Source organism: Camellia sinensis, chromosome 13, assembly GCF_055761805.1.
Source record: "Camellia sinensis isolate YWXY chromosome 13, ASM5576180v1, whole genome shotgun sequence".
NCBI classification, from domain to species: Eukaryota; Viridiplantae; Streptophyta; class Magnoliopsida; order Ericales; family Theaceae; genus Camellia; species Camellia sinensis.
In genome coordinates this window covers 56,107,291-56,251,469 of record NC_138973.1, presented here as the reverse complement: position 1 = coordinate 56,251,469, position 144,179 = coordinate 56,107,291, and the positions used below count along the sequence as shown (strand labels likewise).

The 144,179-nt window shown below is 37.1% G+C and overlaps 3 protein-coding genes and 2 pseudogenes across 4 annotated transcripts; 2 read left to right on the top strand and 3 right to left on the bottom strand.

Annotated features, from left to right (window-relative positions):
- Window positions 1-87,061: 87,061 nt before the first annotated feature.
- LOC114256526 (RGG repeats nuclear RNA binding protein A) lies at window positions 87,062-104,089 on the top strand. The gene is made up of 7 exons (XM_028196194.2): window positions 87,062-87,646; window positions 89,098-89,467; window positions 89,614-89,679; window positions 89,807-89,939; window positions 102,440-102,598; window positions 102,701-102,757; window positions 103,468-104,089. The coding sequence occupies exons 1-7, from the start codon at window positions 87,490-87,492 to the stop codon at window positions 103,666-103,668; spliced, it is 1,143 nt and encodes a 380-aa protein (XP_028051995.2). The 5' UTR covers window positions 87,062-87,489; the 3' UTR covers window positions 103,669-104,089.
- Window positions 104,090-111,585: 7,496 nt separating this feature from the next.
- Window positions 111,586-114,552, top strand: LOC114256547 (pentatricopeptide repeat-containing protein At4g16835, mitochondrial-like; annotated as a pseudogene). The gene has a single exon (XR_014348876.1). The product of XR_014348876.1 is annotated as a pentatricopeptide repeat-containing protein At4g16835, mitochondrial-like (transcript).
- A 6,296-nt stretch (window positions 114,553-120,848) lies between these two features.
- On the bottom strand, window positions 120,849-121,241 carry LOC114256548 (G-type lectin S-receptor-like serine/threonine-protein kinase RLK1 pseudogene; annotated as a pseudogene).
- A 117-nt stretch (window positions 121,242-121,358) lies between these two features.
- LOC114256538 (G-type lectin S-receptor-like serine/threonine-protein kinase LECRK3) lies at window positions 121,359-122,738 on the bottom strand. The gene is made up of 2 exons (XM_082900525.1): window positions 122,123-122,738; window positions 121,359-122,044 (listed from the first exon to the last, which is right to left on the bottom strand). Exons 1-2 carry the CDS (start codon window positions 122,736-122,738, stop codon window positions 121,359-121,361), a joined length of 1,302 nt encoding a protein of 433 aa, XP_082756651.1.
- A 14,403-nt stretch (window positions 122,739-137,141) lies between these two features.
- LOC114284827 (G-type lectin S-receptor-like serine/threonine-protein kinase LECRK3) lies at window positions 137,142-139,785 on the bottom strand. Its single transcript, XM_028227764.2, has one exon. It carries the CDS (start codon window positions 139,783-139,785, stop codon window positions 137,383-137,385), a length of 2,403 nt encoding a protein of 800 aa, XP_028083565.2. The 3' UTR covers window positions 137,142-137,382.
- Between the last annotated feature and the right edge of the window lie 4,394 nt (window positions 139,786-144,179).

Genomic DNA, 144,179 nt, shown 5'->3' with positions numbered 1-144,179 from the left:
CATTCCTTATCAAGGTGACAACTCCGACAACGAGCTGCGAATTTGATGGCGAATTCTCTCCATCCAGGAGAGGATGATGTAGCATGCAACCCGTGATCAAAATAGTAGTTTCCTTATTTTATTGCCATAGTTTTATTTTTTGTAATTGCCTTATATTTCCTTATATTTTTGGTAATTTCCTTATCTTTCCAAATCTGGTTGTTTCCTAGTTAAGTTAGGTCTATATTTTGCTTATAAATAATGGGTGTAAGTGTTAGGGCTCTTTAGTTTTTTGATAATTAATATATTTTGAGTTTTATACTCTTTTGTCCAACTTTGGGTATTCTTTTGAATTAACTATTGTTGAGCCTTTATTCTCGGTATTCTTTGCGAATCAACGAATCTAGATAGGAATCTTACTTCCGGAATTCTTGTTTGAATCAACGGATTTTAAGATTGTTACTATTTCACGTTTCGCGCTGCATCAATTTTCCTGATCACACCTACAACAAGTCTAGTAGAAAAGTTTCGAAATGGGGGTGGTTCTTTCCTACAGACCCTCCAACAATCAAATTAGATAAAAACGTAGTCGGAGTAACAGTTTAGAGAGAAGGTTAAAAGTAGAGAGATAGAGAGAGTGAATTACTTGTTACCAAAATGTTCCTCAAAAGCTTGCTTATATCTCTTATTAATCATTTCATTGTCTATTCATGTTGTCTCATTAGCCAAAAGTCTGTCACCTGCTTGTCGTCGGCCATGGCCATTTCACTATGCTTCAGAGTCATTACAACATTTTCTTAGTTTAGTGACATTTGAAAGTGTCACATTCTTCTAATGACATTTTTTAATCTTAGGGCATTTTAAACAAGTGTCATTTATACCCGTGCCACGGTAGATACTAGTGGCACCTCAGTGACACTTGTAGGTGCCACTTGTAGACGTCCCCGAACGCCCCGGGAGGAACGAGCTCCCGTTCTGTTCATTTTGGGGTCACTACAGCTCAGGACTCTCAAATTGTCACGGTTCTAAGTCTGAACCAAAGAGTCCAAATCCGGCAAATCGTTTTGAGAAAACAGATTTTGAAAGAAGTGCCAAACATGGACTGCTTTGCCAGATACAGAGTCGCCACCTAAATATTTTTTTAATGGGAAATTTAGGAAACCCTAACTCGGTGCCAAAGGCCACGTGTCCGTCATCACCAAAGTTGCCTCGGCTCGGGAACTTGGGTACGATTGGGGAAGGTCACTTCGTGAGCACCCCCGCTCGCCCGATCAAAGATCGGCCTCTACTAACCATGATATCAATTTTTGAAAACTTTGTGTGTCCTTATTCCGGTTATTAGCCTAGGTTACTATGTGATGCACACAGCATATAAGTATAGACTGGGTCGCCTGAATTGGAACAAAACATTTCATGTTTGTTTGTTTGAAAATGGTTTGATGGTGCTACCCGCAGGTAGGCTAAGACGTGGATTTGCCACCCTCGGGTGGGCTTAGAAAAGATGGTTTTGCCACTATCTAGTGGGCTTAAAACTCACAGTCAATGATTTGCTCCAATCCAAATAACTCAACCTTCACCCACAGGCATTCAGGCAGTTATATCATATAAGCATATTGCCTCATGGTAAGCATGCTATCATGGCATTCACTCACACGCATGCAAGGATGCTAAAGCATAGAACTTACCGAGTACTCCAAGCCAAAATAGAAACTACATTAGAAATCATGCATGATCCTAAGTATACAAAAATGCCTAATGCAACACATGCAAAAATGCAACTATAGCAGGCTCGGCTATTCTAAACATGGCATATGGAATGCTACAGCTAACATGTATTCAACTTGGAATTGAAATACAAATGCAGTTAGTATGATGCGCCGAGCCCGGTGCATGCAAAACAGATGAATGATGCAAACATGCTGTCATACTGTATGCTAATTGAAATATGCCCTAATCTAACCATCATAAGCAGATAAATAAAAGGGAAGAAAGACGTGGGGTTGGAAGACATACATCACACTCACGCACACTTATTACAATTATGCCCTCGCGCAGAGGGTCCGAATAAATAATACAGTCCCGAATAAAAGAATATTACAGTCCAAATATTACAGTCCGAATAATATACAAATTCCTAATTAATTAACAAATTAACTAAGAAAACTGTAAAACTGGCATGCAAGCCAGGGACTGCCTTGCTTCTGATGAATGATGCATGTCTGGGTTGCCTTGCGCGGAAATCCACCGGGATGCCCCAATTAGCCTCTGTTTAGCAGTTATTCTTGGAAAGCGTGCCAGACTCTGAAAAGTTGCTGATTCTTCATTTTGCTGCAACAGAGAGCAGGAAAGGGGCATAGCAATGTATTTTCACAAATATATGCATACCTCGATCCTCGTGCCACCAATCACGCATATCGAGACATGATGGCCGATGAGTGGAATTGCACAATTTAATATGGGATGAATGCACATATAAACACAACAAGAACCTAACTCCATCATGGATGATCCGGAGTGTCGGTGACTAGGGAATTGAGACACGTTCCGTCACTCGGAGTATGAAACGCACCTCGTTTCCTGCGCCCGGGCTAACGCCTATTCCGAACACAATGCAATATGCATGACATGCATGAATGCAACTAAGATACAGCCTAGCATGCACAATGCTATGAAAATGAGATGCCTCAAAGCGCGTGCACATGGGCACGCAAACCGAGGAAATGCATGAATGCGATCTAAGATACAGCCTAGCATGCACCATGCTGCGAAAATGAGATGCCTCGAAATGTGTGCACACGGGCACGCAAATCGAGAAAATGACATACGCAATGCAAATGACATGGAAATATGATATGGGCTTACACTAACATGAGAGAGACTCAGCCACACACACATAAGAGGCCGATGGATGAAAATGAAGTGCCTCGAAATGCTTGCACACGGGCACGCAAACCGAGGCAATGGCATACGCAATGCAATATGGCTAAAATGGCATATAGAATGCAACATGGACTTATACTAACATGAGAGAGCCTCAGCCGCACTCACATAAGAGGCCGGTGGATGAAAATGAAGTGTCTCGAAATGCGTGCACACAGGCACGCAAACCGAGGCAATGGCATATGCAATGCAATATGGCTAAAATGACATATAGAATGCAACATGGACTTATACTAACATGAGAGAGTCTCAGCTACACTCACATAAGAGGTCGATGGATGAAAATGAAGTGTCTCGAAATGCGTGCACACGGGCACGCAAACCGAGGCAATGGCATATGCAATGCAATATGGCTAAAATGGCATATAGAATGCAACATGGACTTATACTAACATGAGAGGGCCTCAGTCACACTCACATAAGAGTCCGATGGATGAAAATAAAGTGCCTCGAAATGCGCGCACACGGGCACGCAAACCGAGGCAATGGCATACGCAATGCAATATGGCTAAAATGGCATATAGAATGCAACATGGACTTACACTAACATGAGAGAGCCTCAGCTACACTCACATAAGAGGCCGATGGATGAAAATGAAGTGCCTCGAAATGCGTGCACACGGGCACGCAAACCGAGGCAATGGCATATGCAATGCAATATGGCTAAAATGGCATATAGAATGCAACATGGACTTATACTAACATGAGAGAGCCTCAGCTACACTCACATAAGAGGCCGATGGATGAAAATGAAGTGCCTCGAAATGCGTGCACACGGGCACGCAAACCGAGGCAATGGCATACGCAATGCAATATGGCTAAAATGGCATATAGAATGCAACATGGACTTACACTAACATGAGAGAGCCTCAGCTACACTCACATAAGAGGCCGATGGATGAAAATGAAGTGCCTCGAAATGCGTGCACACGGGCACGCAAACCGAGGCAATGGCATACGCAATGCAATATGGCTAAAATGGCATATAGAATGCAACATGGACTTACACTAACATGAGAGAGCCTCAGCTACACTCACATAAGAGGCCGATGGATGAAAATGAAGTGCCTCGAAATGCGTGCACACGGGCACGCAAACCGAGACAATGGCATACGCAATGCAATATGGCTAAAATGGCATATAGAATGCAACATGGACTTATACTAACATGAGAGAGCCAAAGCCACACTCACATAAGAGGCCGATGGATGAAAATGAAGTGCCTCGAAATGCTTGCACACGGGCACGCAAACCGAGGCAATGGCATATGCAATGCAATGGCATGGAAAATGATATGCAAACATGCTAATGGGATTTAAGCACTGAAGAGTGGGGGAAAACAGCCCCGAAATGAGGCGAAAACACACCCGATGCATGGAATAGTCCCGAAACATGAATTTTGGAACCCGAAATGGCCTATAGCTGTACCAAACATGCACAATATGGATATGCAATGAATAGACAATAGCAAGGCAGCCCCAAAATAAGCATTTTTACAGTTCAAAGCATGGCCAAACAGCTAACAGAAACAGGGCAAAACTAGCATGCAAAAATGGCCCTAAACATGAGGTAAAGAAGCAACTCACAGTTGCTGACCCCAAACAGGTTAGGGACCTTTAACAACATTGAATAGGGGCCAAAAATAAGCCACTTTACAGAACTGTAAAAACCTCAAAAATGAACATAGATATGGCTAAGCTCTTATGCAAGAAAAAGGGCCAAAAGGTGGCCAAAGAAGCAAGTGGTATATGCAAAGCCCAAACTGAAAAATTCCATTCTACAACATTGAAGAGGAACCAAAAATATGCATATTTACAGAACTATAAAAACCCCAAAAACAAATATAGATATGGCTAAGCTCTTATGTAAGAAAATGGGTCAAAAGATGGCCAAAGCACAAAGTATGCTAAATATCCATCAAACAGCCAAAGGCCCTTAATGAAACATGTTAAAAAGGTCAAAATAAGACTATTTCTAGCTCTATAAAATGACCAAAAATGGAAGCATAATAGGCTGGTGAAGCATGCAAAATATTGACATACAAAGAGGTATTGAAACAAGTGTGAGGTGGGGTTCTCAAATAGGGTTGAACCCTTCAACAAACATGTAGAATAGCTCAAAATAGTCCTAGTTTGAGTTAAGGTTGGAGCCTAAAACCGTAAGCAAGATGGCTAGAGGAATGGTGCAAAAATGAGCTAGAAAAGAGAGAAAGTGGACTTACCCTTGAAGGCCAATGCTTTTGTTGCTTCTTGGACCAACTTTGATGACTCTAAGCTGCTGGAATTCCTCCCCTTGCTGCTGGAATGGAGTGGTGATGGTAGAGCTTGAAGATGATGAAGAAATGGAGCCCAAAACTTGAAGGAAATGGGGTGATATGTATGTATATGCTCCAACCAATTCTTCTAACCTTCCCTCTTGAGTTGGGAGGCCAGCACTATATGCAAGAGAGGGAGAGAAGAGTCTAGGAAAAATTGGAGGGAAATGAACCTTCTTTTCTCTCCAAAAGGGTCCCCCGGATATAGATATTTTTGGGAGAAAACCAAGGCACAGCTGGAAAGCACACACAGTGAGGAACATGGCCGGCCACCTTTTGGAGTTGCAGGTGGCCGGCCGGCCACTTCCCCTAGCCGGCCGGCTAGGTCAAAGGGAAAAAGTGGCCGGCCACCTCCTAGGATGAAGCCCCAGAAGTTAGCTTTCCAATGGCGCAAACCTTGCATTAAAATTCCTCCTGTAGAAAAAGTTATGCCCTTTTCCGTGAAGCCGCGCAGATTTGGTCCAACCAGACTTCAACCAAGCACATCTCCCCCCCCCCCCCGGACTTGGACTTGGCATATTCTTGAGTGAAAAATGAAGCTCCGGAAGTAAGCTTTCCAATGGTGGTGGCCTCATATCTTAATTCCTCTTGTGCAAAGAGTTACGCCCGTTTCGGTGAAGCCGCGCAAATTTTTCTCCTTCCCGGATTCATGCTGAACCCCTTTTGACCAAAAAGAAGTTGGCTTTTCAGCAAAATTGCTGGCCTCCCACCCTCCTACAAGCTTTCTAACAGTGAAAATAAGGTCTCCACCAAAAATGAGCCCAAACCGATGCAAAATGAAGGTTCGTGGGCCGAAACGCGCAGCCCGAGGGCCCAAAAACTGGCTATTAGGCACGGGGAGTGGTGTTCGACCACGAAGTGGGTCTCTCAGACCTCAGTGTCCCTCAAAAGGGAGAAAATAAGATGTATGCCAAAATTTAGAGCAAACAGAGATGGTTAAGCGGTCCCGAACCGAGGCACATGGCCAACGGTTCCGAAAAATCGGAAACCGGGCTCCGAAATGGGCAAAATGGCCTATGGCCACAAAATGTAGCCCACGGCCACTAAGAGATGGTCTACAGGACCTCTCCCTCCCCTCAGGAAAAGAAACAGAGAAAACTGAGTCTGGTTCGCAAACCGAGGCAACGCACAGAAGAGGGTTCGGAAGTCCGGAGGCAGGGCTCACGGTCGCGACTCTGAAACTTCTGAACGAGCGCGATATGCAACATCACCAAGCGCTCAATCGGTGACGTCTGAGTCTTAAGGTCGGTCAAAAATGGGGTGTCTACAGTTGCCCCTCTTTGACAGAACTCGGAAGTCACAAGTGACGGGAGTGAATGTCAAAGCCCAAAGACGACCCATTTTTGACAAGGCCGAAGACTTAGACAAACGTACAAGATAAACAGAGATGTGCCCGCAGGCATGCCCACAGGCAAAGGGGGCAAAATGCAAAGCGATATGCACAGAGCCGGAGGTAACTTATGATCATGCAAAGAAAGCTGTAATGAAGCATACCATGCAACAGTTTTAAGCAAGTGAATACAAATCTAACTACATTCCATGCAGAAGGATGTAAGAAAATCGTGCAATTCTCACTGCGTCTCACGCGGAGAAGGCTAAAATCGACTACCGAGAATACCCGGAGTCTTACACACAACATCTCTCTGCGTATCATACGCAAGAGAGGAAAGGTAAATTTCTCAGCGTATCACACGCAAGAGAAAACCTCTCAGCATATCACATGCAAGAGAGAAAAGGGAAACTTCTCAGCGTATCACACGCAAGAGAAAACCTCTCAGCATATCACATGCAAGGGAGGAAAGATAAATTTCTCAGCGTATCACACGCAAGAGAAAACCTCTCAGCATATCACATGCAAGGGAGAAAAGGGAAACTTCTCAGCGTATCACACGCAAGAGAAAACCTCTCAGCATATCACATGCAAGGGAGGAAAGATAAATTTCTCAGCGTATCACACGCAAGAGAAAACCTGTCAGCATATCACATGCAAGAGAGAAAAGGGAAACTTCTCAGCGTATCACACGCAAGAGAAAACCTCTCAGCATATCACATGCAAGGGAGGAAAGATAAATTTCTCAGCGTATCACACGCAAGAGAAAACCTCTCAGCATATCACATGCAATGGAGGAAAGAGAAACTTCTCAGCGTATCACACGCAAGAGAGAAAAGGGAAATTTCTCAACGTATCACACGCAAGAGAAAACCTCTCAGCATATCACATGCAAGAGAGAAAAGGGATGGATGAACACCGGAACTCATCCGAATGTTCGAAACCAAAGATGCCCTAACGCATCGCATGCGAGAGGAGAAAAGACGACAATTGTAAGTGAAAAGGTGCATAACGACGCAGGTGAAGTGTACATAACAATGCAAGTAATGAGCATAACAATGCTAGATAGATGTGCATAACAATGCAAGCAATGAGCATAACAATGCTAGATAAATGTGCATAACAATGCAACGAATGAGCATAACAATGCTAATGAAATGGGTGCATAACAATGTAATTGGAACGTGCATCACAATGCAAGCATGAGAAGTGCATAACAATGCGGGTGGAAGGATGCATAACAATGCAAGTGAAGTGTGCGTGACAACGCATATTTGACACAAAATGCCGAACAAGGGAATACAAGCCTTAAGTAGACCAATTTCCAAACGCAACCTCCGATTTACCTCTCGGAGGGGCCATGATACATTCCAAAAAGGATACACCTCGTGCATACCGACCGACGATGAGCTACACATCGAAGTCATGAGTTGAAAATTCCACAGAAACCTTTTGAGCTGAAAAGAGTGGGTTCTTCTTGCACTTTCTTGACTGTACTCCTAAACCGTGGTTACTACCTTTCCTTCCTGGTCATGTTCACAACTTTCCCTATTCTCCAACGGGGTGACAGACTAGGTTGATCCAGTATCCAGAATCGAGGCGCATTCACATGCTATCTCAATCTATGGGGCTGCCATACAGATTTCAAGCCGATGATAGACCCCTGGGTATTTAAACCAGACTTTAGTCTCGGAAATTCCGAACCTTTGCGTTCTAGGCAATAGCCGTCCGAACTCTAGTTTCCACCGTCGCAGTTGGTCTCCTAGGAACTCATTGCAAACACAGCCAAGATGCATCTGGTAGGGGCTGGTTTTCTGAGGGAGCACTTCGATTGCCATTTTGGCTTGAAGCAGACTTGATCTTGAGCTTGAGGTAGAGGCACACTCATACTTCGGAGCTTTGGCAAGACTTTGAAGAAGTACACACAGAATGTAGTCTCGGAACTTACTGAAGTTGAAACAAACTCAGATACCCGACATTTTCCTCTTTTGCTTTTGCTTTGCAGTCCGGAACCATATATAGCTTCAGATAGGTCCTAGTTCTACTGTTCTCACATGACCTGGGTTGAATCCTGCGATTTTATGAAAGAACAAATTTTGTTTTGTACAAATGTGGAGAATGGCATGGCACTCGGAGCACAAAACGATTTTATTTTTGAAATTCAGAGATGAGCTTTCGACCAAGTATTGAGCCTATGACTGAACACAGCAAAACGACTCAACAAGGAAATAAAAGGCACACAACCTAGACACATCGAGTAACACTCGAAACGACTCAAAACAAGAATCGAGATAAAACAAAAAGACACGACACTCAGACGTGCACAGGGAGCCTGTTTCACCGGGTAGTGTTTCCCACCCCTCTTTCATTTGTGGTTCTCACATTACTCGGCCCTCAAACTCTGTTTTTCTGAAAAAGCCCTCTTCTCACTTTTCCTCTCATCGCACATCTCTCTATTCTTCAATCTCTCATTTTTCATCCCTCCCCTGGGTGGTTGATGGATAAACAGCAAATTGTGGGCTCGTGTCCCTAGCATTCTGCTAGATTCTCTTTCTTTCGCTCACAGTTAGTGAATTCTTCCCACGGAAAGGTTGCGCTACAACTGGGTGTGTAGCAAATCTGCAGCTAACATCAGTTGACGATGCTTTGTTGGGGAGTTTGGACGTGATAAGATCTGTCCAGATGATGGAGTGGAATATCTGGCCCCATTCTAGTTCGTGCTTCGCACTTTGCTTGATACCTCGTTGCTTGGAGGATGTGAGAGCTTTCTGCCCTTTGTTGTGCCCTTTTCTGGCGAATACGGTGCCCTTTCCGACAAGTAGAGTGCCCTTTCCGGCAAGTATTTTGACAAAGGGAAAAAGACAGAACACCTGACTCAACTGTGCCCTTAGTTCATCATTTTGACCATTTTTGTTTTAGTTTTCTCTTAAAAAATTTTGACCAAAATGAGAGTTAGATTAACGCGCATGTTCGATTTTCTGATTTAAAATCATGCAAGTTAGGCTGTGAGTACTGAAAATTTTCCTCTTTTGGGTCCAAGAAATGGTCCAGTTTTAAAAATGGAATACTTTTCGAGAAGATTAGTCAACCTTAGTAAAAATTCTCAAAAACTATTTTTGCAAATGACCACTGCTCAACGAGTACGGAACCTACTCTCGAGATGCACAACCTCGAATTTGAAGGAAGATTGCCCCTTGCTTGAGGGGAACTGCATGGCAACGGAAAGTTGCCCCTTGTTTGAACGGCACCGCGGCGCATTGAATGGCAACGGAAAGTTGCCCCTTGTTTGGATGGTACCGCAGCGCATTGTAGGCAGTCCTCAGAGCGACGAACACAACCAAACTCTCGGATACAGAGAAAGCGAAGATGATCAGAACCATCATATGGACACAATCGAATTGTTTTACGGCTGGACTTCAGAATGAAGTTGCCTACGTATCCCAAAGATGGGAATCAAGCCTTACGTAGTTCGGGGTTAAGGTACACTCGGGTATTAACCTCTCCTTTTTAGGCTCTAACTTTTGCCAAGGCGCCCGTTGCGGGTTTTCGACCTTGCGAGCTTTGTTCTTCTTTTCTTTTCAATTCTTTTCATTTCTTTTTCCTTTTTTGATTTTCTTTTTTTTTTGTTCTTTTTTTTTGCATCTTTCCTTTTTTGTTCTCTTTTTTTGTTTTCTTTTGCATTTTTTGTATTGCTTCTTTTTTGTATTTTTCTCTTGCTCTAACTTTTGCCTGGGTCGCCCTTCCTAGTTTTCGGCCCAGCGAGCCTCTCAAGGGTAAAAGTGTAACGAGTCCATGCCAAATGGTTTTGAGATCCTGAAATTATCTGAATCTAGGAGAATGGCTGCTGTTCTAGCTTCGTAAGCTTCTTCTAATGAGATCTGATCTTCTTGATCTGACTTTCTTACCTCTTGTTCGAGGGCTGCTTTGAATCTGGCCACGCAGGCCTCACATCGTAGTTGACCGTCGAACCTTCTGAATTCAAGGTTTGGAAGCGAAGGGGTTGAGTCTCGAGGCTGAGAGCGATCCTAGGCTGTACAATCTCAAGAGCGATTCCACACAGGTCTTCGCAGGACCGCGCAAAACATTTTGTTTTTGAAAATTTTTTAAGAAAATGACAAATCGCTCGCGCTGAAGGTAGTGTGAAACCAGTCTGGATCAAGCCAGGGTCCTTCTCAGTACTCACGCTAACAAGCATGATTTCAATCATTAAGGGCTTAGCATGCTTCTTTTTCTCTCAATTGATCAAAATTTTGCAAAACCCGAGGAATCCCTTCCTCTTCGTTTTCACCACAGTGTTCAAAAAGTTTTGAAAAACTTAGGTCGATACAATGATTTCAAGGCACAGAAAAGATAGAGTTCTTTAGTCAAATACTACCGTCTCATTCAGAACTTCCGGCATAACTGGCACAAGGCAGAAGCAAATGCGAGAGCATGAAGATCACTGCTGTTTTATTCAAATATGTTGGCACGACTGGTTCCCTGGCAGAAACAGACTCAAAACAAAACGAAAAGACAAACACAAAACAAAATGGTGATGCCCGAGGCAACATCCCCTGGAATCACCCGACTCCTATACAACAGGACTGACTCGATACAACAAGACAGACCCAAAACAAAAAAAAAAGAGACTGACTCAAAACAAAACAACAAGACTGACCCAATACCCAAGTCAAAAAGCACAAAAGCTAGCATTCGCAAATGCTCAAAACAGTGCATGCCATCCACCATATCTGGAGTAAACTGAGCGCTGCCCGCAGGTGGTTCATCCCCCCAATCACATCACGTTATCCCCCAAGTTCACTGATCAAGTGCCGATAGACTTCGCAGGAACTGGTGCGGGGATGACCTCGTTGTCGATCAGATCTTGTATTTCGTGGCGGAGACGAAAGCACATGTCAGTGTCATGGCCAGCTGTAGACGTCCCCGAACGCCCCGGGAGGAACGAGCTCCCGTTCTGTTCATTTGGGGTCACTACAGCTCAGGACTCTAAAATTTGTCACGGTTCTAAGTCTGAACCAAAGAGTCCAAATCCGGCAAATCGTTTTGAGAAAACAGATTTTGAAAGAAGTGCCAAACATGGACTGCTTTGCCAGATACAGAGTCGCCACCTAAATGTTTTTTAATGGGAAATTTAGGAAACCCTGACTCGGTGCCAAAGGCCACGTGTCCGTCATCACCAAAGTTGCCTCGGCTCGGGAACTTGGGTACGATTGGGGAAGGTCACTTCGTGAGCACCCCCGCTCGCCCGGTCAGAGACCGGCCTCTACTAACTATGATATCTATTTTTGAAAACTTTGTGTGTTCTTATTCCGGTTATTAGCCTAGGTTACTATGTGATGCACACAGCATACAAGTATAGACTGAGTCGCCTGAATTGGAACAAAACATTTCATGTTTGTTTGTTTGAAAATGGTTTGATGGTGCTACCCGCAGGTAGGCTAAGACGTGGATTTGCCACCCTCGGGTGGGCTTAGAAAACATGATTTTGCCACTATCTAGTGGGCTTAAAACACACATTTGATGAATTGTTCCAATCCAAGTAACCCAACCTTCACTCACAGGCATTCAGGCAGATATATCACATAAGCATTTAGCCTCATGGTAAGCATGCTATTCATGGCAGTCACTCGCACGCATGCAAGGATGCTAAAGCATAAAACTTACCGAGTACTCCAAGCCAAGACAGAAACTACATTAGAAATCATGCATGATCTTAAGTGTACAGAAATGCCTAATGCAACACATGCAAAATGCAACTATAGCAGGCTCGGCTATTCTAAACATGGCATATGGAATGCTACAGCTAACATGTATTCAATTCGGAATTGAAAGTACAATGCAGTTAGTATGATGCGCCGAGCCCGGTGCATGCAAAACAGATGAATGAATGCAAACATGCCATCATACTGTATGCTAATTGAAACATGCCCTAATCTAACCATCATAAGATGGTAAATAAAAGGGAGACAGACGTGGGGTTGGAAGACATACAACACACACACGCACACTTATTACAGTATTGCCCTCGCGCAGAGGGTCCAAATAAATAATACAGTCCCGAATAATTACAGTCCAAATGTTACGGTCCAAATAATATACAAATTCCTAATTAATTAACAAATTAACTAAGAAAGCTGTAAAACTGGCGTGCAAGCCAGGGACTGCCTTGCTTCTGATGAATGCTGTATGTTTGGGCTACCTTGCGTGGAAATCCACTGGGATGCCCCAATTAGCCTCTGTTTACACCTTTCTTTGAAATGCGCACCAAACTCCAAAAAGTTGCTGATTCTTCATTTTGCTGCAACAGAGAGCAGGAAAGGGGCATAGCAATGTATTTTCACAAATATATGCATACTTCGATCCTCGTGCCACCAATCACGCATACCGAGACATGATGGCCGAGGAGTCGAATTGCACAACTCAATATAGGATGGATGCACATGAAAACACAACAAGACCTAACTCTATCATGGATAATCCGGAGTGTCGGTGACTGGGGAATTGAGACACATTCCGTCACTCAGAGTACGAAATGCACCTCGTTTCCCGTGCCCAGGCTAACTCCTACTCCGAACATGATGCAATATGCATGATATGCATGAATGCAACTAAGATACAGCCTAGCATGCACAATGCTATGAAAATGAGATGCCTCGAAATACGTGCACATGGGCACACAAACCGAGAAAATGACAGAATGCGATCTAAGATACAACCTAGTATGCACAATGCTATGAAAATGAGATGCCTCGAAATGCGTGCACACGGGCACGCAAACCGAGGCAATGGCATACACAATGCAATGGCATGGGATGGCATATAGAATGCAACATGGACTTACACTAACATGAGAGAGCCTCAGCCACACTCACATAAGAGGCCGATAGATGAAAATGAAGTGCCTCGAAATGCGTGCACACGGGCACGCAAACCGAGGCGATGGCATACGCAATGCAATGGCATGGAAATGGCATGTAGAATGCAATATGGACTTATACTAACATGAGAGAGCCTCAGCCGCACTCACATAAGAGGCCGATGGATGAAAATGAAGTGCCTCGAAATGCGTGCACGCGGGCACGCAAACCGAGGCGATGGCATACGCAATGCAATGGCATGGAAATGGCATGTAGAATGCAACATGGACTTATACTAACATGAGAGAGCCTCAGCCACACTCACATAAGAGGCCGATGGATGAAAATGAAGTGCCTCGAAATGCGTGCACACGGGCACGCAAACCGAGGCAGTGGTATACGCAATGCAATATGGCTAAAATGATATGCAAACATGCTAATGGATTTTCAGCAATGAAATGTGGGGGAAAACAGCCCCGAAATGAGGCGAAAACACACCCGATGCATGGAATAGTCCCGAAATATGAATTTTGGCACCCGAAATGGCCTACAGCTATACCAAACATGCACAATATGGACATGCAATGAAAATACAGAAGCAAGGAAATCCCAAGATAAGCATTTTTTCAGTTCAAAACATGGCCAAATAGCAAGCAAAAACAGTGCAAAACTAGCATGCAAGAAATGGCCCTAAACATGGGATTAAGAAGCAACTCACAGCTGCTGTCCTCAAACAGGTTAGGGCCCTTCAACAAAGTTGAAGAGGGGCCCAAAATATGATGTTTTTCAGAACTGTAAAAACCCCAAAAACAAACACAGGTATGGCTGCACTCCCATGCAAGAAAAAGGGCCAAAAGGTGGCCAAAGAGGCAAGTGGTATATGCAAAGCCCAAAATGAAAAATTCCCTTCTACAACATTGAAGAGGGACAAAAAATATGACTATTTACAGAACTGTAAAAACTCCAAAACAGTATACAAACATGCTAGAAATGCAATGCAAAATGAGGCTCAAAAGTGGCTATAACACAAAGTATGCAAAATATTCATCAAACAGCCAAAGACCCTTAATGAAATATGTTAAGAAGGTCAAAATAAGACTACTTATAGGCCTGTAAAAAGACCAAAAACAGAAGCATGATAGGCTGCCAAAGCATGCAAGAAAATGGCATTTAAGGAGGATATTGAAGCAAGTGCAATATGGAGGGCTCAAACCGGGTTGAGCCCTTAATGAAACAAGAAAATGAGCTCAAAAAAATGACCTTTTCAGTTTTGGTTGGAGCTCAAATCAATAAGAATGTATGGCTTACAAAAGGTGCAAGAAATGGACCAAAAAGGGGGAAATGCTACTCACCCTTGAAGACCAATGCTTTTGTTGCTTCTTGGACCAACTTTGATGACTTTAAGCTGCTGGAATTCCTCCCCTTGCTGCTGGAATGGAGGGGTGGTGGTAGAGCTTGATGATGATGAAGAAAATGAGGTGTAGAACTTGGATATTTTTTAGAAAATGAGAGAGATAGAGGGAGAGTTGTATGTAAAGCTTCAAAGCAATTTTGTTCCCACCCCTCATACAAGTGTTGGCAGCTGGCTATATGGAACAAAAAGAGGGTGTAAAGGTGAGGGAAAAAGGAGGCAAGCTTTCCCCCACAAAATATCCCCCGGATTGGGATATTTTCTGGGGGAAACAGCTATACAGCTGTAAAGTGTGCAGAGAGAGGAACATGGCCGGCCCATTTTTGGGCTTGCATGTGGCCGGCCGGCCAAGGGTCAAAAAGGCCAAGTGGCTTTAGTGGCCGGCCACCACATATTGGTGGCCTCCCAGGTCTCCTCTTCACAACCCTGTGGTTCGAATTTGGAAACTCTAAAACAGGAGAGAGAACAAACCATTTTGAAGAGGGGTTCAAAAGGTTCAAGTGGAATTAGTGGCCGGCCACCAACTTTTAGGGTCCTCCCATGTGTGTACATCACAAATATGTGGTTCAAAGTTCAAGAAAAAGGGCCCAGGTTGTTCAATATTGGCTCGGAATGAGGGGTTCAAAAGGGTCAAGCAACATTAGTGACCGGCCACCAACTTTTAGGGTCCTCCCATGTGTGTACATCACAAGTATGTGGTTCAAAGTTCAAGAAAGTGGCCCCAAGGTGTTCAACATTAGCCCGGAAGTGTGAAAAACGGGCATCGGAGGACGTCGGAGGATATATAACTGGTTGCTGCAACAATTACTGGCCTCCCACCCTTCTACGGCCTTCCCAGTGATAAAACAGAGGTACCTGCCAAAAATGAACGAAAACCGTTGCAAAACGAATGTTCGGGGGCCAAAACGCGCAGTTCGGGGTCCCGAAAATGGGCTGTTAAGCACCGAAAGTGGCATTCGGCCACGAAGTGGGTTTCTCAGACCCCAGTGTCCCTCAAAAGGGAGTAAATAGGAGGCATGCCAAAAATTGGAGCGATAGGAGATGGTTAAGCGGTCCCGAACCGAGGCACACGGCCTGACGGCTCCGAAAACCGGGAACCGGGTCCCAAAATGGGCAAAATGGCCTACGGCCACCAAATGTAGCCCACGGCCACTGAGAGATGGTCTACGGGACCTCTCCTTCCCCTCAGGAAAAAGAAACAGAGAAAACCGAGTCTGGTTCGCAAACCGAGGCAAGGCACAGAAGAGGGTTCGGAAATCCGGAGGCAGGGCTCACGGCCGCGACTCTGAGACTTCTGAACGAGCGCGATATGCAACGTCACCGAGCGCTCAATCGGTGATGTCTGAGTCTTAAGGTCGGTCAAAAATGGGGTGTCTACACCAGCTCGCTGATGGAAGGCACAGTAGTCGGCTGGGTTGTGCGTGAGAGGGAGGTTCTTTGGTAATGGCTGCGGCTCCAGGGGCTTCAGATGCCCTTTCTTGATCAAAGCCCCTAGAGCCTTTGACAAAGGCATATAAAGTAGGGTGAAAACCTTCTTAGCTTGGGGGGGATATTTGGTTCCTTGTGGGCTACTTCCGGATGCACCGGTGAATAGGGTGGTTATTTTTGGTGCGGTGGCGGTGACCATGCCCACTTTGGAAGATCTTGCAGCTGTGTCACCGCTGGTGGTCGCATTCGAACTGTGGGTAAACGCCCTCCTGGGCTGCTCCTTCTCCTGGTCAAAAAGGCCCTGCTTCATAGCATCCTCGATCTGCACTCCCATCTCATGCAAGTCTGGAAAGGTAGGGAAGGGAATCACGATCATTTTCTGCATTAGCTTGGGCTGGAAATTGCGCACAATCATCCGAATTTGATCTTTGTCAGTGGGCCTAAGGGTCATCATTGAAGCCTTGGCCCTCTAGCGGGCTACGAATTCTGAGAAGCTCTCCTTCGGCTCCTGCCTCATTGTCTCAAGATCACGGGTCGTAATCTCGATTTGGGTATTGTATGAATATTGTGCGACGAAGGCCTCGGCCATCTCCTCCCAGCTTCGTTTCACTGAATCCTCTAATTTGGCATACCAGGTGACCGCAATACCCGACAGGGTCCTGCCAAAAAGGGAGAGCTTCTGTAATCTTGTCAAGCCCATCGGGCGCAAAACATCTGAAAACAAGCTCAAGTGGACCATGGGATCTCCTGACCCATCAAAACGGTCGATGTGAGGCATCTTGAACTTGTCCGGCAGAGTTACAGCTGCGTCGGTGTACCCGTCCTCAATGTCCGGGATGGACTTTACCCCCTGGGATTTCTTGAACAGCTTTTCAAGCTTGCTCAACTTCAACGCTGTGGGGTCGACCTCGAACTCGGAGGGAGAGTCCGGTAGATTGGTAGGTGTTTTGGATAGTTGAGGTAAAATTGGGGGCGGAGCCGGCCCGCCTGGAATGTCCGTATCATCCTGGACGTTTGGCGTCTCCCCAGGTGCTGGAGCTCCTGCTAGTGGAGGAACTTGTTGTGAAGCGGATGCACCGCTTTGCTGTTGTAGCTTGGTGATGAGCTCGGCCTGCTGAGTCATGATCGCAGCCTGCTGTTTGGAAAATTCCTCCTGACGGGCAGCATCCTGCTGCATGAGTTTCATACTTTCTTGCATCTGGCGCATCATGGCCTCCATCCCTGACGTGTTCTGCTGATCCATCTGACTGATTGGTATCTATCCCTGCAGTAGAAACTGAGACCTCAGCCTGACTGTTCATTGGTGGGGTGGATAAGGGCCGCTGACCTGGTAACCGCTAAACCGGTGATTTGTGCCCGACTAGCCCTTTTACCCCGCCTCTGGCAAAGGAACACTGATTGCCCTTGGACTGAATCTCTGACCTGACAAAGTCTATCAACACAAGTTCGATGAACCTCGGGGGATATCGGAGCCTTCTGAAGCTATGGTTCCCAGACTACCTTGCAAAAGAGAAAACAGACAGTATCTCAGCCTGATTCCATCTGAACAGATACGAGTATAGTTGAATGAGTGTGCCCTCTACTGAATTCTGTCTCAAAAATCTGCCCCAAATCCGAGTTTGATACCCACAGGTAAAGCTGACTCCCAAATATTGATAGTAATGCCCGCAGGCCTGATGCCCAGACTTGCAAACTGATACATGCATTCCTGTAGGGACACACCCTAAAAGCACATAGCAAGCAAGTGAGAGCTAAAACACCCCTATGGTGGGGTAGGGTTTCCCTGTCCTATTTTGTCAGGAACTAGGGTTTCACTACGCACGCAGCGGTTTCAAACAACCTATAAACGGGTAAGCAACCTGTCCTAGTTTGGAATGGTCACTATGGATCCGAATATGCACTAGGTCGAATGGTCAAAAAGGGTGCCCCGGTAAAACCGGGGTTTGTGTTCCCATACTGGCAGAGCCCACAATCGGTCAGCCTTATGGTCATGCCTTGACAAGACAAGCCTCCGGCAAACCGTTCAGGAATAGCAGATGGCAAACACGGTGTCCTAGGCGCACCAGTGCAAATGCAATGCAAAGAAACACACAAGTGTAGTCAAAAACAGATATCAAGAGTTCGAGTCAAGTTCTCTAAATCCCCAGCAGAGTCGCCAGAAACTGTAGACGTCCCCGAACGCCCCGGGAGGAACGAGCTCCCGTTCTGTTCATTTTGGGGTCACTACAGCTCAGGACTCTCAAATTGTCACGGTTCTAAGTCTGAACCAAAGAGTCCAAATCCGGCAAATCGTTTTGAGAAAACAGATTTTGAAAGAAGTGCCAAACATGGACTGCTTTGCCAGATACAGAGTCGCCACCTAAATGTTTTTTTAATGGGAAATTTAGGAAACCCTGACTCGGTGCCAAAGGCCACGTGTCCGTCATCACCAAAGTTGCCTCAACTCGGGAACTTGGGTACGATTGGGGAAGGTCACTTCGTGAGCACCCCCGCTCGCCCGATCAAAGATCGGCCTCTACTAACCATGATATCAATTTTTGAAAACTTTGTGTGTCCTTATTCCGGTTATTAGCCTAGGTTACTATGTGATGCACACAGCATATAAGTATAGACTGGGTCGCCTGAATTGGAACAAAACATTTCATGCTTGTTTATTTGAAAGATGGTTTGCTACTCGCAAGTAGGCTTAAAATGCAGATTTTGCCACCCTCGGGTGGGCTTAGAAAAGATGGTTTTGCCACTATCTAGTGGGCTTAAAACTCACAGTCAATGATTTGCTCCAATCCAAATAACTCAACCTTCACCCACAGGCATTCAGGCAGTTATATCATATAAGCATATTGCCTCATGGTAAGCATGCTATCATGGCATTCACTCACACGCATGCAAGGATGCTAAAGCATAGAACTTACCGAGTACTCCAAGCCAAAATAGAAACTACATTAGAAATCATGCATGATCCTAAGTATACAAAAATGCCTAATGCAACACATGCAAAAATGCAACTATAGCAGGCTCGGCTATTCTAAACATGGCATATGGAATGCTACAGCTAACATGTATTCAACTTGGAATTGAAATACAAATGCAGTTAGTATGATGCGCCGAGCCCGGTGCATGCAAAACAGATGAATGATGCAAACATGCTGTCATACTGTATGCTAATTGAAATATGCCCTAATCTAACCATCATAAGCAGATAAATAAAAGGGAAGAAAGACGTGGGGTTGGAAGACATACATCACACTCACGCACACTTATTACAATTATGCCCTCGCGCAGAGGGTCCGAATAAATAATACAGTCCCGAATAAAAGAATATTACAGTCCAAATATTACAGTCCGAATAATATACAAATTCCTAATTAATTAACAAATTAACTAAGAAAACTGTAAAACTGGCGTGCAAGCCAGGGACTGCCTTGCTTCTGATGAATGATGCATGTCTGGGTTGCCTTGCGCGGAAATCCACCGGGATGCCCCAATTAGCCTCTGTTTAGCAGTTATTCTTGGAAAGCGTGCCAGACTCTGAAAAGTTGCTGATTCTTCATTTTGCTGCAACAGAGAGCAGGAAAGGGGCATAGCAATGTATTTTCACAAATATATGCATACCTCGATCCTCGTGCCACCAATCATGCATATCGAGGCATGATGGCCGATGAGTGGAATTGCACAATTTAATATGGGATGAATGCACATATAAACACAACAAGAACCTAACTCCATCATGGATGATCCGGAGTGTCGGTCACTAGGGAATTGAGACACGTTCCGTCACTCGGAGTATGAAGCGCACCTCGTTTCCTGCGCCCGGGCTAACGCCTATTCCGAACACAATGCAATATGCATGAAATGCATGAATGCAACTAAGATACAGCCTAGCATGCACAATGCTATGAAAATGAGATGCCTCGAAGCGCGTGCACACGGGTACGTAAACCGAGGAAATGCATGAATGCGATCTATGATACAGCCTAGCATGCACTATGCTGCGAAAATGAGAAGCCTCGAAATGCGTGCACACGGGCACGCAAACTGAGAAAATGACATACGCAATGCAAATGACATGGAAATATGATATGGGCTTACACTAACATGAGAGAGACTCAGCCACACTCACATAAGAGGCCGATGGATGAAAATGAAGTGCCTCGAAATGCTTGCACACGGGCACGCAAACCGAGGCAATGGCATACGCAATGCAATATGGCTAAAATGGCATATAGAATGTAACATGGACTTATACTAACATGAGAGAGCCTCAGCCGCACTCACATAAGAGGCCGGTGGATGAAAATGAAGTGCCTCGAAATGCGTGCACACGGGCACGCAAACCGAAGCAATGGCATATGCAATGCAATATGGCTAAAATGGCATATAGAATGCAGCATGGACTTATACTAACATGAGAGAGTCTCAGCTACACTCACATAAGAGGCCGATGGATGAAAATGAAGTGCCTCAAAATGCGTGCACACGGGCACGCAAATCGAGGCAATGGCATATGCAATGCAATATGGCTAAAATGGCATATAGAATGCAACATGGACTTATACTAACATGAGAGAGCCTCAGCCACACTCACATAAGAGGCCGATGGATGAAAATGAAGTGCCTCGAAATGCGTGCACACGGACACGCAAACCGAGGCAATGGCATACGCAACGCAATATGGCTAAAATGGCATATAGAATGCAATATGGACTTACACTAACATGAGAGAGCCTCAGCTACACTCACATAAGAGGCCGATGGATGAAAATGAAGTGCATCAAAATGCGTGCACACGGGCACGCAAACCGAGGCAATGGCATATGCAATGCAATATGGCTAAAATGGCATATAGAATGCAACATGGACTTATACTAACATGAGAGAGCCTCAGCCACACTCACATAAGAGGCCGGTGGATGAAAATGAAGTGCCTCAAAATGCGTGCACACGGGCACGCAAACCGAGGCAATGGCATATGCAATGCAATATGGCTAAAATGGCATATAGAATGCAACATGGACTTATACTAACATGAGAGAGCCTCAGTCACACTCACATAAGAGGCCGATGGATGAAAATGAAGTGCCTCGAAATGCGTGCACACGGACACGCAAACCGAGGCAATGGCATACGCAACGCAATATGGCTAAAATGGCATATAGAATGCAATATGGACTTACACTAACATGAGAGAGCCTCAGCTACACTCACATAAGAGGCCGATGGATGAAAATGAAGTGCATCAAAATGCGTGCACACGGGCACGCAAACCGAGGCAATGGCATATGCAATGCAATATGGCTAAAATGGCATATAGAATGCAACATGCACTTATACTAACATGAGAGAGCCTCAGCCACACTCACATAAGAGGCCGATGGATGAAAATGAAGTGCCTCGAAATGCGTGCACACGGGCACGCAAACCGAGGCAATGGCATACGCAATGTAATATGGCAAAAATGGCATATAGAATGCAACATGGACTTACACTAACATGAGAGAGCCTCAGCTACACTCACATAAGAGGCCGACGGATGAAAATGAAGTGCCTCGAAATGCGTGCACACGGGCACGCAAACCGAGGCAATGGCATACGCAATGCAATATGGCTAAAATGGCATATAGAATGCAACATGGACTTACACTAACATGAGAGAGCCTCAGCTACACTCACATAAGAGGCCGATGGATGAAAATGAAGTGCCTCGAAATGCGTGCACACGGGCACGCAAACCGAGGCAATGGCATATGCAATGCAATATGGCTAAAATGGCATATAGAATGCAACATGGACTTATACTAACATGAGAGAGCCTCAGCCACACTCACATGAGAGGCCGATGGATGAAAATGAAGTGCCTCGAAATGCTTGCACACGGGCACGCAAACCGTGGCAATGGCATATGCAATGCAATGGCATGGAAAATGATATGCAAACATGCTAATGGGATTTCAGCACTGAAGAGTGGGGGAAAACAGCCCCGAAATGAGGCGAAAACACACCCAATGCATGGAATAGTCCCGAAACATGAATTTTGGGACCCGAAATGGCCTATAGCTATACCAAACATGCACAATATGGATATGCAATGAATAGACAGTAGCAAGGCAGCCCCAAAATAAGCATTTTTACAGTTCAAAGCATGGCCAAACAGCTAACAGAAACAGGGCAAAACTAGCATGCAAAAATGGCCCTAAACATGAGGTAAAGAAGCAACTCACAGTTGCTGACCCCAAACAGGTTAGGGCCCTTCAAAAACATTGAATAGGGGCCAAAAATAAGCCACTTTACAGAACTGTAAAAACCTCAAAAACAAACATAGATATGGCTAAGCTCTTATGCAAGAAAAAGGGCCAAAAGGTGGCCAAAGAAGCAAGTGGTATATGAAAATCCCAAACTGAAAAATTCCCTTCTACAACATTGAAGAGGAACCAAAAATATGCATATTTACAGAACTGTAAAAACCCCAAAAACAAATATAGATATGGCTAAGCTCTTATGCAAGAAAATGGGTCAAAAGATGGCCAAAGCACAAAGTATGCTAAATATCCATCAAACAGCCAAAGGCCCTTAATGAAACATGTTAAGAAGGTCAAAATAATACTATTTCTAGCTCTATAAAATGACCAAAAATGGAAGCATAATAGGCTGGTGAAGCATGCAAAATATTGACATACAAAGAGGTATTGAAACAAGTGTGAGGTGGGGTTCTCAAATAGGGTTGAACCCTTCAACAAACATGTAGAATAGCTCAAAATATACCTAGTTTGAGTTAAGGTCGGAGCCTAAAACCGTAATCAAGATGGCTAGAGGAATGGTGCAAAAATGAGCTAGAAAAGAGGGAAAGTGGACTTACCCTTGAAGGCCAATGCTTTTGTTGCTTCTTGGACCAACTTTGATGACTCTAAGCTGCTGGAATTCCTCCCCTTGCTGCTGGAATGGAGTGGTGATGGTAGAGCTTGAAGATGATGAAGAAATGGAGCCCAAAACTTGAAGGAAATGGGGTGATATGTATGTATATGCTCCAACCAATTCTTCTAACCTTCCCTCTTGAGTTGGGAGGCCAGCAATATATGCAAGAGAGGGAGAGAAGAGTCTAGGCAAAAGTGGAGGGAAATGAGCCTTCTTTTCCCTCCAAAAGGGTCCCCCGGATATAGATATTTTTGGGGAAAAACCAAGGCACAGCTGGAAAGCACACACAGTGAGGAACATGGCCGGCCACCTTTTGGAGTTGCAGGTGGCCGGCCGGCCACTTCCCCTAGCCGGCCGGCTAGGTCAAAGGGAAAAAGTGGCCGGCCACCCCCTAGGATGAAGCCCCAGAAGTTAGCTTTCCAATGGCGCAAACCTTGCATTAAAATTCCTCCTGTAGAAAAAGTTATGCCCTTTTCCGTGAAGCCGCGCAGATTTGGTCCAACCAGACTTCAACCAACCACATCTCCCCCCCCCCGGACTTGGACTTGGGAGATTCTTGAGTGAAAAATGAAGCCCCGGAAGTAAGATTTCCAATGGTGGTGGCCTCATATCTTAATTCCTCTTGTGCAAAGAGTTACGCCCGTTTCGGTGAAGCCGCGCAAATTTTTCTCCTTCCCGGATTCATGCTGAACCACTTTTGACCAAAAAGAAGTTGGCTTTTCAGCAAAATTGCTGGCCTCCCACCCTCCTACAAGCTTTCTAACAGTGAAAATAAGGTCTCCACCAAAAATGAGCCCAAATCGATGCAAAATGAAGGTTCGGGGGCCGAAACGCGCAGCCCGAGGCCCCAAAAGCTGGCTGTTAGGCACCGGGAGTGGTGTTCGACCACGAAGTGGGTCTCTCAGACCTCAGTGTCCCTCAAAAGGGAGAAAATAAGATGTATGCCAAAATTTAGAGCAAACGGAGATGGTTAAGCGGTCCCGAACCGAGGCACATGGCCAACGGTTCCGAAAAACCGGAAACCGGGCTCCGAAATGGGCAAAATGGCCTATGGCCACAAAATGTAGCCCACGGCCACTAAGAGATGGTCTACAGGACCTCTCCCTCCCCTCAGGAAAAGAAACAGAGAAAACTGAGTCTAGTTCGCAAACCGAGGCAAGGCACAGAAGAGGGTTCGGAAGTCTGGAGGCAGGGCTCACGGCCGCGACTCTGAAACTTCTGAACGAGCACGATATGCAACATCACCAAGCGCTCAATCGGTGACGTCTGAGTCTTAAGGTCGGTCAAAAATGGGGTGTCTACACCACTACACCATCATGGCTAAAGACTTTCAATGACAGTTTGATATCATGATAGACACTATTTGTGGCACCATTAAGCGTCATTAAAAAAAGACTTAGTGACACTTCAATGACACTTGTAAGTGTCATCACACCATCAAGATCAAAGACTTTCAGTGACACTTTAATGTCATGGTAGACACTATTCGTGACGCTATCAAGTGCCACTAAAGAAGACTTGCAATCTAAAAAATGCCACTATATGGATTTTTAATGGCGCTTGTTATCCCACTATTGATATTTTGAACAACTTCATAAATAACACTAAATCCAATTCATTTGTGCCATTAAATGGATATAAGTGTCATTAGAGCTTATTCTAGTGACACTTTGCAAAGCTACTACCACTATTACAAAATGCCACTTATATGTTATTTTCATTGACACTTTTAAAAGTCACAACTAAGCATGCGTAAATGCCTGTAAAAATTGAATCGATTTTATAAAAAATTGAATATTAATTGCCACATTCTATATTAATTTGACATTCATTCCTCCTGTAATATTTTCGTAATAATAAACAAATATTACCACCATAATATCATCACATCAAAAACAAAAAAGAAAAAATTCAAACCACAATCATTTTTTTATCTAAAAACATAAATTTATTTATATTGCAATAAAAATCATAATCAAACTTATAAAATATTCTACCACACTAACAAAGTTAAAGCAAAAAAAAAAAAATTAAAAGAAAATTATTCAAACCATAAGTTCTGAAAAGCCATAATGATATCCATCTTTCGAAAAGACAAATTATCAAAACAAATTCAGTTCACAAATTCTCTACCTCACTTGTATAAATATTTTCAGCTAGCATCCATAATTTGTGAAATATGCATCCAAAAGATAAACATATAAAGGTAATTGAAACTATATTAAGTTAATATAAATTTGTTAATGAAATTAGTATTTATTAAATAAATATACCACAAATGGAACAGGTCAAGAAACATGAGCTCCAATAGCTTGTCCAATTGTTTTGACAAGTCCATATGATCGGATCAAGCTTTCATTAGGTTTGACTGGCACTTGAATATGTGCCTCCCAATAGTCAAGCCCTACTTCTTCCCCTTCTACTTCTTTAGATGGGTCTGTGCTTTTAAGTACTCCGATTGCAACTGTTTCTATTGGCCTAATGATACTTTTTAGAACAACTATATCTTCCACCTGTAAATCAAGATTTATCTACTTAAGTAATTCTATATTTACAATTAATAAATAATATTTTAAAAATAAACTAGTACAAAGTACCAGAGTGAAGATGATCACAACTGAAAGTGAAATACATTTCTCTAGTAGATAAGCAAGCCACATGATTTAATTACTTAATTGGTTCACCACACTACAACAAATTATATAAAAAAAAACAACCGTAAGTATTTAGACCATATCAAACAATGGCTTAAAAAATCAATAACCAAAGGCACCAATCAACAACAATCAAAACCATGCCCATTATCAATATCAGGATTCCCTAAACTCAACAATGTAAATCAAATGTAATTGTGAAAAATGACAATCAACTAATTACTTTCAAGCAAGATTTTGAGGGAATCGTAAAGAGCCCATGTGGTAATAAATGATTGAGAGATGTCTTGTTGAAGCTTCACAAGAATTTTTTTTAAAAAAACACATGTTTCGTCATGTAACGATTTTTATTTATGTAGTACATTTTTTCTAGATTTAAACAATGAAATTTAGACCCACAATATTAATTCCTCGGTTAATTGTAAGACAAGTTTTGCATGCTATTTTAAATAAAGTTGGAAGTAATGTGATATATATGATTAGCTCTTAGTGGGTACTTGAGTAAGAGAAGCATCTTGTATCGATGACAAGGACTATACTTGATGTCGAGCTGCCATGTCAAGAGGACTACAAGCTGTTGTGACTTAACCAAATTTGAACTAATTAATTTTACAAACACACACACATGGATATATGTATGCATATATATGTGTATGAAAAACATTAATAACTTATAAATTCTATTAAAAAATTTACATGGTTAGATATGTTTGTCAAGTTATTCGGAGCATCCTCAACATGGGAAACTTTGGACCTGTCACGACCCAAACTTGCCCCTACAGGTTTAGCATCGTAACCAGCTAGTAATCTTTGGATTACCAAAGGCCTTTGTACAAAATAGCAGATAATTAAGGGCCTTGCAGAAGCAACTGCACAAAATACAACATCCATAGAGCTGTGTAGACATACATGAGACAGAAAATATAAGACTTATATATGTACAAATACATGTGACGTCATAATACAGTAGTCTCACGACACTCACAAATACAAATAAAACGAAGGTGGAACTTAGCCCACGATATAGATAAACAGAAGTTGTACGAGAGTCTCAAAAACACAAAACAAAACAGTTAAACATGGTTCACAAAACATGACCCCTTTGACTTGACTTAATTCGGAACCTCCTCCAGAGGCACAAATTGTGGCTGACAAAATAGAATTTCAGGCGATCATCATTGAGCTTAGCCACGCGCTTGCTCACCTGCATACATAAATAATACAATGAGCGGAAGCCCAATGAATAATAATAAGGTAAAGGTTTTGTTGAATATTGTCTATAATCGTTACAGAAAACAGAATTCAGTAATTAGTAGAAATGGTGTGATAATCATATTCAGAAATCTTAGTTCATAACAGATACAGATTCAGAATCATATTCATAATTAGAATTGGCAGTTAATCATACGTAGTACATTCACTAGCACTAGTAGAAATTGTTGACCCATAAAGGGACAACCATAAAGATATACAATTGACTCACGTGCACAGAGACGGTACAGTTGGCTCATGAGACGTACAGTTGGCCCATAAATAGGACGTATACATAAGGATCCATAACAATTGGCTCATGAGACGTACAGTTGACCCATAATTGGGACGTAACAGAACAGATAACATATGTCATCTGAAGCTAAGAATACCACGAATACATTTCAGAAATATTGGACAACCGTTCATTTATGCAGAAAATAATAATATTTCGGAAAACCGATCATCTTATATCATTCAGAAAATACATATAATTGAACATAGCTTTATAAGGTTATTACTCATAGATGGCTCCCAAGCAGATAGATAGAACAGACAACTGGATAGCCTACGACGCGTGACCTACATAAACACATAACAAATACACATTTGAAACACACGTTTAGAATATAGTTAACTCATTACGTTTCGTTCTTAATGTGTTTCTATGTCTTACCCCCACTATTATGTCTTAATTATGGCTTAGGAATGCCTAAGATGAAATAAGGATGTCAAATTATGTTGTTCAACACTAAGGCGAATTTGTTGAAAATAGGGTCCCCGCTCGAGCGTAACTTCTTTCACTTGAGCGGAGGTTCAAAAATACAAATGGTCGCTCGAGCGTAGCTTTGGTCACTCGAGTGGTTTGTAAACTTTGCAAAGGTACTGGTTGTGTGATTTTTACGCTCAACGGACGCTCAAAGGTTGCTTGAGCGTAAGACTCAGGTCCTCGCTCGAGCGCAACTCTTGTCGCTCGAGTGGTCTACAAAAATGTGAAACTTCTAAGAGCATGCAATTTATGCTTGAGCCAACTTTTGGTCACTCGAGTGGAAGTACGAAAATAAAGGTGGTTGCTCGAGCACAAGTTCTGTCGCTCGAGTGGAGAGATCGAATTCTAGAATTTCTAGATTGCACTTCCAAGTTCAATACTTAACTTCAAAAACACAATTCACATCCTTTTGAACCCAAAACTTAAGAAAACATACGTAAACTTGAAAAACATCATGAATTCAAAACCATTTCGCAAAAATTAAGGCCCAAAGGCATGTCAATTGTATGAAATCAAAGCTGGAATGTTAGACCATTACATGAACTTAACATGCAAGTAATTCTTAACTTCAAATCCTTCAAAACAAGATCAAATGAGATGTTTAACTCAAGAACATGATGAATTCTTAGAAGAAGGTCAAAACATGGACATGCAAAAAGGAGAATTCTTTGAAAACAACCTCAAATTGTGATGGAATGAGCATGCATGCATGATATGGTCTTCCTACCAACTCATTAGCTTAAGACTTGCTTAATTCAACTTAATCCTCTTGAATTCTCTACATTAACAACTTTCATACAAGGACTAGGAACCAATTACTCACCTAAGGTTGACAATTGAGTTCTAGTTTGTTATATCTTTGAGCTTCCAAGTCAATATCTTCTAGGTTGCTAGTAACACTCTCCTTCTTTTCTTCTTGAATTCACACTCTCTCTTTAAGCTCTCACTCTTCCTCACTTTTGGAGCTTTAGGAGTATGAATTGATGGTGCAAAAATGATCTAATAGGGTCAAATTAGCCTTATATAGGCTCACTTAATGACACTTATTTAGTTAGGGGGTAAAGATAACTAATTGGAATTAATTTATTCCAATTATTTGGTTCCTAATCGAATTTCAATTCAACTTACCACAGTATTCTAAAAATTCCAACTGATACAGATACCAAGTCAATTTTGTGATCGGACGCCGATAAGGCCTTCAATTTGCAGCACAAAACAAAAATAAAAACAGATATTCCTACGACAAACAGATAGAAACTCATATAGCACATAACACATAGAATTAATTCAAAATTTTACCTTAATTGGTCATTAGACATAATTAATCATGGTTAATCAGCTAATCACAGGTCAGGGTTGTTACAGGACCTTAGCTCTGAATTTTCAGCTTCCATAGCATCCATTGTGTTAGGGAAAATATATGATTCTCCACAAGTAAATCAATCAATGGGAATAAAAACTAATGCAGAAAAATTATTCAATAACAACACAATAATTTTTACGTGGTTCACTCAATGTGAGGTACGTTCACGGAATCGAAATCCGATTCCACTATCAACCAAAAAAAATTCCAAACGATTACAAACGAGACACGAATGGTCTCACAAAATCACCCTTAGGTGAATTCTAAATAATCACAAATAATCAAGAGGAAAGATCTCACCAAATAGATAAACCAAAGTCTTCGAAACAGAATTGTAAAAGACCCAAAATAATAGACCCCAATCAAATTTACCAAACCAGCCGAAGATGCTCCCAAACAAAGCTTTGAATAACCACGAACGAAACAAAGAAATTTCAGAAGTTTGAACAAATTAGTGCCACCAAACTTAAATGCACAGCGCAACACTACCGAGAAGCACAAACCAAATTTGTAGCAGCCACCAATCTCTTCCAAGGAACAAACAACAATATATATATATATATATTATTGAGTTTTGGGCTTTTTATCCAAACCCTAATTGTTACCAAACATATTCTCAAAATACCCATTGGGCTTTCAAAAGTTAGGTATAATATATTAAAAATATATTATAACCAATACCAAAACAAACTAAATATTTTAATAAACCAATTGGGTCTTATACTCCAACAAAGAGATATACCCAATAATTCTCCCCCTACCGACTTAGGTGGAGACATCAACCATACCCGCCAAAGTTCAACACTTTAATTGTTTGTCCTTCGACAAAGTCTTAGTCAACATATTCGAAATATTATCATTTGTGTGAACCTTTTCGAGTTGCAACAATTTCGAATCTAACACATTACGAATCCAATGGTATCTCACATCAATGTGTTTTGATCTTGAATGAAAAGTGGAATTTTTACTCAAATGAATAGTGCTTTGACTATCACAATAAAGCGCATACCTTTCTTGCTTCAAACCCAACCCTTACAAAAATTTCTTCAACCATAACTCTTCTTTGCAAGCTTCCGTAATGGCAATAAATTTAGCTTCGGTAGTTGAGAAAGCAACACATGTTTATAATTTAGATTGCCATGTCACAGCTCCCCCTACAAAAGTCATCAAATACCCCCAAGTAGATTTCTTAGAATCAACATCACTAGCTATGTCAGAATCTGTGAGCTCATTAAGCATCGGCTTACTATCCCCAAAACATAAACACACCTTCGAAGTCCCTCGAAGATACCTTAGAATCCATTTTACCGCTGCCCAATGTTCTTTATCCGGATTAGAGAGAAAATGACTCACCACACCAACGGCGTGAGCAATATCTGGCCTTGTACAAACCATGGCATATATCAAAGAACCAACTACTGAAGCATAAGGAATTTTCAGCATCTCTTCCTTGTCTTTCTCACTTGTAAGACATTGATTCGAACTAAGCTTAAAGTGACCCGCAAGTGGACAACCAACCGGCTTTGCTTTATACATGTTGAACCTCTCAAGAACCTTTTCAATGTAGCTTTCTTGAGATAACCAAATCAGTTCCTTTTTGCGATCACGAACAATTTTCATACCAAGTATTTATTTTGCCAGCCCCAAATCTTTTATAGTAAAAGACTTGCTCAACTCCAATTTCAGCCTATTAATCATGGTAGAATCTTGACCCACAATTAACATATCATTAACATAAAGCAAAAGAATAATAAATTTGCCATCCAAAATTTTTTTCACAAACACACAACGGTCCGAAGTGGTTTTAGAAAAACTATTATTCATCATAAAATAGTCAAATTTTTTGTACCATTGTCGCAGGGCTTGCTTGAGGCCATACAAACTTTTCTTTAATTTGCAAATAAATTTATCTTTCCCTTTCTTCACAAAATCCTCCAATTGCTCCATGTAAATTTCTTCTTCAAGATCACCATGAAGAAAGGTGGTCTTCACATCAAGTTGCTCAACTTCAAGGTTCATACTTGCAGCCATGCCAAGTACAATCCAAATAGAATACATCTTCACAATTGGCGAGAAAATCTCATCAAAGTCAATACCTTTCTTTTGCCCAAAAATTTTCATAACAAGACATGCTTTGTACCTCAGATTCTTGCCATTATTCTTCAATTTGAAGACCCACTTATTTTTCAGAATTTTCATCCCCTTAGGCAATTTCACTAAATCATAAGTGTGATTTTCAAGTAAGGAATTCATCTCCTCTTCCATGGCCCTTTTCCAATCATCTTTCTTTGCATGCTCAATTGCTTCTTGGTAGCTCTCAGGCTCCCCTTGGTTGGATATCAATGCAAATTCATTGGGAGGATACTTTCTTGAAGGTTGTCGACCCCTTATAGATTTCCCAACTCAAGTTGTGGTGGCGGTTCTTGACTTGGATGCTCTTCCTGAATTACTGGCTTAATTTCATTAAGATTAGCATCATCCTCTACATCTTCAATAGGTGGCTGCACATCTCCCCCACTTTCATCATCCACCGAAGATGAAGGAGATGGATCCATGTCAATGAGATCACTACTTTTTGGATCCTGTTGATCACATTTGCCAAAATCTTCAATTGTTTGATCTTCAAGAAACACAACATCACGGCTTCGAATGACTTTCTTGTCGATCGAATTCCACAATCTATAACCAAATTCATCATGCCCATAGCAAAAAAAAAAGACATTGTCTTGACTTGCTATCAAGTTTGGACCTCTCATCTTTTTGGAATGTAAACAAAAGCACAGCAACAAACACTCTCAAGTCCTCATAAGACACATCTTTGCCGATTCAAACTATTTCGGAAACATCACCATTCAAAGGATAGGAAGGAGACAAATTGATCACGTCAACCACTGTCCTCATTGCCTCACCCCAAAAGAATCTTGGCAATTTAGCATGTGAAAGCAGACACCTTATTCTTTCCACAATGGTGAAGTTCATCCTCTCGGCAACGTTATTTTGTTGAGGACTCTTCTTAACTATCTTTTGGTACCGAATACCTTGGCTACGACAATACTCATCAAATGGCCCAATGTATTTACCACTATTGTCTGATCGGATGCACTTCAATTTCTGCTCTATTTCTCTTGCAACCATGGCCTAAAAATGCTTAAATACATCTAGAACTTGGTCTTTAGTTTTTAGTATAAAAGCCTAAACTTTTCTTGAATAATCATCAATAAAAGTAACAAAATAAAGTGCACCACTATGTGTTCTAACTTTCAAAGTACCACAAACACCCGAATGAATCAACTCCAAAACATTTTCTTTTGTAAAAGCAACATTTTGATGGAAAAAAACTCTATATTGTTTACCAGCCAAACAATGAACATAAGTTTTAAGATATGTACCTTTCAAACTAGATAGAAGCTCTTTCTTGAACAAAACTTGCAACCCCTTTTTACTCATATGGCCAAGCCGCTTGTGCCACAATTCAGTAAAAGTATCATCTTCAAGTGCGTTGATAACACCTTCACAAATTTTTCCTTGCATCAAATAAAGTATATAAGTCTTCTTGCACTTAGCCACCACCAAAGAACCCTTTGTGAGCTTCTATATTCCATCACCAAATTTGTTGTTAAAGCCTTCATCATCTACCTTCCTAGTAAAGATCAAATTGAGGCGAATATCAGGAACATGCCTCACATCTTTAAGCAACAACTTGCAGTCCAAATTTGTTTCCAAGCAAACATCACCCATGCCAATAATCTTGGACAAACCTTCATTACCCATTCGAACAGAACCATAATCTCCTTTGGTGTAGGTAGTAAAGAAATCAACTCGAGAAGTCACATGAAACGAAGCACCGAAATCAATCACCAAAATGCTCTCTTGGCCCACAAAATTGATACAATCATCTTCATATACAACCATGAGATCATCGGTAGTAACCGTCGCTGTGTCTTCTTGCTTCTTATCCACACTTTTGTCACGCCTTTTCTCCTTGTTCTTGAGCTTTCAGCATTTTCACTTCATGTGTCCTTTCTCATGGCAATAATAACACTCAACGTCTTTCTTTGAAAAAGAACCATCTTTTGATTTGTCACGGCTTTAATCACGACCATGAGCAGTCTTACTCCTCCTCCTTGTTTTGTTTCGGCCTCTCACAACAAATGTTTCCGAATGAGAGGAACCCTACTGATTTTCTTCTAGTTTCTTCATTCAACAAGCTACTACTGACTTGGTTCATTGTAACAACTCCATCGGGCGCCGAATTACTAACTGTCACAACCAAAGTCTCCCAACTTTCAGGTAAAGAACTAAGTAGCATCAAAGCGTACAACTCATCATCAAAAAAAATTTCATAGAAGCAAGTTAGTTAATAATACTCTTTATTTCGTTCAAATGTTCCGGAATGGGGCTGCCATCTTTATATTTTAAATTAACCAACTTACAAAACAGAAAAATTTTACTTGTGGCCGATTTTTTTGTCATAAAGGCCTTCTAATTTTTTTCATAAATCATGTGCCGAAGTTTCAGTAGCAACATGATAAAACATACTGTCATCAATCCATTGACGGATAACACCAACGGCTTTTCGATTAAGCCTCTTCCATTCATTATCTTTCATATCATCAGGTTTGCCACTATCAAGCTTAATAGGCCCATACAAATCTTTATAAAATAATAGATCCTCCATTTTAGTTTTCCAAGTTACCCAATTGCTTCCATTGAAGCTAAATATACAACCCACATTTCCCTCCATTGATTTACATAAATAAATAAATTTAAATAAACTGTAAGCTCTGATACCAATTGTTAGGAAAAATATATGATTCCCCACAAGTAAATCAATCAATTGGAATAAAAACTAATGCAGAAAAATTATTCAATAACAACATAATAATTTTTATGTGGTTCCCTCAATGTGAGGTACGTCCATAGGATCAAAATCCGATTTCACTATTAACCAAAAAAGTTTCCAAAAGATTACAAACGAGATACAAATAGTTTCACAAAATCACCCTTAGGTGAATTTTAAATAATCAAAAATAATGATCTCACCAAATAGATGAACAAAAGTCTTCGAAATAGAATTGTAAAAGACCCAAAATAATAGACCCAAATCAACTTTACCAAACCAGCCGAAGATGTTCCCAAACAGAGCTTCGAAACAACCACGAATGAAACAAAGAAATTTCAAAAGCTTGAACAAATTAGTGCCACCAAACTTAAATGCACACCGCAGCACTGTCGAGAAACATGAACCAAATTTGTAGCAGCCACCAATCTCTTCCAAGGAACAAACAACAATATATATATATATATATATTATTTTGAGTTTTGGGCTTTTTATCCAAACCCTAATTGTTACAAAACATATTCTCAAAATACCCATTGGGCTTTCAAAAGTTAGGTATAATATATTAAAAATATATTATAACTAATACCAAACTAAACTAAATATTTTAATAAACCAATTGGGTCCCATACTCTAATAAGGAGGTATACCTAACAATTATTGTGTCTTGGTTTGCTTTATGACTAGATGTATCTCTCCATAAATTAGACGAGGAGACATCTAATCTATACATGCGAACTTGTCCATGTTTTTCTTTACCCATCACTTGTCCAAATGTATCATTTGGGCCCTCATTTGATAAATTTACGTTTAAAGTTGTCCTCTCATTCATTTCATCCTATAAGGTTGCAATAAACATGACTTAATATATACATGTCAATCATTCAACAGTATAATATGGGAATTTTAACTAATGTACAGGTTCAAATGGACAGATAATTATTTGATACATACTATCATTGCTTTCGTTGCCTTAGGGGTTCCAGTCATCTTTGTATAACATACTTTAAAAATGTGAGCACGTGTTGGAAAGTGTCCCAACTTATTCTTCTACAAAAATGCATACATTATCATATTAAATATACAACAATCTTGATTAACCTGCTCTTTTCGAACACGTGGAAAACTTTTTGTTCTAGTAGTATGATTATACTTGTGCTCTGCACGACTTGCTTTGATTTTATCACTTTGTGCCTAAAATTACAAATGCATAAATTAATGGTGTCCAAACTAATGCAAGTAAAAGAACATATAATGATTAGATCAAGTATACCTTTATTTCTTCGATGGTCTAATACTTAACAAGGTGTTCCCACTGATCAACATATACTCTATTATCTTTATAATGCTTTTGTTGGTCAAAACTCAAGTGGTCTTTATAATAATTTTTCTTTATGTTTGCCTTCTAGTCTTTTAACTTCTTACCAAAACACTTTATGACCAAAGTCCTAGCATGACTTGGAAGATCAAACTTTGACTGAAGAGAGAGAGAGAGAGAGAAGAATAAGAAGAAGAATAATAAAATAATAGAAAATTAATCTTTCTACATAAAAAATTAAAAGTACAAAAAATTATAAAGAGTGTTGTTTTAATCATATTACTCATGTTTACTATTTTTCACATGTGATCTTCGCATAATATTGTGTCATTTACCTGTACAAGTGCCCATATGTGATTTTTATAATGTTCTGGGACTTTATGTCAATTCTTGTAAGTGAGTGGCGTATTTTTTCCATCACGCACAATAGTTTCAATGAATGATGATAACTTTGTTGCCAATTTGTCATTAGGTTCACCAAGTTTGTTCCAATTGACTATTAAGCGCTCATCATCATGAGTATCCCAAATATTACGTATTTGAGTAGGACCTCTAGTTTTCTTTTGTCCACTAGCACCATCTAGTTATAATAAATAAATAATAATAATAAAGTACATATGAAGAAATAATATGACATTTATATGAGGTTTGAACTTGCATACCTGCATTATCATCGAGTTGACTAAAGCTTGGCTGAATCTCAGATGGAGTTAACTCACTAAACTCACCGACATTGCCTGAGCGAAACTAAATATAGGGATTTATAGGATTTTTGTTTTACAGATGAATCCTAGTATGATTCAAGAAAAATAGGCAAATCAAATTGTAAAGTTAGAATGATCCAAATAAATTATTTGTAAATGAATAAAATACTTGAAGAAAGTTAACAAAGAAGAATTGTGTATTCACCTTTATTGCGTTGCTATTTTCATAGTGACCACATGTAGCATATAGTGAATAAATATTTTGTAGCCATGTATGAAAATGACATAGTTAAATTAAAAATACACTATTCATTCTTCAAACAATCAATTAAATTAACCAAAACAATGATAAAGAAATAGACGGAAAGGAAACTATAGAGTTGTTTTCAAATATAAATAACTAGCAATGTTTAACAAGTTTAACAGTCACATAAGAAGATCTAATTCTTCCTCATCTTCATCATCATCAACATCGTTGTCTCTTACCACTTGAGAAAGTGGTGCATCTACAATTGCAGCAGACATGTCTGTCCTAACCAAATTAAAATTATTGTCCCCATCACCACTTTGTGTATTGCATACAACACTCTGCAAGTATGCCTCCACATTGTCCGCAGAAGACCCCACAATCATATCATAAAAATCCCTTGTATTTATCTTGATAGTACCTTGCCAATCTTTGTGTTTGAGGTTTCCTACATGCATTACCTGTTCTGCTTGAGAAGCTAACACAAAAGGCTCAACATCTTTCATTAATCGTGCAAAGTTGACTAGTGTGCAATCTTTATCTTGTCTTTTCCCTGCTTGTGACACTCATTCACCTTTAAATAACATAACCACCTTCCTAAATAAATAATCTAACTCAATTATATCTGCTAACAAACCATAAAATATAACATCTCCAGAGATAGGATTTCCATTTCTGCCACTTGCAAAGCTTTGTATTTTTACTGTGACAATAATTCCACTATTTTTGAGTTTTTCTCTTTCGCTCAGTCTCCTTAGTATGGAACCTAAAACCACTTATCAAGTATCGCTTATATTTTGTGAAAATTCTATTTGGACCACTAGCCAAACATGTAAGCTCTTCAGTTATTTGACTATCCCCTGCATTGTGTAATTCCTCAACCTATTTTTAGAAAATTGACAACATAACTTCTGTAATTGTGAAATGAAATTAAAGTTAATATCAAGTCAAATTTTAAGGAATTTCAAAACACTACTTACATGTTTATCAAACCATGTAGGAAATGTTTCACTGTGAATGCGATCAATGGCTATTTCACAAAGACGTGGATTTTGTATGGCAACAAGTCTACGGTGCTGTCTGTATGCCATATAAAAGATTTGTGAGTATGTGGAAAAGTATGTATAAAAAAAAATAAAAAAAGAAAAAAAAAGATGAAAGATGTGGAGTTTCTTACTCAATAAATTAGTTGACTGTCTCACAATTAAATAGCACATATCGATGTGCCTTTTCTTTTGTGCCATCATCCATTGTGTCTATCACGCCCTTACCTAATGGCCAGCCAGACATTGAGAAAATAGATAATCCTTCTGTATCATTACCCCTTCACTGTAATTTTGAGCATTCGGTTGAATCGTGTCTCAACACCTTCCATATACCTTGAGCAAAATGTTAAGCATTCATTTGCAAGGAATCCTTTCGTCATACTACCCTCCAGTCGACTTCTATTATTTCGCACATATGACTTTAATCTACTCAAGTACCTACGTTTTGGTAAGTTCAAAAATCAAAATTTTGAATGATGTTCAATAGTAACAGAAGTAAAATATCATAATGACGGTAAAGAAATATGTAAATTAATATAAACTTTACCTCTCAATAGAATACATCCAACGATAATGCACAGGTTCTGCTAATCTAGCCTCAAATGCTAAGTGAACCACCAAATGCACCATAATATCAAAAAAAGTTAGGGAGAAATATTTTTTCAAATTTACAAAGTGTTATCGAAATTCGCCTTTCAAGACAGATAAAGTCTTGTGCCATACCAACTTTAGAACATAACTCTCGAAAGAAATTACTCAACTCAATCAAAGGTGAAGTCACATGTGAACTCAACATTCCGCGAATTGCTAAAGGGAGTAATTGTTGCATCAAAATATAACAATCACGACTTTTAAGTCCAAAGATTCTACGTTGCTTTAAGTCGATGCATCATGAAATATTCGTTGCATAACCATAAGGAACTTTAATAGTCTTTAAAAATTTACAAAAAAACATCTTTTTCTTGTTTCTTTAATGAGAAACAAGGAGGCAAGATGGTTTTATTTGCTGCATTTTCTTTTGGATGGAATTCAGTCCTTATACCTTGAAGTTTCAAGTCAAGACGTGCATTTAGATTATCCTTTGTCTTCTCCTCTAAATTCAGTAGTGTTCCAAGCACACTCTCGCATACATTTTTCTTAATGTGCATCATATCAAGATTGTGACGCAATAGATTATCCTTCCAATATGGTAATTCAAAGAATATATGCTTCTTTTCTTCCAATTATATGGCAATTCTGGATTAGTACTCATCTTTCCATAAGTGATATTGAAGCTATGTAACATATCCAATACCATAGAACCAGTTAAAGGATTGGGTGTAGTTCTTTTTTCTTTAGTACCATCGAAAGATTGCTCGTCATCTCGAAATGCATGATGTTTGTCCAAGAATCGATAATGACCCATGTAACAATGTTTCCGGCCATGCTTTAACCACTGAAAGCATGTGTCTTTGTGGCATGAAGGGCATACATACTTCCCCTTAGTACTTCACCTTGACAAATAAGCATAAGCAGGGAAGTCGCTGATAGTCCACATTAATGCTGCACGCAATTGGAAATTTTGTTTACTTGATGCATCATATGTCTCTACTCCATCCACCAATAATTCCTTTAATTCATCTATTAAAGGTTGCAAATGCACATCAATATTATTTCCAAGTGCACTACGACTAGGGATAATCAATGATAATAGAAAATTGGTCTGTTTCATACACGTCCATAGAGGCAAATTATATGGTATAAGAATTACAGGCTAGGTGTTATACGTGTTGCTCAATGTTCTGAAAGGTTTCACACCATCACACGCCAAACCAAGTCTGACATTTCTACAATCTAATGAGAAATCAGGATGTATGTGGTTAAAAGCCATCCAAGCAAGAGAATTGGCAGGATGTCTCATACAATAGTCATTAGTGCGACCTTCTTTATGCCACTTGATAGATGATACTATTTTGGATGACATGAATAACCTTTGTAGCCTTGGTATCAAAGAAAAGTAATGTAGAACCTTAACCGGTGTGTTATAGCTGCCTTTTTTAGAGGATGCCTCGTTCCCTGAATCATTTTGGTCTGTTACATACCTAGATGTATAGCAAACATAACATTCAGAATTGGTTTTGTGCTCATTCCTATACACCATGCAATCATTGGGACATATATGAATCTTCTTATTACTAAGTCCTAACTCCATAATTATCTGCTCAACTTCATAAATAGTATTAGGCAGTGTTACACCCTCTGGTAATGCCTCCTTCAATAACTCTAATAACATAGTGAACGAATTATTACTCCATCTTCCTAAATTCTTTATATGAAATAACTGAAGAATGAATAAGAGCTTTATAAAATTCCTACATTATGGACAAAGTTCATTTTGTCTATCATGTATTAACTTATAAAAATTCTCTGCTTGTGGATTTGGTTGATCTCCTGGATCTTCAGGGTTGTCTCCATTGGCTTTGTCATCATCATTTGAGATTCCAAATGCCTCATGTACTAATCCATACGTATCAATATTTAATTGTGGCCCATTCTGCATGTGCGTATCAAGGCCTGTTGTAGCAACAGATGATGCTTCACCATGTAAAACCCATTTAGTGTAACCCTTTCTGAAGCCATCACATACTAAGTGATTATATGCAACTGACCGAGTGACATGAAGGGTAATCCACACTTGATGCATAAACTAAGTAGGGTTTCTTTCTCTATGTCCCATAATCTCTCTATCCCCGAGGGCTAAATGTTCCATTAGAATCTCATCATACAATCGCAAGAGAGCTTTGGCCGCTTTTAAATAATTCACTAAATAGCTCTCTATTGAATCCAATGAGTTAAATTGCTATATATAGACTTGATATAATTATAGCTCTAAGTAGTACTTGGATTCCACATTTAGAAACGAACAGAGTTTGACTAGCAAAGTACTTGGATTCCATGCCTACAAACTTAGAGGTTTTGATGATTAAACCCATGTCTATTAGTATTCACATGTACAAACCAATATCATAGCTTGATGTATGTTCATACTTCTATTTTTTGCCGTTTCTTCAGGTTTAACCTATCTGTTGAAGAACAGACCACAAAATTTGATGGTTCAAATGAAATTAGGCCTTGCTTTTCATCAATAATAAAAGCTACTGATTCCCTCGACAAGGAACTTACTACCAGTGGGTTTACTAGAAAGGATCTGGATGACATTGAAAAGGTATGATGGGTTGATGTCTTTACTTCATTCTGTAGAGGCTAGCTATTTTGTCCCTCAAGATGGAACAGAAGGAGAAATTCTTTAATTTTTATCTTGTTTTCTTTCATTGTACGATCCGTATGAGAGTAAATTTGTTAACCTATTACTCACTTCTTATGCTGTGTCTCAATGTTACAAACATAAGAGGATCCCAATGTCCCTTGGACATTTGGACTGGTACACAGCAGTAAAACCAAAAGCAACAAAGACCATGACACCTCCTTTGCTTCACAGCAGCAAATTAGCTAAATAGTAAACCAACAAAACAGTAGCAAATTTGCTGCATCATAGCAGTAAAATAGCAAAACAACTCATATTAGCAAGTTAGCTAAACAAAACAGTAGCAAGATAGATCTCCTTTACTCAAAACTCCATCTTAGACCATGACACCTCCTCTGCTTCACCCATACAGTCCCAACAGAGCACTATAAGTAATGCACCCAGACCCAGCAAAGGTACTATAAGCAGTTTTTAACTTGTTGAATGTTGAAGACAAATGCGTCCACCGCATATCCTTGTCCAAAGCAAAGTATCACAACCCAAACCTACTCCTAGAAGTTTGGGCATGACCAACCCGTTATCAGTCACCAAAACTCAATAATTATATAATATGGGGCTTGAATGGAAGCATTTATCAACTTAAAATAACATCCATTGAGCTACTATCTACATGCCAGGATCACAGAAAAACTTATAACCTGAATCTATACATAATAAGGTACGCACATAAGTGTTAACTATATGCACGCAAAAACATACAGTTCCAACCCCACGACTGGGGTACAAACAAGATATCAAAAGTGGAAGTTATACATGTTTAACAACACTTGGCAAAAGTCCAGGCCAAAGCTAGGAGTCAGGATAGGACTTCACAAAAATAAAGAAGCCTCAACTGCCTACTTAGGCTCCACAGGGTTAACAAAGAAAAGCTACCAAAGTTGGACTAAAGCTGACCACCGGGTTGATTACCTACAGAGACAGACATAACACAGAGTGAGCATGGCTCGGTAAATAATAGTATGTAAGAAATTTCAGAGGAACAATTATGAATTACAATATACACAACGTACAGTTTACATTCTTGATCTTGTTCTGTAAACAATTCCAAAACGGCCTTGGGCCCAACAGTTCAAAACGGCCTCAGGCCCAATATCATACAGAACGGCCTCAGGCCCAACATATTATACAGTGCGGCCTTGGGCCCACATATTATACAGAACAACCTCGGGCCCACATATCAACAGTTGTTCACATATTGGAGGGTAGATAGAACATCGACATGTACACTACCTCCCTTGGTCGTAGGCCATTAATCATAATCAATTCAATTCAGATTAGGGACGGCAAGGCATTGGCATGTCATCCTCCCTTAGTTCCAGAGTTTTCCACATCTAGTGGCAGATAACTGAACGGCCTTGGGCCCATCATTAACAGAGCAATAAGATCTCGAGTTCTTAAGAGTATCTTTATTCTATAATGCACATAACTTTTCCAATTGTTTACCATGAGGAGACATAGTCAATTTTCAAATAACAGAACGTTAATAATAACTATTAACAGTAAACAGAATAGATTACTACAGTATTATTACTCACAGTGCTGTGGCGAATCGATAGTCCCTTCAGGTAAGTGACCTACATATACACGTAACCCATAAATTAGTCCAATTTCCTTTTTAATTCACATTTGATTTGTTACTTCCCAGCAAATTAATAAGCATTTTAAAAGCTTCAAATACATATTTTAGCCATCCTAGAGGGTCAAACAGGTGAAACAGAGGATACAGAATTTTCCCTCATAGGCCGCACGTGCGGAGGTCCCTTGCCGCACGTGCGCCCCGCACGTGCTTTTATTCCAGTAGCCAAGCCTCAAATTCCCCTGTTTTCCGCACATGCGGCTATGAGCCCCGCACGTGCGATCGTTAACCTAGTTTTACATACTTCGAATCAAGGCAAATCCTCAACTTGGTAAACACATTACAAAGCATAAAATGGGGGAAATTAATGCAATTTTATGGCTCAGCATCATAATAAAATGAATCACAATTTCACTTAAGTTTCATCAACTCCAATTTCACATACACAATCCAATCCCCTCAAAGTTCTAAATATTTTTGGGTTTCCATTATATATATAGATATAGATATAGATATATATATATATATAGCCATCCACACATATAAATGATCTTCAACATGTAAAATCAAGGAAGTAAGATGTAATTCTTTCATATAACTCAAATTAGTTCCCAAACAACCAAATGGCAAGAATAACCTCTCAATCAAGCACTTGCTAGACACATGACCTCCATTACAACCCTAGATTACATGAAGATCAAGAAATTTTTTGCCTAAATTCAAGAGAGGTATTATTTTAGATGGACAAACTTACCTTGAGCTTAAATCTCTAGAATTCTCTTCAATTTCTCAACTTTTCGCCTTGTTGATGCTCACTTCTCTTGTTCTTTCTCTCCAACTCTCTCTCTCTCTCTCTCTCTCTCTCTCTCTCTCTCTCTCTCAATATTTTGATTTATAAGATAGACTTACCAAGTTAAAGTCTTAAGGAGATTTATAAGAGTTGACACAAAAGGACAAAACTTAATCAGTTTAATCATTCTGAATCAGATCTTCACAAAAATACATATTATAAACTAAAAATCATGCTGATCACATGTATGAGGTCAATTTCAGATTATCAAGCTTCTAAAGCTTTCAATTACTATTCTTAACATCTCAATTGTAACAGATATTTCTCATAAGTGACAGATATGATCTATAATCATATGATTCACACAATTAGACTTAATTTCACATGGAATTGCATATTAAACATGTAGGTGTGCACAGTAAGGGACTGAAAGTATACCAGAAAGCATATAGAAGGGTCGGGTTATTACACAAAGGGCCACTCTAATTTTAATTAACTCACAAAGATCTTCACAAATGGGCTGCAACTCATTGAACAAATAGTCATTCCTGCATTTCCAAAGGGACCACAAACCAGCAATCAAAATTGATCTCCACAGTTGCTTCTTTCTTTTTCTAAAAGTCCAACCTATCCACCAGTGCATTAGCATGTCCACTGAACTAGGGAAGGCCCATTGCAAACCCCACCACTTGATTATGGTGGACCATACTTTCCAAGAAAAGGGACAAATCAATAGAACATGATTAAATGATTCAATCTCTGCATAACAAAACACACACTTATTACCTGACTTCATTACTTAGGATACCAATTCTATGTAAATCATTTGAAGTCTTTAACCTCCCTTTCCAAACCAACTTGGACTGGTACACTTAATCTAGGCATCTGGCACATGTTTTATCTTAAGGGAATTGTCAACATGCTAACTCCTAAATTTTGTTAACAAATTTTTTTATGCCAATTAACTCTATCCACTGCAATTGGCACTGGTACCTTAGTTTGTTAATTAGTGATGACCATTCATTCATATTAAACACACGCAAAAATTCATACTTTTGCAAACGTTTGCCTGTTCCACACGTGTACATACAATAACCATGATTCTTAATATATTTGTTTTTCTATAGTATTTGGCTGCTTATGTTTTTGATTCTATTATGGTTACTTATGTTTCTGAATCTATTTAGTCTACTTATGTTTTGAATCTTTTTAGTCATGCCTTCAAGACCACAACTCTAAATACACTATAAAATTATTAATCCCTGGAAGATCAATTTTAGTTCAGTGCTTAAATTAGAGTGGAATTAATGTTCATAATTGGTTTATTCTGTTATAGTATTCTGAATTTTTTCCATGCAATATTGTGTAGAGAGTTGTGTTGAAGTCTGTATTCTTCTCAAGCAATTGGTATTACGGTTTTCAAAGTGGTCCATTGATGTAACTAACTTGTCTATGTGATCTAACTGAGTAATTTGTAAAGAAAAAATAGAGTAAAAAAAATGCAAAATCCCACTGAAGCATTAAAACAAACACTCGCAAGACATTATATAAAATCACAACATAAATGCAATAATAGTAAATTTCAACTAACCTTTATATTAAAAGATGAAAATTAATAAATTTATGAGTTAAAAGATTAGATTTTCAGATTGTATCAAGTTTTATGCCTAAAACAGTAAGATGATAAACAAGTGAGAAAGATAGAGGTATTGTGTATGTTTGATGAGAGTGAGAAAGAGAGAAAGAATACATAATGTACTCTGATCGTAAAAGATGAAAACACAGCAAATTTGTGATGTAGATAGTAGATAAGGATGGCATGAAAGATAAAGAATGATAAACCATTGCTTCATGATTTAGCTCCCACCTTTTTGACCCATGAAAATCAAATTTGCTTCACCAATTTCAGAATTGCTGGACTTTTGCCTCTGTCTCTATATCGATCTGCTCTGCGGATTTTACCTCATCAAATTTGGTTTGTTTCCTTCAGTTTCGTTATTTCCTTTGTTGTATAGTATTTAAAAAAAGAAAGAAAGTAAAGAATGAGGAATGATGCTCTGTAGCTGGATTAAGTTTGTTCATATTTTAAATAAAAAAATAAATATTAATTTTGGTCCTTATATTTTTATTAAATTAGTTGTAACCTGTAATTTTTAATTTTGTATCAATTTAGTCTAATTAATAATACCGTTAGTGTTTTTGATGAAAAATGATCACTGAATTTGTTGAGGTTAACTCAATGAGTAGAGCAAATTTATTATTTTACCTCTAAAAGAATGATAAATGTTACTTATATGCATATTTGTCATTAAAAAATGCTGACAATTAAGGCTAATTATACTATTAGTCCCTCTATTTTGACTATTATGTCAATTTAATCTTTGTAATTTCAATTGAATTGATTTTAACCTTATTTTTTTTTTTTTTTTTTGGTCTCAAATTGATCCAATTAATAACATTTTTTTTATAACAAATGCAACCTGTCATCGTTTTTGGAGTGAAACAAAATACTTGGTCAATTCAGTAATTTAACCTTAACCAATGCAATGAAAAATTTCTATTAAAGACCCTAGAGCTGTTATCAATTCAACTAAATTGATATAAAATCTAAAATTAAGTATCAAAAGTGAGTCAATTAAAACTATATGGAATAACAAAATGTAAGGATTATTGATGTAATTTACCTAACAATTATAAGCAATTGAAAGAAATTTAGATAAAACTGCAAATTCGGCGTGAAAATCAAGTCAATTAAAACTGCAGGGACTAAAATTCATGAAACTTTATCATTGTACAAGAGAGCAATTTGAATTTTTATTTTTCTTGTTTAGTTATATAAAGGCATTGGTCAATTTTGTACATGTGGCAAGTACACTTAAAAAAACATATTATATTGAGTTTAATTTATTTGTTTTTATTTATTTTGTGCATTTTAAAAATTTTGAAAATATATTGGCATTTTTTGTTTTTTCAAAAAATGCCATTATATAGCTTGGAAAGTTTTTGGCTTAATGTCATTTATCAAAATGCTATAAAATATTTGTTTATAACACTTTTCACCTAATACCATAAAAAGTAACTTGCACCTAACTAGTTTTGTGACATTTTTTAAAAAATGCCATTGCTACTAAAGTTTTGTGGCATCTGTTGATAAATGTCACTAAAACAATTTCTTGTGTCATTCTTTTATAAAATGTCAAAAAATTGATGCTACTAGATTACGTTTTTATTGTAGTGATGTGACATTTCTTCAATGAAATGCCACTAGAGGCTTTTATGTTTGTAGTTCTGTGGCATTATTGTAAAATGTGTCACAAAATATTATTTTTGTGGCATTTTCTACAAACATGCCACTGGTGTAGTGCCACTAAAATGTGTTTTTGTTGTAGTGATTGAGAGGTCTCATTACATTTAATGTCTTGATAGTTGGATTTAATGCTTGGCGAATGAGTTCAACATCTTTGTAGAATCTCTGTCAGTCATGGGGCTAGGCTCTTGCTTGACATATGTCCAACTGGTGCCTAGGCTTAACTATTGTGAGTTCTCTATTAGGCTTGGTGTTGGGCCTGTTCTGTTGGGCTTTATGATAACTAATCAAATAACTATTTGGAAAACCTATAACAACCATGGGTTGGGCTCTCTTGGGCCATTTGGGCCCTGCACCATTAGTTTTAAATTTTGGTTTTGCTTTGGTGTCAAGATTTTAGTTTTAAGATTATATTTTGTTTTTAATTGTACTTCAATAAAAGCTTAGACACTTAGTATTTATTAATTCTTTTGTTTGTATTTTTGTGAATAGTTGGATTGGATATTGAAGTAATGTACAAATGGCTAATTAAATATTTTTATATAAATTATTTACTCTATTACAAATTTAAGAAGCAACTCAAATTTGAAATGTCGTAAACCGAAAACTGCGCCAAACCAAACCATTTGAATTGATGTGGTTTATTGAAAAATTCAATGTATATTGGTTCTCAATATAATAGAACCGATATTATCAGTTCAGTGTAAAATTTTACCTAAACACTGATCATTCCAAACTGATTACATCCCTATAGATAGGTATGAGAAAAAAATAATTAATTGATGTGTAACAGAGAAAAAAATGATTTTAATTTTTTTTTTTCAAAAAGGCGGAAGCAGCAAGTAGAATGAAGAACATGGATTATGAAATCAAATATGACTAAAATTCAACAGAATTGTAATGCACTAATTAAAGAAAATTATTTAATAAAACCTTTAAACTTTTAATTAAAATACAGGAAATAACTTACAATTACAATTGTAGCAACTGCAAGGATCTTAATTGGATTACAAATGGGAAGAGGTAATTTTCACTCAGAGCTCTCTGTTTTTTCTGAAGAACTAAAGAGTGGAGAAAAACTGAAAAGTACCGAATGAATTCATTTCATTACAATATATATAGAAATAAAAGCAAAGTAACATGGGACTTCATTGATTGATGACGGCAGCTGACAGCGCATGAGACAAAACAGATGCTGTCGGTTGCTTTCGGTGGAGTGATTGCACGGATGAGCAGCTTTAGCAACAATTGATTGAGTGAATAGTGACGGTGAACAGTAAAAGTGAACAGTAACTTTTACTATTCATCACTTTCGGTGGAACATGTGAATCAATATAAATACAAATTGGCAGCTTTTCTCCAAAGAGTATTGACTGAAGCTAATTTGTATTTATAGGGAATCCTATGTTGATCAGGCATATGGATCCTGAGCATCTTGGAACTCAGATCTTCCATATGAGATAGGTTGAGTAGTTGAACCTTCAGAAGATTGTGACTGGTCTGAACTGTCTTCTGAATTTTCTGAACGGGTTGACTGGGCCTCACCTTGATCCATGATTTTTTTGACTAACTGGAGCACTTCATCTTTGGATAATTTGGATTTGCTTTTGGATTTGACTTTGGGCTGAGTAGGAGGTGAAATGGGCTTTGACTGAGCCTTGGATTTGGCTTTAGGCTTGGATTGAGTCTTGGGCCGAGCCGGTACTGCAGGGGCTTTGGACTTAGCCTTGGACTTTGATTTATCAGTTGTGGGTTGAATCTTGGACTTGGATGAAATGGGCTTGGAACCACTAGATGAGGGGCTTCCAAGGTTGATTGGAGGAAGACTGGGCTGACTTCCTTAGCTGATTGCAGAAGTTGGGTTCTGCTGGGCTTTAGCAATGGCAGAGGTAGGAGCACATTGATCAATGGGAAATTCTTCTTGAACAATTTCAAATATGCGAGGCAAATTGAATTTAGCCCACCATTTGACTGAGTGTTGACGAATGATTATATTATCATCAATTCCATAATACCATTTGAATATCCAAGGGATTTTGTATTTGGATATAAAAATTAACAAAAATGGAAATGTTCTCTAATGAGCAGTGAATGGGTAAACAGAAACAAAATAATTAATTAGCTCAATAAGATCACCAGGGAGGATATCTGAGATGGCGCCATAATGAGTCTACCATCTCAAAAACCAAGAAGATAATTCTGACTTGAATTTTTTATCAAAAGAAATGAACCAAGAGTGACTGAAAGTTTCATTTTGGTACAAGAAGATCTTGAACCAAGCATCAATGTAATCATGGTAATTGTATTGAATAGAGTGACCAGGTAAATCACGAAGCTGATAAGGAGAACCCCATTCAGCTAAGGAAACAATGTTATGAATGTAAATAGAATGATACAGAACCTTGCTAGCATAGGTTCGATCATAAATGGGTTTGATCAAAACTGATTGGTGATGGATCAAAATATCCTTGTAATAGGTGAGTGTTTTCTCTGGATGTGAGAGGATGAAATGGCATCCAGAGCCAAAATAGGATTTAGCAATTTCATGGATAACTTGGCCTTTGGGGTGACTAGGTTCCTTGTAGAACAGATTAGTGGTGTGTGATTTGGTATAATCAGATCGAGATGACCTGACTGGGTTAGCAGGGAATGGAGTAACTGAGACTGCTTGGCTAGAAAAAGCAAAAGGGTCTGAGGCCAAAGCAAATGAGTAATTGGGTCGATAAATGTTACCAAGGACTTGGTAACGGTTAACCATTTCAAGAGGGTGAGATTGGGTTATTGACTCCGAAAGAGGAGGAACAAGAAGTTGATTAGGTTTACTAGAAGATGGGACCAAAGGAACCAAAGCCTTGGAGGGAGGCCTTGGACGAGACATCTGTGAAACAAGAAAAAATGATTAGCAACCAGAAAGAAGATCTAAATAATTCTGATGATGATATAAGCAATTGTAATAGTGAGCAAGTAAATTTTGACGGGTTTGGATCTGGTGGTAATTGATATATTGGGCTCTTTCAGTAGTTGGTTGGGCTAATTTGAGGCGATGAATACGATAGGTAAGTTGTTTGATCTGGGTTCTGAAATGGGTAATATGGAATTTATGGTAAGAAATAATGGAGCAGTCATCCCTTACCCCCCTGTAAAAATTCCCGGGTGAGAAAATCAGGAAGGGAATTTTGACAACCAGGTATATAAGTGATATCAAAATCAAAAATATTTAAAATAGATTGCCAACAGGCAAAAATTTGCTTACTAGCAAGATTTTGAACATCTTTTTTTAAAACATATTTAGCAGATTTGCAATCAACACGAAGTAAAAATTTTTGATTTAAAATATCATCTTGAAATTTTTGAATACATAAAACAGTAGACATAATCTCTTTTTTAATAGTACTATAATTTAATTGTGCTTTATTCCAGACACCAGAATGATAACGAACAATTTATTCAGAGGATTGTGGAGTGACTTTCTGGAGAAAAATGCCACCATAACCAATATCAGAAACATCAGTTTGAATAATTTTGAATGAATTTTCAGTAGGAATACCAAGACAACGAAGAGACTTAACATATTGTTTGACTTGTTTAACAATAGCAGTATGAACAGAAGACCAAGGAAGAGGATTATCTTTTAACCTATCAAACAGAGGTTGACAAACTTTCCTAAGGTCTTTATAGAATTCAGCAATGTAATTGAGTGATCCTAAAAATCTTTGTAATTGGGTTTTATCAAGAATCTCATCAGCAAATTTAGACGCAAACTCAATAGAGCGACTAATAGGGAGAATAGTATTGTGATGAATATCATAACCTAAAAATCGAACTTTAGTTTGAAACAATTTAATCTTAGGAGCAGAGATAACTAAACCATGACTTTTAATTGTGTAAAAGAATGCAGTTAAATGTTTCCAATGGTCCTGAATTGATTTGGAAAAAATCAGGATATCATCAATATAAACAATAGAAAAATGACTAAATGGGTTGAATATGTCATTCATTATATTTTGAAATTCACTAGGAGCATTTTTTAATCCAAAGGGCATGACGTTCCATTCATATTGACCAAAGGGTGTATTAAAAGCAGTTTTGTATCTATCTTTAGGATGAATTTGAATTTGCCAAAAATCACTTTTTAAATCAAATTTACTAAAAATAACAGCTTGACTAAGTCTCTTAATCAAATCTTTTTTATTAGGAATAGGGTATCTAATCCATTCTAAAACAGCATTTAATGGTTTATAATTGATAACTAAGCGAGGTACACCTCGTTCTAATTCAGCATTTTTATTGACATAAAAACCAAGACAAGACCAAGGTGATTTACTTGGACTAATTATTCGATTTTTCAATAATTCATTTATTTATTTTTTACACATTTCAAGTAAGTCATGATTCATTTGAATAGCTCTAGATTTAGTAGGAATTTGTCTTTCGTTAAAATTTTTAATATAAGGCAAAGTTACTACATGCTTTTTCCTATGCCAAAATGCCGTAGGTAAAGTTGAACAAACAGTTGATTCTAATTTTAATTTAAAATCATTAATTTGAGAAATAAAGTTGGATCAGTTAATTGTTGATCAATACGTTTATAATTAATTTCGTCTTTAAGAAAATTTAAATGTCGAGTTAATCGGTTGATAGTATGAGAAACAGAACAATCTTTTAATTGATTTAATTCTAGCATTTCAGGTGGAGATAAAAATATAAGTGTAACAGGTTGGCCTAAAATATGAGTAGTGATGCCTTTACGAGATGTAGTAAATGGATATAATAAATAAATAAATGGTGTACCTAAAATAATTTTATCAGTCATATTTGTCACTAAAACAAATGAAGTTTTAAAACATACATTATCTTGACAAACATGAACTTTAGGTAATTTGTATTGAATATACATTTGACTACCATTAGCTGAAGTTAATTTCTCATAACATTTTTCATAATATTTAGTAGGAAGTAATCCTTCTTGTATACAATTTAAATCAGCACCAGTATCGATTAAAGCAATTAATTCTAATTCAAAATCTTCAACAGCGATTTTAATTTTTGAATACCATTTTTGGATATAAATTTTATTGATTAGATTTAATCGTTTTTCTTCAAGATTATTAGATTGATGAGATCGATTATCAAATAAGAGTTTATCTGGATTAGTGTGATCAGAATCATGTTCAGAATTACTTCCAGATGCATTGAGTGATGTATTTGGATTATGTTGGAAATTAGCGAAACTTTGATTAAGTTTTAGAGTAATAATTTCAAATTTTTATCTTTTTGCTGTAAGTTTTTGATAGTTTGTTTAATTTGGCTGATTTCAGATTGTAAATCTTAAAGTGTAATTTCTTTAGTTTTGTTTTTAAACCTTTCTAAAGTCTTAGATAAACTAAAAATAGGTTTATCAAACTTAGGTTTATTGTCTGAATGAATTAATAAAGATTTTAATTTATCAATGTATTTTTGTTTTAAATTGAGATCATCAAACTTGCTAATTAATTCAATTAGAGCAGATTCTTCCTGATTTTGTTTTGTAAGAACAGTAATTTGCTTAACTGGTTTACAGCAGACATCATTACATCCTAATGTTATATTATTATTATCAGAATCGGTACTGGGTGAATTATCATCAGAGGAAGTTTCTGGATTATCAGAAGAGAAATTACTAACAGATTGGTTTAATTGAAAGATTTCAAATATTTGAGTCTTAGATTCATCATTTATTTGTAATTGATTAACCTTGTCTTTTAATTTTTGTTTTTCTTTACATTTATTAGAATAATGACCTTTTTGTCCACAGTTATAGCATGTTATATCTTTATTAGATTTAGATTTTGGATGTGATTTTTTGTAATATTTCTTTTTGGGTTTAGTATAAAATTTATCATTGGATTTGGAAGGTGAATAATTCTTTTTGTATTTATTAGAATAATTGGATTTATATTTGTGCTGTAACGCCCTCAATAATATACATAATACCCATCATTCAGACATGCAGTAATATAAGAAAATCAACGCCTTTCCATTCATCAGAGTAGTTCTTACAGCAGTATTACATGTTAACAACAAAAGCAAATGCCCTACGGGCTTACAGCTTTCCAAGTTAACACTTGATTACACAAAAGAAGAATACTAACTCTATACAAAATAAGCTATTGGCTTGATATACATGTAATATAAACAAAACAATCAAAAAGAGTCTTCAACTCCCATGGGAGTTGAAGACTCAAAGGACATAGCTTGGATGGTTATGGGAGTCATTTTTAACTCCCATGGGAGTTGAAGACTCCATGTCATGCCCTTTGGATTAAAAATGCTCCTAGTGAATTTCAAAATATAATGAATGACATATTCAACGCATTTAGTCATTTTTCTATTGTTTATATTGATGACATCCTGATTTTTTCCAAATCAATTCAGGACCATTGGAAACATTTAACTGCATTCTTTTACACAATTAAAAGTCATGGTTTAGTTATCTCTGCTCCTAAGATTAAATTGTTTCAAACTAAAGTTCGATTTTTAGGTTATGATATTCATCACAATGTTATTCTCCCTATTAGTCGCTCTATTGAGTTTGCGTCTAAATTTGCTGATGAGATTCTTGATAAAACCCAATTACAAAGGTTTTTAGAATCACTCAATTACATTGCTGAATTCTATAAAGACCTTAGGAAAGTTTGTCAACCTCTGTTTGATAGGTTAAAAGATAATCCTCCTCCTTGGTCTTCTGTTCATACTGCTATTGTTAAACAAGTCAAACAATATGTTAAGTCTCTTCGTTGTCTTGGTATTCCTACTGAAAATTCATTCAAAATTATTCAAACTGATGTTTCTGATATTGGTTATGGTGGCATTCTTCTCCAGAAAGTCACTCCACAATCCTCTGAACAAATTGTTCGTTATCATTCTGGTGTCTGGAATAAAGCACAATTAAATTATAGTACTATTAAAAAAGAGATTATGTCTACTGTTTTATGTATTCAAAAATTTCAAGATGATATTTTAAATCAAAATTTTTTACTTCGTGTTGATTGTAAATCTACTAAATATGTTTTAGAAAAAGATGTTCAAAATCTTGCTAGTAAGCAAATTTTGCCCGTTGGCAATCTATTTTAAGTATTTTTGATTTTGATATCACTTATATACCTGGTTGTCAAAATTCCCTTCCTGATTTTCTTACCCGGAAATTGTTAGAGGGGGGTAAGGGATGACTGCTCCATTTATTTCTTACCATAAATCCCACATTACCCATTTCAGAACCCAGATCAAACAACTTACCTATCGTATTCATCGCCTCAAATTAGCCCGACCAACTACCGAAAGAGCCCAATACATCAATTAGCACCAGATCCAAGCCCGTCGAAATTTATTTGCTCACTATTACAACTGCTTACATCATCATCAGAATTATTTAGATCTTCTTTCTGGTTGCTAATCATTGTTTCTTGTTTCACAGATGTCTCGTCCAAGGCCTCCCTCCAAGGCTTTGGTTCCTTTGGTCCCATCTTCTAGTAAACCTAATCAACTTCTTGTTCCTCCTCTTTCGGAGTCAATAACCCAATCTCACCCCCTTGAAATGGTTAACCATTACCAAGTCCTTGGTAACATTTATCGACCCAATTACTCATTTGCTTTGGCCTCAGACCCTTTTGCTTCTTCTAGCTAAGCAGTCTCAGTTACTCCATTCCCTGCTAACCCAGTCAGGTCATCTCGATCTGATTATACCAAATCACACACCACTAATCTGTTCTACAAGGAACCTAGTCACCCCAAAGGCCAAGTTATCCATGAAATTGCTAAATCCTATTTTGGCTCTGGATGCCATTTCATCCTCTCACATCCAGAGAAAACACTCACCTATTACAAGGATATTTTGATCCATCACCAATCAGTTTTGATCAAACCCATTTATGATCGAACCTATGCTAGCAAGGTTCTGTATCATTCTATTTACATTCATAACATTGTTTCCTTAGCTGAATGGGGTCCTCCTTATTAGCTTCGTGATTTACCTGGTCGCTCTATTCAATACAATTACCATGATTACATTGATGCTTGGTTCAAGATCTTCTTGTACCAAAATGAAACTTTCAGTCACTCCTGGTTCATTTCTTTTGATCAAAAATTCAAGTCAGAATTACCTTCCTGGTTTTTGAGATGGTGGACTCATTATGGCGCCATCTCAGATATCCTCCCTGGTGATCTTATTGAGCTAATTAATTATTTTGCTTCTGTTTACCCATTCACTGCTCATCAGAGAACATTTCCATTTTTGTTAATTTTTATATCCAAATACAAAATCCCTTGGATATTCAAATGGCATTATGGAATAGATGATAATATAATCATTCGTCAACACTCAATCAAATGGTGGGCTAAATTCAATTTGCCTCGTATATTTGAAATTGTTCAAGAAGAATTTCCCATTGATCAATGTGCTCCTACCCTTTCCATTGCTAAAGCCCAGCAGAACCCAATTTCTGCAATCAGCCAAGGAAGTCAGCCCAATCTTCCTCCAATCAACCTTGGAAGCCCCTCATCTAGTGGTTCCAAGCCCATTTCATCCAAGTCCAAGATTCAACCCACAACTGATAAATCAAAGTCCAAGGCTAAGTCCAAAGCCCTTGCAGTACCGGCTCAACCCAAGACTCAATCCAAGCCTAAAGCCAAATCCAAGGATCAGTCAAAGCCCATTTCACCTCCTGCTCAGCCCAAAGTCAAATCCAAAAGCAAATCCAAATTATCCAAAGATGCAGTGCTCTAGTTAGTCCAAAAAATCATGGATCAAGGTAAAGCCCAGTCAACCAGTTCAGAAAATTCAGAAGACAGTTCAGACCAGTCACAATCTTCTGAAGGTTCAACTACTCAACCCATCTCATATGGAATATCTGAGTTCCAAGATGCTCAAGATCCATATGCCTGATCAACATAGGATTCCCTATAAATACAAATTAGCTTCAGTCAATACTCTTTTGAGAAAAGCTGTCAATTTGTATTTATATTGATTCACATGTTCCACCGAAAGTGATGAATAGTAAAAGTTACTGTTCATTGTCACTATTCACTCAATCAACTATTGCTAAAGCTGCTCATCCGTGCAATCACTCTACCGAAAGCAACCGACAGCATCTGTTTTGCCTCATGCGCTGCCAACTGCCTTCATCAATCAATGAAGTCACATGCTACTTTGCTTTTATTTCTATATATATTGTAATGAAATGAATTCATTCGGTACTTTTCAGTTTTTCTCCACTCTTCAGTTCTTCCGAAAAAATGAAAAAAAAAATTAAAATCTTTTTTCAAAAATTATCGAGACAAACCAACAACACCTACAAATTTACAAAACATCACAACTATTGGTTTGTGTGCTGTGTTAATGACCAAGGGACATGTAACTTGACTGCAATATGTCTCTCAAATAGTAAGGGCATTTTAGAAATAAAAAATTAAAAATAAAAAACACTCCTATGTTTTCACATTTTTTAAATAGTAATAAATTTATTACCTCACTTTATCTCACTTTCTTACAACATGACTAGAGGATGTCAGTATATCTAAACTTACAAGAACATGTATCTAACTATAAGTACATGAACCAATTGTTAGCTTATTTCCCTAATAAAGTTGATTTTAAATGAATTTTTAATGGAACACTTTTCTTCAATTTAAATTAAATTGGAGGGTACTGTTGGATCTCTATAGGCCCACCACAAAACCCGTATTGATGATCTGAACTATTTAATATGCAGTGTTCACGATTATTTCATCTCTAGAAAAAATCACATTGATTTGCCCACAGAGGCCCAACAGCTCTCAAATGAATTTTTTTTTTTTTTTAGGTAATAACTCTCAAATGAATTTTTAATGGAAATGAAAGACTTCTCTCAAGTTCAAATCAAATTTGAGAGTGTTGTTGGGCCTCCGTGGGCCGATCACAAAGCCTACATTAATAATCCAAACTATTCAATATGTAGGACTTGTTGATTACTTTATTCTTATAAAAAATCACATTGATCTATCCACAGAGGCCCAACAATACTTTTCATTTGGTAAGCCTCTCCCAATTTTCAAAGAATTGAAACCAGTTGAGCTAGAATAAATTAATTTGTCATACATCAATCTTTGTAAGATTGCAAATGCCTCTTCTTTTTTTATGTTTTTTTCTTGAACCCTTTTCTGTGTGCTATTTGTTGGCTTTTCGCCAACAACATTTCGGAAGCGATAAGCTTTGAATTAATAAGATAAAACAATTCTCATTTTCTTATAGTTTAAGAACATTAACTTTTCACACTAAAAAAATATATTATTTGATTCTGTCATGATCATCATATCACAATGATCTATCAATACCTCTAGGATTATGATATTTCTTATGTCAAATTGTTAAAAATTGGAAGACTAATATACTCAAATCACAATTAAAGAGAAGTAGATAGGAAGAAGATATTATAAAATTTAAATTCCACTTAGGTCTCATTTGGAAGCAAATTATTTTAGCAATTGTTTTGATTTTTTACAAAAAAGATATATAAAAAAATAAAAAGAGTAATATGACAATTTATAATAATATTTTAATTTTTTAAACCACACTTTATACTTTCTTAAACCACACTTCATCTCACTTCCCTACAAAATGACTAGGCTCACAAGTAGAATGTATATATGTGTGAGTGAATTTCTGACCACACTACCAACTCAGTATTCAACTGGAGAGCACTGGCAGAATATGATAAGCCCGAACGACCTGCAACAGAAAGAAAAGATTCCGGTAGTGGTTCGTCCACCCGGGGGCACTCCAATGATTAAGTCAGTAATTAAATATCTCTCAAAGATCATCAATAGTGCTTAACTCACTGTTCTGAATATAAATTGCGTACCGTAGACCCATGGGGGTGCCTCTCTTTTTATAGTTTATACAATCCTAGCCCCAATAGAAGCCTAGCTTCAATGGACTTTTGCTCAATGCTCATCTTGGACTCTCCAATGGATAAAGATAAAAACTCCCTAAGAGCTTTATCCTTATCTAAGTTGAGATCCTTTTTCATTCTAGGACTCTTGTCCCTTATCCGCTTATCCCGGATTCCGATATCTTCGGAGATAACCTCGGCATCACAATCAGGACACGTGGCACCTCGGCCGACACGTCGGCGTCACCTTGGCCACGTGTTGGTACTCAGAAAATATATCCCCACAACTGCCCTCTAGGTTCTATTACTTCGGCATTCTGAGGTGATGAAACCTATATCAATACTTCCTTCTAGAACGTCGACTAAGCTCGAATCTTTATTTATTGCCGAAGTAAGAACCCATTGGCTCAGTACGGCCAAGTCCTATTACCTGTTTCCATTAATACTTCAAAACCACTAACCAGAGTCGTTCAAATTCCTCAGCCGAGATTATTCTCCAGGCCGAGGTACTGCTCTATTAAATCAAGAATTCTAAGAGCTTTAACACGCGTATGAGCTGTCACGCACAATAGTTCAACCGTTTCTACCATGCGTCCGTCCCCTACTGGACTGTGTCTGATACGCGCCATTTAAGTCGATTTACGCATGCGTGCGCCGTCTGACAAATTCGTTGTTCTAGGATCATCAATTCCATTTTGCCGCCTTTTTGCATTTTTGACAAAACCAGTATCCTCTCTCTTTGTCTTTTCACTTTACATCGTTATTTCTGAAGCTTTTTTTCTCTCTAGCTTTTTCTTCCAAATCCTCCATTGCTGCTTTCACGAAGCTTTCTGCGACCAGCCTGACTTTCTCCTCCAGCGAGGTTTTTGCTGTATTTCCTTGCTTCTGGCTACCGCTTGATCCCGACAAAAATTTACTTCGGCTTCATTTTTCTTGGGTAAGTCACAATTCCCTTTTATTTCAATTTCTTGTTGCTCTTCAAGAAGTTTCGCTTCATTATTTGTTGCCATTGCTGTTTTGCTCAAGTATTTGATTTATGAATCATGTATTCGAGCACGTTTACCTTACGATCTCATTTCTACCCAATTTGTGTCTTGAATATGCACACACTGTTCACAAATTTGCTCACTTTTGCCACTGTCCTTGGCCTCGCGCCCTTGTGCACATTTTGTCACAATTTTCTTGATCGGTCACTACTGTTCTTGATTCTGAAACACATTCTTGCTTTTCTGTTTTCTGTGACTTTTCCAGATTCGTGCCTTCAATCTTCATTTCCATAGATCTAGGTTTGGGATTTGTTTGTAGAACCCACAAATTTTTAGAAAAAATTGAAACGATTCCCCACAGATTCTGTGTATTCTTAGGCTTTAGCCGAGGTCCCCAAAACCCTCCAAAACACTCACTCCCTTCTAAAATCCAACTCCTCTAGCTAAGCCGATATCATGGGTATGTGGAAGCGTAGAGTGGACACCCCGACCAAGTTAGAGCATTTTAGGCGAGAGTTTGACATCCTGGCTGACGTTCATCTGAGGTTAGCTGGGGATGATGACTCTATCATGCCCACAACTGATTCTATGTCCTTCCCTGTTGTAGCTTTTATCGAGTGCGGACTTAGGCTCCCACTTGACATCCTCTTCCGTGAGATAATCCACTACTATAAGTTGAACCCAATGTAGCTTGCCATCAACTCCTACTGAGTCATAAATGGTATAATAGCCTTAGCCAAACAGGAAAATGCTAGGGTTACCTTAGCCGACATCAAGTACTACTACACCATGTGTGGCCTCAAAAAAGAGACAGGCTATATTTATTGCCTTAAACCAAGGTCCATAGAGTACAAAATTGTTGTCGATCTCCCAGACTCTAACAAGGGAGCTGGGGATGATTACTTCATTACCTCGGGGAACTGGAAGTTCGCTCCAGATGAGGACCTCCACCTCTACCCTCTTCCACGAAAAGTCTTTGTAGAGGGTAATGGTAAGAGCCCAGTGTTTATACTTAGCTGTTTTTAAAGTCTTCAATACTTTGTTTGTTTCTAATGTCTGTTTTTCTTGCAGCTTTTCCCCAACCAGAAAAAGGCTTCTGAAAGTCCTTTTTCCCCAGCAAGGGTTTGAAAAAGCTTTTGGATTTGCCAGTCCATAAGCGCAGAGCCCCTTTGGTCTTCAATTTCATCCCAACCTACAAATCGGTACTCCCCGACGTCCCAAAGAGAAAGAAAATCCAATCTCTCCCTGTCGCCACAACTCCACCAACAGCTTCTTCATCTCGGTCGGATCAGGGTTCAACCTCAAATCCAGCAGAGCAGCCATCTACCTCGGCTCCACAGCTGATCCCGCCATCTCAATGTCGTCAACGACGCCGAACGGTTTTTGATGCTAAGATGGGTCGCCAGAAAGCAGTTGCTAAGTACCTCTTGGCCAACATCCCGACCACTGTTGATGCTGAACCAGCACCATTTTGGCCAAAGCCGAAACAAAAAATGATAAAGAAGGCTCAACCAAAGGCAACGGTGACTCAGATTGATACTAAGAACACCTTGCCAATTTCAAAATTGGCTTCGAGCGAGAAGACCACCTCCGTCCCCGAGAAGAAGCCCGCCGAGGCCCAACCATCCGAGTCCACCAGATCAAAGAGGCCGAGGTCATCCTCTGCAACCACCTCGGGGTCTCTAAAGCATGATTCCCCCTGGGCCCTCCAAATCACACTGGAGAACAGGCTGATCAGAGCTGGTGATAGCGCTGATGACGTTAACGTCGGCGTTGTCCTTAGCACAGTTTTGCTCCTTCTTGGAGATCTCGACCGAAATGCCGAGATGAGCGAGTATGAAAACTTTGCTCTGATGCTCCAGCGTTCTGTTCAAGTAAGTCTTCACACTTGGTATCTTTCTTTCTTTTTTTCATACTTAGAAAATTTTCTAATAACTTCTGTTCTGTTCATTTTTCTTCAAGCAATCCAGCACACCCACTCCTTTTCAATGCAATCTTTTGATAATAGGAAGGTGTTGGCCGACAAAACTAGGGAGGTTACTAATCTGCAGAAGACCAATAAAAGGGTCAAGGCAAAAATGAAGAATTTGGAAGATCAGGCCGAGGCTGCTATCAAAGCCAAGGATGACGCCGAAGAAAAAGCGGATGCCGCTGAGGCCATCAAGAAGGTTCTCGAGGCCGAAAAGAGAGAGGCCGAGGACAAGATGACCCAGGCCCAGAAAGAACTTCAAGATGCCTTGGCCACAAAAGAGGCCGAGCTCAAGGCCGCCGATGAGAAGGGATACAATGAGGGGGTGGCCGATGTCACAACGGATTATGAGAAGCAGGTAAAACGGGCATGCAACAAGGGTTTCGCCCTTGGATGACTCTCCTGAAAAAGCTTAAAATCCCTGAGGACTCCCCCCTCAGGAACACCGACGTCCTTGCCCTGTCATTCCCCCCAACTCCAAGCCAATCCGACGACGATTCTGAGCCTGAAGAGGAGGCTTTGGTAAGGAAGTCAAAGGAAGCTGCGGGGGCCAAGTCCCCTACTCCAAATGAGCAAGTTCTAGACTTGACTCAAGATGAGGAGGGTGAGGAAGTTCCTAAGGATGCTACTCCTGAGAAAGCATCATCGGACGTGCCTCTCGCCGACAAGAGCCTCGATCAAACCCTTCAGGAAATAGATACCGAGCTCGCGGCTGAGAAGGCTGCCGAGATGTCCTCCCAGCAGTCTTCTGAACTTCAAACCCAACCGTCTGGTGTTGCTGAAGAGTCTTAATTTTGATGTCCTTTTTCCTTTGTATTTTGTACTTTTGTTTTTCCTCTTTGGAACAATTGTAAGCTTTGGCATGTCATCTTTTGAATGTTAATACAGCTTCCTTTCCTGAATGCTTGTATCTTTGTTTTCTTTTTACTGCTCTTGTATGATTTCATACTTAGAATATTTTGCATATCTTCAATGCACATTTTAACTGTGTAATTTTCTCGGGGTGAAATGCCTCGGCTATATCCACCAACGGTTTACATCGGCAAGTACATAAGTACTCGGTTTAATACAACCTTGGTCTCAACTTGTAAATTTTTCACAAATTTCAACAAGTGTTTGACATAATCTTTAGTTTAATTTCAACTTATAAATTTTTCACAAATTTCAACAAGTGTTTAAATATGATCTCGGTCTAACTCAACTTGTAAATTTTTCTCAAATTTCAACAAGTGTTTAGACATGACCATAGTTTAACTTCAACTTGTAAATTTATCACAAATTTCAACAAGTGTTAAACATGATCTCGGTCTAACTTAACTTGTAAATTTTTCACAAATTTCAACAAGTGTTAGACATAACCTTAGTTTAACTTCAACTTGTAAATTTTTCCCAAATTTCAACAAGTGTTAAACATGATCTCGGTCTACCTTCAACTTATAAATTTTTTTCAAATTTCAACAAATGTTAAACATAACCTTAGTTTAACTTCAACTTGTAAATTTTTCTCAAATTTCAACAAGTGTTAAACATGATCTCGGTCTAACTTCAACTTGTAAATTTTTCTCAAATTTCAACAAGTGTTAAACATCACCTTAGCTTGTGTATTCTACCTTGCCAAGAACCATTTTCCAACTTTCTGCCCCCTAATGTGAACTTAAGTTCCACTTGGATTCTCATTATGCATATATCAACTATTTTGTTAGTCACAAGTGTGAAAAATCAAGCTAGAATTTTATTTATTACTTCGGCTAATAACAAAGAACATGATAATCTAATGATAGAAAAATTTCAGATTGCAAGTATTCCAAGGGCTTGGCAACACTTTGCCTTCATTATCTTCAAGCCGATAGGCCCCTTTGCCTAACACCGAGGTGATTCTATAGAGTCCCTCCCAATTCGGGCCAAGCTTTCCTTCTCTGGGATCCTTCTTGTTGCTGACAACTTTTCGCAAGACGAGGTCACCGATTTGAAATTCCCTTGGGTTGACCTTCTTATTATAAGCCCTGGCAAGCTGCTGCTGGTATGCTGCCAACTGAATTGCAGCTCTCTCCCTTCTTTCTTCTAGCAGATCCAGATCTCGGGCCAATAATACATCATTAGTCCCATTCTCTACTCCCTGGGTTCTTATTCCTGGGATGCCGACTTCTAGAGGAATGACTGCTTCTGTGCCATAAGCCATGGCAAATAGGGATTCCCCAGTTGATCTTCTCGGCGTAGTCCGATATGCCCAGAGTACACTTGGCAGTTCATCTACCCACTTTCCTTTTGCTGCCTGCAGCCTCGTCGTTATCTCATCCAAGATAACCTTGTTGGATGCTTCTGCTTGTCCATTGCTTTAAGGAAAGCTTGGGGTTGAAAAGTAATTCTTGATTTTGAACTTTGCACAGAAGCTCTTGATTAGCTTACTGTCAATTGTGTTCCATTGTCTGCAACTATTGCTCTTGGGATCCCAAACCTTATGATTATGTTCTTCCATATGAAGCTCTTCACATCCACATCTCGAATCTTGGCTAGGGGGCTCAGCTTTTATCCACTTGGTGAAGTAATCCGTTGCTACCAACAGGTACTTCCTTTGCCCAGTTGCTTGGGGCAGTTGCCCGACGAGATCTGTGCCCTATTGGGCAAACGGCCAAGGACTGGATACTGGGTTTAGGTCTGCTGCTGGTTGGTGTATAAGAGGTGCAAACCTTTGACATTTTTCACACTTCTTGACGTAGGTCTCTGTATCTTTCTGCATGTAGGGCCACCAATACCCTTGGGTAATGGCCCTATGAGCAAGTGATCTGCGCCCAACGTAGCTTCCACAAATTTCTTTATGTATTTCGTATAAAAAATCTTCGACCTGTGAAAAATATACACACCTTAAAGGGGGTCCAGTGAAGGATCTTCTGTAGAGATGTCCCTCTGCTGTAAAACTGAATCTTGCCGGCTTCAATCGAATCTTGTATGCCTCCTTGTGATCGTCTAGCAATTTTCCTTCTTTCAGGAATGTTATTATTGCATCCATCTAGCTTGGTCCCATGTCCACACACATTGCTTCAAGCTCTGTGAGTAGTGGTTCAATGCTCGGGCCCGACAAGTAGTCGACCATTATCGTTCTTGCTTTTCCAGGTTATATTGCACTAGCCAGGTTGGCCAGTGCATCAGCGTGACTGTTATCATCTCGGCTAACCTGATGTAGTCAGCAATTCTGAAACAAGGCCACCAACTTGCTGACCTCCTTTGCGTAGGCCGACATCCTATCATCTCAGGCTGCAAACTCGCCCTTTGTCTGATTGACTATAAGCTGAGAGTCACAGAAGACTATCACCTCATCTACTTCTACTGTTGCTGCCAGTTTCAGTCTTGCAATCAATGCTTCATACTCTGCTTCATTGTTTGAGGCCTTGGACCCCAAACGAATGGACTGTTCTAATATCTGTCCATCTGGAGATACCAGTACTACTCCTACCCATTCCTTGTCAGTTTGAACTCCCATCGACAAACAGTTGAAAGGAGTCGCCGATGTAAATGCTGTAGGGTCTGAGTTTTTCTTCCTTCCTTTGTTCCGTTGCTCTTGGTTTGGCTCCTCTTTGCTCGCTCGGATATCATTCACCTCGGCTTGACGGAGCCCGATGTACGATGGATTCTGGCGTGAATTCGGCCACGAAGTCGGCCAAGACTTGGCCTTTGATTGCTATTCTGGGTCTGTATTCCAGGTCATACTGGCCCAAGGCCACTACCCATTTGGCTATTCTGCCTGTCAGATCTCCCTGCTGCAATAGGGACTATAAAGGGTGCTCAGTTAGCACCATAATTTTGTGGGCTTGAAAGTAATGGTTCAGCTTTTTTGAAGCCATTACTAAAGCCAACGCCAACTTCTCTAGGGTAAATACCTGGTTTCTACTTCAGCCAGGGTTTTGCTTACATAGTAAACAGCCCTTTGCTCCCCTTTTTCCTCTCGGATTACCACTGCACTTACCGCGTGTTTCAAAACTGCCAAGTACAGGAACAGCCCCTCTCTAGGTTCTGGATTTGAAAGAACTGGAGCTGTGGTCAAATACTTCTTCAAGTCGGCCAAGGCGGCTACGCACTCCTCGGTCCATAAGAAGTCTTTGGCTTTCTTTACTAAGTTGAAGAAAGATTTGCACTTGTCTGAGCTTCTGTTTATGAATCTATTAAGGGTTGCAGCCCTTCCAGTCAGCATCTGCACCTGTTTTGCCGACGTCGGGCTCTTTAACTCTAGGATGGCTTTGATCTGATCTGGGCTGGCCTCAATGCCCTTCTGGTCACCAGGTATCCCAAAAACTTACCAGATCCAACTCCAAATGCACACTTCGATGCATTGAGTCAGAGCCGAGATGTTTTAAGGATGTCAAAGACTGCTTGTAGGTCGACCAAATGACCTGCAGGTTCCTTGGTCTTCATGACCATGTTATCGATGTAAACTTCTACTGTTCGGCCAATCAGGTATTTGAACATTTTGGTTACCAATCTCTAGTAAGTTGCTCCTACGTTTTTCAACCCAAAAGGCATTACTCTGTAGTAACACAGCCCTTTTGGGGTGATAAACGCAGTCTTCTTCTCATCTGGGGGTACATGGCTACCTGATGGTACCCCCTATAGGCATCAAGGAAGCTCATTCTTCCATGCCCTGAAGTGGCATCCACCAGTTGGTCAATCTTGGGCAGTGGAAAACTGTCTTTGGGACAGGCCTTGTTTAGGCTGGTAAAGTCCGCGCAGACCCTCCATTTACCATTCTTTTTCTTTACCACCACTGTGTTTGATAGCCATGTCGGGTAATTTACTTCTCGAATGGCTCTAGCCTCCAAAAGTCTGTCTACTTCCTCTTCCACTGCTTCAACGTGCACCAATATTGGTCTTCTTGCTCGTTGGATTACAGGTTTGGTTGACCTGTCTACGTTCAGTTTATGGCAAGTGACCTCGGGGTCAATGCCTGGCATTTTGTAAGGCGTCTAGGCAAACACCTCAATGTTTGCTCTCAAGAAAGCCTCCAACTCCTTTTTCCTCTTCTTCGGCTAAGCCCGAGCCGAGAAGGATAAAGCGTTCTTCATCTCCCTACTGGACGAGGATTTTCTTCAGTGTTTCTTCACTCTTTTCGGCTGGCTCCTTGCCGATGTCATCTAAGACCTCCACGTCCTCATCTTCAATCTCTGCCCTTTCTGGTTCTCGTATGATGTAGGTGGATTTCATTGCTGCCATGGAACAGTTCTTTGCCTGCAGCTGATCCCCTCTGACTTCTTATATCACATGCTCTGTTGGGAACCGCAGTAGCTTATGCAATGTTAAGGGAACAGCCCCCATTGCATGCAACCATGGCCTTCCCAAGATAATATTGTAAGGGGAGGGTGTGTCGATCACGGTGAACTCTGTTTTTATCTTCTTAGCGCCAGGCTGCACTTCCAAGTTTGTTGTGCCCAGCGGCCATGTCGGCGTTCCATTGAACCCGACCATTGGGCCATTGGATTGCACCATATCATCAGGGTGAAGGCACAGCTCCTTATAACATCTGACATATATGATGTCACAAGAGTTGCCTTGGTCAATTAGGATGTGCTTCACTTGGCACTTCCCAACTTGGAGGGATACTACCAAGGCATCGTTGTGCGGATGTTGTACCATCTCAAGGTCGGCTTCAGTGAAGGACACCACCGGTCCCTGGCATTCCTCGGCCCGAGGTCTTTTCTGCCAGACCTGGTACACATGCTGCAAGTGCTTTACCTTCTGGGTCTCCCCCCGTATTTCGTTTTCGTTGACCTTCGAGTGAATTACATTAACTACCCGAGGTCCGCCTTCCTGCGGCTGCTGTGCTGGGGGAGGTGGAGCTGCTGGTGCCTGAGGCAGTCTTGCCTGCTCTTCTCTTGTCCTGGCCTCATCTACAAGGTCCCTCAGATGGCCTTGCCTTACCAGGTCTTCCAGGTGTGACTTTCGGGCTCTGCAACCCTGAGTCAGATGCCCATCTTCGTTATGGTAAGCACAATGCTTCCCAAGGCTTCTTCCCATAAACTCTCTTGGAACACTTGCCGGTCCTCTGAAATAGGGTTGGGTTCGGATTTTATCCAGGACTTTGTGAATTGGAATTCGGAACACGGTCGCGACTGCCTGTGCGGTCCTCAGTCCTATCTCTTGTTTGTTGGATCCGTTGTTACCTCGGCCTCGCTTCGGCGAGCCGTTTGCTTTCTCCTGCTTTGTTGCCTTAATCCCTAGCGTATCTTCCTCAGCTCTGGCGTATTTCTCAATTCTGGCCATGAGCTCCTCCATGCTTTTTAGCAATTTTTTGCCAATGACTTTCGTAGTGCGCAATCATCTTTCAGATCGTTCTTGAAAGACACGACCACCACCTCTTGGTTGCATTCGGGTAATCAGTTGAACACTTCATAATACCTTTTTGCGTAGGCCCTGAGGCCTTCATCCTCACTGATTCTCAGAGCCATCAGGGCATCCACCCTTAATGGTTGCAATTTGTTTGTCACGAACCTGGCCACGAACATCTCGGCCAAGCCTTCCCAGGTCTTCACACTTCCCTTTGGCAATTTGTGAAACCAGTCCGATGTAATCTCCCCGAAGGATGAGGGGAACACCTTGCAAAGTAACGGCTCGTTCCCAGTGTACAGTGCCATCGAGTTCAGGTATAATCCGACGTGAAAGTTGGGGTCCGACTTACCATCGTATATCTAGAACCTCGGCATACTGAATCTTTTCAGGGTCTCAACTTTGTCTAACTCTACTGAGAATGGTGTTCTTGGTTTAACTGTTGAAGTTACCTCGGCATGCTCTTGCTTCCTCTTGAGGTAATCTCTCAAGTCCTCTTTGGTCCGCCCAGGAGCTTGGCTATCTCCTGATTTCAGTCTCTTAGGTGCACTACTTTCAGCTTCGTTGTGAGCCCTTTTTGATCTTTCTCCATTGGTCGCATCGAAGCACAACTCCTGCCTTTGAACATATCGATGTTCTCTGGGGTCTGCCTCCTTGGTGCGATGTGTCCTTCGAGATTCTTCCCTTCTTGACTCTCCTCGCCCGACCTCCCTTGAAGGCTGGTGAGAGCGTCTTTCACTTCTGGCGTGTTGGGGGGCTACAGGGATTGTTTTCTGCCCTCCTTTCTGGGCATTGGCCACTAGAATCGGCGTGTCCTGCAGCGAGAACAGTGGCTGCATGACGTTATTTTGCATCATGAAATTGACCATTGTTTGTAGGTCCACCAATTTGTTCGCCATGGTCTTTACCTCATCGTCCCTCTGCAGGCATCTTTCTTTCCATACCTGGAGGTTATCTTCATTATAGTACCCGTTTTGGTCTGTTTTCTTTGGTAAATCGCCTTCCTGGCCGACGTCTTTCACTCCGTGATTTTGGTCACAAGTTTCTTCGTTACAATTGTCTTTTTGACATCAAGGTCAATAGGTCTCCCACTCCCAGTAGGAGTGTTATCCCCAATCTTCTCTTTCTGTCTGTCGTTGGCCATCTATTCTCCCTTCTTCTCACAGACGACGCCAAATTGTGTGAGTGCATTTCTAACCACACTACCAACTTAGTATTCAACTGGAGAGCACTGGCAGAATAGGATAAGCCCGAATGACCTGCAACAGAAAGAAGAGATTCCGGTGGTCGTTCGTCCACCTGGGGGCACTCCGATGATTAAGTCAATAATCAAATATCTCTCAAAGATCATCAATAGTGCTTAACTCAGTGTTCTGAATATAAATTGCGTACCGTAAACCCATGTGGGTGCCTCTTTTTTTTATAGTTTACACAATCCTAGTCCCAATAGAAGCCTAGGTTCAATGGACTTTTGCTCAATGCTCATCTTGGACTCTCTAATGGATAAAGATAAAAACTCCCTAAGAGCGTTATCCTTATCTAAGCTGAGATCCTTTTTCATTCTATGACTCTTGTCCCTTATCCGCTTGTCCCGAATTCCGATATCTTCGGAGATAACCTCGGCCTAGCCGAGATAACCTCGGTATCACAATCAGGACACGTAGCACCTCGGTCAACACGTCAGCGTCACCTTGGCCACGTGTTGGTACTCAGAAAATATATCCCGACAATATAATTGCATGAACTTGGATCTCGTGACTATTCTTTTGTTTTGATCGGCAAACGCTCATGACTATTCACTTACATATATGTGGATAATTCACATATTTCTACATGTATATTCATGAATCACTCCATGCAAGTACACGTAGAATCAAAAGAAAGTCAAATGCTTCATTTATTTCGGTAAAAAAAAAATTTTTGAGAAACATTTTTTACAATTTATTTTTAAAAATATTATATATATTTGATTATTACTTTAAAATTAATGTTCTAATAATTGTATTAGTGGTGGAAAGCCGTGGAAATGGTGGGTAGTGATTAGTGGCGGAGCCAGAAATTTAATGTAAGGGACACTATTAATTATAGTCTCAAAATTTTTTTGCCCCAATCAATAACAATAACATAATAATAATTTTTCGAGCTAAGTTGATTTCTATGCGACTTTATTTTGCGGAATAATAATTATAATCTTCTTCTTGAGGAAGAGATGATTCCAATTTTGATTTTCTTTTGAAATATTTCTCCATGACTGTTTTAAAAAATAAAAATCAAAATAAAAATTTATAATCAAAATCACAAACCCCCACAAATCAAAATCTCCAATTTTAATACAAATCAAAATAATTAAAATTTAACACAAATCATAACAAATAAAATTTCTAATATACCAATATCTATCTATACTATATATTAAGTAAAACCCCAATCCCAAGCTTTGTGGGAGCTCCAATCTCCCAATCTAAATTTTCTAATTTTTTGATTTAAAAAAAAATCTTAGCATTTATTAAATTCTCTCAACTCCCAAGTCTTACCATTATAATAACACTTTAATGCATTAAGAACAAACATAAAAGAAAATTCTTTGAAATCCAACACATATGAATTCCTTGAAAAGTTCCAACACATATGATTATTATCCCTCATAATAACACTTTAATGCATTAAGAACAAGCATAAAAAAATTTCTTGAAAAGTCCAACACATATGATTATTATCAAAATATTAAATTTTAATATAATAATAATAAAAAAGACATTTAATTCCTTGAAAATTCCAACACATATGATTATTATCAAAATATTAAACTTTAATATAATATAAAAAAGGGGGAAAAAAAGACATTTAAAAAAAAATTAAAAATCACAATTCACATATATAGATAATTGTAAACACAATCCGTGCATAACACGAGTGATATGCTATATAAAATATTAAACTTTAATATAATATAAAAAAGGGAAAAAAAAAGACATTTAAAAAAATATATATATAAAAATCACAATTCACATATATAGATAATTGTAAACACAATCCGTGCATAGCACGAGTGATATGCTATATAAGAAAAAAATGATTTCTAACCCACAAGTCTTGTGGGAGTTTCAATATCCCAATCTTAATTTTCTAATTTTTTGATTTAAAAAAAAAACTTAGCATTTATTGACTTCTTCCAACACAAAAGTCTTTTTGACTTCTCTCATACCTATTGCTACACTATTTCCAACTTCTCTAATATATTATGGTTAGTGATGGAATTACTAAATTATTTTTATAAAAAATCTATAAAAAAAATTTTATATTAAAAAAATATCTAAAACAAATATAAATTTTTATTAAATTTATCTATATATGTATCTATCTATTATATAAGTAAAAAAGGGTTTATAACCACAAATCTTACGCCAATTTCTCAAACTACAATTTCTAATTTTTTTGATTTTAAATAATTAAAAAATCCCCTATAGCTCTCATTCAAGCAAATAAATAAATAAATATTTAATATCTCTAAATTTATGACTTTCAAATAGAAAGTATATCATATATATATATATATATATAAAATAAAAAATAGAAAGTATACTAATGCATTTCAAAATTCAAATTTGAGGGCACTAAATATGGAAAGCATTCTATTAATTTAAATTTAAAATTATAATGATTTATCACATAATATATAAGTTTTAAATAATGATCTATTCTATGATTTATTTATATATCTACATACTATTATAATTGTTAAATATTGTTATTTCATTAAGGTTGAAAGTTGTAACTCTTTTTTCTCATTTTTTTTATTTTGTTTAAAAATATGTAATATCTCTAGATTTATGACTTTCAAATGGAAAGTATATCAAATATATAAAATAAAAAATAGAAAGTATACTAATCCCTCTCAAAATTCAAATTTAAGAGGCGCTGAATATGAAAAGTATTTCATTAATTTAAATTTATAATTATAATAATTTACCACATAATATATAAGTTTTAAATAATGATTTATCTATATATCTATATACTATTATAATTGTAGAATATTATCATTTCATTGAGGTTGAAAATTGTAATTCTTTTTTCTCATTTTTTTTTAAAATTTTGTTTAAAAATATGTAATATCTCTAGATTTATGACTTTCAAATGGAAAGTATATCAAATATATAAAATAAAAAATAGAAAGTATACTAATCCATTTCAAATTTTAAATTTGAGAGGCACTAAATATGGAAAGCATTCAATTAATTTAAATTTAAAATTATAATAATTTATCCCACTATATATAAGTTTTAAATAATGATCTATTCTATGATTTATTTATATACTATTATAATTGCAAAATATTGTCATTTCATTAAGGTTGAAAGTTGTAATTCTTTTTTCTCAATTTTTTTTATTTTGTTTAATTTTTTGTTAATACGTGTTACAATATGATTGGTTTATAAATTAATTTTATATTCTTAAAATAAAGGGTAAATTACAAATATACCCCCTAAGTTTTGATTAAAATACAAATCACCCCCTATAATTCTAAAAATTACATTTCACCCCTGAGGTTTCTAATTTCATAATAAATCGTCCATTTTATTAATAAATCATCAAATCAATTAATAGTATTTAATGATGTTAGAAATATATTTCAATTAACAATTTAGGTAGTTTTATTATTGTATAGGAGAGCAATTATGAATTTTATTTTTTTAGTTAATTCTGTTAAATAATTTTTTTTAACAAGGAGTGCTTGTAATTTTCCAAACCATAGGGGGCAATATGTACTTTAAGCAAACCTTAGGGGGTGTATTTGTAATTTATCCTAAAATAAAATTTCAAATTTGGATTCTTACTTAAATTATGTTACTATAATTGGAATGAGACCAATATTCATTCCTTAAATTTTGCATCCTTTGTTTAATAATAAAATAAAATTTCAAATAATTTTTTTTTAAAAAAATATATTGCTACAATTAAATGAGATCAATATTCACATGTGTCGTAATATACATGTGTTCAAATTATTAATCGCTATTAATTTTTTTTCTTTTTTTGTTTTAAATTTTATAAAAAAAAATTATATCCCTCTAAACTATAAAGACTTGAACAATAATATTTTTTAATATAATTTTTTTTTTGACAAAAGAACAAAACATAACTTTTTTTAGTAATTACCAAACATGGTAAATTTTGTTAGATTTTTTTTTTAATCTCAATTGTTAATTAAAGAAATTAAAATAAAGAATAAAGGTATCTTTGGCTTAAAACTTTTGCTAAAATAAATTAGAAAGAAACATTAATTTTTTTTATTATTAAAAGTGATAGTCCGTTAATTTTTTTTATTTAAAAAAAAGAAGAGGGTTATAAGTGATAATTTATTGTTCGTCTAAAATTATTTTCAGATTAAATGAAAATATCATATTAAACTTTATTCTTACCTTTTTTTATTCAAACACATTTATTTTGTAAGAAATTTGTTTTTGTTCAATTTAATATTTTATTGTTATTTTTAAATTAAAAATAATTTCTAAAAAATCATATTTAAATTATTTATGCCATTATAAAAAGTAATTTTTTTTAATATCAACTTAGTGGTAGTTTGGAAAGTGCTAAGTAAGTATACTTTTTTATTTTTTACGAAAATATGTATAGAAAAGTAAAGATGTGCTGTGACTTAAAAAAAATAATTAAATATACTTTTTTACTTTTTACGAAAAGATGTATAGAAAAGTAAAAATGTGATGTAACTCAAAAAAGATAAAATGATGAAAAAGTGAGCTAATATGACACTCAGAAATGCCTTGGACCCCTACCACCCCCACTGTTTTTTGGTTGGTTACTAATTAACCAAAAACATTTTAACATAAAACTTTTAATTGAAATACAGAAAATAACTTACAATTACAATTGTAGCAACTGCAAAGACCTTAATTGGGTTACAAACGGGAACAGGTAATTTTCACTTAGAGCTCTCTGTTTTTTTTTTTCTGAAGAACTGAAGAATGGAGAAAAATTGAGAAGTATTGAATGAATTCAGATTATTACAATATATAGAAAAGCAAAGTAATTATGTGACTTTCTTAATTGATGAAGGCAGCTGGCAGCGCATGGAGCAAAACAAATGCTGTCGGTTGCTTTCGGTGGAGTGATTGCACAGATGAGCAGCTTTAGCAACAGTTGATTGAGTGAATAGTAACAGTGAACAGTAAAAGTGAACAGTAACTTTTACTATTCATCACTTTCGGTGAAACATGTGAATAAAGGAATTAATATAAATACAAATTGGCAGTTTTTCTCAAAAGAGTATTGACTGAAGCTAATTTGTATTTATAGGGAATCCTATGTTGATCAGGCATATGGGTCCTGAGCATCTTGGAACTCAGATCTTCCATATGAGATAGGTTGAGTAGTTGAACCTTTAAAAGATTGTGACTGGTCTGAACTGTCTTCTGAATTTTCTTCTGAATTTTCTGAGCTGGTTGATTGGGCTTCTCCTTGATCCATAATTTTTTGGACTAACTGAAGCATTTCATCTTTGGATAATTTGGATTTGCTTTTGGATTTGGCTTTGGGCTGAGCAGGAGGTGAAATGGGCTTTGACTGAACCTTGGACTTGGATTTTGATTTGGGCTTTGATTGAGTCTTGGGCTGAGCCGGTACTGCAGGAGCTTTGGACTTAGCCTTGGACTTTAATTTATCAGTTGTGGGTTGAATTTTGGACTTTGATGAATTGGGCTTGGAACCACTAGATGAGGAGCTTCCAAGGTTGATTGGAGGAAGACTAGGCTGACTTTCTTGGCTGATTGCAGCAGTTGGGTTCTGCTGGGCTTTAGCGAGTGCAGGAGTAGGAGCACATTGATCAATAGGAAATTCTTCTTGAACAATTTCAACTATGCGAGGCACATTGAATTTAGGCCACCATTTGACTGAGTGTTGACAAATGATTATTTTATCATCAATTCCATAATGCCATTAAATATCCAAGGGATTTTATATTTGGATATAAAAATTAACAAGGATGGAAATGATCGCTGATGAGCAGTGAATGGGTAAACAGAAGTAAAATAGTTAATTAGTTCAATAAGATCACCAGGGAGAATATTTGAAATGGCACCATAATGAGTCCACCATCGCAAAAACCAGAAAGGTAATTCAGACTTGAATTTTTTATCAAAGGAAATGAACCAGGAGTGACTGAAAAGTTTCATTTTGGTACAAGAAGATCTTGAACCAAGCATCAATGTAATCATGGTAATTGTATTGAATAGAGTGACCAGGTAAATCACGAAGCTGATAAGGAGAACCCCATTCAGCTAAGGAAACAATGTTATGAATGTAAATAGAATGATACAGAACCTTGCTAGCATAGGTTCGATCATAAATGGGTTTGATCAAAACTGATTGGTGATAGATCAAAATATCCTTGTAATATATGAGTGTTTTCTCTGGATGTGAGATGATGAAATGGCATCCAGAGCCAAAATAGGATTTAGCAATTTCATGGATAACTTGACCTTTGGGATGACTGGGTTCTTTATAGAACAGGTTAGTAGTGTGTGATTTGGTATAATCAGATCGAGATGACCTGACTGGGTTAGCAGGGAATGGAGTAACTGAAACTGCTTGGCTGGAAGAAGCAAAAGAATCTGAGGCCAAAGTAGATGAGTAATTGGGACGGTAAATGTTACCAAGGACTTGATAGCGGTTAACCATTTCAAGAGGGTGAAACTGGGTTATTGGCTCCGAGGGAGGAGGAACAAGGAGTTGATTAGGTTTACTAGAAGATGGGACCAAAGCCTTGGAAGGAGGCCTTGGACGAGACATCTGTGAAACAAGAAACAATGATTAGCAACCAGAAAGAAGATCTAAATAATTCTGATGATGATGTAAACAGTTGTAATTGTGAGCAAGTAAATTTCGACGGGCTTAGATCTGGTGATAATTGATGTATTGGGCTCTTTTGGTAGTCGGCCGGGCTAATTTGAGGCGATGAATACGATAGCTAAGTTGTTCGATCTGGGTTCTGAAATGGGTAATTTGGGATTTATGATAAGAAATAAATGGTGTAGCAGTCATCCCTTTCCCCTCTGTAAAAATTCCCGGGTAAGAAAATCAGGAAGGGAATTTTGACAACCAGGTATATAAGTGATATCAAAATCAAAAATACTTAAAATAGATTGCCAACGGACAAAAATTTGCTTACTAGCAAGATTTTGAACATCTTTTTCTAAAACATATTTAGCAGATTTGTAATCAACACGAAGTAAAAAATTTTTATTTAAAATATCATCTTGAAATTTTTTAATACATAAAACAGTAGATAAAATCTCTTTTTTAATAGTACTATAATTTAATTGTGCTTTATTCCAGACAACAGAATGATAGCGAACAATTTGTTCAGAGGATTATGGAGTGACTTTCTGGAGAAGAATGCCACCATAACCAATATCAGAAGCATCAGTTTGAATAATTTTGAAAGAATTTTCAGTAGGAATGCCAAGACAAGGGAGAGACTTAACATATTGTTTGACTTGTTGAACAATAGAAGTGTGAACAGACGACCAAGGAGGAGGATTATCCTTTAACCTATCAAACAGAGGTTGACAGACTTTCCTAAGGTCTTTGTAGAATTCAGCAATGTAATTGAGAGAACCTAAGAACCTTTGTAATTGAGTTTTATCAAGAATTTCATCAGGAAACTTAGAAGCAAACTCGATGAAGCGACTAATTGGCAAAATAGTATTGTGATGAATATTATAACCTAAAAATCTAACTTTAGTTTGAAACAATTTAATTTTAGGAGCAGAAATGACTAAACCATGACTTTTAATTGTGTAAAAGAATGCAGTTAAATGTTTCCAATATTCATTGATGGATTTTGAAAAAATTAATATGTCATCAATATAAACAATAGAAAAATGACTAAAGGGGTTGAATATATCATTCATTATATTTTGAAATTCACTAGGAGTATTTTTTAATCCAAAAGGCATGACATTCCATTCATATTGACCAAATGGTGTATTAAAAGCAATTTTATATCTATCTTTAGGGTGAATTTGAATTTGCCAAAAACCACTTTTTAAATCAAATTTACTAAAAATAATAGCTTGACTAAGTCTTTTGATCAAATCTTTTTTATTAGGAATAGGATATCGAATCCATTCTAAAACAGCATTTAATGGTTTATAATTGATAACTAAATGAGGGACACCTCGTTCTAATTCAGCATTTTTATTAACATAAAAGGCAGGGCAAGACCATGGCGATTTACTAGGACTAATGATCCGATTTTTTAATAATTCATTTATCTCTTTTTTACACATTTCAAGTAAATCATGATTCATTTGAATATGTCTAGATTTAGTAGGAATTTATCGTTCATTAAAATTTTTAATATAAGGTAAAGTAACCACATGCTTTTTCCTATGCCAAAATGCAGTAGGTAAAGTTGAACAAACAGTTGATTCTAATTTTAATTTAAAATCATTAATTTAAGAAATAATAACTGGATCAGTTAATTGTTGGTCAATACGTTTATAATTAATTTCTTCTTTAATAAAGTTTAAATGTTGAGTTAATATGTTAATAGTATGAGAAATAGAGCAGTCTTTTAATTGATTTAATTCTAGCATTTTAGGTGGAGATAAAAATTTAAATGTAACAGGTTGTCCTAAAACATGAGTTGTGATACCTTCACTAGATGTAGTAAATGGATATAGTAAATAGATAAATGGTGTACCAAAAATAATTTTATCAGTCATATTTTTAACCAGAACAAATGAAGTCTTGAAACATACATTATCTTGACAAATATGAACTTTACGTAATTTATATTTAATATACATTTGACTGCCATTGGCAGAGGTTAATTTCTCATGACATTTCTCATAATATTTAGTAGGAAGTAATCATTCTTGTATACAATTTAAATCAGTACCAGTATCAATTAAAGCAATTAATTCTAATTCAAAATCTTCAATAACGATTTTAATTTTTGAATACCATTTTTGGATATAAATTTTATTGATTAAATTTAATTGTTTTTCTTCGGGATTATTAGATTGATGAGATCGATTATCAACTAAGAGTTTATCTGGATTAGTATGTTCAGAATCATTTTCAGAATTATTTTCAGATCCATTAGGTGATGTATTTGGATTCGGTTGGAAATTATCTAAACTTTGATTAAGTTTTAGAGTAATAATTTCATCTTCTAATTGTTTATCTTTATTCTGTAAATTTTTGATAGTTTGTTTAATTTGGTTGATTTCAAATTGTAAATCTTGAAGTGTAATTTCTTTATTTTTAGTTTTAAATCTTTCTAGAGTCTTAGATAAACTAATAATAGGTTTATCAAACTTAGGTTTATTTTCTGCATGAATTAATAAATATTTTAATTTATCAATATATTTTTGTTTTAACTTAGGATCATCTAATTTGCTAATTAATTCAATTAGAGCAGATTCTTCTTGATTTGGTTTTGTAAGAACAATAATTTGTTTAACTAGTTTACAACAGACATCATTACATCCTAATGTAATATTATTATTATCAGAATCAAAATCGGTATTGGTTGAATGATCATCAGAGGAAGTATCTGGATCATCAGAAGAGAAATTACTAACAGATTGATTTAATTGAAAGATTTCAAATATTTGATTCTTAGATTCATCATTTGTTTGTAATTGATTAACCATGTCTTTTAATTTGTGTTTTTCTTTACATTTATTAGAATAATGACCTTTTTGTCCACAATTATATCATGTAATATCCTTGGTAGATTTAGATTTCGGATGTGATTTTTTGTAATGTTTCTTTTTGGGTTTAGTATAAAATTTATCATTGGATTTGGAAGGTGAATAATTCTTTTTGTATTTATTAGAATATTTGGATTTATATTTATGCTTAGAATATTTATGTGATTTCCTACGAGAGGGTGCTACAGGAGGTAAACCATATTGTTCACAGAAATTTCCTAATTCATATTTAGCTTTATGTTTATCTTTAGTGGCTTTTTGACTAAGTTTAAGATCAATGCACATTTTTAATCCCTCTTTTTGAATAGTGCTAATTATATCACCATAGGTTAAATTATTATATTCAATAACACCAGTAGGTTGACTAAGAACATCTCTAATTTTGTGGGCAAATAAACTAGGTAATCCATTAATAAATTTTTCTTTCCAAAATGATTTAGTACAGTCTTCTCTTAACATAACTCTAGAGGTAAAGACATCTTTATACCATCTAAAATCACTTAAGGTTGGACAGGTAAGATTACTAAGTTGATCATGTATGCGAGAATAGATATTAGTAGTGGTACCAATGAAATGTCTAACAATAGTATAAATTAACGCATTAATACCATCAGGGTGGCAACATCCAATGGTTTCATCAAAGATAGGCAAACCTTTATCATCAATTTGATTAGCATAAATTATGGATTCGCGTTGATCTTCAGTTAGATATTTTTCCCACCAAGATTTGAGCATACCAGTGAAACCATAGGTAATTAAAGTAACAATTTCAGGTTGAGAATATTGGGGATAATTGAAGAGATAACTATTGGAAACCATAGATAAATGGTTTAATTTTTGGAGAATTTGATTTTCACTAAGACCATCAATATTCCATTCGTATACAGAAAATTGATTATTAAGATTAGTTTCTTCGAATTGGAGATCAGGAGAAGTAGGGCGAGAATACCAATTTTTGGTAGTTTGTAGATTAACTTTGGGATAATGAATTTTATTAAGATTAGAGGATTGGAATTGTTGAACTAATTGATTGATTTCATTATCAGTAGTGTTAGTGTCAGTGTCAGATTGAGTAGAAACAATTTCAGTATTAGGTTGTTGATTTAAAACAGTAAGACCTTTATCTTTAGAGGGTGAAGCATTATCAGAGGTAGATAATTTAGTAAATAATTTTTCAATAGCTTTGACAGTGGATTGATCATTGGTTACTAGGCTGGTTCGTTTGGAACGATTACTAGGTAGATTAAGTAAATGTGGATCTAAAGGTTGTTTAGTGGATGTAACTTGGACATACTCTAAATTGGTTTCTATCTTGTCTAATTGTTTACCAATGGTGTTTAAACATTGATTAGTATAATTATTTTGTTCAATAACTTTTTTAATTTCATTATCATTACCAGGTAATTTGAAAGGTGAAGCAGGGATTTCAGAACCTTGTTGAGTAAGAAGTATTTTCTCTAAAGGAGGATGACTAGAACTAACAGAAGTAGTGTCAGAAGTTTTCCATTTATGTTTTGTGATTGTATTAATTTTTTTTGTAATATTTGTCAACATATTCTAATAGAGGTAATTCAAAATCATATTCAATCATAAAATCATACCATTGTTTAGTAATTTTGGACATTTGAGCAGAATTATATTTAGCATAATAAGCATGTCTTTGCGTTCTATTTGTCTTAGACTTAAATTCAATAAGTAATTTATCGAGATCAGGTTTAAAATCTTTTTTGAGGGTCATTAATTGAGGATTAACGGGAGGTATAAATTCTTCAAAATCAGTTTGAGTTGGAGAATTATTAGAAGCAATTTCTTCTTCAGGTAAATGTGTGTGCGTAGAATAAACAGGTTTACTAATTTGGGAGGAAGTAGTATTATCAATACCTTTTAATTTATTAATATAAGGTTGACCAGTTTGACCAAGATGGATTTGACTATTTTTTCGAAATAATGGAGTATTAAATATTTCATCTTCAGTTTCAATTTCAGTTGGAACACTAGATGTGCTATGTCGAGAGGATTGACTGCGATTAAATTTAATTCGGACAGTACCATCATTGTATTGTTGAATATCTTGAATATCTTGAATTGAGGATTGTTGTTGATTATGTTTGTAATTTTCATTGACAGTAATCCATTGATCAGGTAAATCGATATTTTTCCATTCAACCATTTGAGGAACATTAATATTGGCTTCATGATTACTATTGCTTTGGATTAATAGAGTTTTTTCTTTGGGACTCTTGTGTAAAGCATGAACATTTAAATTAGTTTGCATACATTTATGATGAACACGATATATTAAAGCAATATTATGAACTTTTTCTTTCATGGTAGTAAATGAACCATGTAATTGAATGTTTAGTGTTAAGGCATCTAAAATATGTGGATCTCGTAAACTAAGTGTAAAATCAGGAAAACAATTAAAATGTACTGGACCTTTATGAAGACCAGTTTCCATCATACCCATTAAACTATCATTGTAATTAAGAAAACGAGCATCTCTTAAACATAATAAAACATAGGTATTTCTTCCTACTATAGTTAAGGGATTAATGCCAACTTGAATTAAACCAATATGCATAAAATTGTAACCATTATTTAAATGTCTTTTGATTAATTTAGCATCAAATAATCGGCAGGTTTCCCTAGGTTTTTCTAAAGCATAAACTTGTTCAATGGTTTTAACATGCAGAGCTATTTTAAACACATTTTGTATAAAAGTAGTTTTATAAATTTCTTTAATTGGTAGTTTAGGTATATTCCATCCTGCATCAATTTTATCATTTCGTATTTCAACATCTTCTTCATTGATTACTAATCCCTGATTAGGTATTGAGGACAAAGCGGTTGATCTAGAACTGACTGATGAGTTACTTCTAAATAATCGATTCATTGTTTTGTTTAATTAATCAATTTTACAAATATCTTAATACATACCCTATTCTTGTCATGCTACTACATACTAGTTGGTTTTAGTACAGACCCTATTCAGAAGACCCCTATGTCCTACACTGCCTAACCCGAAGGACTTACTCTGGACAGGGAACGAAAGTGGGTGACTTAAACCAGGTGGATAAACACAGACCGATCTCGTGGGTGATTAAGATGAACTGAAAACTAGATTAATCAAACAAATGACAGAATTGATTAATTGGAAGAAACAAAGCAGTTAAAAACAGGATACAACATAACAATGGATCTGATACCAAAAGGCGGAAGCAGCAATTTTGTGGGTATCAGAGCCAATGGATAAACACAGACCGATCTTGTGGGTGTTTTTTAGAAATTTCAAGACTTAAAAAAATTTCAAGTGGGGGGCTATGCTCTCAAGACTTAAAAAAAAATTCAACCAATCAAAATACAGTAGGGGTGCTGGGGGTCACCCCCATTGGGGGTCCCCAGCACGGGTGTATGACACTTCCCAAATAACCCTTTATTCGATGATCTATTTCTAAAAGATGTATTTTTTAAATATTTTCAAAAAAATTTGTATTAGAAATCTTAAGTATATTGTTTTTCCTTTTGTTCATTAATATTAAATTTTTAATTAATTTTATTTACTATTTAAAAAATAAATTAGCAAATAGTTTATATATTTATATATATAATTTTGTTTTGATTTTTCAAGTTATTTGATATTTCTACCCAAGTTCACTCAAATTTAATTTGAATTTTTGAATTTTGGCATAGCTCCTCACTTAATTAAAAACTATATTGTTCAATCTTTAAAAAATTTTAAGCTCGATTCAAGTTGCTTGAGTTGAGCTCACCTAAATTTGCAATTCTAGCAAATGGGTTGAAAATTACATTAATAAATTTCTTAAAAAATAATAAATAAATTGTTATACAATGGTGGGACTTAAATTGTAAATTTTAATCTTATTTATTTACATAATTTACATACAAAAATTTAACTATTTATATTATTTATATAAAAATATATTATTAATTTTTTACATGCCGTGCAAAGCACGGGTTAGCACTAGTTATAACAAATGAAAGTCCCTAATTTAAATAACAAATACTACAAATTAATATTTTTAATTGTAGTACAAAACAAATCAAATCCTTAATTTCAGCACAAACAACAGCAAACCAAAATCCCTACTTTTAATATAAATCACTACCAATTAAGGTTCATAATTTTAGCATATCGAAATCTCTTATTTTAACATAAATAATAACAAATAAAAAAATTTTAGGGTGTGTTTGGTAACGTTTACGTTTTCAATTTATATTTACAAAAATTTTACAAACTGGTTTTTGTTTATTTTTTGTTTATTTTTAAAAAAACATAAACTACAAACGCGTTTGGTAATTGACAAAATGTTTAAAAAAATTTAAAAATATAAAAAAGAGTGAGAAATGGCAAGTGGCGGCGGAAGACGGTGGTGGAAAGTGGTGACGGTGGGTGGTGGGTAGCTGGTGGTGGTGGGTGGTGGCGGGTGGGTGGTGGTGGTGGCGGTGGTGGCCGGTGGTGATGGCAGGTGGTGGCCGGTGGGTGATGGTGGCGGGTAGATGGCAGGTGGTGGTGGGTGGGTGGATGACGGTGGCGGGTGGTGGGTGGTAGCGAGTGGGTGACGGGTGGTGGGTGGTAGTGAGTGGGTGGCGGGTGGTAGGTGGTGGTGACAAGTGGGTGGCGGATGGCTGATGGTGGTGGGTGGTGATGGTGGGTAGGTGGGTGGGTGACGGTGGCGGGTGGTGGGTGGTGGTGGTGGTGGTGTTTGGTGGGTGGTGATGGTAGGTAGTGGGTGGGTGGGTGACGGTGGCGGGTGATGGGTGGTAGCAAGTAGGTGGTGGTGGTGGTGATGGTGGCGGGTGGTGGGTGGTGGTGGTAGGTAGGTGGCGGATGGCGGGTAGGTGGCGAATGGGTGGTGGTGGTGGTGGGTGGGTGACGGTGGCGGGTGGTAAGTGGTAGCGAGTGGGTAGTGGTGGTGGCAGTGGTGGGTGGTGTCACGCCCTCAAAAATAACCCATTATATATATATCATTGACATGCATTATTTAAAGAAAACACTTTATTAATTCATTCATCAGAGTATTACCAAATAAAAACATTACATGTAACATCAAATTAAATGCCCTACAGGCTTACATCTTTCCAAGCCAACACTTGGACACAAAAGTATGAGTTCTAACTCAAATACAAATAAAGCCCTAGGCTTGAGTGTTTACATGTACTAATAATGAAAAACAAATAACTGAAAATAGTCTTCAAAATCCAAGTCCTTCCAAGCTAAGTTCTTGGAGGTAGCTTATCACCTGAACCTGAAAATGATATTCCCATATAGGGTGAGCCACAGCCCAGTAGAAATATACTAAACCAAATATAAGCATTGAATAAAGCAATAACATTCAATAGATGGTTAACCAAGATAATCAATTACATCATTATACAGTTTCATGACACTAATGTCTAAGACATGTTTTACTTTCCAACATTATCAATATGGCTCAGAACCTGGCCAATCTTACAACAGTGAACTATATACAACATATTCACATTCTTCCAGTGTCAACAAACAGATGAGACTCAGGCTCAAATCAAACACTTCATACTTCCAGTTTGATACACATTTTAGTGCTGTATCAATAAAAACACTTCAATATAAATAAGCACACATAAAAGTGATGCTAATGGAGTCCATCCCCTATCTCCTCCCAAACAAAATCCGGTTTAGAGGTCCATCCCCTATCTTCCCCTAAACCATGGAGTACATCCCCTATCGCCTCCCACACAAAACAATGTATGCAAACACATAACATATACAACACACAACCAATACACATAATGTCTGTATTAATTCAGCAGTCAAAATTGATGACTTAATCAATGATTAGTTTCAGTTATCCCTAATCCACATGCAGTGTCTACAACAAGCACGGCTATCCTCCACCGATAGCCCAAAACAGTTATTTCTAAACTGAAAATAACTATATCAACAATTCAATAGACAAATGATTCAAATTATCCAACTACGCTATTTAATCAATGAATTTCCCAATTCCATGAATTTAACCATATTTTCCCAATTCCATGAATTAATTATACAAATTAATTTATTAATACAACTAGGGTTTTTCCCAAAATTACCAAAGTACCCCCAACATATCAAAATACTAAAACTTAGAACAAAACTTATAAGATGGAGTAGGAAATCCCTACCTCGAAGAAAATAACCCGAATGAAGAAGACAGAGATGAATACCCAAATTCCAATGTGCTCCAAATCACTAAATGTTCAGATTAAATGGAAGCCTTCGACTCACTCTATCTTTTTAATAAAGGATCTAAGGTAGAAACTCACTCTAAGTAGATCAATCCTAAGAGAGAAGGTGTGTAGAGGGAGAGAGAACTCGTAATTAGGGTTTTGGAATCTGAAAGTATAAGAAAAACTGATCTGAAACACGCTGCTGCCTATTTAAACCTGACAGGCTCGCTCGAGCGAAGACTTGGTCGCTCGAGCGACCAGACACACGAAAACCTCGCTCGAGCGAAGAAAATCTCGCTCGAGCCAAGAATGCAATGCTTCAGGTCTGCAACCCTGGAGCACGCTCGAGCGACAGAATGCTCGCTCGAGCAAGGAACTCGAAAACAAACACCTCGCTCGCTCGAGCGAAGAAACTCTCGCTCGAGCGAATAAGCACTGCCCTCAGGTCTAAACCAGACGCAGTCGCTCGCTCGAGCGAAGCAAATCTGGATCGAGCCAGAAGACACAAAAACAAACCTCGCTCGAGCGACCAAATCCTGGCTCGAGCGACCAACCCAAAAACTGGACAGCAACACTTGGTTTACGAACCCAACCAACCTGAAACAAACCTGCCCAATACATCCTACAACTCCAAATGAGAAAATAAAGGACGACCACAACAAATATACAATGACAGAATAAACGGAACCCAAGTCCGGATACAATAATCAAATAGGAAAAGACCGGGGTCGCTATAGGTGGTGAGTGGTGGGTGGTGGTGGCGGGTGGGTGGTAGGTGATGGTGGTGGTGGTGGTGGTGGGTGGTAAGTGGTGGTGGCGGGTGGGTGGTGGATGGCTGGTGGTGGCAGGTGGTGGATGGTAGTGGCAGGTGGGTGGTGAGTGGTGGTGGCAAGTAGGTGGCGGGTGGTGGTGGCGGGCGGTGGATGGTAGTGGCGGGTGGTGGGTGGTGGTGGTGGTGGTAGTGAGGGGTGGGTGGTGGTGGCGAGTGAGTGGCAGGTAGGTAGTAGGTGGTGGTGGCGGGTGACGGCTGGTGGTGGCAGGTGGGTAGTGAGTAGTGGTGGTAGGTGGTGGTGGTGGCGGCAGACGGTGGTGGAAAATGGTGGCGGGTAGTGGCTAGTGTTGAGTGATAAAAAAAAAAAACTCAAAACTCAAAACGGAAACACATTTTTTGTGTTTTCATTTTTTGGCCAAATTTATAAACTGAGACCACTGATTTATAAATCAAAAATTTTACCAAACAAGTTTTTATTTGAGTTTTTAAAATTTTTGTAAATATAAACAGAAAACTGAAAACGTAAGTGTTACCAAACGGCACCACAAATCAAAACTTAACAAACTATAAATTGATACTCATAATTTTTATTTAAAAATAAAAAATCATAAATAAAGTTATCTGTAAATAATGAAGAGAATATATCAAAGTTGTAGTGTGATCTCAAATCTGTCTTGTGTGATTCTAATATGATAAATCACAAGTTGATAAATTATAAAGTAACATAGGGAGATAAAGAAAAAAAAAAAAAAAAACCCTTACTGCCGTTTTCCATAAATGAAAAAAAAGAAATGAAAAGTAATTAGGTTGGATTTGTGTCAATTTGTTTGGGTGTGTGTATTAGTGTTACGCACTAAAAAATTGTTTCGGTCAAAGTGGGCTGTGTATATAAGGAAAAAAAAAAAAAATCCAAAAGTCAAGGGGGGCACGTGACCTCCTGGCCCCTATATACCTCCGCCTCTGGTAGTGATGGTGATGATAGCAATGATGATAATGGAAAGTAGTCGTTGCAGTTTTATACTATGTTGTTAAGAAAAACAACTAAGTCATATCAAATTTTAACATTACATTGCATTGAGCAATTTTTCTAATTGATCATTTTTCCAATTAATTCAATCTTGCCACAAAAAGTGAAATTTATTCCAAAAATTATAGTCTGTTTAAGATTATAAATATCAAAGCATTATCTTATATAACTATTTTTTTTTTTATAAATAAAACAAATGTCTAATCATATATATGGCTAGACCAAGTCTTACAAATTTCCACAAAATTGTTATTGTGTCACTCCTTAAGTTTGAATTCTAGTTTAAATAAAAAATTAGGATTCTTCATTAGGGAAGATAAACAACTTTCAACTTCTTTATTATCACATCAAAAGCAACCTCAAAATATATATATATATAGACTTAAAATTAATTGAAATTTATTCTCCATCCGTCATTTTTATTTTTCATATTTTTTAAATAAAGATTTTATTTATTTATTTATTCATTCATTTTTATATTTTAAATACGCATCAATCTAATTTACAGGGCTTAAATTTGGAAGCCCAAAGTTAGATACGGGTTACCCAATAGCGTTAAGATCCTCTAGAGTGATCTATCCAATGGCTGTGATTTAGTCTCACCAAAATGACGTCATTTTGGTGAGTAATTTCGAAAAAAAAAAAAAAACAAACAAACAAACAGATTTCAGTCTTGTGTTGTTCCCCTGTGATGAAGCATTAGAGAGAGAGAGAGAGATAGAGGGGCTGAGAGATAGAAGGAGAAGAGAAGAAGAGGAGGCCGCCACATCGCCGTCCAGCCCTAGCCCTTTCCCACCCCCGATGTGCTGCCACCGCCGCTGCCGATCGCCGCCAAAGTTCCTCCGACGCTGCAAGTGGTGGCGATGAAGAGAACCACCATGTGTATGCTAAACAGGGCTTGTAAAATGGAGTAGTCTTCGCCTCTGTTTGATGGATTGAACACATCTCTCAAACATGAATTGGGTTTTGAGGAATCACCATTAATGGTTGTTTTTGGTTGTGGGTTTTTAGTAACTACTTGGATTTGAGAAGAATTTGGTTGTTTTTTAGTTGATTGTTTTCTTCAATGGAATTTGATATGGTGGGTTTGTTTTTGGATAAGATTAGTTATTATTAGTGATTTGTATTTGTAAAGGAGGGTTTGTTTTTGTTGGGTGTTTGTTTGAAATTCATGGTTTACATTTGTGGTAAGGCTTCTGCTATAGAAGATAGCAGAGTGAGCACAAGAGAGAGACAGTTGAATAAAGGGCGGCGGCGACGGAGGGGCGTCGGGAGGCAGGGCGGCAACGTCGTCTCCCTCTGCTTCTTTTTTTCTTCTTCTCTGGGGGTGTTTGGCAAGAAAAAAAAGAGCCTAGTTTAGGCTAAAATTCACAAAAAGATAAAATAGGCTAAAATAGCTAATAAGACAAAATATCACATCAAACCCATAATTATTTCACTTTTTCTCTCACAAACATCATATCCAACTACAAAAAAATCCAATCATCTTCCCAAACACAAAAATTTTAGCCTACTAAAATAGTCAAAAACTAAAATAGCATACTAAAATAGCAATTTCCCAAACGAAGCCTCTCTCTCTCTATCTTCTGCGTAGGAATTTTGAAATCTAATTTTTTTTTTTTTTTTTGAAATTACTCATCAAAACAACGACGTTTTGGTGAAACTGAATCTCAGCCATTGGATGGATCACTTTAGGAGATCACTCTAGACAATCCACTCTAGAGGATCTTAACGCTACCCAATAAGCTTTTGCTTCCAACCCGCTACAATCATGTGTCAATCACTAGGCCATCTCTCGTATCTAACGGCTGAGGGAAGACAATCTACCTACATCCAATGAACCCGCACACACCAAAACGCCTCCCAATAAGCTTTGCTTCCAACCCGCTACAATCTAGTGTCAATCACTAGGCCATCTCTCGTATCTGACGGCTGAGGGAAGACAATCTACCTACATCCAATGAACCCGCACACACCGAAACGCCTCCCACTAGGGTTTTTAAGATTAGGTCAAGCTACTTCTCATATATCTGCCCTTCCGGCTAGGGTTTTCAGAGCCACCATTTTCTCTCTCCTCTCTCACCATTTTCTCTCCGTGTATCATTTCTTGAGTTGTTGTTGTTGTAAGATCTAATTATGGAGTTAAATCAGAATTAGGGTTTGTTGGTTGGTTCTGCAATTCGAAAAAGCTTCGAGCTTTTTACATCGTTGTTCTATCTATTAAGAAATGGCAACCGCAAACCCATTTGATCTTTTGGGTGATGATGACAACGACGACCCGAGTCAAATCATCGCTTCTCAGCTCCCTCCGGCGCCGAAGAAAGCTCCTGTTCCGGCTCAGCCAGCTAAGCTGCCCTCCAAGCCTCTCCCTCCAGCTCAGGCTGGTAAAGCCTCTGACTTTGTCTCCTTTTTGAATCTTTTTCCCTCAGATTGATTTATATGTATATACATGAGTTGTCAGACCATAAAAAATTATGTTTTTATGTTTTGATATGTGTATGTTGGGTTTTGTTGCTTTGAAATGTAGGAAATGAAATGAAAATGTTATTGTGAATAATGTTTACTCTAGCTTTTATGGGTATGCTTGTGTGTGTGTGTGTGTGTTTTTTTTTTTTTTTTTTTTTTTTTTTTTTTTTTATAGTCTCTGATTTGGTTAAATAAAACACTTCCCAGGGATTGGTGAAAACATCCCTAGGCATAGTTATTGTCAGTGTTAGTATCTCACGGCAGCTGCCAAAGTCACCACCACCATCACTATCACTACTACTTCCAATTTAGAAACACTGTCACAGAACTAAGGTTGTGTTTGGATAGATGTGTGTTTCAAGTCAATGGATTTGACGTTAGTTATTGAAAGAAAATAACTTTAATTTAAATATGATAGTTGCTTTGTATATCTTGAGAGAGTTAAATAGTTTTATCACGCTGGATTTAAAACTACTAAAATATATATCTTCAGTCTCAACTTATCTTCGTGCATTGTTTTTCTATCCATTTAACCTTAAATACCTTAATTTCAAATCGACACCTATCTAAACGGACCATAGCAGTGCTGAACTAGTAGTAGTTGTGATCTCCACCTTAGAGAGAGAGAGAGAGAGGAGAGAGAGAGAGTGTTGGTTTGTGCCTCCATAACCGTAACCTTAATCACCGCTTAGCCGTCACTACCACCACACAAATGCTATTTTGTAGTTAAGCCCTAATCCATGTAAAAAGTTGAGTACCAATGACCCATACATTGAGTGCTTTTGAATACCCGTATTATTGATTCAGGAGCCATGGTGTTGTTTTATGGTGTTCAAACTAGTATATGGGTTTCTTTTTTTTCTTTGAGTTGCGAAGCCAGATGTTTTGTCACTATCTTTGTCTTTAGTTCAATGAATTCACATTGATTTTTCACATCATTGTTTCTAGTTTTCTTTTCCTGGGAGAAGTAAGCAATTTCACATCTTTGTGTTCTTATTGTGTATTTCCAACATATACAGCTGCGGGTTTCTAGCTTTTCCTTTATATAATGCTAGCTTTGATGTATAAGTGTGGATGTACAGTCTTTCTTGCCAGATATTTTCTTCTTTTTCTTAATTTTTTTTTTGTTGGACGAGTTATTATTAGCAAATTCGTGGCTGTGACTTGTGGGTTCTGATGGCATCTGTTATATATATATATATTTTGGTAGCATTGCTATTGTATTCCATCTTACAGAATGGTTTTTTATTATTTTCCTTTTTTGGCTACAAATGCTTTATCAATAAATTTGGATAGGTAATGTGTGTGATTTCACATTTCTCCTTGTTTTTTATGACTTTTTTCCCCTATTTATCTTTTTGGTGAACAGTGAGGGAGACCAAGAATGAAGCTCCTCGTGGAGGGGGCCGTGGTGGTGGTCGTGGATTTGGCCGTGGACGTGGTGGAGGTGGATTTAATAGAGATTCAGCAAATACCGAAAATACCTTCAGCAGTCGTGGTCGTGGATTTAATAGAGATTCAACAAATAATGAAAATTCCTTCAACAGCAATAACGGTCTTTCTGGAGGGTACAAACCTGCAGAAGATGGAGATGCAGATAAGCCCTCTGAAAGACGTGGATATGGTGGGCCTCGTGGTGGCTTCCGTGGTGGTCGCCGTGGTGGTTTTAGCAATGGAGAAGATGCAGAAGGGGAACGCCCTCGGAGGACATATGAACGTCGCAGTGGGACTGGACGTGGGTTAGTATTTTTATTGATAAATTCAACTTCTATTATACTGTGAATTGCTTGTAATGTGTCCTATGTTATTGATGGTATATTATGTAATTTTATGATCTATGTTTGTATTATGCCGTCCACCTGATTGTTAATGTGGTGTTATGCAGGAATGAATTTAAACGTGATGGTGCTGGTCGCGGGAATTGGGGAACTCCCACTGAAGAAACAGCTCTGTGAGTACTTATAACTTATGTCTCAACTTTCACCTTTGAATTGAGGCTTTTAATGTTTTCTTTTCAATGAGCTGAGAACTACATGCATATATTTATCAAGGAAATTTTGATCTATTTTGAAATTTAGGGAGACTGAAGAACCTGCCAATGAAAATGAGAAGAATGTTGATGCTGAAAAGCATTCGGGACAGGAAGAAGCTGGAGATGCCAACAAGGAGAATCCTGTGAATGAGCCTCAAGAAAAGGAGCCTGAGGACAAGGTGAGTTTATTTACTGATAACGTTAGATACCTTTGTCTTGAAGAGTCAACATTTTCATTCCCTAGAGTGCCTTTTAGTTGTTTAAGTATGTAGTGAGAAGTAGAGAAAACTTATAATTACCATCTTCGTTCAGTCTTTTTGAAAACCAAGCAAAGTGTATTTGATAACTAAAGGCATGAATTTTTATTTTTATTTTTATTTTTTGTGGGAGGCAGTATAATAGAAATTTCGAAATTCAAAGTTAATCAGGCCCACTATTTTTGGTTGATAAGCTTGTCTGTCTCAATATTTCCTGTGTCTTTTGATGATGGCTCTGTACAAGCTGTGGGTCTTGTCCTATAACACTAGATCTAAGCACGGAACCCTCATTGAGCATGTAACATTTAATGTCGGTTGAGTCAGGCTTGATGTGAAGGGATATGGGCTTGTAATCCGAGTTAAGAACTTGAACAAAGTGAACTTCTTTTTTCACTAGTAACTAAGACTGATACGATGAAGAGTTTTTGACATAGAATAGCACTTGGAAACCGAGTGCTAATTCCTATGATTAAATTTGTGGTGGGTTTAGGGGGAGGAAATTTAGGTGTTTGTTTGCGGGATAAAATTTGCAAAGGACAAATTTCACTTTACCCCTTATGCTTTGACCTATGTGTAGATGACTCCCTTGTTATTTGAAAATAACCACATAACCTTCTTATGGTTTGTGGACCAAAGTACACAGGTAGCTTTTCCATCTAACTTAAAAGAATGTGACACTCACATGCTTATGTGTAGAGTATGCTATTTTTGTAAGAGTGATACCCCTCATTCGTACCCTTTCAAATTTACAAAATAATGCTATTCTTTTTCTTCCTTTCTCTACTATTTCTCTCTCCTCCCTTCACCTTTCCAGTTTTCCATCACCACCCCAAAACCCATGGCCACCATCTCTCTTGTATCACACTCAGCTACCCTCAACCATTACGACAGCCTTGGAGGCCTCACACCCAAACCCCCTCAATCACCATGAGTTTCCATCAAATGGAATTGATGATAGTTTGACAATTTGGCATGTTTTCTCAATACCACATGTACTAAACAGACCATGAAATGAAGCAAGGGTAGCAAACATACGACACACTAGCAAAGTGAGGCATTATCGTTTCCAATTTGAAGTTTATTGAAACTAATGTGTTGTAAAGTGGGAGAGTAGAGTACAAAAGGCTCTACATGCCACTTTCCCATTTAATTGAACTCAGAACAGAACTTAAACTTATAACCTAATCTTATCCAGTGATTAGTTGTGATAGGATAAGGAATAGAATTAGCTGGGCCCTATGCATTTATTGTCATTGGATTGTGTCAACGTCTATGAAGCATGGACACTCCAAAAATGGTGCCGTGGCAGGGTCCGACACGCGGACACGCCGGGGACACGGGGACACGCCGGGGACACGTACGGGACACGCTAGATGGCGTGTCCCTTTAATTTAATGATTTTTTTGGGCAGGGACACGGCGGGGACACACGCGTCCATATCTGGACACGCCAAGGGACACGGCGGGGCTCTTTTTTGAATTTTTTATATTTATTTGGGGTCAAAGTATAGTATTTAAAAAGTTAAAAAAAAAACCAACGGGCAAAGCCCTAATCGAACAAATGAGGGATTAAATGAGTAAAATCAGACCTGCGAAGCCCTTCTCTCTCTCAGTCGAAGTCGAAGCCCTTCTCTCTCTCAGTTGAAGCCCTCTGAAGTCGATCGAAACCCTCTCCCTCAGTCGCAGCCCTCCGAAGTCGATTGAAGCCCTTCAAAGTCTATCGTAGACCTCCGATCCAGTCGTCTCATCTCTGTTTCAGTCGATCCAGTCGTCTTCGAAGGTAAGCCCTCTTTCGCCTGTGTCTCTCTCTCTCTCTCTGCTCTGGTTTCGGTTCGACTGAGACTGATATTTTATTTTTTTATACGTTTATATATAATTATATGTAAGACTTTTTTTTATTTTTATTTGTTTATACGTTTATATATATATAAGACTTTTTTTTTTTTTGTAATTATGTGTTTATATATATGTATATATATAAAACTATATTTAAAAAAAATAATTATAGGTTTATATATATATACAGTATGTAAACTCTGTTTTTTATTTTTTATTTTTTATCCTTCTAATGTTAATGTTAATTTATAGGAAAAATGTCTAGTTCAAATTCTGCCAATAACACACAATCTGCCTTTGATGCTGAAGATGATAAGCCACTGTGGAAATATGTGACTAGATTAGAAAAATCTAGTGCAAAAGAGGGGAATTATACTTTTCAATGTAACTTTTGTCGGGTTACACGTAAAGGTTCATACACTAGGGTAAAAGTCCATTTGATGCAAATTAAAAATTAGGGGATAGAAGTGTGTCCAAAAGTAACAAGTAAGGATAATGTTGATTTTGAGAGAGTAATTGCAGAAGCAGAGTTGAAATTGAAAAACTCTAAGTTGAAGAAAGTCCCATTGCCTCCTCCTAGTGCAAGAGGGGGGATTTATACTTTTCAATCCTCCAACTTCTTTTCTTTTCTTTTCTTTTCTTTTTCCTTCTTCTTTTCCTCTTATTTAGTGCTTTTGTGAAGAATATTGTTGGATGTTTGATGTTTTCCCTTTATATTTATTGTTGGATGTTAAATCTTTTGCCTCTCTTATATTTATTGAATTAATGGTATTATGTTAGTGTTTGTTAATTTTGATTTAGAATGAATGTAATACAAATCTACATAACACATAAATATATATATATATATATATATAAAAATTCGCCGTGTCCGTGTCCCAATTTTTTGGAAATTGCCGTATCCGTGTCCGTGTCCGTGCTTCATAGGTCAACGTTATCTTAGAATCCTTTTTATCTTGGGATTGCTAACTACCAAACAATGGATGTGATGGATGTATGGGCCCTAGTGATTTTTAATCGAATCAAACCCACATTATCCATCTCATTAACAAGTGCAACCTTAGGCTCCATTTAGTTAGGCATTGGATTAGGGGAGTTATGTAATACCTAGGGTTTATGGACCAGATGAGATTAGTAATACCTAAGATAGTGGGTAAGATTATATTTACCACAAGAGCACTTATACTATGTTTAGTTACACTTGCTTAAACCATGTGTAAGAGGAGGATAATTATTTTGTTGGATGGAGGGGGGAAGATTATCCTGACCATAAAATGCAGACAAATAAGTGATGAGGGGACACGAGGTAGACAAGAAAAAACATGTCGGTCCCATGGGATGACAAATCCCTCATCCTCCTTTATATTATGTGGATAAATGAAGACTCAGGCCATGTTTGTTCATGAGATATATTGGGGATAAGGGGATTCAAATCCTGTGTGTTCCACATGTTCTTTTCTTGCCCCATATTTCCCTCTATTTATACCTTGGTTTGTGTGCATTTTAGACATGGGATATAACGTTAAACCCAAACATAATGTCCCCCAAAATGGGTGGATAACAAATATCCTAATCCTATGATTATCTCCCTCTTTCCTTCCAATGATAAAAAATAAGTGCCCTTTTCTTATCTCTCGTTTTATCCTAACCTAGTCAAACCTAAATCCTATCAATAATTGCTAGATTTTACTTATCTTCCTAATCCAGTCAGACATGTTGTTAGAGAATTTTTTTTTCTTTATATATATATATATATATATATTACCAATCACTATCCCTGAGATTTTATTGTCCCATCTAAGCCCATCATACAAACAAAAGTAGACTTAAGGTTTGGGTTAGGGTTTTGTTTAGTAGTTTACGAAAGGAAAAAAAGCCTAAGATCTGTTTGATTTCAAAAGTGATAGGTTGCTAGATTTGAAGAAAATTGAAACTGGATATTCATAGTCCAACAACATATATATTAACTCAATAACCAACCCAACAAACCACCCACAAGTCGAACAATCAACCTTAGAAAGAGCCCCATATTGGGAAAGAAATGAACAAGACAACAAAGCCCAAAGGATTGACCCCTTGACCTTCGATGTAGAAGTGTATAGAGGTGGCCAACCAAGCTAGCCTAGTTGGTTAGCATCATCTAGTCCAAACAGACATGAAAAGTACAAAAAATTAAATCAAAATTGAAAAAACTACACTAAAAACAACAATAAATTGAAATATATAAGTCAATCTTAAGTTGGAGCCAAAGGAGTGTTTTTCGGGTTAAAATAAGATAGTTTTTTTTTTTTTACTTTTTAGTTTTTGCCTTATTTAAGGGGAAAAAGGTTATTTTTTGGGCTTTTTGAGTTGTGATAAATGGCAATAATTTTTTTGACTTGTTGGGCAAAAGGCCTCCTTTTGTCAAAAGAGCTTTTTTTGACAAATGACAAATGAAAATATTGTTTTAATTTTCCATCGCTTTGTGGATTTTGAGAACTTTGATTTCTGGGCAAAATTTGAATTTTGCTCCGTTCTTCCTCTATTTTGTAGATTTTCTGCAATTTCAGGCTACCTTGGCTTTGATACCACTGATGGAAGGCCAAGTTTGGCATCTCCCCAAAAAGCCAAAAAGTTAAAAAATTATCATTATTTACCAAAAAAAATATAAAAAAATTAATTTTCCACACATCCATACAACTTAGCAATCATGTATGTTTAGCGCTGTGCATCTTTTGTTAAGAATAATTGCACAGTTTGGGTATAATTTTCACATACTGCTGTTCGGCTCGTGAGGGCCCATCTCGAGTCCCGTTTTGATAATCTGAACCGTTCAATGTGTAGAACTCGTCGAGTACTATATGTCTATAAAAAATCATATTGATCGGATATCGATAACTACATGATCAAATCAGTTTTGTATAAAAAAATGGATGGTGTTATAATTAACGATTAAAAAAAAAACAAATCTAATTAGATAACTATCGATTTCCGATCAACGTGATTTTTTATAGGCATATAGTACTCGACGAGTTCTACACATTGAACGGTTCAAATTATGAAAATGGGACCTGTGATGGTCCCCACGGGCCGAAAAAAACCGTTCAGTGCAATGCCTAAAAAGTAGCCAATAATTTCTTACCATCAATTCGGCTATGTAGATTGTATGGTTGTACAACACACATCTCTAATCTTCTCCTACACACTTCTTTGTACAATTTTTTAATATATATTTTTTCATAAAAAGTCAAAAAGTTAACCCAAACATCAATATTTTTTTTTCTCAATTTTTTAGTCTAAAAAGACAAGAAGTGCACTTATTTAGGACACCAACTTTTTGTCTTTTTGGACTAAAAAGTTGAGAAAAAAAATATAGATGTTTGGGTTAACTTTTTGACTTTTTATGAAAAAATGTATTAAAAAATTGTATAAAGAAGTGTGTAGGAGAAGATTAGAGATGCGTGTTGTATAGCCGTACAATCTGCACAGCCGAATTGATGGTAAGAAATTATTGGCTACTTTTCGGACATTGCACCGAATGGTTTTGTTCGGCTCGTGGGGGCCATCACGGGTCCCATTTTGATAATTTGAACCGTTCAATATATAGAACTCATCGAGTATTATATGCTTATAAAAAATCACGTTGATTGGATATCAATAGCTATCTGATCAGATTTTTTTTTTTTCAATCGTTAATTATAACACTATCCATTTTTTTATACAAAACTGATTTGATCATGTAGTTATCGATATTCGATCAATGTGATTTTTTACAAACATTAGTACTCGACGAGTTCTACACATTGAACGGTTCAGATTATCAAAACGGGACCTGTGATGGGCCCCACGAGCCGAACAACAGTGGGTGAAAATTGCACCCAAACTATGCAATTTTTCTTAACAAAAGTTGCATAGCGCTGAACATACATGATTGCCGAGTTTGTATGGATGGGTGGAAAATTAATTTTTTAATTTTCTTTTTTGGTGAATAGTGATAACTTTTTAACTTTTTGAGTAACTTTTTATCTTTTTAAGGAGATGCCAAACTTGGCCTTAATTCCACTAATGAGATATGGGAATGTAATCCTAATGATTTATTTTGAGAATATAAATGGAAAAACAAACTATTTTATTATGTAGTATCTCTTATTTTTTTATCTCATAATCTAAAACAATAACAAACATCATCTATTTACAGATGTAAGCTTAGGTATGAACACCTGATGGCTATGAGCTGTAGCCAACTCAATTTTCATGTTTTTTGCATTTGCTTCATGGTGAAGGCTTTGACCATGAACCATCTTCAATCTTTTTCTAACTTCAAGCTCCTCGTGGAGCGATCTTCATTCTTCTAGTATGTTGTTGAATTGGGTTTAGATTTGTCAACATCTCCCCTCAAACCCAATTCGGTGGGTTTCTTCATTGCAACAAGCATTATAGCCTTTTCTTTTGTTGTCAAGATTTTTACTCTTGTCCTCAAGTGTTTGTATGCCATATATTTGATTCATCTCTCGTATTTGTGGTAGACCGTCAATGTTGCATTCTTTTGTTTTCCAGTATGAGCATTACGCTAGACTTTCTTTAGGCATTTTGTGAAGGTTTTGTCTTGATGACTTTTCCACTTTACTTCTTGTTGAGTTTCTTCAAATCCTATCGGATCATCGGCTGTGAAGAGGCAAAATAAATCAAAATCTTCATCGATGCGCTGGTTACGTCATAGATGTCTTTTGTTTGGACATTCCTTATTGATGATTCTTCACTTGAAATGATGCGTGTCCCCTCTTGCGGTGAGTGTGGGTCATTATGGTCTCCATGTCTTGTGACTCCTTTTCTTGTCGGTCATCTAAAGATATGTTCTTCATTTGAGCATTTGATTGCCAATCCCAGTTTGATTCTTTGTCAAACTTTGCCTCTATTTGGATTTCTTTAGGAAGTTCTATTGCTTCCATTCTTGCTTCATTAACGACTTGAGTTTGCATTTGTCCATCATCAAGTTTGATTGACTTATTATATTTTTTTCCGATCTTGCTTCTTCGGCAATCGGTAATTTTGTTAATACCGTCTTTATCTTGCTCGTCTTCTGTCAATTCTTTTGTGATATTGGCTTCTTGAGCTTTTTCTTCAGTATCATCTATATTTTTGTTCATGTGGTTGTTTCCTCCAGATTGTTGATTTGGTCGGGTGAATCTTCCTTTTCCTCGACCTCTTTGGGAGTTCTGCTAAGATCTTTTTATGTTGTCTTGGCGTTGGTGTTGATTATTTTGCTAAAATCTTTCTCGTCCACGGTTTGGTTGAAATTGGCCTCAGTTGGATACTTTTGATTTAAAATTCAGCTTTGTTTGGAGAACTTGTTCAAGTGGCTTTTGTCCATCTCGTGTTGGCAATTTTTGTTCATGGGCTTGTAGGGAACCCACGAGCTCTTCAATTGTTAATTCTTCCAAGTCTTTGGATTCTTCAATGGCTACGATAGCATAGTCGAATTTTAGGTCTAAGGACCTCAATATCTTCTTTGTGACACGAACACCAGTAAGTGTCTCTCCATTCCGTCTAAATTGATTTACAATTACCATAAGTCTAATATGGTAATCAGAAATTGACTCACAGGGCTTCATTTGAATTAATTCAAACTCACTTCCTAGAGTTTGAAGTTGAATTTTCTTGACTTTTTCAGCACATCTAAAGGTTTGGCAGAGGAGGTTTCAAATTTCTTTTGTTGTTTTTGCTCCTGCAATAATCTTAAACGTTGGTTCGTCGAGTCCTACATGGATTGCTTCTCTTGCGGTTGAATCTTTTTCCTGTAAATTGTCAAGTAGGTTCCTTTCGGCAGTTGTCAAATTGTTTTCTTCTTTTGACGGGGTTCTGTATAGCCTTCTTTTACGAGCTCATATACTCCTTTGGCTCCTAAAATAGCCTTCATTTTGATGCACCAGTTGTTATAGTTTTCTTTGGTTAGTCTCGGGATTGAGGAGGTTAAATTTGAATTGGCCATGATGACTTTTAATCTTCAATTTGGAATCTAAAATTTTTCAAAAATGAATTTCGATGGCCAATTGTATGAGGAGAAGCTCAGGGGAAGTACTTGGAGAGTAGAAAGGAAAGGGACCCATTTCTAGGGAAACTTGGTGGTGGAGGGTAGAGGTTCGAGGGGTGGTTAAGGCAAAAAAAGAGTGCTTTAAAAAGTGGCATAATGATAGAATTGAAGAAAACCTTAAGAGCTATAGATTGGCTAGAAAGTAGTGAGAGAGGCTAAGTTGAAAGCTTATGATGACTTATACGCTAGACTAGATAGTAAAGAGGGAGAGAAGAGGGTATACAAACTTGTCAAGATAAGGGAGAGGAAAATAAGAGATTTTAATCAAGTTAAGTGCATCAAGGGTGAGAATTCGTGAAGGATGAAGAGATTAAGGAGAGGTGGAAGAACTATTTTGAGAAACTATTATAAATGAGGAATATGGAGGTACGTTAATAGTGGAGAAAATAGCTAGTAATAAGAAAAACCAAGACTATAGGTTCTATCGCAGGATTAGGTACTTTAAAGTGGGGATTGCACTTAAGAAAATGAAATCATAGGGCTTTTGGACCTGATGATATCCCTATTGAATCTTGGAAGTGTTCGATTGCTTTGTTGACTAGGTTGTTTAACATGGTTTTGTTGACTAGGAATATGCTAGATGAGTGAAAGAAGAGTATTTTAATGCTAATTTGTAAGAATAAAGGAGATGTCCAGAATTGTAATAACTATAGAGGAATTAAGCTAATGTGTCATATAATGAAAGTGTGGGAGGGTGATGAAACTTCGATTACGAGATATAACAGAGGTGTTAGAGAATCAATTTGGATTTATGCCTGGTAGGTCAACAATGAAAGCGATCTATCTTTTTAGGAGAGTAATAGAAATTATAGAGAATTGTGGGAGCCAGGAAAATATCCTAGCTATATGGATAAAATATCCTAAACAAATATTATCTATTCCCTATAAAAGGGGGAGACCTCATACACAAAAGGGGAAATCATCTCTCTCTACACTCCACACACAGCACTTTTTACTATCTAAACACTTCATTCATGAATTCTAACTTTTATCATCGGAGTGTCTCTGGCCGGCAACCCCAGTTGGGTGGCGCCGACTATGTTTATCCTTGCAGATTACAGCAGCCAAGTTTATCTCTTCGTTGGAGCTCATCAACATCCATGTGAGAGGATTTTTTAGGTCTCGCAATTAGCGCCTCTGTGGGAAACGACGAGCTTCAACAGAATCAATGTGCTTCTTGTTCTTATTTTTAAAACTGTTTGATGTATTCACAAAATACATTTTTGCCAAGCATTGTTTGATGATGTTAAAGAGTTTTACATATTTTTCGGCAAAATGAATTTGCATATTCTGTGTCTAAATTAAACTTTAGTTAGTGTTTGGATTTACATTCTCTCTGGCTAGATTGAAAGTTTTAACAAAGTTATTACTTGAGTGTATATTTTCTCTCACCAAAATGAACAAAAGTTGCTATTTGGGTTAACAGTTATTCTCTCCATAGGTGGTTGAACATCCTCAGATGCTTGTCCTTCTCTAATTTGTGTTTGACTCTTTCGGTGGTTGACGTCGCGACCAAGTAGTGTCCTCACACATTCAAAACTCTCCATAGTTTTACCAAAATGCCGAGCATCCGACCAGCTAACGGCAACAAATGCATCTCGTCTCGACAATTCCATGAATCACCATACCACGGCATATTTTCATGAATTTAAATCGGCAGTATTCTGGCTCGCAAGCAACACATACATCGTAAGCTATTGATCGTTGCAACTCGCTCGACAATGGGGAGCAACTCGACAAAGGAGTTTCGACAACACAACGCTCCTCGGCATTTCTTGCCGAGCATCCATCATAGCGCAAGCAACAAGCTACCCGTTATAGCTTTGCCGAGAAGAACACATTTGCCAAAAAGCAAACTTGGTTCAGAATCGTCACCCGCAATTCAATGCGGTTGAACGACCAAATGCATGGTCATCAGACATGGTGCTTAGCGCACACCTGTTTTTTTCACAAGCCTCATTGTTTATATATCTTGCTTGTCACAGACATGTTACTCGGCACATTATTAGGCAACTTTATAGCATTATTCCGCAACATTTCTTCTTCGGCTTCGGCAACGTATTCGGCAAAAAATTACATCACAACATTGCTTATTTGGCGAGCATTGCTTTCGGCGAACATTGCTTACTTGGCAAGATTGCTCGGCCATATTTCTTATTCGGCAACACTGCTTGGAATTATTATCACATGCAAATCATACGGCTGCTAACTTGAATTTGCACAACAGTTTGCTTTCCAAAAATCTCGGCGCCATAACGCCGCCATCAAGCTCAATGGCAATGATAATCACAGATGGCACATGTATATTGACTGCAAACTACACAATCTTGCTCAGCACTACTATCATGACAACACTAGCATCTCGGCTTGTTGAAATCCACATCTGAACCTACTATAGGATTCGCATTTGCTTAACGAGTCCAAACCCACCAACTTGGGGAGCCAAGAAGCAACCAAAGCCCGCCGAAAGTTGCGAAACGGATCACATGTGTTGCAAATTGAAATTTTCAAAGCTGTCAAACTCAAGTTTTGACTATACCAATGTGAAGTACTCATTGAGATGAGTCCAACACAATAAACCGCGTCGAAATCGGAACTAAAACGAAACCGTACGAGCCAGTCGAACTTTGCTAAGCAATTTCGTGTCAGCTGGAGTAGACGACCCAAATTTGGCACAAGAATAGAAAAGAGACATTCGTATGGTGCTTATCAATCTTGAGAAAGTATATGATAGAGTGCCTCGGAATATAATCTGGTGGGTGTTAGAGAATAAAGGGGTGACAAAATGTTACATTGATGTGATTAAGGATATGTATGAAAGGGTGGTGACCACTATTAGATTGCCTGTTGGAGAGATAAATGAATTTCCAATTACTGTAGGGTTACATCAAGGATCTACATTAAGTCTTTATCTTTTTCTTTTAGTTATGGATGAGTTGACGAGAAATATTTAAGATGATGTGCCATGGTGTATGCTTTTTGTAGATGATATCGTGTTAATGGATGAGACTAGAGAAGTAGTTAACATAAAGTTGGAGATTTGGAGAGAAGCACTTGAATCTAAGGGATTTCGGATGAGCAAAACTAAGACATAATACATGGGGTGTAAATTTAGTAACAGTAACAATAAAAGAAGAGGAGAAGTGAAGATTGAGAACCAAGAACTATCGAGGAGTGAACATTTTTGTTATTTAGGGTCGATTATCACAACGGTGGGAGAGCTTGATGCGGACATGGTCTATAGAATTAAGGCGGGGTGGCTTAAGTGGCGAAGTGTGTCTGAGGTATTGTGCCATAAATGAGTACCCACTAGATCAAAAGGAAAGTTTTATAAAATGACTATTAGACTAGCAATGTTGTATGAGACGGAGTGTTGGGCAATGAGGATGTTAAGGTGGATGTGTGGCAAGACTAGAAAAGACAATTATAAATGAGTATATTTAGGAATGGGTATGAGTAACACCGATAGAAGATAAGCTGAGAGAGAATAAAATTGAGATGGTTTGATTATATTCAACGGAGACCAACAGAAGCAGTAATGAAGAGATGCGATGCAGTGACGGTAGATGGAAGTGCTAGGGGACGGGATAGACCTAGATTGACGTTGGTTAGCGTAGTAAATAGAGATATGAATCTATTTAATTTGACTAACGAAATGGCCTTTGATAGAGTTGCGTGGAGAAGAAGGATTCATGTAGTTGATCCCATTTGATGGGACTTAAGACAAGGCTGGCTTTGGTGTGGTTTGGTTTGGTTTGGTTTGACAAAATGGCTTTTGGAACCCATGTATAAACCACAACTTATTTTTTTTGTGGCTTTTTTGGCTCAATAAGTTACAAGGCATTTTGTCATTTATCACACATTAAAAAGCGAAGAAGTTCACTTATTTTATAAAATTAGCTAAAATTCTTGTTTATTTTAGCCAAAAGGTGTTCATTCTTAGGCTCCAATTTAAAATCTAGCTTTTATGTTTGGGTGTACTTTAATCTTTAGTGGATTTTTTTAAGAAAAAATTTTAATAAAATTTTTAGGGCCCTCTAGGCTATATTGACCTTAAAATTGAAAAAGTTGCCTAAAGAAGAAAAAAGCCTGAAAGCCATCTCTTTACGAAAAAGCCAAAAACTCTTACAGTTGCCAAACAAGAAGCCAAAAAGTCAGAACATGCCAAACAGCATGACCGATTGAAGGTTCGGCTTATTTGTTGGCTCATTCTATAATTTGGGTTTGAATAAGAGTTTTTTTCTAGACACAAATATCATTTTTTAAACCTAAGTCACCCAGAATATCTAGCAGTGGTGTGACAAGCAGTGTGGTGATTCATTTTTGAACTACGGATTGTTAAGGTATTGTTGTGTTTTTGTTTTTGAAGATAATGGCATGATTTGTAGGTAATGTCAATGAGATTAGCATGTCTTTTACACAAGTTCAATGTTAAAATTATTTAAAATTGGAGCAGCTTGTGACTCATTCATCTATTACGTAATAGTTTATGATATCCCATGTTTCATTTATAATAGGAGATGACTCTGGAGGAGTATCAGAAGGTACTTGAAGAGAAGAGGAAAGCTTTGCAGCCACTAAAGACTGAAGAAAGGAAGGTTGGCTTGGACAAAGATCTTGCATCCATGCAACTGCTTTCAAGCAAGAAGAGCGATGAAGAAATCTTTGTGAAATTGGTGACAACTTCTGACATTTGGGTGTTTTGATTATTATTTCTACCAGCCTATGAAGTGTAATTGTATTGATTCTGTTGCATTTGATTGGTCATCCCTTACCAGGGTTCTGACAAGGATAAACGTAAAGAAGCTGCTGAAAAAGAGGAGAGAGCCAAAAAGGTACCAGCTATTACAATTGATTCTTTACCACTGTTTTTCCTTCATATAACTCTAATGCTTATAGTTCTGTATGGGATATATTTGAACTCGTCATTGCATCTTGCGTTTTACCTTTGTGTGTCTAGTTAGCATTTGGATCACCAATTTTATCTGTTTCTTTGTTTATACTTGTGTCCTAGGATCACGATTTCCTATATGATGCTCTCATTATTTACTATTGTCTATTGTGTTATTGCTGATTTGGATCATGTAATTAATGTCATACAGTCTTGCACCATTAAGAAGTGGCAAATGGTCAGTGAATCGATTGTGCATATCTGGTTTATCACAATTTGCCACCACCTATTTTCAACTGGTTGACCTTCAAGTCTGGCGGTTCCCTTTCTTCTTCAAAGTGATCTTTTATTTATAATGCATGGTTTTAACCACTTTCCAACAACTGCTTGCATCTCCGTTTTTCATCTAGCAACAATTGTCCCAGGACTTTTCATCTGAATTTTACTTTTTTTAAGCCTGAGAGCTCCTCACTTTTACATGGTTCCTTTTTGGGCCTCCACGTGTCTTTCTCATTTTGCAATCTTCATGGCAACCAATTGTTGGCCCAATTTGTATGATGGTCAACAAACATATATTTACACATGTATTTGATATGTATGTAAACACGTTATGTAGTGTGCCAAACCTTGTTCATTTGCTTGTTTTTGGTGCAGTCTGTCAGCATAAATGATTTTCTGAAGCCTGCTGAAGGGGGAAGGTATTACAGCCCAGGAGGGCGTGGAGGTGGAGGTCGTGGCCGGCGTGGTGGACAGGGTGGTTCAAGAGAAGGATTTGGTGGAGGGTACATGGCAAACAATGTGGCGGCCCCTGCCATTGATGATGTCGGCCAGTTCCCCACCTTGGGTGCTAAGTGAGGGTTTACCTTCTACTTCATCTTTCTCAGTCTCGTCGGTTTCACCTGTTTTTGGGATTCTTACAATCTCTTCTCTTGAGGGGGATCATCAACGGCAGGATGTCCACAGGAATAATGTGTTTTCCTGTATTAAAATTATCTCAGAACTTTTATATCCAGAGTGTAAATTTAAGTCGTCTTTCTTTCTGTGGGTTATTTGCCTGTGGTGGTGTCTTCGTTTTCTGTCTTTCATGGATGCCTTTAGGGCTTTAGGAGTTGTTTTTATGACTGGGATTCAGTTATTGGATCAGTTTTGATTTTGGAGTTTGATTGTGAACAATTTTGTAGCCTTTTTTTTACCCCCTGTATTTTTCTCTGTAGTTTGGCTATCTTTGTGTGCAACTTGATTTGAGACAAGTGAATGAGTTTCATTGGTCATACAAGTCTGCAGCCCGTTGGTCTCTCTCTCTCTCTCTCTCTCTCTCTCTCTCTGCCAAAGAAAATGTTGAGCTACAAAAAAATGCTGGGTAGTTTCAATAGGTAAATTGTGGGCTTGGTCTCAAGGCATCTTCTCCTTGTTCAATGGTGAATTCTTGTCAAAAGGTTGGCATCATTTGGGGATTAGCAGTCCATGCAAGTATTTTGATTGGATGGGTTGTGGTCTTGCAGTTCAAATCATGGATGGGATCAGATAGACTGGAGTTCTATGATTCAAGTCACAATAGTGTTTGGGGATGGCCATTGCAAGTAAATGTAAGGTCTGCAAAGTGTTTTAACTTGCTGGGAGCGATGGGTTGTTGGGATGTTTACCTTTTAAAAGCATGGTCCATGATGTTACCTAGCGGGAATGGGCTGCCAGGATGTTGGCTAGGAAGTAGAAACTCATACGAGTATTGGGCATCCAATGTGTTACGATTCTGCAGTTTGAGTTGACACTATGAGAGGGCCGCTCTGTTTAAAAAAACAGCTAGGTTCGTGGAGTCTCACCTAGTTGAGTGGTGTGCTGGTGGTATATTGAAGTCTCAAGTCTTTAACTAATAAAAGTGATTTCTTAAAAAAAAAGAACCTAATAAAAGTGAAAAAATAAAATAATATTTAGAGGCTTGATATGAGAGATTTATTTATAAATCTCTTTTAGAGGTGTTTTCTTCTAATAAGTCCACAAACTATTCTTGTAGCTTAATTAGTCCATGTATTTATAATTTTATTCCATGAGGTCTTTTTTTTCTGATTTAAAATTTTTGTTGGACTATTATATCCTTATTTTACTTTATTCATATGTATTACATACAAAATAAGATATACATGTTTTTTATATTTTGCTCTTTTTGATATATACGTTTTTCATTTTTTGCTCTTTTTGTTTTAACAATTTTACATCATCACCGTCTGCTAGGGATTCAGTGGGATACGATTATGAGATTGTGTTCATCTCTTCATTGGATATCAAACAAATTTGATCCAGTCGAAATCAGCGGTGGCGTGACAGTCACAATCGGCGGAGGTAGAGACGGTGATGAACGGGATACGATTATGAGATCGCTTTCATCTTTTCATCGAATGTTGAATCAAGTTTGATCTGGTCGAAATCGACGTTGGCACGACAATTACAGTTGGTGATAAGCTTAAGTGATATTGTGTTGTTTCCATTTCTATTTCTATTTCTATTTATGTTTGTAGTTTTACTCTATGTGGAGTTCTTTGAAAGTTTGAGTGATGGAATGTTGGAATTATGAGGAGTAAGGTCTCTGGCATAGTAATGGGACTTTCTTTGTAGAGAGAGGAGGTGGGTTTGGTTTGATTTGGATTGGTAGAATTCTAGGAATTGTTGAAAGATGAAGATAAAGATGAAAATGATGAAGAAGAAGTTGTGGGTGATTATTTTTTATTTTTTGAGATGTTGAGATTTTTTGAATTTCTGATTTTGATTTTTTATTGTTGGATTTCAATTTAGTAATACTTTTTTGAGATTGGTAATGTGTCTCATATACAAATGATGTGAATGTTTATATCATTAATCGGTATTAATATTCACATTAGAAAATTGTCATTGTGTTGTCGATTGGTGTTCATATTTACACACCTATATAATATTGAATGGTGAATGTGTTTTCACTGTGTTCATTACCACTGTGACAAGGTGATGTTAAGGTTCACATCAGTATTGACGCGACAGTCACAGTTGGTGACGATATTCAGTGATGTTGTTTTGTTTCCATTTTTATTTCCATTTATGTTTCTAGTTTTACTTTGTGTGGACTTCTTCGAAAATTTGAGAGATGGGTGTTGGAATTATGAGGAGTAAGATCTCTGGTATAGTAATGAAGCTTTCTTTGTAGAGAGGGGAGGTGGGTTTGGTTTGATTTGAATTGGTAGAATTCTAGGAATTGTTGAAGATGAAGATAAAGTTGAAGATGATGAAGAAGAAGATGTGGGTGATGATTTTTTATTTTTTGATATGCTGAGATTTTTTGGATTTCTGATTTTGTTGCTGCTATTGATTTTGATTTTTTATTGTTGGATTTCAATTTAGTAATAATTTTTTGAGATTGGTAATGTGTCTTATATACAAATGATGTGAATGTTCATATCATTAATCAATGTTAATATTCACATTAGAAAATTGTCATTGTATTGTCAATCGGTGTTCATATTTACACACTTATATAATCTTGAATGGTGAATATGTTTTCACTATGTTTATTACCACTGTGACAAGGTAATGTTAACGTTCACATCAGCATTGGTGCGACAGTCACAGTCAGTGACGAGTTTCAACAATGTTGTTTTGTTTCCATTTCTATTTCTATTTATGTTTCTAGTTTTACTCTGGGTAGACTTCTTTGAAAGTTTGAGAGATGGGTGTTGGAATTATGAGAAGTAAGGTCTCTGGTACAGTAATGGGGCTTTCTTTGTAGGGAGGGGAGGTGGGTTTGGTTTGATTTGATTTGAATTGGTAGAATTCTAGGAATTGTTGAAGATGAAGATAAAGATGAAAATGATGAAGAAGAAGATATGGGTGATGATTTTTTATTTTTTGATATGTTGAGATTTTTTGGATTTTTGATTTTGTTACTGCTATTGGTTTTGATTTTTTATTGTTGGATTTCAATTTAGTAATAAATTTTTGAGACTGGTAATGTGTTTCATATACAAATGATGTGAATGTTCATATCATTAATTAGTGTTAATATTCACATTAATTTGAAATAGAAAATTGTCATTGTGTTGTCGAACGGTGTTCATATTTACACACCTATTTAATCTTGAATGGTGTATATGTTTTCACTGTGTTCATTACCACTGTGACAAAATGATTTTAAGGTTCACATCAAAATTGGCGCGATAGTCACAGTCGATGACGAGCTTTAGTGATGTTGTTTTGTTTCCATTTCTATTTCTATTTATGTTTCTAGTTTTACTCTGCGTGGACTTCTGTGAAAGTTTGAAAGATGGGTGTTGGAATTATGAGGAGTAAAGTCTCTGATATAGTAATAGGGCTTTCTTTGTAGAGAGGGGAGGTGGGGTTTGGATTGGTAGAATTCTAGGAATTGTTGAAGATGAAGATAAAGATGAAGATGATGAAGAAGAAGATGTGGGTGATGATTTTTTATTTTTTGATATGATGAGATTTTTTGGATTTCTGATTTTGTTGCTGCTATTGATTTTGATTTTTTACTGTTGGATTTCAATTTAGTAATAATTTTTTGAGATTGTTAATATGTCTCACATATAAATGATGTGAATGTTCATATTATTAATCAGTGTTAATATTCACATTAGTTTGAAATATAAAATTGTCATTGTGTTGTCGATTGGTGTTCATATTTACACCCCTAAATAATCTTGAATGGTGAATATGTTTTCACTGTATTCATTAATACTGTGATAAGGTGATGTTAAGGTTCACATCAATATTGCATTAAATCACACAACCACAAGTCTCAATTTTTATTTTGGATACAAACATAATGTAAATGTTTACACTGGAACATACAAATGTGAAAGTTCGCATGAATTTTGGAATATAGATAAAACCATGGTTTCAAAGTGTTAATTATCATTATGGAATGGTGATATTAAAAATCACATCAAAATTGCATTGCCCAAAAATCACATTAAGCCAATGATTATGTGTACACAATTGTAAACCAACTGAAGTAATGTGAATGTTCACATTGATCTTATAATCTCCAAAAATATGACAATATCAACATTGCAATAACCACAAACCATCTCTATGTGTACACAAACATGAAGTATACGTTTATGCACAATCAAATTATTAATGTGAGTGTTAACATCATGAATAAAATATCATATAAATTAGTTTAGTCACATGAAACTAATAGTTATGTGTACATAATTATAAAGCAACAGAAACCAACGTGAATATTAGAATTGACATTGTAATAGCAAATATTATGATAACATACCAGTGTACCTTATTAGGCACAACCAAAATAATTAATTCTGGTTGTTTTGTTCAATCAATACATATTCCAATATTTTTACAAAATTGAAAAGGATGTGAAGTTTGCATCCACTGGTAGTAGATACATTGGTTTTGTACGTAAATCATGGATTTTGTATTGGAAAAAACTATAATATTCACATCAATAATAGTTTTTGGCATGCTTGTATGCTTTCAACGTGCGCACAATGGCATCATCAAACTTAATGCATTTGGTGTGGTCGATCTTAGCGTTCATTAATGGATCAAATAATATTCAAAATGGAGTTTGCCTCAAGCAGTTCAACTGAGCCTCTGAGAACTTGGTGCTTGTTATCAATTTAATTAAGCCTGTAATATTTGATTGGTGGTAGTTAACACAACGCATGTCGATGTGGGTGCTCCTCTCTGTCGGCACGTACATCGTCTTTGACATGATAATCCTCTCTATTCCTCTTTGTTTCTAAATTTAAGAAAACATCTTTTATATAGACATGCACATTAGTGAGTGTCTATATGAACATTCAAATTGTTAACATCACAAAACAGTTAAACTTAAACCAATAATTAAGGTTCACATCAAAATCGAACTACAATTAGAAGACACTTTATTAGTTGGAGGTTAGCTTGATGTGAATGTTCACAATATATCATACAAATGGGTAGATCCACAACAATCATGTAACAAATTTATTCACAACATGGGCCACTAAGACATCACCAACATATCATTGATTTCAAAGTACATCATATTGATAAGAACATAATTTCTCAACACAAAGGAAACATTTACATACTATCTCAACAGTAACATTCACATAACTATCTCAACAGTAACATTCACATAACCATATTGACCAAACCCATGTAAGAATTATTTTAGCAATAAGAATAATGTGAATGTTCACACTTACATTCACATGAGCCATATTGTGAATAATGTTAAACTTTAGAAAAATCTAATTAAGCCATAATTATAGCAACACAAAACCATTATGTTTAAAATAAAATGGCTTGTATAGTGTCAACATGCACAGAAATACATTGAACAATATGAATATTCACACAAATTACTGAGAGTATAAAAATAAGAATAAACCTCATAATCAAACACCATATATGATATGAATGTTCACAGCCATGAACAGGGGGGTGATTAATTTAAGCCGATTGTGAATGTTCACATCAGAATAACATACACCAACAATAATAATAACAACAACTAAAACAAGTGAGTTGGTCCACAATGGTGTTTTCCATGTGAATGTTCACTACCATTAATAACAATAGCAATTGTTACCGTAATTTTTTTCATGAAAAAAATCATATAATTGGGAGTGAGGGGTTCACATTCAATCATGAATAGTATTAATAACAATAATCACACGATTAAAGGAATAACAACAATAATATGAGCGTCCACACATTATATGAATAAAATCAAGGGATATGTGTAGAAATCCACATTGGTGCAAATTCAAGAAGAGTTTTAGGGTTTGTATAGAAAATAGGTGATGGATACTTACGTTTGGTGACCATTTCGATGGTTTGGCTACCATAGGTGGTCGGCAATGGTGATTCTGGCGAAGATGGAGACGCCAATGGCGATTTCGGCGAAGAACGGTGCAAAGACGATGAACATAGCGATGAGACAATGAGAGAGAAAATAGGGGATTGATGACTAGGGTTTAGGGTTTTGAAAGGTTGAGAGATCTTCTTCACGATTTTTTGGAAAAGAGAGAGAGAGAGAGAGAGAGAGAGAGAGACTGTTATTTGGTTCAAAGATGATGAACGTGGGTTTTGGCTTGAGGGGTTTTTGGTCTTTATATAATGAGTAGGACCTAATGGAATAATCTAAAACATTTTGAGTTGTATAGAATAGAACTCTTAGAAAGAGGATTTACTAAAAAAACTCCCTTATTAAATATATACATATATATTTGAGAATATATAAAATAGTTATATTAAAATAAAAGCAAATAATATATAGATTATAAAAAGAAAAAAGAAGATCCTAAATGACCAAATAAACAACCTAATAAGAATTACAAAAATAAATAAATAAATAAATTTTAAAACAGTTACGATTCAGAAAAAATCACCAATATTCTCACACGTGGTTTGAAAAAGTTAAATATGTATCAAATCGAGTAAAGACTCAACACATTTATAATAGAATAAAAGTGAAAAAATTAACGATATTTAATTGTTCATGGAGAGTTGCTATATATCAGCTGATAAATTTCATTCAGCTCCTATGTGGGTACACGCGCACTTGTGGGATATAGAGCAATTTTTGAGTATAAAAAATTTATTTACAAATATAATTTTATATTATATATAATTCATGATAATATTTTTAAAATTATAAATCATAATCATAATTATTTTAATTTAAAATAATAAATTATCAAAAAAGAAAAAAGAGAGACTTATTTACAAGTCCTTTTTCAGACACTTATGTTATGCTAAGTCCTGCGTAATTTCTTATATAGTCTCAAGTCTTATTTAAATAGGAATGCATTTCACAAGATCCTACATAAACGTAACGTAATGTGACATCTACATAAACGTAACGTAACGTGACACCCAAATAAACATAACGTGACGTGACACCTACATAAATGTAACGTAAGGTGACACCTACATAAATGTAACGTGATGTGTCATGTTACGTTTCGCAAACTTAATGAGTTTTTATTTTCTTAAATTGAATGTGAAAATGTTGCTGCTTTATGTTGGTGTCACGCTACGTTTCATATAAATATGATCTATGGTAACATTCAATTTCCTATATAAGAAATTGAATATTGCCATAGATCATAAGTGTCACGTTACGTTTATGTAGATATGATCTATGACAACATTCAATTTCCTATAGGTGTCACGTTACGTTTATGTAAGTGTCACGTTACGTTACGTTTATGTAGATATGTCACGTTACGTTTATGTATGTGTCACGTTACGTATAGGTGTCACGTTACGTTTATGTAGGTATCACGTTACGCTACGTTTATATAGATAGGATTTATGGTAACATTTAATTTCCTATATATGGTTTTACTATTATTTATGATATTAACAACTAATATTGTGGGTAAATGTATCAACAAACTTCTCACAGGACTTATGGGAACATAAGTTTTTTAGTAGGATCATATGTAGCATAAGTCTCCTTAATAGGACTTATAAATAATTTTCCCAAGAAAAAATGTCATTTGTATATTAAAAAAAGAAAAAAAGAAAAAGGAAAGATTATGATACACACTCTTCAAATGCTGTGTATGTATCATATGCATTACCGAAGAAAATATTATAACTTCATATTTTTTAAGTCATAACTAAAAAAAAAAAAAAGTCATAACCCAACATAAATAAAGAAGAAAGTTAATTATAAGTAAAGAAGATAATAACGTAATTAAAAGATGTATATAAGAGGTGAGTGATAGAATTCTCCAAAAAAAAATACGAGCATCATGATTTTAGAGCAAGGTCTTTGTATGTCCTACATGTGGAAACAGGACATGAAACCTGGTGTCATTCATAGGTTTGGTGAACAACACATTTGTCCAACTCTGTCAAATTGTATTTATAAGCTTATTTAAGTAATTTATTCAAATGCATGGAGTAATATCTACCCTCTTTCTTTCTCCTTCCAACCATGACAAATGTTTCATTATAATCTTAAACGCTGGAGAAACCATCATCCATTCGTTGACCTTCCTCGGAATTTTCCAACAATCCAAACACCAAACCCATTCCTTCTCCTCTTCCAGAATCCAAAACCCAGATGCCAACTCCATCACAGAACCACTTCCCACCACTTGTTCTTCACAATCAACACAGGAAACACATGTTTCAAACAATGCTACACCCTCTGGTGGATCTAAATTCACTGATGTAATTTCGTCGAACAAGATGATCACCAACTACATTCGGTCCGGTGATCTAGATTCAGCCCTCAGAGTGATTGAAAACATGACAGTTAGAACCACAATTACATGGAATTCAATCTGGGTTTTCAAAAAAAACCCGGGAAAGTTAGAGAAGGCCGCCAATTGTTTGATAGAATTTCTGAACCAGACACTGTTTCTTTGAACACAATGTTAGCTTGTTATTTACGTAATTCTGATATTGGGTCTGCAAGGACTTTCTTTGATCAAATTCCCAACAAAGACAGTGCGTCGTGGAATACCATGATATTGGGTTTTTCTCATAATGGGATGATGAAGGAAGCCCGAGAGTAGTTTTCAACGATGCTGATGAAAAATAGTGTCTCTTGGAATGCAATGTTATCAGGTTATGTTGAGTCAGGGGATTTGGATTCGGCATTGGAGTTATTTTGGGCAGCTCAGGTTAAGAGTGTGATCGCACGGTCTGCAATGATAACTGGGCATATGAAATTTGGAAAGGTTGAATTGGCTGAGAAATTTTTTAAACAGATGCCGGTGAAGAATTAGGTAACATGGAATGCAGTGATTTCAGGTTATGTTGAAAATTGCCAACCGGAGGATGCATTGAAGCTATTTAGGACAATGGTGGAATTGGGAGTCAAGCCAAATCCATCAAGCTTGAGTAGTGTTCTATTGGGTTGTAGCAATTTATCTGCTATGAAGTTGGATAAGCAAATTCATCAGCTTACGTGCAAATCTGTTTTGTGTTTGGATACAACCGTTGTGACCTCATTGATTAGCATGTATTGCAAGTGTGGAGATTTAAATGATCCGTGGAAATTGTTCCTTGAGATGCCACGTAGAGACGTCGTCACGTGGAATGCCATGATTTCTGGGTATGCCCAACACGGGGCAGGTGAAAAGTCTCGAAGTTTGTTTGATGAGATAAGACATGAGGGAATCAAACCAGACTGGATTACCTATGTTGGAGTTTTATCGGCTTGTAATCATGCAGGATTGGTAGACCTTGGGATTCAATATTTCGATACAATGTCAAAGGATTATGGGGTTGAAGCTAAGCGAGATCATTATACGTGTATGGTTGACCTTCTTGGTCGAGCTGGTAAACTAATCGAAGCTGTGGATTTGATAAAGAAAATGCCTTTCAAACCACACAAAGCCATATTCAGGACCCTTTGAGGTGCTTGTAGGATCCACAAGAACTTGGACCTTGCCGAGTTTGCTGCCAAGAACTTGCTTGATCTTGACCCTATGAGTGCAGCCGGTTATGTTCAACTTGCTAATGTCTATGCTGCAATGAACAGATGGGACAATGTTGCTAGAGTTCGACGATCAATGAAGGAAAATAAGGTGATTAAAATACCCGGGTATAGTTGGATTGAGGTGAAGAGTGTGGTTCACAAGTTCAGATCAGGAGATAAGAGTTCACCCAGAATTGAAATTGATACGTGAAAAATTGAACGAGGTGGAGAAGAAAATGAAGTTGGAAGGCTATGTGCCGGATCTTGACTTTGCATTGCACGATGTTGGGGAGGAGCAGAAGGAGAAGCTACTCTTATGGCACAGCAAGAAACTTGCAATTGCTTATGGGTTGATCCGGATACTGTTAGGGACTCCAATTCAAGTGTTTAAAAACTTACGAGTGTGCGGTGATTGCCATCGCGCCACCATGTACATATCAGCAATAGAAAGGAGGAAAATCATTGTGAGAGACACTACAAGGTTTCATCATTTCAAGAATGGGATTTGCTCTTGTGGTGATTATTGGCGAAACCCGAAAATTGAATTTATTTCCTGAAATTTTATGGGAAAGAGGAATTAGAATGAAGTAAGTTTCATTGAGAACGCTCCACTAATTTGGCATTAATGCGGGGGAAATGAAGGTTTCCTCAACGTTTGGTTTGAACACCCTTTTTGCCCATTCATGGGCATGCATTTGATATGTCAGGGAGGTCATCCAACAATGGAAAGTTGCATCACCCAGTCTGACACAAAGCTCAATGTTATAGCAAGGCAGTTTGCAAGCCTTTTACTGGAGCCCAAATGGAATTTGAAAGAGAACCAAACCTGCAAACCTTCAGTTTTTTTCCTGCAACTCAGCAAGATTTTCATTGCTACAGTGAGTATTATTTACAACAAACTTTATGGTGCTGCACCTATCACAGTACACAAGCAATTTGGTTGTACAATTCAACTATCACCTTCTTGTTGGAAAATACAAACCCAACTCAACAACAAAGATCCAGAAGTCTGAAGAAGAAAGAAGAAGAATTGAGAAAGAGGAATGAAGATTGGAGAAGGTAGGAGAAGCTTCATGGAAGCCCTCCATTGTTGACCGTCAAAAGCTTCACCATGAAGCAAATATGAAAAACATGGGAATTGAGCTGGTTACAGCTCACAGCCATCATATTCACACCTGAATGGAAACCTATAAATAGATGATTTAGCATGTAGTATTAAATCAATTCAAATTGTAAAAGAGATCCTAGATGTATCCAAATTTGTTTTAGAAATAAAAAACAAAGTGTTTGTTCTTCAATTAAATTCTCAAAAAATACATTGGGATCCCATTCCCATATCCCATCACTTGTATAGCTAATTAAGAAAATCTGCCATTAGTTATTTGCCTTGTTCCATTCCTGAATAATAAGTCACATCAATCAGTGGCTCTACATTCTTGCCTTGGTTTCTAAGAAGGGTTATGGTCCGCATCGATGATTTGATTTGTTTATATTTTAGGTCACTTAGTGTTGATCATCTACAAAAAAAATTAAATTGATCTAGCCGCATGATTTTATCATTATTTATCTCCAAAAAATAGACTGTCTACTTTCAAAATCATATTTTGCGTCTATTTTTTTTGAAGATAATTATAATAAAATCATGTGGCTATCAGATCAATCTGATTTTGTTCGTAATTAATTTACCACCTAGTGACCTAAAAAATGAATAGATCAAATCATCAAAGAGAAACCTATAATAAGCCCAACGAGCCCGGATAACACAGTCCTATCTACATGGTTGACTAGAGCCTTGTAGATTCCTATTTCATATTTGATTTTTTACAAAACAATCCATTAAAGTTATTCATTAGTTCTGAAACACTGTTTCATGTGCATATGGTATTCTTAATCAAAGAGAATGCACAAAATAAATTAAATAGGACCAACTTTATAATAAATTGGATAAGACCAACTTTATCTCCCATCCAACCGATCATTTGAAATACTACCTGCATTGAGAGAAGATTATAGAACCTAATATGCCTTTTCTAACACTAAAAATCCCTTAAAATTATTTATTAGAGCTATATTTTCACATAGCATTGGCTCATAAAATAACAACAAAACATAGATAGGAATACAAAAAAATGAAGAGAGGAGTTGCCTAATCAAGCCTGTGTCTTCATGTCTCATGAAGCTAAAGAAAAAGAAGTACTAGTGCTAGTGGGAATAAGAACTTCAGCATATCCTTCTAGCATTTGTATCACCATCTTCATTGTAGGCCTTTTCAAAGGGTCCTCTTGTATACAATAGAGTGCCGTCATGACCCATCCTCGCAGCATCGTGATATCACTCATGGCAGCTTCATCATTGTCTACCAAAGTATCTAGTCTGCCTCCCATATAACAGTCATAAGCCCAATCTGTTAGTATTGCCTTTTCTTCCCCACACTCTATCGCCACACTCTTTCTACAACAAATGATCTCCAACAACACCACCAAAACTATAGACATCCACTTTAATTGTCACAGGTGCATTCTTGATGTTAAGACTACTGAGAATAAACAAGCTCAAGCTCAATCATCACAGCTCAAGTCAGACACCACAGCTTCCTCATAGCTCAAGCCATAGTACGTGGCGTCCTTTGCTAAGGCTAGTTAGACAGTTAGACAGTTAGATGAGTTGTTTGAACTCTAGTTAAAGTGTAACTATAGTTAGTCAATTAGTTAGTTAGTTAGACTTTTATCTTTATAAATATAGTGTAAATATCTGTAGATGGATTCATTGAATAAAGAATCAAGTTCTTCTTTATGGTATCAGAGCATATGAAACTCTAACGAGTACTGATCCTCATATCTCATATCTTCAAAGATCTTCTAATATCTTCAACGATCTTTAAAGCTCAAGCTTTCTTCATGGAAAATCTGTCATCGTCACCATCAATTCCTTCTAATCTTTCTTTGCTCATCTCCAATCTCAGTTCCTTCGTGAATGTGAAATTAGATTCTACAGACTATATAGCTTGGAGGAATCAATTGCAGAACATATTGCGTGCAACAAATCTCATTAGTTTTGTGGATGGATCACAGGTTTGTCCTTCATCTGTGATAATTGATTCTGCGAATCAGGAGGTCTCAAATCCTGAGTATGAAAAATGGATGTGCATTGATGCTCATCTCCTCAGTTGCATCACAGCTACTTTGTCTCCAGTCATCTTCACTTCAGTTTTTCATTGTAAAACAAGCTGTGAGGTATGGGTTGCTCTTCAATCTCAATTTACTTCTCTTTCTCGGTCTCATATTCATCAACTCAAGAACAACATGAATTGCCTCACCAAGAAAGGATTAACCATGGGTACCTATCTCACTGAGTTTAAGACTATAGCAGATCAACTTGCTTTGGCTTGTGCACCTGTTGATGATGAAGACATTGTTTTATACATCTTAAATGGCCTTCCAGACGAGTACAATGCTTTTAAGACCACTATTCGTGCTAGATCTGGTTATATTTCTCTTGACACATTGTGTTCCTTACTTTCTTCTGAAGAAATTCATATTGAACATGCTACTAAACAGTCTCATACTCCTGAGCTTCCTTTTGCCTATGCTGCCACAACAAAACCTTACTCCAATTAAGGTGGATCTGCTAGAGGCTGAGGGTTCAGAAGTGGCCGATATTCTCGAGGTGCTCGTAGAGGAGGAAGGCAGCACTTCTTCAATTCTCCTTCCATATATTAACAATTCCCAACTATTTCTGGTTCTGTGTGTCAGATTTGTGGCAAACAAAATCATACTGCCTTAAATTGTTGGCATCGAATGGACCAAGGTTTTCAGGCTTTCACCAGGCCATCCACACCTAAAGCCTATATGGCTTCTACTCCATCTTCTTCTTCTTAGAATTCCTCTCCTACCTGGTATGTGGATTCTGTAGCTACTAGTCATATCACCAATGACTTAAATCATCTCTCCAATTATCAACCTTATCATGGCAATGATCAAGTTACAATTGGTGATGGTTCTACTCTTCCTATTCAACACATTGGTAATGGACTCTTCCCTACTCCTTCTCTTCCACATTGGCTTCATAATATTCTCCATGTCCTTCATATTTCCTCCAATCTTCTTTCTGTGCATAAATTAGCCTCAGATAATAATTGTTCCATTACTTTTGATGCTCATGGTTTTCTTGTTCAGGACAAGGTTACCAAGAACATGCTATATAGAGGTCATCATTCTTAAGGTCTATACCTTGCTCCATTATCTTCTCATGCTCAATCTACTTCTATGGCTTCTACAGCTGTTCCACCTCAGTCCTGTTTTAGTACCATAGCTGCTCCTGCCTCTGTCCCTGGTTCAGCAGACAATTCCAGTCCCAATTGGCATCTCAGACTTGGTCATCCCTCGTCTAAGAAGCTTCAGTACATTGTTAACACTTCTCATTTGTCTTCACCTACTTCATTTGGTTTATGTATTGATTGTTGTGTTTCTAAGACACATAGATTACCATTTAGTTTGTCTAATTCTACTGTTAATAAGCCTTTAGCTCTTATTCACTTCGATGTTTGGGGTCCTTTTTCTGCCTCTCTATCTGGTTACAAGTACTATGTAGTTTTCATAGATGATTTTAGCAAGTTTACTTGGCTATTTCCTCTGTATTACAAAAGTGAGGTGTTCTCTAAATTTCTTGAATTCAAAGTGTTGGTTGAAAATCAATTTTCTACATCTCTTAAGATTCTTCGCAGTGATAATGGAGGTGAATACTTATCCACAGAATTTCAAACTTTTCTTAAAAATAAAGGCATTTTGCATCATCTTATATGTCCTCACACTCCAGCTCAAAATGGAATGGCTGAATGTAAGCACAGGCATCTCATTGAGATTACCATTTCCTTAATGCATCATGCTTCTCTCCCTTTGCATCTCTGGTTTGAAGCTCTAGCTACGGCAGTAGTGCTCATTAATCGACTACCTACTGCTAAACTTAACTTTCTCACTCATTTTGAATTTTTGTTTCACACTTCTCCAGACTATTCTTTTCTCAGAACTTTTGGTTGTCGATGTTTTCCTTGGTTAAGACCCTATACTCAGCACAAGCTTCAACCTAGGTCTAGTCCTTGTGTTTTCATTGGTTATCATCCATCAGTCAAAGGTTATAGATGCCTTGATCTTATTTCTGGTCACATCTATCTCCCTAGACATGTGCTCTTTGATGAAAATTGCTTTCCATTTTCCTCTTCTTCTGCTGTTTTTCCAGCCTCAGCTCCCTCTGTTGCTCAATTGCATTCTTTTTTCTGGTCTTCTCCTGTTTCTGCTGTGTCTACCTCTGCAGCACCTGCTGTTCTAGCTGTGTCTCTCCCATCTGCTGCCACAGCTTCTTCTGCTGTGTCTGTCCCATTTGCTGCCACAGTTTCTCCTAATATCTCTGCTGCTGTTCCTATTGGTTCTGTCTTGCCACAGCCTGCTACTGCTGCTATTCCTACTGGTTTTGTCTTGCCACAGCCTCCTATTGCTGCTCCAATTTCAGCTCTTTTCTCTGTAGCCTCTCCTTTTATAGATCCTATTTCTTCTCCACCTCCCATTCCTATTTTTTCTCTTCATATTGACTTACCCTTGTTACTATCTGCTCCATCTTCTTCATTGAACTTTCACTCTAAGATCACAAGATCTAAATCTGCTTCTCTTCCTCATCTTGCTCATCTTTCTCATATTCCTACTGAGCCTACTTCCTATAAGGAAGCTGATGATTGGACTACAGCTATGAAAGAAGAATTTTAGGCTCTTCAATCCTAACAGACCTGGTCTCTGGTTGATCTTCCTCCCCATAAAAATGGCATTGGTTGCAAGTGGGTGTATAGAATTAAAAAGAACTCTGATAGTTCTATTGCTAGATACAAGGCCCGGCTGGTTGCCATAGGCTATTTACAAGAAGAAGGCCTAGACTATCAAGACACCTTCAGTCCTGTTGCCAAACAACCTACAATTCGCATTCTTCTCTGCCTTGCTCCGCATTTTGGTTGGCCCATCAAACAAATGGATGTCTCTAATGCTTTTCTCGATGGTGTTCTTCATGAGGAAGTATATATGACTCAACCTCCAGGTTTTATTGCAGCTTCTCATCCTACCAAAGTCTGTAAGTTGCATAAAGCACTATATGGTCTTAAACAGGCACCTCGGGCATGGTTCTCCACTTTTTCTACTTTTCTCTGGTCTCAAGATTTTCTTGCAAGCCATTGTGATTCCTCTCTGTTTGTCAAAAAGACTGCTTCTTCTATCACTATTCTCCTCATCTATGTAGCTGACATTTTGCTCACTGGTAATGATCAAACTTAGATTCATTCCTTGGTGATTGCTATGCATAAGGTTTTTTCTATGAAAGACTTGGGTCTTCTTCATTATTTCTTGGGTATCTCCATTCAATCCTCTGCCAATGGTTTCTTCTTACATCAAGCCAAGTATGCCACTGATATTTTGGCCAAAGCTGGTATGACAAATTGTAAGGCTGCTGCTTCTCCAATGCCTACCAAGTTACCCATTCTGTCCACAGCAGATCTTCCCTTTGATCAACCTGCTTTGTATCGAAGTCTTGTTGGTGCCTTTCAATATTTGACAATCACACGTCCAGATCTTGCTTTTGCTATGAACTCTGCTTGTCAACATATGCATTCTCCTTTGGTTAGCCATTTTAATGCTGTCAAAAGATTGCTGAGATTTCTTAAAGGAACTCTTGATTGTGGTCTCCAGTTTCAACCAGGTCCTCTCACTCTCAATGCCTTCTCCGATTCAGATTGGGCTGGCAATGCCCTGGATAGCAGATCTACTACTGGGTTTTGTGTTTTTCTTGGTCCCAACTTGATTTCTTGGTCTGCCAAGAAGCAACCCACGGTTTCTCGGTCTTTCACTGAGGCTGAATATAGAGCTCATGCTCAAACTTCTGCTGAACTTAGCTGGCTTGGTATGCTTCTCAAAGATCTGCATGTTCTCTTTGTTCCACCTACCTTATGGTGTGACAATTATCTACTATTGCCTTGTCTAGCAATCCTGTATTTCATGCTCATTCGAAACATATTGAAGTCGATTATCATTATGGTCGCGAGCATGTGGTTTCCAACCAATTGATTGTCAAGCACATTCCTACTTCTGATCAGCTTGCAGATATTCTTACTAAACCCCTTTCTACCTCTCGGTTTCAATTTCTTTAAAACAAGCTTCTGGCTCATTCTTCCCCTATTAGCTTGACGGAGGATGTTAAGACTACTGAGAATAAACAAGCTCAAGCTCAATCATCACAGCTCAAGTCAGACACCACAGCTTCCTCACAGCTCAAGCCACAGTATGTGGCTTCCTCTGCTAAGGCCAGTTAGACAATTAGATAGTTAGATGAGTTGTTAGAACTCTAGTTAAATTGTAACTATGATTAGTTAGTTAGTTAGTTAGTTAGACTTTTATCTTTATAAATACAATGTAAATATCAGTAGATGGATTCATTGAATACAGAATCAAGTTTTTCTTTACTTGAACCATTCTGGAGCCACATATCCTCGAGTTCCTCTTATCCCAATATGAGTCCGAGACTGATTAAACATCAAAGATTTTGCCAATCCAAAGTCGGATATTCATGTTGTGAAATATTCATCGATGAGCATGTTTTGAGGCTTTATGTCACAATGGATGATGGGGGCATCGCATTCTTCATGCAAATACACTAGTCCTCTTGCAATTCCCCGCGCTACTTGAGTCCTTTGATACCAACTGGGTCTTGGAAGGCTGAAAAGGAAATTAGCTAAACTTTCATTGGTCATGAGCTCGTATACTAGAAGTCTTTGAGGCCCCTCATTGCAGTATCCAACCAATTGGACTATTTTTGTGTGATGGGTTTTCCCGATTGCACTCACTTCGGTTTTAAATTCCCTCTCTCCTTTTGACAACTTGTCCAACCTCTTGACTGCAACTTGATTCTTGGAACCAAATTTCAGTGCACCTTTATAAACAATACCAAAAGAACCCATTCCCAGTTCTTCCTTGAAACCTTGTGTTGCTTCATTGAGTTATTCGAAAATGAAAATACGCAAATTTGATTCAGGAACATTAGAATCATATATAGTCTTTTTCAATTTCTTGTGATGCTATGAGAAAACCACTAGAGAAACTATAACTAGCAAAAGAATGTTGAAGAGCCCAGAGCCGCCAGAGAGAATAGACCACAAGAGAATATGATTCTCTTTCTTTGAGTAGGAAAATGGATCATTAGAATTACCCAGAGAAGGAACACCTATACCTTTCCTTGTTTTGATGATGGCTATTGCACCCTCCTTTCTCCCATTAGACAACGGAAGCCTCTTCTTCCAACATGTTATATTACCGTCAAATATGGCAACCGTACAAGAACAATCATGCAAACAAGACTGTTCGCACTGTGTTTGATTGTAAGGTTGCAAACTATCAGAATCTTCGGATGGCCAATTCACGTTCAAAATCACCGTTAAATTATACAAGTCTTCTGGTTTTCTTGATCCATCATCTACTCTACAACCTATACAGAAATTTGGTTGGCAGCCACCAAATTTGTTATTTGGATCCGTAAACAAAAACCAGAGTGGGCATTGGCAGCTAGGAATGTTTGTCGGTTGGGTACAAATGTTTTCAGGGATGTGTCGTACAACTGACCAACTCTGGGTACCGACTGAAGTCTTTGAGTAAAAATATTGTTTGAAAACGTCATCAAAATCCAATGTTGCACGATGATAGTTGTTGGCGTAATTTGGAACATTGTTTGGCCATGAAAGTTCGACAGTAGATCCATTCCCTTTCACTATATAAATATCCACTAATTGATTGAAAACCAGTTATGACCTAGATTCAGAAGGGTTGGCGAAAGCCGTTCCACTACTGTAATACGCCTTATAAGCAAGTCGGCTAGTCCAGGCGACAGCTTTGAGTTCAAGAGCTCCATTCATGAAACGAAGCTCAAGCCTTCCATTCGAGTAATTGGTTTCAGTCAACCTAGAATACAACATGCCACCCTGTGACAATACTTGGGTTGGCAAGATAGTGTCTGTGGGATAACTAAAACTCTGCCATGCATAAACAGAGTTATTAGTACTACTTGAAAGCACAAAGTTGCCAGTGTCAAGCATTGTGGCATAAGAAATGGTGGTGTCAAGTGGAAGTGGTGCCTTCCATATTGCTTGGCCATTAGGACTATTCAGTGTGAGGCCACTTGCTGTGAGTTCAACCTTCGACTCTGTTTGCACCTGACTAGTTGTGTTTGCATGCCAGATTATGGTTTTGTCAGGTATCTTGGCATACCATATGGCAAGCAAGAAGATGTTTGTGTTGTCAAGTTGGCGGAATCCAAAAGCGAATTCCTCCGAAGGCGAAATCCATGAAGAGTTGTCACCAATGGCAGAAATTGACAAGCCCAAAGTTATGTTGGAAGCACTGAATACAGGCAGAAAAGGCAAAAAAGGCAGGAAGAGGAGATGATGGATAGCGGAAGAAGCCATTAAAGCTGTTGCTCCAACTGCAAACAAGGTTCACAACAATATGAGACATGTTTTGTAGTGTTTTAACCAATTGGGTTAGAGTTGTGCTATACCTATATCCACAAAAATCATTCATTCACATGATGATTCATAAAGATAAGAGGCTGGGCCTCACATGTAGTTCTAACCTCTTGATTTTTTGGTCTGTGAATCATTCTGTAAATGATATATGTAGGAATTATATTTACCAAATGAATCTACATCATAGCATAGTTGTCAATCTTATTCCAGGAGGGTATTGTACAAGCAAAAAAAAGTACAAAGAGCACTTGACTATCTTAAGTAATTTCTATTTGGGCTATTTATTTGGTCATAGAGTTGTGCTATTCTAACTTAGAAGGTAGATCTACTTTTCAAATCTAATGATGTGACAGTATATTAGAATATTTATCAAATTTCTCTCTTTGGTCTTCTCTAATCACTAGTTAATCATCTTTTTTACACATCACTAGGTCTTAAAATTCTTTGGGCATATTGAGATATTCTGCCCAATTTGAGTCATATCGTACAAATCTTGTTTGGATAGGTTAAAAAACACTATCTATAAAAAATATGTGAGCGAGATTTTTCTATCTTAATATTATAAAATTATATAATCAATCCATTTGTTTCTCATCAAATCTCATTAGTTTTTGATCATACTCGTATAGAGACTAAACGTTTTAGCCAAAAAACCAAAAAGTCATTATAAGTTATAACATGACTTTCTTTATTTTTCTACACATTTTTTTTGTAAAAAGTTAAAAAATAACTAAAATAACATATTTTCAAAGTTTACCCAATTTTCAAATCTTATTTGGATAAATAAGAGAGCAAAGTATATAAAAAGGGATAGAAGTGAGATCTCATTTTCTGCTTTTGTAATTAAACGAACAATCTCAATATTATAAAATTATATAAGCAATTAGTCCGTTTCCTATCAAATCTCACAACTTTCGTTGAAAAATAAAATTAACAGGATAAGAGAGTTTATTTTCTCTTCATTTCTCACAATTTCTTAATTTATAAACTAAACATAAAAAATAATTCATTCAATCATCCCATCCAAACAGACTGTTAAGTGGTTATATGGAAATAGGCCAATCATTGGTTTTTCTAGTTGTGGATCGTGTAGACTTTGGTGTTCCGATGAATAAAATAAAACATTGAAGGAAATTAAAATAGAGTAATGATTCATCCCCCTTTTCCCCCCACCCCCTTTGACCCCCTCTCTCTCTCATTGGTTACATTTTCTTTTTCTTTTTCTTTTTTTTCCTGCTCCACCAATCACCCCTGCCACGTGGCAAAGGGGGGTGAGGGGGTGACCCCCAAAAGGGGGTCCCAAGCATTATTCATTAAAATAATCATAGGAATACAACATAGATACTTACTTACCTTTGTACTTCAGCAAGTATTTTGTGATATAATTTTAGAGTGAGATGAAGTAAAAGATGAGAGAGGGAGAGAATATAAAGGCAAAGTTACAAAGAAAATATCAAAGATATAAATGACAATGAATACTTTTTGATTGCTTGTGCCAAACGCTTCCTTCATGAGTTTAAATTGGACCGTCAAGTTGATCTGTTGTAAGTCCATTTTTAATTGAGGTGATTTGAGCCGTTCATTTTGTAAAATTTGTTGAGTAGATTATTCATATAAAAAAATTAGTTGATTGGAAAAGAGTAGTCATATGATCAAAATTACGTTTATCTTGAGAGAATGGGTGGCTTCAAGAGTAGACTGTTCATTTTTTAAAAATAAGTGTGATTCAATCATGTGATTACTAATATCTAATCAATTTATTTTATTTTTATTTTTATATATAACTATCTCAACAAATCTTATAAAATGAATGATTTAAAATGCTAACGTAGGCTCAGGTGAGCCCACAATAGAGCAATTGGACAAGTCCAGTCGATTTTACCAACATGAGAGAACTGACTTGCATAAGGAAAGTATGACTTTGCTTTGCACAAAAGAGAAAATATCATTTGGCCTGCTGAATTTTCACACATTTTTTAATTTAACCTCTAGCTTTATATTAATATCAATTTTATACTTAAACTTTTCAAATTTTGAACAATTTAGTCTCTGTTGTCACATTCAGTTTACAATTGGACAGAATGTACTGACGTGGGTGGTAAATTGATTTTTAAGGTATAGTTGAGGGGTAAATTGATTTTTAAGGTATAGTTTGGGGTGTAAATAAAATTTCAACTGAACTTTGGTACCATATCAACACATTCCATCAAATTGTAGACGGAATGTGACGGCAGAGGTCAAATTGATCAAAATTTTAAAAGTTTAGGTGTAAAATTGATATTAATCAAAACTTGAGAGCCACATTGAAAAATACGTGAAAGTTTGAAGTATAAAATGATATTTCCTTTGTAGAAAATATAATTGAATTAGAAATGGATTTCTCTAGTTGGTTGTCTAGTCCCACCCATTTTGGATTGAACTCAACGATTTAAATCGTTTATTTTGTAAAGTTTATTGAGTAGATTATCTGTGTCAAAAATTAAGTTAATCGGATTTCAATAATTATTTGATCCAATTACATTTTTTTGAAAAAGAATGAATGTTTCAAACAAATATAATCAGATCAAGTGACGATCGATATTTCATCAACCTAATTTTTTATTTGAATAATCTGAGTGGTGGACTCTATAAAATTAGTTGGACTGAGAGTGCCACCTGGAGACAATCCCATCCCATTTAATTTCAAGGCAAGGACTTGGAAATTTCAAAGAAAACTGTGACAAAGACTTTTCTTTTCTTTTCTTTTTTTTTTTTTAAGATTTTAGTTTGCCCAAAGACTTTGAAAATAAGAAAAGTCTATCAAACCTTTCAACAGGCTTTAATCCTGTGTGGTGACGTACATGTAAGGCAATGAATAAAATTTGATATCAGGAATATGATACGGGATCTTTTGTTTTCAAGTCTTTCTATCCGAATATTTCACGCTTATGAAGGCAAAATTATTTATTATGTGCAACTCGCTAATGTTTATGCTGCAATGAATAGATGGGACAGCGTTGCTAGAGTTCGACGATCAATGAAGGATTGAGGTCAAAAGCGTGGTTCATGAGGTCAAAATTGTGGTTCTTAAGGTAATTAAATATCCGGGTATAGTTGGATCGAGGTCGAAAGTGTGGTTCATGAGTTCAGATCAGGAGATAAAGTTCACCTAAAATCTATGAAGCACGGTATTTTGAAAATATTACCTTATTCGTATAATGTACTTATTAGGTACTGATACTCATATTTGATAGAGCTGCATGTGTAATAGATATTCAAAATACGTACTGGATATTTTTTGTATATTCTTTGACAATTGAATACTTCATGAATACAAGATTGATATATTGAAAGTACACCAAACTATAGGATATTAGTGGAGAAATGAAAAGAAATGAAAGTTCTCCAAAGTATTATGAATAGTAGCAAAAGTTTGGGGGTTGGCCCTACAAACTATGAACATATTGTCTACAAGGAAGGTGATTATTCAGTATTCTCGAAATATAGACACGTGGTGCTTCATAAAGTTTTGATTGGTGGAGAGGCGTAGGGCCCACAATTCATATTGGGAATGGAGGAACAACATGAGATTAAGTAATTGGTAATTGACTTGGAGTATGGTCACGTGATACTCCAGGAGTATTGAATAATTTCCCAAGCAAAAACTAGGTGGGTCAAATTAATGGCTTCCCATTTAGGGCGATAAGAAAACCCCCCAAGACTGATTCTGAAATGAAGAAGGCTAGAGAAGGCTTAATTTATTAGAGAGTTTTGATTTACTTAAAATTACAAATCCTTTATTTGATGTGACAGAAATAAAAGATGTATTATTTAATGATGAAATTGATAGAAGTGAAAATTGAAATTTCAAGTTTTCAAATTTCACTTAGTTTACCTTTAGAATGAAACTTTATTTTGTAATTTTTCCTATTTAATACCATTAAAATAGCTTATAAACTTTGCTTTGATATTGATATTATTGAACTATGATTTCTCTTTTAGTTTTGTAATTTCTTTTTTTAGTTTTGGTATTAAACTTTGATTTGTAGATTGAATTTCAAACTATAAATTACAAAAAACAAAAAATTTATTGACGTACCTGTAGACACTCCATTTTTGACTGCCCTTAAGACTTGAGCACTACTGATTGCTTACTTAGTGATGCAGGCTATGCTATGCAAAGGGTCGATTTCTTCAGCAAGAGTAGAGTCAAATCCAAACCTCACACTCCTTTTTTGGACTAAAAAGATTTTAGATCTTAAAACCCTCTCTTTCAAAATATTTTGAAAAAGGTTTATGCGATGTTCCGACTCGTATTTTGTCAAATGTTGCGCTTTTCGGTAAATCGAGCAAGGACAAAGTGGAAATGAATGAAAAAGAGATGAAATCTTTGAAAAATCTTTCAAAACACCTTGTTTAGGGGTTTGGAGTTGAAAAAAAGAGGAGAAGAGGGAAGAAACCAAGTTGGGGGAAAAGTCGGGCATGAATTGTTAAGAGAGAGACGAGCAGTCCTCGCTAAATCGGGCCTATCCACTTGTATACTTGGATTTCAGCTATGAGGCCACCATCGTTGGAAAGCTTACTGAGGCTTCATTTTTCACTTAAGAATCTCCTAAAGCCGAGTCTAGATAGGGGAGATATGATTGGTTGAAGTTGGGCATCATTCCGGTTGGACTGAAACTGAGCAACCTTCACTAAAAGAGGAATATCTCTTAGCACACATGGAATTTTAATGTGAGGCTTCCATAATTAGAAAGAAGACTTTCAGGCTACAGTTTAGGCTCAAGAATGACCTGAAAATGAGTCCAGATGAAGGAGTTAGGCTTGCTTCAAGTTAGAAACCAGGATTGATTTTTTCCATCGGCCTCTATGGGAGTGCATCGGCCACAATTGGAGCTCATTGGCCATAGGTCGGCCAAAAGTGAACCTTATCGGCCACAAATGTTGGTTGGTTGGTCGGTTGGCCAAAAATGTCCAGAAAGCCCAAAATTGGCAGATATTTCTCTTCCAGCTGTTTCCAGCTTGTGCCACCTGTCCCAAATCAGATATTTTGACCAGACTTGATATTTTGCTATATATGAGAGCCTTATATCTCATATTCAAGGGGTTAGAACATTAGAGAATATATTAGAACAATTTTGGAAAAAGATTTGGGAGCCTCTCTCTCTAGAAACTCTCTCTAGATTTCACTCTCTCTAAGGATTTTGTGCTTGAAAGCTTGCATACATCCATCTTCAACCTATCAACCCTTAAGAAGACTTGATCACCATTGAACTGAGGTCCCGTGGAACTTGTTTTGGGCTGCTAAAGCTTGGTTTTAACTCAGAAATCTTGCTGTTTTGCTGTTTGGCTTTAAGGGTAAGCACATGTCCCTCTAAAGCTTTGTTTTGCATGCTTGTTTTACCACATTTGCAAACTGTTTTTGGCTTGGTTTTGAACTAAAGAAAACTCTGTTTTTTAGTCCTAAAAATGATGGTTTAGGCCTATTTTGTGTTGGGGGGTTGTCGCTCCCTTTTGTTCCTTAGCTTATATAGTTTTTGAGCCATCTTCCAAGGCCTTTCAAAACAACTTTTCGTGGCCTTTTTACCACTGAAATCCAGAGAATTTTCAGTGGTAAAAACCCTGTTTTGAGGGCCCAAATAGGAAAGGGTGGTCCCCTCTCCTCTTGTCTTGCTTGCTAGTGTTGATGGCCAACCAAATGAGCATGTGTTTTTACTTCTTTATGGCTTTGTTTAGGCTCATTTTTGTGACTTCTTAGACCTGCCATAACTCTGTTTTTGGCTTGTTTGATCATTGGTTGCATGTTTCATGTACTTGTAGTGTAAATCCTCTTTGTTAGCCTTGTTAGCCTTACAAAGAAGCATGCTCTTGTGGTTTGAATTAGCTTAGTTTAAATATGTTTTTGGTGTTATTTTGGCATGTCATAACTCTGATTTTGATTGGGGGACTCACCTCTTGCATGCTTTATACACTTGTAGTGTAATCCTTGCTAGCTAGCCTTGCATGCTTGTCTCTTTAGCCTATTATTCTAGCTCATTTTAGCTATACTCCAGCATAATTTTATTCATATTTTGGGCTGTTTTAGGACTGTTTTGGGCTGCCGTGGTCATATGACTCATGTTTTGCATAGCTATAGTGCAAATGCCTTGACTAGTCTTGAGTTTTGAGACCACTGCATGCAATATTTGTGATGTTTTCATGCCTTGGCATCATTTAGCATGTAATTTCAGAGCTTATTACATCGTTACACTCGCACATATTTCACTCTTTCTTTGTGTTTGACAGTTGAGCTTTGTCTCTTGCTTGCGAGCCATCATTTGAGAATGCTTTTTCTTGCTTATCATGCTATCATTTCAGTCCATTTTTGCCATTGTTTTGGCATACATGAGGTTTGTTTAGGGCTGGTTTAGTCCATTGAGCATTGTGTTGCATGGTTTTAGTATTGTGTCCTTCACTAGTTTCAATGTTTAAGCCTTCTAGCATATTGTACATGAAGTGTTTGCATGATAGGGTCTTATTTTTCCTGCCACTTTAGCACTGAAAGATCTGCCATCTCCTTCATTTCTTCACTTTTGATTTGTTTTGGGGATTGGTTAGTCTAGAGGTTATGTTTAATGCTTGGGATTAAGGCCTATGCTTAAATGGTTTTAACCCTCTTTTGAGGGTTCCTCCTAGTCAAAGGCAATAGTCTCTCCTATGCCTTAAACCATTCTCTTTGATAGACCTCTCTCTCATTAGGGGACTCTCACATTGGACAAACCGACTAATGAATGGATTGGTAATGTAAAATGTGTAAACAAACTCAATCAAGTAAAATGTGCCAAGATAAGCATGTTGCATGTTTGCATTGCATCGTGTTCAACCGGACGTTATGTTGAACACAAAGTGAATTGGTCCATTTCATACTTGAAGTGATGAAAATGGGCCAATCCCCTTTGTCTCCATTGCCTTTGATCACTCATGATAAGGCCATGGTCTTAGTGTTTTGCTTGTCTTGTTTGCATTGCATTAATTGAATTGGTGCAAGCTTGACTCTTTGGCCATCATGCATTGAGATGCGTGATTGGTGGCTTGAGAGCCGAGCACTACACTCCTTTGAGCTTTAGACATGATAAAGAGTGTGGTTGCACACACATTTTCTTGCAAATACACTGCCATGCCTCTGTTAGTGCTCTTATAACAACCCCGATCCATGATTAACATTAATCCGTGAATGATTATGCCTGACAAAAATTAAGAGGAAATTCTGTGTCGATTATATGTGCATTGCATCGTTTTGTGTTTGTATTTGTTTAAAGTAGAAAGATCTGTTCATGTTTTAGTTTCGATTTGCGAATTAAAAGCCTTATCGCCGTCTAAATCAGAAATTGACTTGATTCAGGTGCTAATTAGGATTTATAGAATTTTATGGTAGGTTTAATTAAAGTTCGGTTCGGAGTGATTAAATTTGATTAAAATAATGTCATTTGATTAGTTTTGTTAAATTACTACTTATTAGGCCATTTTGACTCCACTAGCTTATGTTTTCTTTATTCACTCTTCCTCAACTTGATGCAAAACATGAGAGAGAGAGAGAGAGAGAGAGAGAGAGAGAGAGAGAGAGAGAGAGAGAGAGTTGAGGGATTTGGGTCCTAGTTCAAGAATTGAACACATAGAGAGAATTGCTAGGAGAAAAGAAGAAAATTGGAAGCTTTGTTCATCTAGTTCAAGATTCTAGCACCTAAAGCCCAATAGATCATCTAAGGTATGGAACCAAGCCTTTAGCCTTGAAGTTGTATTGATTCATGCATGAGTTCAAGTAAATTGAGTTATATGATGTGAGAATCAAGCTTAAGGAGTGGAGAGGTAGATCAATCCATGCATGCATGTGCATTTCTTCACAATTTGAGCATGGTTTCAAAGAATTTCCTCATGCATGTGTTGAGTTCACTTTAATTTTGAAAAAACAATGAGTTTCATGTTATTTAGTAGCAATTGATCATGTTTTGGAGAACTTTAGTTCAAAGATGTGCATGCATGTTATGTTCATGAATTAATCTTGAGTTTAAAGTTGGGTTTTGCACAATTGGCATGCTTTTGGGCTATGATTTCTTGTTATAATCCTTTAAACATGTTGTTTTATGGGTTTCTAAGTGTTTTCCAAAGTTTTGGACCCAGAAAATTGAGTTTGATGCATTTGAAGTTGAGTTTGAGCTTGGTGATCGAATCTGGAATTTCCAGAAATTTGATCCATGCTCGAGCGGGGAACTTCACGCTCGAGCGTGCACTCTGATACATGCACTTCTGCTCGAGCGACGATGGTTACGCTCAAGCGTGAAATGCATATACCTAGAAGTTCTTGTGTTTTGCGGTCCGCTTGAGCGAGGGAATCTATGCTCGAGCGAAGGTCTGAGTCTCACGCTCGAGCGTAGGTCTAGTGTCCGTCGAGCGTGAAAAACATGCAACCAGTACTTTTTCAAGAGTTTACAGTCCGCTCGAGCGGGGAAAGTCACGCTCGAGCGGAGCTTCATTGTCTGCACGTCCGCTCAAGCGAGGAAAGCCACGCTCGAGCGTGGACCTTATTTTCAGCAAGTTTTAAGAAATGTTTTCCAATGCATTCTTGCACCCTCATTCCATCCTAGGCATTCCTAGGCCATGTTTAAGACTCCATAATGGAGATTAAAGGTTAGAAACACACTAAGAGCAAACGACATAAGTTATGTACAATTCGAACGTGTGTTTCAAGTGTGTATCTGTTATGTGTCATGTAGGTCACGTGCCGCGTACCGTTTGACCAATCTGCTCCATCTGTCTGTCTCAAGGCCAATTGTGAGTAATAACATAGTAAAGCTATGTTCAACTTTATTTATTTCTATATGATGAAATAAGAATTGTTTCCTGAAATGTTATGTTCTGTACAATGAATGATTGTCCAATTTCTGATATGTGTTCGTGACATCCTTAGTATCATGTGATATGTGTTGGTTGTTACCCGGTATCGAAGGTTCCATCATGGAACTTAATCTGTCTGCACTCTGTTACCCGTACCGGAGGCTCCATCATGGGGCTCAGCGTGTTTATTCTCTGTTACCCAGATCCGGAGGTTCCTTTATGGAACTGGTTATTCGTAACCCTCACGTGGCTGCATCTGTTATGTATCTGCTCTGTTAGTGCTTATGGATGTATCACGTATACTTACGCATGACTTATGATTTCTGTATATGATATGGACAAAGTATGAATTTGATACAAAACTAAATTGTGAATTCTGAATCTGTACGGACTCATTCATTGAAACCCCTTTACTCTGTTATTGTTCACTGAGCTTTCGCTCATAGTTTATATTATGTATGTAGGTGAGCCGACGCGTGATCAGGGCCAGAGTTGATGACCTTCATTTCTGTTTTTGTTAGCCAAATGTTGTGCCTCCCGAGGAGGTTCCGATTGAAGTCTACTTATATGGTTGTTTTTTTACTTATGTTAATCACTGTCTGTTTTGTACAGTCGGGTCTTAGATATTACACTCTTGTAAATGTTTTGTAATTATGATATCCTTAGACCGACACGCTTATGTATATACAAGTTTTGAATATTCTGTCCCATGTTTATCGATACAGCTCATTGGACTATTTATGTTTGGTACATCTGCTTCCACAGGTCCTTATTATATGCTCATATGTTAAGAGGCCTTTGGTAATCCACAGATTACTGGCCGGTTACGATGCTAATCCTATAGGAGCGGGTTTGGGTTGTGACAGCTCAGTTGCAGCAAAGGCGAATTTGCAGGAAGCAGTGGCCGACCGGCTATCAAAGTCTGCCGACCGGATATCAAAATTGGCCGATAGCCATAAACTCTGGCCGATGACCATTAACCTTGGCCGATGACCATTAACCGTAGCCGATGGCCTTTCCTCTTGGCCGACCACCCCTCAGAATGTTCATAAGGTGGATCAGAAGCATCTTGGAAGTTGGCACAATTTTTAGAAGTACAAAAGTGTACAAATAGAGGCATTAGAGGCACGGTAGTAGATTTTCGAGCGAAGCCGACCAAGCATGCATACACCCCTTGCCCCGAGGACCTCTTTTTACTACTTTACTTTGCTGCTTTGCTTAGCTAGCTAATGCTTTGGTTTTGTACTTAATTAGTTGATGTGTTTAGCTAATCAATTTATTTTGTAATAATTAGTTAACTTTTTAGTTAATTGGCTTCATTTTGTAATAATTAGTTTAATTAGCTTAGATTAGCTAGTTAGCCTATTATTCAGACCCTCCGTCGAGAGGGCGATGTTGTAAATAAGTGTGCGTGTGTGTGTGAATGTCTTCCAATCCCACGTCTTTCTCCTTTTTACTTAACTGCTTTCGATGGTTAGTTTTAAGGCATATTTCAATTAGCATCCTTATGTTTTGCATGCGTGCATCCATTCATCTGTTTTGCATGCACCGGGCTCGGCGCATCATACAAACTGCATTGTATTTTAATTCCAATTTGAATACATGTATCAATTGTTGCATTTCACATGACATCTTAGAATAGCCGAGCCTATCTTAGTTGCATTTTGCATGTGTTGCATTAGGCATCTTAACATAGCTAGGATCATGCATGATTACTAACTAGCTTCTGTTTTGGCTCGGAGTACACTATGAGTGTTTACGTTTTAACATACTACATGAGATGTGTATGTTTCCATGTTAGCATGCTTGCCATGAGGCTATTCGCTTAACTGATATAACTGCATGAATGCTTGTGAGTGAAGGTTCTATTGCTTGAATTGGAACAATTCATCAAAATGTAAGTTTTAAGCCCACTTTGTGGAGTGTCAAAACCATGTTTTCTAAGCCCACTTGAGAGTGGCAAATCCACGTCTTAGCCTACTTGCGAGTAGCATCTTCAAACCATTTTCACAAACAAACATGAGATGTTTTGTTCTAATTTGAGTGATTTAGTGTATACTTGTATGCTGTGCGCATCACATAGTAATTCTAGATTAATAATCGGAATAAGAACACATGCGTTTTCAAAACCACATATCATATTAGTAGAGGCCGATCTTTGATCGTGCGAGCGGGGGTGCTCATTTCAGGACCTTCCCCTCTCGTACCCAAGTTCCCAAGCCGAGGCAACTTTGGTGATGACGGACACGTGGCCTTAGGCATGAGTCAGGGTTTCCTAAATTTTCTAAAAACAAAATATTTAGGTGGCGACTCTGAAATCTGGCAAAGCAGTCAATGTTTGGCGCTTTTTGATTAAAATCGATTTTCCAAAACGATTTGCCGGATTTAGACTCTCTGGTGATTTATCAGTCTTACATTGCACTTTGTGAGATTAGTTTCAGAACTGTGACACGAGTCCGAACTGTAGTAGCTAAGAACCACGATTCACGCCCTCGCGCGCGGAGCGGAGTTCTGGGCAGTCTACAATACACCAGCTGTGCCTATATCTTTTTTTTTTAGGTCCCTCTGTATTAGTGCACCGGTATTATACCCGTACCAATATCCGTACCTGCACCCGTGCTTCATAGCCCAGAATTGAAATTGACACATGAAAAACTGAAAGAGTTAAAGAAGAAAATGAAATTGGAAGGATATGTGTCGGATCTTGACTTTTCGTTGCATGATGTTTGGGGAAGAACAGAAGGAGAAGCTACTCGTATGACACAGTGAGAAACTTGCAATAGCTTATGGGTTGATTAGAATGTTGATAGGAACTCCAATTTGAGTTTTTAAAAACTTGAGAGTATGCGGTGATTGCCATCGCGCCACCAAGTGCATATCAACAATAGAAATGAGGGAAATTATTGTGAGAGACACTATAAGGTTTCATCATTTTGAGGTTGGGGTTTGCTCTTGTGGTGATTATTGTTGAACCCAAAAATTGAAGCCCGAAAATTGAAGCCATTTCCTGAAATTTTTTGGGGAAAGAGGAATTAAAATGAATCATTTGTGAGATCCACATTAGGCAGTGGAGGATTTATGAGCTTGAGGGTTGAGTGATGTGAGTACCAGTTATAATCTGTTTCTAACTGTTGTGCCTGCAGGTGACTAAGCTGGTAGATTGTGTGAGGAAGTTATTTGTTGAGTGTTGAGTGAAGAGAGATCTACATTCTTGGAGAGCTTTTTTCTTTATTTTTCTTCTTATCCTTTGTGCTCAGCTAATCTTTGTTGAGCTTGAGTGCCTATATGTAGGTTGAGATTGTGAGGTTACATAAGGGAATGGCTTCTGTCCAGTCCTTAATCGGACTGGACCGTGCTGTTGGACCCGTGGAGGCCCACCACGGGTCTCATTTTGAAAATCTGAACCGTTCAATGTGTAGAACTTGTCAAGTACTATATACCTGTAAAAAATCACGTTGATCGGATATCGATAGCTATGTGATCAAAACAGATTTTTGTCAATTGTTAATTTATTCACCGTTCATTTTTTTTATACAAAACTGATTTGATCACATAGCTATCGATATCCGATTAATGTGATTTTTTACAAGCATATAGTGCTCGACGAGTTCTACACATTGAACGATTCAGATTATAAAAACGGGACCCGTGGTGGGCCCCCACGGGCCCAACAGCACGGTCCAGTTTGATTAAGAACTGGACAGAAGCCATGCCCTTACATAAAGTGAGCCCTGTTACAGATTTGAGCGCAGTTTCTTGTAGGGTCTGTTTATCCTTATTGGTGTTCACAGGTAGTGCGGAGGTGTGTTGGAGGTTGCTCTGTTTGGTGAGAGCTTGAAGGACATCTAGAGGGCCAGGCTACCAATATGCGCCAGCCCTTTTAGATGTTCTCAATAGGATTGTTGGTGTCTTTATTATACTAAATTTGTACAGATTTGCGTCTGCTATCTGTCTGCTACAATGCAATATCTTGCTGCTCTGCTGATCTGTTGCTATGCTGCATGCTGCTGTGCTGTCTTGTTTTGGGCTGCTGGGTGCTCTTTTGGTTTGGTTTGCTGTTGTGCTGATACGCTGCATTCTGTTGTGTTGTTGTGTTATCTAGCTATGCTCTTTTTCATCTGTATCTTGTTTTTTGTTTAGGGTCCCTATTTTATGTTAGATATGGTTTTTGAATAGAAGTATGGGTTAGAGAGTTTTAGATTGCTTTGTGTCTAGTTGCTAGCCTTTTGTCTTAGCCTTTTATTTTGGTTTTAACTGTTCGTCTTTTGTTTTGTATAGTTTTGCAGGGCCTAGGGCATACCCCTTGTAATCTTGTAATTTTTCTGTTTTTATTTTATGACTTATTCACCAAAAAAAAAAAAAAAGAAGGAATCATTTGGCATTAATGCTGACACTCTTTTTGAATCGAATGGCATGTATTTAACATAAAATAGGGACCCTAAACATCATGAAAAAAGAGTGATGCTACGTATCATGAAGTAAATATCATGAAAAACTTCATGAAACTAATCTAATGGTGAATGCATAACATACAATAAAACACTACAAACACTATAATCTAATCAATGGTGGAGAATCTTCATGAAGACTTTTCATGACATTATTTTCATGATACCTAGCATTATTGATTTAAGAATGTCAAGGAGGTCGTCCAAACCTGAAAAGTAGCATTACTCGGTCAAACACCACAATCCTTGATGTTAGCAAGGCAGTTGGCCAACTTTATCGGATTCCAAATGGAATTTGAAAGAGAACCAAATCTGACCTGCAAAGGCTCAAGTTTTGTCCACCGACTTGGCAATATTTTCATCGTTACTGTGAGTGTATTATTAACAACAAACTATATAATAGTGCTGCACGTATCACATTACACAAGCAATTTGATTGTACAATTCAACTGTCACCTTGTGTAGCTAATTGAGAAAATCTGCCATTGGTTATTTGCTTGCCTTATTCCATTCCTGAATAATAAGATACATCAATCAGTTGTGATATGTTCTTGCCATGGTTTCTAGGAGGCCCATCATGGGTATGATGCTCTGATCCGTTTATTTTTTAGGTTGTATAGTGTTGATCATTCACCAAAAAAATTAAATTGATCTAGTCGTCTGATTTTATCATATTTATCTCTAAAAAATAAACGGTCTACTTTTAAAATCATACTTGGCGTCTATTGTTTTGAAGACAATTATAATTAAATCATGTGGTTATCAGATCAATCTGGTTTTTGTCGTAAATAATCTACACCTAGTGACCTAAAGAATGAATAGATCAAATCATTAAAGTGAACCCAATAATAAGCCTCTAGAGCCTGGACAACACGGTCTTGTCCACATGGTTGACTAGATACATGTCGATTCCTATTTCAAATGTGATTTTCATAAAACAATCTATTAAAATTATTCATTAGTTCCAAAACACTGTTTCATGTGCATATGGCATTCGTGATCAAAGAGAATGCACAAAATATATTGAATAGGACCAACTTCATAATAAATAGGATAGGGTCAACTTTGTTCCCCATCCAACTGATCATTTGAAATACTTACATGCATTGAGAGAAGATGATAAAACCTAATGTGCTTGTTCTCACACTAGGTTTACCCTTAAAAATTATTTATTGGAGCTGCTTTTCCCCATAAAATTAACTCATAAAACAACAATAAAACAAAGACAGGAAAAAAAAAAAAAAAAAAAAAATGAAGAGAGGACTTGCCCAAACAAGCCTGTGTCATCATGTCTCATGAAGCTTAGGAAAAGAGGTACTTGTGCTAGTGGGAATAGGAACTTCAACATATCCTTCTAGCATTTGTATCACCATCTTCATTGTAGGCCTTTTTGAAGGGTCCTCTTGTATGCAACAGAGTGCTGTCATGACCCATCTGCACAGCATCGTGTTATCACTCATGGCTGCTTCATCATTATCTACCAAAGTACCTAGCACCCCTCTCATATAGCAGTCATAAGCCCAATCTGTCAGTATTGCTCTTTCTTCTTCCCCATATTCCACCGCCACATGCTTTCTACAACAAATGATCTCTAACAACACAACACCAAAACTGTAGACATCCACTTTAACTGTCACAGGCACATTCTTGAACCATTCTGGAGCCACATATCCTCGAGTTCCTCTTATGTCAGTACGAGTCCGAGACTGATTAAACATCAATGATTTTGCCAATCCAAAGTCTGAAATTCGTGCTGTGAAATATTCATCGATGAGTATGTTTTGAGGCTTTATGTCACAATGGATGATGGGGACATCACATTCTTCATGCAAGTACACTAGTCCTCTTGCAGTACCCAATGCTACTTGAGTCCTTTGATGCCAACTGGGTCTTGGAAGGCCAAAAAGGAAATTAGCTAGACTTCCATTGGTCATGAGCTCGTATACTAGAATTCTTTGAGTCCCCTCATCGCAGTATCCAAGCAATTGGACTAGATTTCTGTGATGGGTTTTCCCAACTGCACTCACTTCAGTTTTAAATTCCCTCTCTCCTTTTTCTGACAACTTGTCCAACTTCTTAACTGCAACTTGATTCTTGGAACCAAATTTCAGTGCACCTTTATAAACAATGCCAAAAGATCCCATTCCCAGTTCTTCCTTGAACCCTTGTGTAGCTTCATTGAGTTCTTCAAAAGTGAAAATACGCAAATTTGTTTCAGGAACATTAGAATCATATGTAGTCTTTTTCGATTTCTTGTGACGCTGTGAGAAAACCACTAGTGAAACTATGACTAGCAAAAGAATGTTGAAGAACCCAGAGCCGCCAAAAAGAATTGACCACAAGAGACTATGATTCTCTTTCTTTGAGTAGGAAAATGGATCATTAGAATTACCCGGAGAAGGAACACCTACACCTTTCCTTACTTTGATGATGACTGTTCCACTCTCCAATCTCCCATCAGACAACGGCAGTCTCTTCTTCCAACAAGTACCTCTACCATCAAATATGGAAACCACACAAGAACAATCGTGCAAACAAGACTGTTCGCACTGCGTTTGATTGTAAGGTTGCAATCTGTCATAATTTCCAGATGGCCAATTCACACCTGAAATCACCTCTAAATCATACAAGTCTCGTGGGTTTCTTGATCCATCATCTACTCCACATCCTAAAAGGAAATTTGGTTGGCAGCCACCAAATTTGTTATTTGGATCAGTAAATGAAAACCCGGGAGGACATTGGCAGCTAGGAATGCCACTATTTTCAACACAATAGCTATTGAACCCACAGGCACCACTACCAATTCCGTTTGTCAGATGCATACAAATGTTGTCAGGGATGTATCGAACAATTGACCAACTCTGGTTACCGCCTGAAGTCTTTGAGTAAGTATATTGCCTGAAAACGCCATCAAAATCTAGTGTTGCACGAAGATAGTTACTGTCGTAATTCAAAACAATTTTGGGCCATGAAAGTTCGACAGTAGATCCATTCCCTTTCACTATATAAATATCCGCTGATCGATTGAAAACCAATTGAAACCCAGATTCAGAGGAGTTGGTGTGAGCCCTTCCACTACTGTAATAAGGATCATACCGATATTGGCTAGGCCGGGCGACAGCACTGAGCTCAAGAGCTCCATTCACGAAATGAAGCTCAAACCTTCCATTTGAGTAATTGGTTTCAGTCAGCCTAGAATACAACATGCCACCCAGTGACAACACTTGGGTTGGCAAGATTGTGTCTGTGGGATAACTGAAACTCTCCCATACATAGACAGAGCTATTAGTACTACTCGAAAGCACAAAGTTGCCAGTGTTAAGCATTGCGGCATAAGAAATGGTGGTGTTGGGTTGTGCCTGCCATATTGCTTGGCCATTGGGACTATTCAGTGTGAGGCCATTCGCTGTGAGTTCAACCTTCGACTCTGTTTGCACCGGACTAATTGTGTTTGCATGCCAGATTATGGTTTTGTCAGGTATCTTCGCATACCATATTGCAAGCAAGAAGATGTTTGTGTTGTCAAGTTGGCGGAATCCAAAAGCGAATTCCTCCGAAGGCGAAATCCACGAAGAGTTGTCACCAATGGCAGAAAGTGAAGAGCCTAAAGTTATGTTGGAAGCACCGAATACGGGCAGAAAAGGCAAAAAAGACAGGAAGAGGAGATAATGGATAGCAGAAGAAGTCATAAAGCTGTTGCTCCAACTGCAAACAGGGTTCACAACAACATGAGATATGTTTTGTAGTGTTTTTAGCCAATTGCGTTAGAGCTATGCTATATGCAAAAAAATTCTTCACTCACTTATTTTTTGGAATTTCACAACAATGATCGAGATTCATTTAAAGTAAGGGTTCACGTGTAGGTCCTAATTAGTGAATGTATATGATAATTAATAACATTTTTTTATCAAATACTATTAAAAACCGTCACCAATTATTAATTTTCATCGACAATTTGAAAATTGTCACAAAAAATGTTACTAATTATAAGTTTTAGCGACAATTTAAAAAAATCGTCACAAAAACAGTCACTAATTTTTAACTTTCAGCTACAGTTTGAAAAATTCGTCACAGAAAAACGTCACTAATTGTTTGTTTTAACGACAATTTATAAAAACCGTGACAAAAAAAAGTAACTAATTGTTAATTTTTAGCGACATGCAAAAAATTGTCAAAAAAAATTAATTTTAGCAACGATTTTATTAGGACTTATTTTCAATAGGACTTGATAGAAATTAGTCCAACTATTAGGACCTATTGATAGTTTTTCTTAATTAATGGTGTTTTTCATCAAACATTATTAAAAAACGTTACTACTAATTAATTTTCAGTTACAGTTTGAAATTTTTGTCACAAAAAGTAACTAATTATAAGTTTTAGCTACAGTTTAAAAAAATCTTTACAAAAAAAATCATTAATTTTCAACTTTTAATGACAGTTTGAAAAATGCGTCACCAAAAAAATATTACTAATTGTTAATTTATAAAAATCGTGACAATAAAGTCACAAATTGTTAATTTTTAGCGACATATATGGAAAATTGTCACAAAAAATTATTTTTAATGACGATTTTACTGTGTCTAATTTTCAATTAGAGTTGATGGGAATTAAGTTTAACAATTATGACCTATTAATAATTTACTCCATTAATTATCATAAAACCTATTAAATAATAAATCCACCTAATAAGCCCTATGGACATGTTTGATTGGATGGATTAGAGCATGTGATTGAGATTATTAATTCGTGAGCCTAATTATCTTAGGTTTGTTTTAACATTTTGGTTTAGGACTATTAATCTAATGGATAATTAATCCAATAAAATTGTAGAATTATTAGTAATAGAGTAGGGGTGAGATTATTAATCCCATGAAGAGATTATTAATCCCATGAATAATTTATCTTATTAATCCAATTAGATAATAAATATCACACTAATTTAATAAAATTATTAATATCTCAATATTAATCTTATGAATCAAACATGACCGATATGTAATTCCTTACCACGCTAACTTTGAATATACACTACTAATTTGAAATTCATGCCAATTTTCTAAACAGTTCTCTAGCGTCAGAGATGGTTTTTGTTCACATAACCATGATAAAGATACTAGTGTGGGGCTCACAAGTGGGCCCACCCTCTTGGTTTTTTTTTTTTTTTTTTTTTTTTTTTTTTTTTTTTTTTTGAACTATTTTCTTAAACAATTCTACAAGCCTAGAATTTTTACCCATAATTTTACCTATCAATTTAGTCCTAACCACACAAAAACCTTTTTGTTCTGTAAATAATTTATGTGTAAATATATTTACTAAATGAATTAAAATTATAGCAAAGTTGTCAATCTCATATTCCAGGACGGTATTGTACAAGCAAAAAAACAAAGGTACAAGGGCGACTCAACTTTGTGGTGTTTTGAAAAGTTGGTAAAAAATTAATTTTTTAATTTTTTTTTTATAACTTTTTACCTTTTTTGTGTTAAAAAAAACTGACTTTTTTTGTATACAAAAAAAAAATAATAATTAAAAAGTCAAAAAACTCTCTTTTTACCAAAATTTCCAAAACGCTCCTTCGTTTTAGGTAATTTCTATTTGGCTATTTCAGACTACCTATTGAGGTGAGCCAAAATGAGTACAAATCTTGTCTAGATAGCTAAGAAAACAAAGTCGATAAAAAAGGGATATCAGTAAAAAAACTTATTTTTTGAAATTTAACTGACAATCGCAATATTATAAGATTATATAACTAATTAGTATGTGACCCATGTGATACACGAAAATTTATTTTTAAAATAAAAAATTAATTTTGAATTTTAATACTTCATGTGTAAAATATTTTAACAATTAAAAGTTAAATACAGATAGATTTACTAATGGTTAATGAAAATTCTTGTCAATGTGTGTGATCCTATGTAAAATAGGCTCATAAAAGTGTTAGTTGAATATTATATATATTAATTTTAGTTAAATTATTTGTATATTTTGATAATTTTAGTTATATCGTATTATAAAAGTATAATTATCATATAATAATTCTGTATGATATATATATATATATATATTAAATTATAGGATAGTAAAATAAATATTTATTTTGGTATTAAAAATAATAGTTAATTTAGAAGAAGAATTAGTATCATAAAATTAAAATTAATTCTAACTATTTAATTTTCTTTTATATTCATTTGGAAAATAAAAATATATAAAAATAGAAACTATATAAAATTTATTGAAAAAATTAAATATAAATATATTGTAATTGGATTATCATATAATGATTTTATGCTATATATATATTAAATTATAAGAGTGTAAAATGAAAAAAAAAAATTAGTCTAAGGTCCCTCTCCTAATTTTAGTAATGGAAGAGGTCCACAATATTATTTTGTGATGTCTAAGGTCTCTCAACCCCATACTCATATATCACAGAGAAATTTGACTCTCTCAAATTAAACATCATCTCTTTCTCTCTCTCTACAAACTTCTCTATTCTCAGATGAGTGACAACAAGCGCAAACGAGGCCAAAAGCCCAAAAACTGACTCCCCGAAACCCTAGATTTCCCAACCACCACCACCATCACCACCAGCTTAGCCTCATCTTCCTCTCCTGCCATCGACAACGACGTTGTCTTCTCCGTTAGCAATGTCAAGCAAGTATGTAGCCACTGTGCTTGCTCCTTGCGGAACATTTTCTCTCTCCTCTCCCTCCCTTTGGTCGAGAGTCTCGTCAGCTTTGAACGTTATGTTTGCCATTGCTATAATTATCTCTCTTTCTTGATCCTCCAAATTTAGTAACAAATAGGTATGCTCTCTCATCTTTTTTTTTTCCTTTGCTAAATTTTTCTAGGCATAAGTTAATTTTAGAGGAAATTGATCAGTTGAGTTGGGTTTTTTTTTTTTTTATTTTAAATTTTTTTAGTGGGTAAGTTACTTTGTTGAATTGTGGCTTTGATCATACTATTGAGTTCTAGAAGATATTATTTTTAATTTATTTCACTATCTGGATGGTCTTTGAATTTTGTGATTAGTTTACTATTGTGTGAATTGTTGAATTGTTTAGATATGTATAAATTTTGGAGTAGAATTGTTGGATAAGCTAAGACATAGACTTTCTTCACAGAGAAATTCGTGAAGAAAACAAGAGAAATTCTCTGTAAATAAAGTCGGAGAAATTTTAATTTTTTTGAACAAAGCCAAAGAAATTTCAATTCTCTCTGAATTTCTCTGATTTGAATTCAGAGAAATTTCAATTTTCTCTAGTTTGAACCTAGAGTAATTCTCTACACGTAAAGAGGCAAATTTCTTTGGTTTGGAGAAAATTTCTCTAGGAAGTCCAGAGAAAAGAATTTCCCTAGAGGGAATTTTACTGGGTCTAGACAAATTCTCTGGATCGAATTTTCTTTGAATCGATTTGAGGGACCTTAGACATTATGAAAATATTGGATGCCCTTTATGCTATATAATCTTAATATCAAGGACCCTAAAAAAAAATCTCCTAAAATAAACACATTTAATTATAATGATGTATATACTCAATCAAACCTATAATATAAATGACTTGGATCATCAAAATATGGTTCGAACAAACCACACGAGGCGTGACAACAGCACCCACCCCCAATTCTATCAGTAGGACTAAATTGATATAAAATCTAAAACTAAGAATTAAAATTAAACTAATTTAAAATATAAAGATTAAAACGATATAAAATCTAAAACTAAGAATTAGAATTAAAATTAAACTAATTTAAAATATAAAGATTAAAACGATACAAGTGACAAAATATATACACTAACAATATAATTTATCCTAAAAATCAAACATAAATAGACTGTTACTGTTTATATTAAAATAAATGCGGATGATTTGCGAGATGAACCAATCATTAGGTTTTCGAGTTGTGGATCGTGTGGACTTTGGTGTTTCAATGAATAATAAAAATTGAAAGGAAAATAAAATAATCATACGAATGCAACATAGATACTTACCTTTGTACTTAAATAAATTGATTTTGTGTTTCAATTTCAGATCAGCCATCCATCACTCATCAGCACATCGACAAGAATCATCAAGAATTTTGT

Coding starts and splice junctions, on each gene's coding strand:
- LOC114284827 (XM_028227764.2), bottom strand. CDS start 139,785: ATGACTTCTTCTGCTATCCATTATCTCCTCTTCCTGTCTTTTTTGCCT.
- LOC114256538 (XM_082900525.1), bottom strand. CDS start 122,738: ATGGCTTCTTCCGCTATCCATCATCTCCTCTTCCTGCCTTTTTTGCCT. Junction 122,045..122,122: donor TGCTTATAAGGCGTATTACA/GTAGTGGAACGG, acceptor ATATTTATATAG/TGAAAGGGAATGGATCTACT.
- LOC114256526 (XM_028196194.2), top strand. CDS start 87,490: ATGGCAACCGCAAACCCATTTGATCTTTTGGGTGATGATGACAACGAC. Junction 87,647..89,097: donor TCTCCCTCCAGCTCAGGCTG/GTAAAGCCTCTG, acceptor TTTGGTGAACAG/TGAGGGAGACCAAGAATGAA. Junction 102,599..102,700: donor AAGAAATCTTTGTGAAATTG/GTGACAACTTCT, acceptor ATCCCTTACCAG/GGTTCTGACAAGGATAAACG.